We start from the raw sequence: 137259 nt of genomic DNA on the forward strand, positions 1-137259 counted from the left end.
GATTTGCATTTCTCTAATAATCAGTGATGTTGAGCATTTTTTCATGTGCTTGTTGGCCATCTGTATACAAGACAGATTTTAGTGTGAAGGTTTCTGGGAGGTTGGCAGGACATACAGGCTGGTAGCCCCTCTCTCCTTAGGCCCCTTCCCTAGATTGAGAACCTTCTCTGTGTATATGTCAGACTGGAAAGTCCCTCTCAACCCAAGTAGGGTGAGAGGAAATTGTGGTCACCTTATCTAACCAGGGCCTAAATGCTCCTGCAGGTGTCTTGAAATGTCATCAGGAGACTGGCCACAGTTGCTCAGCCTGGGGCCCACGCTCTCCCACCTCAAGCCCAGATGGTGGTGCACACAATGGGTTATGACACATCGAAGAGCCCAGGACCAAGGGCTCAGAACCTTTCATATCAAGCAGCAAATAAGCCAGCACCAACACTGCACTCTAGGGGAGGGAACAATTAAACTGAGATCACACTGTGCTGGCCTTGGCTTAGTGCTCAGTGTCAGAAGACAGTGATGCCTCTCAGTTAGAAATTTTCAGCAAGAACAACATGCAGGATGCCAAGGCCCAAGGCAGACTGCCTTTCCCAACATCCAGCGCCCTTGCTAAATCAGCTATTTCTAATAGCCTTTTGTGATTCTTTTGGAATTTTTTTTTTTTTTTTTTTTTTTTTTTGCTTTTCGGGGCCACAGCCCCGACATATGAAAATTCCCAGGCTAAGGGTGAATCAGAGCTGCAGCTGCTGGCCTATGCCACAGCCACAGCAATGCAGGATCCTGGCCACAACTGCAACTTACACCACAGCTCACAGCAACACCGGATCTCCAACCCACTGAGCGAGCCTGGGGATCAAACCCACAACCTCACGGTTACTAGTCGGGATTCATTTCCGCTGTGCCACATAAAAATCACATCATCAGAAAATATAGTTTTACTTCTTCCTTTTCAATCCCAGTATCTTCAGTTTCTTTTTATCACCTTATTGTATGGTCCAGAACCTCCAGTATACAGTTGAATGGCAGTGATGATAATGGATATTCTTGACTTGTTCCTCATGTCAGGGGAAATTATACAATCAATGTGCAAATGATAGATTTTTTGTAGATGCTTTTTTTTTTCTTTTTGTCTTTCTAGGGCTGCACCCGCAGCATATGGAAGTTCCCAGGCTAGGGGTCGAGTTGGAGCTGTTGCCACTGGCCTATGCCACAGCTCACGGCAATGCCGGATCCGTAACCAGCTGAGCAAGGCCAGGGATCAAACCCCCATCCTCATGGATACTAGTCAGATTCTGTTCTGCTGAGCCATGACGGGAACTCCCTGTAGATAGATACTCTTTATCACTTTAAGAAAGTTCCTTTTTTCCTAGTTTGCTGAAAGGTTTATGATACATTTTATTGAATGCTTTCTCTGTATCTGCTGAGATGATCATATGCTTTCCTCCCTTTATCCTGCTAATGTTATGAATTACATTGATTTTCAAAGGTAGAGCCAATCTTGCCTTCCTGGAAAGAAACCAGTTTGGTTTGGTCGATATTGTGCAGAAAACATTTGACATAGTAGGCCTGAGACTGATACTCTTAGGAAGCCCTACTCGCAAGGCCAGCCTTTGGCCGGTGTCTGGGAACTTGGATTCCTGAAGGGTTTCTGCCAATCCAAATCTGTGTGTTCCCTGTGCCTAAATTGTTTGTACAAACTATGTGGTTTATGCTGAACGTCTGCTTCCTTCTGGGAGTTTGGAATTTTGGTACATCCTAAGCAGAGGGTGCCTATGTAGCCAGTTCCCAGTGAAAGAAAACCTTGGACATTGGTCTTGTCCTGGAGTTATCTTGTGGTGCAGTGGGTTAAGAATCTGGCATTGTCACTGCAGCAGCTTGGGTCGCTGCTGTAGCATGTGTTTGATCCCTGGCCCAGGAACTTCCACATGCCATGGGTGTGCAGCAAAAAAAAAATTTTTAAATGCTCCTGTACAAGTTCCCATTGTGGCTCAGCAGGTTAAGAACCCAACTAGTTTCCACGAGGATTGACTCCTTGCCTGGGAACTTCCATATGCTGCAGGCCCAGCCCTAAAAAGAAAAAACAATGCTCCTTTAATGAGCTTGCCTGGCAGACATTTCACAAACGTTGTCATGGGAATTGAGCAGATCTGTAAGATTCCCCTGGGAGAGAGTACCTGGATTCCTGCTCCCACTTTCTTCTAAACTTCACCCCCAAGCACTTTCCCCTTGGCTGACTTGCTTCGTATGCTTTCATTGGAACAAACCTTAGCCAGGAGTGGGACTGTTTGCTGAACCCTGCACGTTGTGCAAATCATCAAACTTGGAGGGGTCACAGGGCCCCCTGAGAGACATATTGCCCTTTTTATAGATCACTAGATTTCATTTGCTAATATTTTGTTCCGATTTTTAACATATGTTATATGAGATATTAGTCTGTGATTTTACTTCCTTGTGAGAAACTTGTCAAGTCAGGTATCAAGATTAAGTTGGTTTTGTGTGTTTCATCTTTTTCTGTTACCTAGGAGAGATTGTGTAAAATAGTTTTATTTCTTCCTCAGAAGAGTTCACTGACAAAGTCTTCCACTATTGCTCACGGTGTTAATTGTAGGTATTTCGTGGATGTCCTTTACCAGGTAGAAGCAGCTCTGTTCTTAGTTTGCAAAGAATTTTTATTATGAATGAGTGTTGAATTTTATCATAGCTATAGATATTTAATGATCAAGTGATTTTTCCCCATTCTCCTGCTTTGGTGAATTTCACTTATATCCATAGGATTAAACTTCAGTTGGTTGCGATGCATACTACTTTTTATATTGCTGGACTCAATTTGCTAAAATTTTATGAATTTTTATATCTATGTTCATGAGGGCTATTGGTCTACAGTTTTCTTTCACATGATGTATTTGCCCATTTTGGTATTAGGATATTTTAGTTAAGAAGTATTTCTTCTCTTCTATTTTCTGAAAGAGTTAATAGAAAGAATTGATATTATTTCTTCTTTAAATGTTGATAGAATTCATCAATGAAGTCATCTGCACTTGAAATTTTCTTGCAGAAGACTTTAAATTATGAATTCAATTTCTCTCTTTGCCTTGGGATAGTTTTAATGATATGTATCTTTTTTTTTTTTTTTTTTGCTTTTTAGGGCTGCAGATCCTTAACCCACTGTTCGAGGCCAGGGATCAAACCCGCAACCTCATGGTTCCTAGTCGGATTCGTTTCCGCTGAGCCACAACGGGAACTCTTTTGATGAATTTGTTCACTTCATAAAGCTTTTCAAGTGTATTGGCATAAAGGTGTCTATAAATACAGTTATGATCCTTTTAATACATAGAGGACCTATAGGAACATTCCCTCTGTCATTCTTTTTTTTTTTCCTTTTTTTGTCTTTTTGCCTTTTCTAGGGCCGCACCCACGGCATATGGAGGTTCCCAGGCTAGAGGTCTAATCGGAGCTGTTGCCGCCGGCCTACACCACAGCCACAGCAACGTGGGATCCGAGCCAAGTCTGCGACCTACACCACAGCTACAGCAATGCCGGATCCTTAACCCACTGAGCAAGGCCAAGGATAGAACCTGCAACCTCATGGTTCCTAGTCAAATTTGTAACCACTGCGCCATGACGGAAACTCCATCTCTCTTTCATTTTTAATATTGGTAATTCATGTCTCTCTTTTTCTTGGTTGGTCTAGTTGAAGATTAATCAACTAACTTTTCAAAGAATTAACTTTTGGTTCTATATATTTTTCTCTTTCACTTTTCCATGTTCTGTTTATTTATTTATTTATTTTTGTCTTTTTAGGCTGCACCCGCAGCATACGGAGGTTCCCAGTCTAGGGGCTGAATTGGAGCTGTAGCCGCTGGCCTACATGACAGCCACAATGCAGGATCCAAGCGAGCCACGTCTGTGACCTATGCCACCGGTCATGGCATTGCTGAATCCTTAATCCACTTAGCAGGGCCAAGGATTGAACCTGAGTCCTCACAGATTATTAGTCAGGTTTGTTAACCCCTGAGCCACAACAGGAACTCCTGTTCTGTTTATTTCTGAGCTTATCCTTCTTTCTTTCTACCTCCTTTGGGTTTAATTTGCTCTCTTTCTGGTTTAAGCTGCAAACTCAGGCCATTGGTTCTAGAACTTTCTTCCTTTCTAGTACAATTTGCCTCATATGCATTTTTTACTGTTGTATTTTTATTATGATGTCATGCGTGCCATTGGTCTATAGTTTTCTTTCACATGATATATTTGACCATTTTGGTATTAGGATATTTTGGTTAAGAAAGTTCAAAGTACTTTCTTTTCTTTTTTTTTTTTTTTTGTCTTTTTGCTATTTCTTTCGGCCGCTCCCACGGCATATGGAGTTTCCCAGGCTAGGGGTCGAATTGGAGCTGTAGCCCTCGGCCTATGCCAGAGCCACAGCAACGCAGGATCTGAGCCGCGTCTGTGACCTACACCACAGCTCATGGCAATGCCGGATCCTTAACCCATGGTTCCTAGTCGGATTCATTAACCACTGCACCACGACGGGAACTCCCTCAAAGTACTTTCTAATTTCTCTTTATGATTTCTTCCTTGACCTATGATTACTTATAAATGTATTGTTATTTTTTTTTTGTCTTTTGTCTTTTTAGGGCCACACCCACAGCACATGGAGGTTCCCAGATTAGGGGTCAAATCGGAGCTGTAGCTGCTGGCCTACACCAGAGCCACAACAACACAGTATCTGAGCCTTGTCTGTGATCTACACCACGGCTCACAGCAACGCTAGATCCCTAACCCACTGAGCGAGGCCTGGGATCGAACCTGTGTCCTCATGGATACTAGTCGGGCTCGTTAATGACTGAGCAATGATGGGAACGCCCACAGGCGTGTTATTTAACTTCTAAACAGTCGGTCGTTCCCCAGTGTGGCAGCCATCAACACATTGCTCCTCAGCCCCAGATCCCCACTTGAGTACCTGTTCTGTGCCCGTGGACTAGACTGTAAGCATTTCTCCCTTACAGTGAGCATGATGTTAGGCTCAGTCGGTAGCGGGCACTGGATGGACACAGCGGGAAGAAAAGGGCTTTGCCTCCTGGTTCCAGCATGCTGTGTTTTGATTCTTCTTGCTCCAGCTGCACAGTGTGTCAGAGGTGGATGTGTGTGTGGGGACCTCCAGTGGTGTCGGCCCCAGCTGCATGCTAAGGAAGCTGCAGGGCTCCCTGGTCTTTTAGCCCCGACTCAGGCCTGACAATCACCTTGCCCACTGCCTCACACCTGCAACAGCCTCCTGACCCCCCGTGTACCCCCTGCCCATCAGGCTTAGCTGGCTGCACCCCAGAGGGTTGGTTCTCAGGGCTTTCCTGGTGTGGACACCACACTCTCTAGGCTTTACGGCTGCAGTAGTACCCCAAGTCCTCCATATACCCACCCATCAGCCTTGGCTCACTTCATAAAAGGGAAGTTTCCAGGGTCTCAACAGAGACACAATGAGCGCCTCATGGCATTCTGTCCAACACTGCATCTGATCAAGATCCTTGCTTCACAACCAAGGAAATGTGGCAATGGGCTTATACCTGTGGAAATAACTGGTCTTACCACACATACTTCATCACTTGGAAGAAGGTGGTTTAATGGAAAAGTAAACTGGCTTACTGAAGACTCAGTTATGGCACAATTGGGAGACAACACCCTGAAAGGATGAGGGTTCTTTTTCTTTTTAGGGCCACACCTGCAGTGTATGGAAGTTCCCGGACTAGGGGTCTAATGGGAGCAGCAGCTGCCAGCCTACACCACAGCCCCAGCAATGTGGGATCTGAGCTGCATCTGTGACCTGCAGCACAGCTTGCAGCAATGCCAGATCCTTAACCCGCTGAGCAAGACCAGGGATCAAACTCACATCTTCATGGACACTAGTTGGTCCCACCGCTGAGCCACAATGGGAGCTCCCTTTTTTGGGGGGGGGGGTTCTAATTTACAGAATTAGGTTGGTTTTTGAATTGGCAACCACTATATGGTACTGCTGTCTCCCTGGCCAGCATACGTGGGTCCAGGAATCAAGGGGTGGGAGTGGAAATGACTCCTCTCAGTATTACATCTAATAACCCACCCACAAGGTTTCTGCCTCTTATCCTGAAAAATCTGATCCTGCTGATTTGGAGATCTTAGCTCCCTAGTGAGTAATGTTTCACAAGGGAACACAACAACGGTACTGTTGAATTGGAAAATGAGAAAATGAGATTGCCACCTGGCCATTTGGGGCTCCTTATGCCACTAAACCAAAGGGGGGGAAAAAAGGCAAAGGGGTCCAATCCTGGCTGGAATGACTGACCCTAAGCCTCAAGGGGAAATTGGGTTGCTCAATGAAGTCAGGGAGGACTATATCTGGAAGCTAGAGGATTACCTGGGGCACTTATTAAAATATCCATGCCACACACACACACTCCAAAGCAAGACTCATCCCTTCAGGAATGAGGATTTGGGTCACTCTACCAGGTAATGAACTCAGAGAAGCAGCAGCAGATCTAGCTGAGGGCAAGAGAAATACAGAACGGGTAATGGAAGAAGGAAGATATGGACGTCAATGATGACCTTGTTGCCAATTACAAAAGTGACCAACTATAAAAAAGAGGGCTGTGGAAGCTTTGCTGTGTGTTTCTTTGCTCCTTGTATGCATGTACTTGTGTACACTGACCATTTCCCCTCTTTCCCCTCTCAGTTTACTGTTTGTTGGAGATCAACTTTATAATTTAATCTTTGGGTAATAGAACATATATAGTGGGACCACGACAAAATTTGTGGCATAATTAATATAGTCAGCTATGGGCACTGACTGTTGGGACTGAATGTCTTCTCATCCAGGGGAAGGGTGAGAATATCAGGGTTTTGTTTTGTTTTTGTTTTTTGTTTTTTTTTTGGTCTTTTTGCCTTTTCTAGGGCGGCTTCCGTGGCACATGGAGGTTCCCAGGCGAGGGGTCTAATCAGAGCTGTAGCCACTGGCCTACGCCATAGCCACAGCAACAGCAACACGGGATCCGAGCCGCATCTGCGACCTACACCACAGCTCATGGCAACGCCGGATCCTTAACCCACTGAGCGAGGCCAGGGATCGAACCTATAACCTCCTGGTTCCTAGTTGGATTCGTTAACCACTGAGCCACGATGGGAACTCCGAGAATATCAGTTTTGAGGACAGATGTGTGTTGTTGGTAGGAATATGACATGGAAGTTCAGATATGTGTAGAATGGTGCATGGAAGCCGAGTAACCAAAACGATGGGCATTAGCTTCATGTTCACCTTCAGAACCCTGCGGTGGATAACAGATTGGACTCAGCATTTCTCCCTTATGGTGAGCACAATGGTCAACTTCGTCAGTAGATGGCGCTAGAGGGATACTGAAGGAAGGAGAGGGCGTGGCTTCCCGGGTCCAGTGAGTTCTGGTTTGCTTTCCCTCCACCAGTGCTGCCCAGGTCTGCCTGCGGTGCAAGGGCACTGTGCTGGTGGGCACAGGTAGGCTGCCTGGTGGTGCTCTCCTCTAGCCACTTGCCAGACGCAGGCACTCCCTTGGGAACCTCGCAGACCTCGTCCAGGCTGGTGACCATGGCCCTCCTGTTAAGGTTACAGCATACTCCACGGAGTTCCCATTGTAGTGCAGCAGAAATGAATTCCCATGAGGTTGTGAGTTCGATTCCTGGCCTCGCTCAGGGGGTTAAGGATCTGGCATTGCCGTGAGCTGTGGTGTAGTTCACAGGCATGGCTCAGATCCCGAGTTGCTGTGGCTTATGTTGTAGGCCGGCAGCTACAGCTCCAATTCAACCCCTAGCCTGGGAATCTCCACATGCTGCAGGTGCAGCCCTAAGAAGCAAAAAAAAAAAAAAAAAAAAAAAGGTTACAGCGTACTCCAGACCTTGCACCTGGGGCAACTCCTGAACCGTTCACTGGTCCCCTCAGCCTTGGTTATCTATGCTCTGGATGGCTTTTCCCAGGCGTGGAAAGTGTGTAGTCACAGCAGTGCCCCAACTCCCTCCATTTGTCTGCCACCATCCTGTCCTCTTCTCCCCGGAGTTGATTCCTACGCCCTGCACACCCACCAGGCCTTCCACACACAGGGCACGCCACCTCTTTTGCTGCACCTGTCCATCAACCTCAGCTTGCCTGCATCCCGGAAGGTTGTTTCTTGCCTGGCAACTGTGAACCAGCTCTGGCCTGGGCAAACCAGTGAACTGTTCACTACCCAGTGGGTTGCAGTGAGGTCTGAGCCTTGGTGGTGGGGGACACTGTGAAGTTTGTCCTTCTGTGGTACTCTCCCTCAGCCCTCAGATATCTTGTAGAGTTCTTTTCACATCTTTATCATTCCTCTCTTATAATTTAATGATTCTATGTATTAAACCTGCCATGTTTAAATTATTGGGTGGTTCCTGTCTCCTGATTAGATTTAGACTGAATCACCTAGCTATCTATTGTTACTGATTTCTAACTCAATTCCACTACTGTCAAAGAACATACTCTTGGAGTTCCTGTCGTGGCGCAGTGGTTAACGAATCCGACTAGGAACCATGAGGTTGCGGGTTCGGTCCCTGCCCTTGCTCAGTGGGTTAACGATCCGGCGTTGCCATGAGCTGTGGTGTACGTTGCAGACGCGGCTTGGATCCCGAGTTGCTATGGCTCTGGCATAGGCCGGTGGCTACAGCTCCGATTGGACCCCTAGCCTGGGAATCTCCATATGCCGCAGGAGTGGCCCAAGAAATAGCAAAAATACAAAAAAAAATAATAATAACATACTCTTTATCCCTTTTAATGTATTTATTCTTTTAAAATATAGAGAACTGTTTTATGGCCCAGCTTGTGGTACATACTGGTCAATACTCTGTGTACTTGAAAAAAAAATTTGCATTCTACATTCATAGGTATTATGAGGAAATTAATAGGAAAAATATTTTAAGTCTTTATATGTATTTACTCAGATTCCATTACTGCTGTGCTTCATTCCTTTCTGAGGATCTGAGCTTCCATCAGTTTCCATTCCCGTCAAGCCAAATAATTCCTTTAATATTTCTTACAGTGCAGGACATTGGCAACGAATTGTCTTAGTCTTCTTTCTTTCCTTCTTTTTAGGGCCACACCCGAGGCACATGGAGGTTCCCAGGCTAGGGGTCGAATCAGGAGCTGTAGCCACCAGCCTACACCACAGCCAGATCCTTTAACCCACCGAGCGAGTCCTCATGGATGCTCGTCAGATTCCGGTTCCGCTGAGCCACAGCGGGAACTCCTCTTAGTTTTCTTTTATCTGAAAATGTCTTTATTTAAACTTCTTTCTTGAAGTATATTTTTGGTAAATTTAGATTGAGTTGACCTTTTTCTTTCAGTATTTTTGAGACGTTACAGTCTCCTCTGGCCTCCGATTTCTCACAAAAAGGGAGCTATTAATGTTGTTAACATACACGTACCTCTGTATGTGGTGTGTTGTTTTCCTCTTGCTTTCTAGATTTGCTCATCTTCAGGTTTCAATAATTTGACTATGATGTTCCTAGGTGTGGCCTTTCTGTGGTAATCAAGGTGGATTTGTAGAGTATCTAAAATCTGTAAATTTCTTTCATCAAATTTGGGATTTTTTTTTTTTTTTTAATGGCTGCACCCACAGCATACGGAAGTTCCAGGACCAGGCATTGAATCTGAGCCACAGCTGTGACCTATGCAGTGGCGACACCTTTAACCCACTGTACCCCACTGAGGATTGAACCCTACCCTCCTCAGCAACCCAAACCACTGCAGTCAGATCCTGAAAATTTTGTTCTTCTTTTTAGGGCAGCACCTAGGGCATATGGAAGTTCCTGGGCTGGGGGCTGAATCAGAGCTGCAGCTGCCACCCTATGGCACAGGCACAGCAACTTGGGATCCGAGTCGCATCTGTGACCTACACCACAGCTCACAGCAACGTCGGATCTTTAACCCACTGAGGGAGGCTGGGGATCGAACCCACATCCTCACTGATGATAGTTGGGTTCGTTACCACTGAGCCATAATGGGAACTCCTGGCTATTTTTTCTTTACTTTTCCTGTTCTATTCTTTCTCTTTGCTTTCTAGAACACCAATCACGTATTTGTTAGACTATGTGACATTATCTAACTATTCTGTGAGACTTGCTAAAAGATCCTTTCCCCCTTGTTCTACAGCATGGGTAAATCTTACTGGTCTATCTTCTAGTTTGTTGACCCGTTCTGTAATCTCCTTTCACTGTTTAATCCATCCATTAACATTTTTTTCATTGTAATCTTTATTTCCAGGGTTTCTCTTTTTCAAAAATTACTTTTTTTGGAGTTCCTGTCATGGCTCAGTGGTTAGCGAACCTGACTAGCATTCATGATGATGAGGGTTTAATTCCTGGCTTCTCTCAGTGGGTTAAGGATCTGGCGTTGGTTGCCATGAGCTGTGGTGTAGGTTGCAGGTGCAGCTTGGATCCCTCCTTGCTGTGGCTGTGGCGCAGGCCAGCGGCTAGTTCCGATTGGACCCTTAGCCTGGGAACCTCCACATGCTTCAGGTGCAGCCCTAAAAGACAAAAAGACCAAAAAAAAAAAAAAATTACTTTTTGTGTGCTGAGCTTGCCTATTTTTTATTCACCGAGAATATTTTTTCATTGCTGCTTATAAATACCCTTGTCTGTTAATTGGAACGTGGACCATCTCAGTGTTGGTGTCAGTTTTGAATGTTAAATTGTGGAGACTCTGGTTTCTCTTATTTGTCTCCAAGACTGATTTTATCAGGCAATCAGCTTGGGTGGATGTACGGTGTAGATCGTACTTCCCGGGTGGCAGCTCTCATCTCAGATCTTGTCTGTCTTTGGCTGAGCAGCCTTGAGTCTGGTGGGCACAGTTGTGGTCCAGAGCTTGGCAGACAATTTGGGGATTCCTCCCTCCCTGGCGCTTCTGTTCTTAGGCTCCCATCTTTCCCTCTAGTGGCTTCGGCTGCCCTGGCTCCGTACCCTGGCCCTGTGATTTTCCGCCAGCATATTAATAGGTACCTACAACTCTGTCAGTTGCCCAGATGGAAGCAGTGAAGATAAACCCCCTCCATAGTTCTGAGTGTGAACTCCCCATCAGACTTTCTGCCTCCCTTCATTCGCCAGTGTCTTCAAGTAGGTGCTTTTCATATTATGTCCAGATTTGACAGCTGTTGTTTGTGGAGGGATCATTCCCAAACATCTTACTCAGCCTTTTTTTTTCCCTTTCAGGGCCGCAGCTGAGGCATTCGGAGGTTCCCAGGCCAGGGGCTGAACTGGAGCTACAGCTGCTGGCTGGCCTATACCACAACCACAGCAACACAGGATCCAAGCCACATCTGCGACCTACACCACAGCTCGCGACAATGCCGGATCCTTAACCCACTGAGCGAGGCCAGGGATGGAACCCGAAACCTCAAGGTTCCTAGTTGGATTTGCTTCCACTCCGCCACAGCTGGAACCCCCTTACTCCGCCTTTATTAAGGGAAGTCCCTAGGTTAGGTTCAAGTATATTTCTTCCATATTTCTATTTCTTGAGCATATCAATCATAGTTTAAACCCTTTGTTGTCTTTCTCTGGTATTTGGCTCACCTGTTTCTATTTTCTTTCACTCTGGTTTTAATTAATATGGTGGTCCTGTCTCTTGACTAGCTAGTAATTCTTACTAAATCCAGAAATTGTGTATAAAAAAGTACAGCTTTTCTAGATTTTTTCCCCCACTTTCTCCTCTTCTATGCAGACTGAATGGGGGCTAATCACCTTAATACACTCTGTTGGTTTGAGGCTGCACTGTGGTTTTGAGAAGCCTCATTCTGTTTCACGTTGTTCTTCCTCAGCCGGTGAAAGCCCTGTGTGCTCAGTCTCCTTCCCCTGGTAGGTCCAAAATTCTAATCAACACCGTAGGTCAGCCAAAAATTAGATTCTGCTTTTCAGAGGTTTGAGGCTTTGCTTTTTATGGCCTCTGACCCTAAACAGCTTCAGAATTTGGTAAAAATCTTGGAGAAAATGTGTTGTTTTTAAGGCTCTTGCAGTCCCTAGCTTTGTTCCTCTAGTATCATGAGACCACTAAGCTCGGCTGGCTTCTCTGGTCCCTGGCTGCAACCTTCTGTCTGGGTAACGCTTGGGTTCTTACTTAACCTCTTGCTCAAACTCAGAATCAGCAAATGATCCGAGGGGAAAGATGTGCTACAAACTGTCAGTTCTCGTCTCTATGATTCTACTCTAGAATTGGAGGTCCTCCAATCCTCTTTCCTTCAGCAATTTTCTAAGGCCATTATTTATTACTTATTTGATTGCACCTGCAGCAGGTGGACGTTCCTGAGCCCCGAACTGAAATCGAGCCACAGCTGCAGCAACACCAGATCCTTCATCTGCTGAGCCACAAGGGGACTTCCTCTTTCTCTCATCTTTGAAAACTATTCCCAAGCAGTCAATTTATATTACACCTTAAAAATATATTCCCACTGCTAAATGAAAAAAATTTAAAAAAAGTAAATCATTTGGTGGCATTATGCCCTTAATCACAACTGTGTATAAATTAAAGATACATAGTCTCAAAGATGTGAAATACATGACTAGGTAGGATATGGCAATTTTTTTTTTTTCGTAAAAATGTTTCTGAAATGTTATGCTGTGTATAAGAAGTATGTAAGTCAACCTAGATGGTCAAGGAGAAGGAACTCAGTGACTAAGATGGAGCAGTGGGAAGAATAACTGCAGAAACCTTTTTACAACCTGCATTTTGTACCGCATGAATCACATGAATGTATTAACTATTAAGGAAAAGAAAGGAAGGGAGGGAGAAAGCAAGGAAGGCACGTGCACACACACACACCCCCAGGCCCCTAGGGCCACAAAGCGCCATTCTACTGTGAGTGAGGAAACAGGCATTCGGTTATCTCACTAGCTGCAGAGACTACAGAGAACAATCTAGTCCTGATTCATTTTGGGACAAAGAGAATTGCTTCTCTTTCAGGGACTTTAATGAGCAGAGGGGATTATAACAGTCCTGTGTGAACCTTTATGAAATGATCAAAATCAGGCTATTAACTGTCCTTTTTTAATTAAAAAAAGACAAATTAAGTATAGACAGTAGCTCTGTTAGGAATTTTTTAGATCACTTCTGATTATAGGATATGGGAACTCTGATATTTTCTTTGACCACTGTACCTTTTCTTTTTAATTTATTTTTATTTTTTTGCCTTTTCTAGGGCCTCTCCTAAGGCATATGGAGGTTCCCAGGCTGGGGGTCTAATCGGAGACGTAGCCGCCGGCCTACGCCAGAGCCACAGCAATGTGGAATCCGAGCCGCATCTGCAACCTACGCCACAGCTCACGGCAACGCCAGATCCTTAACCCACTGAGCGAGGCCAGGGATCGAACCCGCAACCTCATGGTTCCTAGTTGGATTTGTTAAACACTGAGCCACGACGGGAACTCCTGTACCTTTTCTTTTTAAATACCTGATAAGATCTTGACAGCACAGCTGATTAGTGTCTCTGCCCAGAACTTTCTTCTAGGCTTCTAAACCAGAGGTCAGCATACCATGGCTTGGAAGCAAATGTAGCCTGTTTTGAAGCTCCCTGGTGGCTCAAAAAGCTGGCATTGTCACTGCTGTGGCACAGGTGCAATCCCTGGACCAAGACTTCTGCATGCCACAGGTATGGCCAAACCCTCCCCGGCAAAAACAAAATAAAACAAAACAAAACAAAACAAAAAAAACTAGCCTGTTTTGTATGGTTCTCAGGTTAAGATTAAATTTACGTTTTTACATGGTTAAAAGAAATCAAAACTATTTTATGACACACACGTCATTCGTTTACGTATCATCTCTGACTGCTTTCGAACTACAATGCTGGAGCTGAGAAATCGAAACAGAGACCACACAACTCTCAAAAGCTAAAACACTTCCTATTTGGCCTTTTACGGAAAAGTCTGCCAATCCCTGGGCTAAAGTATCTCTGAATAAAGAGTTTCATAGAGCTACTTCCTGGTGGAGTAGACTGATTGAATTCACAGCCCTTCCAGTACCCCTGTCTTTTGCCAAGAAACTTTGTAGTGCTTTTGGGCTCAGTCACATAACTCACTTTGACCAATGGGCGTCTAAGAGACACACTACCAGCAGAGGCTTGAACTGGGATGGCACCCTAGGGCTTGTTCTTCTACTTCTCTGCCACTGTCCTGTAAGCAGACCAGGCAAGTCAGCTGGAGGATGAGTCATGTGAGGCAGAGCGAGCCGCCCAGTCATTCCAGCTGAGGCCCGCCTCGGTTAGCTGAGAGTCAAGGATCTCATCACAGCTGCCTGGCTGACCCACAGCTGACCAGACTCGTGAGCAAGCCCAGCAAAAATTACCCAGACCCTGCCAGATCAGCTGAACCCCAAGACCGAAGAGCCACGGAACTCTTTGTTGTTATCGGCCAGTGAAGTTTAGTGCTGGGTTTGTTACACAACACTGCTCTGGCCATAGAAAACACACTATGGGCACATGAATTTTAACCATTTCTTCCGCCAAAGAGCCTAGGGAACAGTTTTACTCTTCTGAGGGCAATGAGGGCTCTGGCAGGAGGAGAGACTGAAGAAAACACAGAAGTCTGGAACTCTATGGACGGGGGTGGGGCATCAGATAACATCTTGAATTTCTGCAAAAACATTCTGTACTCACAACGGGACTCAGTAACATCCATATCTGCTCTGTGGCTCAATGTGCCCACTGAACCACGTGGATGCGAAGGCTAGGTCTAGGCATGCCTCTTAACCACCATGAGATCTAGTGAGGCAGACATGCCATCATTCATGGAAAGGAACTGATCTCCTATTTATAAAATGTTACATATAAAATCTAAATGTCTGGGGGGTGACCAGTCAGGAGCACAGACGTCACCTTGTACAGCCTCTGTCAGTGTGTGGGGCCAAGAGCACAGGGGCTCAGAAAAGCCTGCCCAGGCTAAAGGCCCAGAGCGCTGTGTGCTGCAGAGGGGAAGGGCCCGCCTGCGGCAGGAGGCCAGGAAAGGCCGACGTGCTGGCGTCTGTGCCAGGGATGCTTTAATATGCTAGAGGGAAGCGCTTCCTTCTCAACTGCTGAACACAACTGGCCTGGGCCTGACCTGTGGGATGTCAAGCTGCCTCCTAGCGTGCAGGGCCGACCACCCCCTCTGCAGAGCTGCAAACATGGCTTCTGTCAGGAAGGAAAGGCATCCCCCGTCGCTGTGACAGAGCGGTCACCTTCGGACTTGCATGAACTCCTTGCGCAGCCATAAAGAGTCCTGGTAGAAGCGAGGGTCGCCCAGTCTCACAGCTGTCCGTTTGTAGAAGTAACAGTACAGCACTGCGGCTGTGGGGAAGCAGCAGAAAAGAAGCCTCAGGGATGCTCCAGGGTACCTGCTGCAGGGTCAGGACATAACCGGAGGAGGCTGAGGGGCCCTGCCTCAAGACTTCCCAGTGACTCCCAGAAAGCACAGAGGACAACGGTCTCTCCTGTTCTTGTAGGGCTGTTCCACTCAGCCCCGCTGGTTGTGATGGGCTGGGAAGGATCAAGGCCCCCCGGCTGCCAGAGCCAAAGGTGGGATCAGAGTGAGGCCTGGGGTTGCTCTGGTCCTTACCTAGTCTCTGGAATACGAATAACGTCTGAAGTCCGTCTGTCCAGACAAAGCGGTTGGAGTTTTTCCAGCGTAAGTTCTGAAGGAGACATGAGTAGAGAGAGAGAGAGGTTAGTGGCCGGATGAAGCCTGGACATGGCCAACTTGGTCAGCTACAGAGGTGCTGCTTGGTTTCCTATCAAGCTGATCTCACCCCCTTCTTTCCTTCCACAAGCTCAAGGAGTGTTTCTCAAAGGAGCCTCAAGTTCCCTTTTTTTTTTTTTGGTCTTTTTTTGCCTTTTCTAGGGCCGCTCCTGCGGCATATGGATGTTCCCAGGCTAGGGGTCCAACAGGAGCTGTAGCCACTGGCCTACACCAGAGCCACAGCAACGCGGAATCCGAGCCGCATCTGTAACCTACACCACAGCTCACGGCAACGCCGGATCCTTAACCCACTGAGCAAGGCCAGGGATGGAACCCATAATCTCATGGTTCCTATTCGGATTCGTTAACCACTGAGCCATGACGGGAACCCAAGTTCCCTTTTTTGCTGCAAAGGAAATATTCTTGTAACCCTGAGGGAAGAAGTTTGAAGTAAGCCATTTATTCCCTTTCATCCCATAGCCTCTGCCAAAGAGAAATGATACACATTCTCTCGGGAGGTCAGCGTGGTCACCGTCTTGCCTTGGAAATCTCAGGCTCAGTTCCTGTCACATAAAGGCTACATGCACTCGGGGTTTAATCAGATTAACAGCTTCACAGTACAAAGCCGGGACCTATTTTGGCCCCAGGAACCAGAGCAAGACAATCCTCTCTGGAAGCACCTTGAGGCTTCAGCACGCCTCGGCCTCTTTCCTGGCAGCTCCAGTTCTCTGCATGGAATCCCAGGGGCAACTTAACAGGAGGTTTAGTTTAAGAAGGTGGCTTTAGTAAAGAAACGTCTAGAAAACCCTGAGGGTTTAATGGGTTTCAACAAAACGAGTACATGAGAAACGCATGAGATAGATACCCAAGGAGAGGGAAGAATTTGGGAAGCAGAAGAAATCTAAAACCTTGAAAACGGCATCTGCTCTGAGGCCCATGTTAGAAGCAAAGGGCAGCACCTTAGGGTTCAGTTCTCGTAGTGTCAGCGGTGGGGACGCAGCTGCGGGCATGAAGCTAGAGGGCGAGCAGCACTCCTGCCTGGCTATTTCCCACAGGACACCGATGCCTGAGAATACCTTGTATCCAAGCTCACCCGCCCAAACGTCTAACGGTGAAATAGATTCAGCTTCCTGTTCTGGCCCTGGCAGGCCTGCTTGGGGAAAAAGGGAAATGCATGTTCTAGAAGTGTCCCTGTTGGATACTGGATGGAACTGTTCTGGTCTGGGCATGAGTATCTTATGAAATCCTCACGTGGCTAGCTCCAGGCTGGACCACACTGATTTCACCCGGTTCTCATCAAGGCTTCGAAGGGCTGTAAACATCCAGAGATGCTGGGTTTCCAGAGGAACGACAGGCCTAGCCTTTAGGGATGCAGGAATTCAGAGTTCCCCTCTTACCATGACCCAGACATGAAAGGAGATACTGAGGGCGAAGTACACAGCTGTCAGGATGATGGTCCCTTTGAACTTGTGGAAGAGGAGACTGACTAGGCCAGCCTGGAAGACGAAGGTGTTGAAGAACATGAGGAAAATGATGATGATGTTGAAGAGGATCGCAATATCCTGGATGCTGCAGGTACAAGAAAACAAAGGACAGCCACATGGAGGCCTGAGGAGGACCCAGGAGCCGGCCCTGAGTCCTACGGGACACCACGAGGTCTGCCCTTCCCTGGGACATACAGTCCTCTGAAGCCCCAACCCAAGGAGTGTAGGCTTCGGACCCCAAATGACATGAAAACTACCTGCTGGCCCCATCAGGTGAGGTGCAGTCCAGGGACGAGGCTTTCCTGCTGCAACTCCCAAGTGAACAAAGCTCTGAGGCACAGTGAGAAGCAGCTAATTTCCTCCCTGTGTCCAGAAGATGCCTGTCACACAACCTGGGCCTGTCAGATGGTTTCCTCTAGCAAGACAGCAATGCACTCTGCCTGATCCACGCAGGGCTGGTGCTTTAGTGTCACTCACATCTCGCTTCAGATGTGCCCTTTTCAGAAAGGCTGTCCTTTCGCCCGCTACCTAAAGCAGCCCTCCCCTCCCCACCCCATGTACTTTGTATCCATTGTGTGACATTATTACATTTATCGAAATTATTATTATTATTTTTTTTAATGGATTCACTGGCTCTGTCCACCAGGACGGAAACCCCGTCGAAGCAGGAGCATGTCAGGTTCACCACTGCAGGTAGCATCCCGCCTGGCAGGCCGAGGAACACGTGCTGAGTGGAGGACGATGGTGCCTAAGACTGTTTCCAACTTGCCTCAAGGAGACTGTAAGTCACCGTGGAGGAGAAACACCAACAGCTTCCAGGCGATGGGAATCATATAGTCGTTAAGATGATTACCCTTCTCACCGGCCACTTTGTAACCCTTTTTCATGGCAATGTAAGGTAATAATTTTATGGCGTTCCTCTCGTGGCTCAGTGGTTAACAAACCCGACTAGGTACCATGAGGTTGCGGGTTCGATCCCTGGCCTTGCTCAGTGGGTTAAGGATCTGGCGTTGCTGTGAGCTGTGGTGTAGGCCGGCGGCTACAGCTCCAATTAGACTCCTAGCCTGGGAACCTCCATATGCCGCGGGAACGGCCCTAGAAAAGGCAAAAAGACAAAAAAAAAAGATAATATTTCTACTTGTAGATGGAGAAAATTACAGTATCACCAGTCTGACCCTCATTTTCTTTCTCTATTTTTTGGCTGCCCCATGGCACACAGAGTTCCTGCGCCAGGGATCAGAGCTGAGCCGCAGTTGCAACCTAAGCCCGCAGCGATGGCAATGCCGGGTCCTTAACTCACCGTGCTGGGCTGGAGATGGATGGAACCTGTGTCCCAGAGCGCCCAAGACACCCCTGATCCCATTGTGCAACAGCAGAAACTCCTGACCCTCATTTTCTATGGGTACTGCTCCTTGTGTCCCAAACCCTTTTAGAAGTAAGTATATCAAAACAGGCCCTGTGATGTGTCTGTGGACCTCGGTGTTTCCAGGGCCAAGTGCAATTTTATTCTCCCTGATATTTCTTTACTGATAACCTTAAATTGCTAAATCACAACTGTCGGGGCTTTCAGGCAGCTTGGGTTGAGCTGTCCAGTCCCACCCAGTGAACTCACATGAAAAGCACCAGCTGTATGACGGGAGCCATTCGGAGCAGTTCCGAGAAGGAATTGACAAACAGGTCATAGGAGAGCAGCAGGAACTGCAGGGAGAGCACCAGGCTATAGTTACTGGTCTGGAGCATCTTCCTTCTGCTCTCCTGGGCCCCCAAGGGCACATTCCACAGTTGCCCAGAAAACAGCTGCTGGCCTCTTCCAGGCACTGAGAGAGAAGCTGTAGTTCCTCAGAATCAGAGCTGTTTCCCTTACTCTAAGACAAGGCCCTGTTGAGGCAAAAAAAAAAAAAAAAGGAGGAGGAGGTTATAAATTCATTAATACAATAAATATTTACTGAGGACCTACTATGTGCCAGACAGCATTCTAGGTGCTTGGGATACATCAGTGAACAAAACCTACAAAAAAAACAAACTAGTCACTCCTTCCAGGGACCCTCACCCTCAAATCTTTCTCTGTGCCTGGGACCCTCTAAATGCAGAGCTCTTTCTAACCACTTTGTAGACCAATGGAATCTAGGAGTACGACACAGTGACTGTCTAGTCATGTAACAACGCTAATTCTTAATTTTTAATTTTTTAATTTTTAATTTTTTTTTTTGCCTTTTCAAGGGCCGCTCTCTTGCCCCATATGAAGATTCGCAGGCTAGGGGTCTAATCGGAGCTGTAGCCACTGGCCTACGCCATAGCCACAGTAACAGAGGATCCGAGCCTCGTCTGCGACCTACACCACAGCTCCCGGCCACGCTGGATCCTTAACCCACTGAGCAAGGCCAGGGATCGAACCCACAACCTCATAGTTCCTAGTTGGATTCGTTAGCCACTGCGCCACGACAGGAACTCCTACAACGCTAATTCTAATGCTAATTGCAGCAGCAAGCCTTCCGTATATCACAATACACCAGGGACTGTTCTAAGCACTAACATTATTTAAATCTTGCAATAACCCCATGAGGTGGAAGAGACATTACTACTCTCCCCATTTTAAAGATGAGACAGTTGAGGCCCAGGGAGGTTAAAAATCATCTGTCCAAGGTCGCACTGCTAAGGGGCAGAGCTAGAATTCAGATCTAGGCTGTCTGAATCCAGAGTCTATGCTCTGAACTACTGCACAAAGCTGCATCTGACATAACTTACAGGTTTAAGTGTAACTAGGCAAGAAAAATGTTGGCACAGGAAAAGTGGGAAGTGGTGTAGGCAGAAAAAGCTGAGAGGAAATAGTGCTCTGCTGCAAAACAACATTTCGGGTTATGGTAGCAACACAGTGGCTCAAGGTAAGGGGAGCTGGGCCTTTATTTTCACTTATTCCAAGACCCAGAAGCTGCTTTGGGGGTGTCCTGTGACCACCCCGCCTCCACCTAGATCAAATTTATAAACAAATTTCAAAATGCCCTGAAGTGTTACAGAATGATTAAATTAACATCTGTAAAATTTCTTACCATTTACAAACTTTTCATATTCATTTCCTTTTTTAATCCTACACCCATCTTGAGAAGTAGCCAACCCCACTTTACACAGAGGCTCTGAGAGATTAGGGAACCTTGCCCACCTCACCTGTCCCATATGTGGTTTTCTCTGAGCTAAGCAAGCCTCCTTATTCATCAAATAATATTGATAGTTATCACCTACCTACCAGCACCACGGTAAACTTGTTAATCAAGATACCTTCCTTTCATCCTCGCAACTACTCCGCAAGGTGGGGAAAACTTATCCTCTTGTTACAGGCAAGGACACAGGGTCCGAGTTCAAGTTCTTCCTCCAGGTCGCAGGGGAGCAGAGCCAGGATTCACCAGCAGGTGTGATACTGTTAAGAGCCCGTGCTCTTAACCACTACTTCACAGGCCACCACAGAGAGCCGCTGTGAGGATCCGTCATATAGAATCACCTACCTCCACCTCTACAGGAAGAATGACCACCTCCAAGGCTTGGGGGAGCGGTGCCTGGCGAGATAACGAAGCGGTCTTCGCTGTTTGTCCACCGCTATCTGCCACGTTCCCTTTGTCCCCTGAGCAGTTTCCTCTCCCTTCCTAATCCACTTTAAAATAGAGCGGTCTTAGCAAAAAACTAAAACCAATAAATTAACAACAGAAATTCCGACTTCTGCCCACTCCACCCACCCTTCATCAAGCACTCTCACCTCAGAGGCCCAACGTTGGTTGTCATGGGGACACCGTCCTGACTTCCGGAAACCGGTTTTAACTTCCGGAAGTAGATGGTAGACATGGACTCCGTCCGCGCCGGGCTACTCGCTCGTTCTCGGCTTTCTTTTCCCTGCTCGATGGCTCGCCCGGCCGCCATGTCTGGGCCCCCGCGTTCCTGGGCCTGCCCATCCCCTGGCCTTTCCAGCTTGGCCGCGCCTTGATTCACAGCTCCAGGCTGCCGGCCATGGCCGCCCATCCCGCGCGCGGCCTTGCCAAGGGTCAGCCCCTAACCGGAGGCTTCGTGTCGGCCCAAACATTTCCGCTTCCACGGAATCGAGGGGCTGGGGATGAGGCCGGTGACAGCATTCCCGGCCCCTGGAATCCCCGGCTTAGGGAAGAAAAGCCCGTGGAGGAACAGGAGTTGGGGGTCGGCACCTTGGCGCCGGAAACTAGCCACCCCGCACTTCTGGACTTCACTTCCCAGAGGGCCTCGCGCGCGACCGGAAGTGCCGGGAGCCTATAAGACGACGGAGCGGACACAGCTGCAGGATAGAAGGCGGTGGCTGCTGGTGGCAGTCGGTTTAAGCAGTTGCGCGCGCTCTCTCTTCTGGGACCCTCGGGAGCGGCGGCTCCGGCGCCAGGGGGCAAGACGCGGGTCTCGGAGACGCCAGCCTCCGTGCATCCCACTGTGGTTCGGGGGTGAGAAAGAGCCCGGGCTGGGAGTTCAGGGTCTTACCTGGGTTCGAGGGCTGGCTCTGTTACTACCTCGCTTCGCGCTGTCGCAACCCCTCGCTCAGCCTCAAGTTTTCTGTTTTAGGAAATCGACACCATTCTCCGTGCTCTTCCTTCCACAGGGGGTGGTTGTTAAGTACGGAAGGGCCCTTGGTTCCACCGGAGGAATCTGCCGTGGTTCCCCGGGTTCCTGGAGCTGTCTTCCGTATACCTGAGTCAGACCAGAGCACAGTCCGAAGGGCGGGTCTGTATCACTGTGGTGCTAAGGCAGGCTTTGCTTATCTACCTCCTGACTGGAGTTTAGTGGTCCTCACTTCTGAGCTTCAGACTTTTTGGAAGCTACATTTGGAAATAAGGAGCCCTTGCTGAGGGGGAGTGAACTCACTGTGGCCAAGAGACTTTCCATCTTTGGGTCCTAATGTTTTTGATCTGTAAGGTAAGAGTTTAGGACTTGAACCCTGAGTCTGGTTCTCAGGATTCCTAGAGCCCCCACTATTCATCTGGGAAGGGGGAACAACAGACTTCTGTTCCCTCATCTGTTTGCACTTCCAAATAATTGTGAAAGAGGTTGAAGTAGAGCCATTTCCTAAGGCTAGGGCTGAAAAGGACATGCTCGTTTCTTACCCCAGAGCGTGATCTGCTTTAGTGCAGACTGGGAGAATCCTTTCTGCTAAGGGACTGTGGAGTGTTTTAGGTTGAACAGTAGACTCCTTAGATTAGGGTCAACAAACATGACTCACAAGCCAAACCTGGCCCACCTAAATTGATTTTTTTTATTTTTATTTTTTAATTTTGTTTTGCTTTCTTTAGGGCCGCACTTGTGGCATTGGGAGATTCCCAGGCTAGGGTTTGAATCGGAGCTGTAGCTGCCAGCTTACACCACAGCCACAGCAACAAGCGATCGGAGCCTCGTCTTCGACCTACACCACAGTTCATGGCAATGCCAGATCCTTAACCTACTAAGCAAGGCCAGAGATCGAACCTGCATCCTCATGGATACTGGTTGGATTTGTTTCTGCTGCGCCACAATGGGAACTCTGGTTTTTACACTTTAAATGATTGAAAAAAAAATGAAAAGGATAGTTTTTTGTGACATGGGGAGATGATGTGAAGCTGAAATTTCAGTGTCCGTCAGTAAAATTTTTCTTGAGCGTGGCCGTGTTCATTTGTGAAGGTAGTGCTTGTGATTGCTCTTGCAGTACATCAACAGAGTTGATGACAGAGTCGTGACAAGCCGTGTGGCCGGCAGGTCCTAGAATATTTACCATAATGGTCCTTTACAGAAGTTAGCGGACTTTCTGTCTTGGAACGTGCTCTCCAAGTGAGGGCAGGATAGGAGTGGTGAGCACATCCTGAAATCCTCACACATCCTGCTCTCTGGATAAATGAGAGGATATTCTTAGCATTTGCATTGCAGTTTTCACTGCATTCTTCCTTTTTCATTTTTTCTTCTCTGTTTTAGGCAGGAGGGCTCATCTGTGTACTGTGTGCAGTAAAACATTCCAGCCATCTGTCAGGAAAGTGTTCCCACTATGGATTTCAAGTCTGTCCCAGAGCAGCAGTCCAGGACCAGGACCTCTTCTAGGGAGGTGGATATAGTCTTTTTTTTTTTTTGTCTTTTTTGCCTTTTGTAGGGCCGCTCCTGGGGCATATGGAGGTTCCCAGGCTAGAGGTCTAATCGGAGCTGTAGCCACCAGCCTACACTAGAGCCACAGCAACATGGGATCGGAGCCGTGTCTGCTTCCTACACCACAGTTCATGGCAACGCCGGATCCTTAACCCACTGAGCGAGGCCAGGGATTGAACCCACAAACTCAAGGTTCCTAGTCAGATTCATCAACCACTGTGCCACAACGGGAACTCCCCTTTTTTGTTGTTTTGTTTTGCAGCATATGGAAGTTCCCAGGCTAGGGGTTGAGTCCGAGCTGCAGCTGCCGGCTTGCACCACAGCCGCAGCAACACAGGATCTGAACCTCGTCTGTGACCAACGCTGTAGCTCACAGCAATGCAGTGGATCCTTAACCCACTGAGCAAGGCCAGGGATCGAACTCGAGTCCTCATGGATTCCAGTTGTGTTCATTACCACTGAGCCACAACGGGAACTCCCAACAGTCCCTTTTGGATTATGTTTACTTTTTTTTTGTCTTTTTTTTTCCGAGGGCCACACCCGTGGCATATGGAGGTTCCCAGGCTAGGGGTCTAATTGGAGCTGTTGCTGCCGGCCTACGCCACAGCTCAGGGCAACGCCGGATCCTTAACCCACTGAGCAAGGCCAGGGATTGAACCTGCAACCTCATGGTTCCTAGTCAGATTCGTTTCCACTGTGCCACGATGGGAACTCCACATTTGCTTTTCTTTTTCCCTTTTATAAAGGGAAGCAACGTAAAAGTAGGTATTGTCCAACGAATGGAGCCTGCTGACTGAGGGCTTCTTTCTGCTAACCCTTCACTGGAGGGTGACTGGAACATTTGGTGACCTGAAACTTGCATGGCTCTTACAGGACCTAAGGGAACAGCTCTGAGGCTAGGTAGCACATCTCTCAGCTCAGTAGCTGAGTCAAAAAGCTTCTAGGAAGTAGATGCCATGATTTTCTCCCTCCTACCTCCTGAAAACTTATTTCCCACCCCAGACCTCAGATCTTGTTTTCTCAGAGGTTGCTGCTATCTTGGATCTCCTTGTGAAAACCCAGCATCTGGGTGGACACCTGCGGGGGGAGAGAGGGACGCGATATGGAATTGGGGCCACTGAGAGGCCTGAGCAGCCGGGGGGGCAATGAGCTTCGGGTTTTTGTGAGTAGTTAGGATGAAATGCCATGGCAATACTAAGAAAATTATGATAGTATACTCGCGTGGTATCCTTACGTACACTGTCTCACTTGACCTTCTGACAGCCTGTGGTTAAGGAAAAAATGCTGGCTTTGAAGTCAAAGGAGACAGATGTTTGAAACTCGACCCACTACTTGGGTCCTATTAGTCTTTCTGGGGGTTTGTTTCCTCATCTATAAAGTGAGGATAACTCCTCATGGGGTTGTCAGGAGGGGTCATTGGGATCCTGTATGGAAGGTTCTGGCGTGTCTGATCCTAGCTGCCTTTCAGTAAGTTACATCCTATTGCCATGCCTTTTTTTCAGATGAGAAGACTGAGTCCTACAAACATTAAATGATTTCCTCAAGCAGCCTCAGTGCATAAGAATTGGGGTCCAGGCCGCCACTCCGTCAGCCTGCCTCTAGGTGTGAAGGTGAAGACTTGGGCGTTCTTGGTGATTGTAGGGGCCTCCTCTCTCTCTGAGCTGGTTCACATGGGGGAAACCAGCCACTGTGTAACCTTTTTGGTGTGAGTCCCTGGGGAAGTGTGTTGGCCTTGAGAACTGGGCCTGTGCTGGAAGCAGGTGCATCCTGTGGCTTTGTGGACCACCTGCCAACCCTCACACCCACTTGTCTGGCCTTTTTTTTTTTTTTTTTGCTTCTTAGGGCCACACTCACGGCATATGGAGGTTCCCAGGCTAGGGGTCGAATTGGAGCTACAGCTGCCGGCCTCCACCACAGCCACAGCAACTCGGGATCCAAGCTGTGTCTGTGACCTACACCACAGCTCATGGCAGCACTTGACCCGTAACCCACTGAGTGAGGCCAGGGATTGAACCTGCATCCTCATGGATACTAGTTGGATTTGTTTCCACTGCACCACAAAGGGAATGCCTTGCCTGGCTTTTAAGAGCAGCTGCTTAGGGGCCTGGGCATTTGCCATGCCTGAAACCAGAGTTGGTTTCTGAGTTTATCAGGTAACGTGGAAACCTCAAAATAAACTCTTGCTTTCTAGATCATGAGTTCTCGCTTCCTCTCTTTTCCTGTGGACTTTCCCCAGAGAAGAGAAAGCAGATGTTTCAGACAGCTGAAGGCTTTCGCTCAGTTGAGGGAGTGGAGGATGGGGGGGACTCTGGAGGAAAGACCTAGTCTTGCCCCCCAGTGGGAGGATTAGCGCCGCAGAGCTCACAGGCTGGGGAAGAACTTTGCTGTAGAAATGGGAGCCGTAATAGTAGTGTGGAGAGCATGATTTTTGCCTCCTTGTGTTAGAACCTGAGGGCCTGGGAGTTCCTGTTGTGGCACCTTGGAACGAATCCAACTAGTATCCATGAGGATGCGGGTTTGATCCCTGGCCTTACTCAGTGGGTTAAAGATCTGGTGCTGCCGTGAGCTGTAGTGTAGGTTGCAGATATGGCTCGGATCCCACGTTGCTGTGGCTGTGATGTAGGCCAGCAGCTGTAGCTCTGATTCGACCCCTAGACTGGAAACTTACATGTGCTGCAGGCAAGGCCCTAAAAAAGCAAAAAAAAAAAAAAGAAAAAAAAAACTGAGGGTCTGGGCAATTGTGTGATCTAGCCTGGATTTTGATTTCTGTCCTTTCTTTTTGTGGAAAGGGAGGTGTAATTCTCTACCTTTGGGTCCTGGGAGGGGAGACTAACCCCTGGGCTCTGCCCCCAGGGCCTTGGCATCTGGCCACAGCAGAGGAGGCCTCCCTCCAGGAGTGGCCCTAGGCCCGAGCTGGCAGCACTTTATGCTGCCAGGTGCTGGGGTGGGGCCTCGCTTGTTTTTCATAACCATAGGCCCACCCAGCCATGAGGGCTTTCCGGGGCAGTGCCTGGGCTGATGGCAGGGGCACCACCCTTCCGGCCAAGAGCAAGGTCAACGTTACCTCCCTTAGCCTGTGTGTGGGGCACACCGGAGCCAGCAGGGATGTGTGATTTTCATTTCTTCTAGGAGCGATTGCCTGATCAGAATGGCTGTGGAATGGTTTTACCTGTCGGCCCTGGCGCTGTTCTCCCTGGGCTCCATGTGCATCCTCTCCACCATCTATTGGATGCGGTACTGGCACGGCGGCTTTGCCTGGGATGGCACCATACTCACGTTCAACTGGCACCCGGTGCTCATGGTGACTGGCATGGTGGTGCTCTACAGTGCTGGTGAGTGCCCTACAGGGCAGTGCTCGCCCTCTCCAGCCTGGTTTATGTCACTGTCGGGTTTGGGGCTGTGGGGTGGGGTGGGGTGGGGAGGGTTGTCTCTGGGCCCAGGTGTCATTTGGAGGAAGACGTAAGAACAGTGAGAAGAGGAGCAGCTGAGAAGGGCAGCTGCAGGGATGTGCTTGGCCAGGGGTTGGTAAACTCTTCTATTAAAGGCCAGAGAGTAAGGATTTTAGGCTTTGCAAGCCCTGTGATCTGGGTTGCAGCTCCTCAGCTCTGCTGCTGTGTTGCGGCAGTAGCCGGAGACCACACGGAAACATGCGTGTGGCTGGGTTCGGATCAGACTTCATTTACAGTGATGAGAGGAGGAAAGAAATAGGTGAAGGGGGTCAAGAGGTACAAACTCCCCAGAGTTCCTTGGTGGCTCCTCGGGTCAAAGATCCGGCATTGTCACTGCCGTAGTTCTGATTACCGCTGTGGCTTGGGTTTGATCCCTGGCCCAGGAATGTCCACATGCCTTGGCTAATAAATAAACAAACAAATAAAGAAGTACAAACTTTTAGTTGCAAAGTAAATGAGTGGCAGGTATGAAATGTGGAGTTTGGGGAATAGGATCAGTAATTATGTGATCGCTTTGTATCCTGACAGATCACAGTCCTATCATGGTCATCATTGTGAAATGTACAGAAATATTAAATCACTGTGTCATATGACAAGAAATAACATAGTCGGAGTTCCCGTCGTGGCGCAGCGGTTAACGAATCTGACTAGGAACCATGAGGTTGTGGGTTCGATCCCTGGCCTTGCTCCGTGGGTTAAGGATCCGGCGTTGCCGTGAGCTGTGGTGTAGGTTGCAGACGTGGCTCAGATCCCGTGTTGCTGTGGCTCTGGTGTAGGCTGGCGGCTACAGCTCCGATTCGACCCCTCGCCTGGGAACCTCCATATGCCACAGGAGCGGCCCTAGAAAGGCAAAAAGAAAAGAAAAAAAAAAAAAGAAGTAGCAGTGTCGCAGCTCAACTGTTCTTCAAAAACAAACGAACATTCATAGTAAAAAGAGGTAGGGAGTAGGGGAGGGGAACTGGATGATGGAAGTCAAAAGACAAGATACATCAGTACAGGGAAAGTAATGTACATTTTGATAAATAATGATGAACAGTACTCAACGTTGTATATGAAAGTTAAGAGTAAATCCTGGAGTTCCTGTCCCGGCGCAGCGGAAACGAATCTGACTGGGAACCCTGAGGTTTCGGGTTCGATCCCTGGCCTCGCTTAGTGGGTTGAGGATCCAGCGTTGCTGTGAGCTGTGGTGTAGGTCACAGACACAGCTCGGATCCCGCATTGCTGTGGCTCTGGCGTAGGCTGGCGGCTACAGCTCCGATTAGAAACCTAGCCTGGGAACCTCCATATGCCACGGGTGTGGCCCTAAAGAAGACAAAAGACAAAAAAAAAAAAAGTAAATCCTAGGAGTTCTCATCATAAGGAAAAAAATTCTCTGTTTCTTTAATATTATTGCGGGAGCCGATGGATGCTCACTAAACTGCATTGTGGTGATCATTTCATGATGTATGTAAATCAGATCCTTATGCTCTACACTTTAAACTTATGCAGTGCTGTGTGTCAGTTATATTTCAATAAAACTGGGGAAAAATTTGTTACAATTAAAAAAAATTAATATAATTTAAAGTATTTAAGGAGTTCCCATTGTGGCTTAGCAGGTTAAAAACCTGACTAGTATCTGTGAGGATGCGGGTTTGATTCCCAGTCCCACTCAGTGGGTTAAGGATCCGGCATTACCGTGAGCTGTGGTGTAGGTCACCCACTCGGCTTGAACCTGGCGTTGCCCAAGTGGCTGTGGTGTAGGCCAGTTGCTGCAGCTCTGATTTAACCCCTAGCCTGGGAACTTCCAATATGATGTAGGTGTGGCTCTAAAAGGCAAAAAAAAAAAAGTATTTAATATCAAATATGATTTAATTCATATGAGCATCCATAAACATTAATTACTTAGGAATAAATCTAATAGAAGCTGTGTAAGATTTATACATACGTATACATATCAATTTTTTTTTTCCTTTTTGGCTGCACCCGAGGCAGGTGAAAGTTCTGGGGCCAGGAATTGAACCCGAGCCACAGCCATAGCAGTGATAGCATGATGAGGCCTGCTCTTCAACTCAGGTCCCGAAGTCAGCGGTGCTGCAGAAATAAGAACAAAGAGACAAAGAAATACAGAGGGGATCAGGGGGCTACCGCCTTCAAAAGGCAGTAGCAACCCTCTGAGCCAACTCCAGGTTTTTATTTACTATTTTCTACTTCCTTGTACGTGCAGGGGATACACCTGTATTTCACTTCAAACAGATTGGAAGCGAGATATGCTAGCACAGTCCTTCCTAAGCACAGAAGTCACAAGTGTTTTAGCCCTCCCAGGCCGTCATTTGTTGTTTGCTTCAAGCCGTCTATGGCCTCTCCCATAAATCCCCCAAGGCTCCAGTCCTGAGAATGTGAGAGCTGAGGGTTTCCCCTCAGCAACAGCAATGCTTCAGCAGCCTTGTTTTCCAGATGCCATTCTTTGATGTTCTGTTTCTGTTCTCATTCGTTTTGCCTCAAGGGTCATGAGGGAGTCACAGGACTTTGTAGAGATGGGGCTCTACAGCCACTCTGTGGCGTCAGTCTTTTCTTTCCATTCTTTGTCACACATATTCATGCCTCCAGCAATAACACCAGATCCTTAACTGCTAGGCCACCAGGGAAATCCAAGATTTATGCATTTATAAATCTAACAGAAGCTGTACCGAGAAAAATACAAACCTGTATTGAGAGAAATTAAAGAAGCCCTAAATCAATGGCGGGATATACCGCTGTGTAATTGGACTGGAAGACTAAACATTGTAACGGTGTAGGTTCTCCTGAAATTTTGTAGGTTAATCCCAAAGTCTCAGTGCTTATTTTTGTGAAAAGTGACAATCAGGTTGGAATTATCTTGAAATGCAAAGGGCCAAGATTAGTCAAGAAGGTTTTGAAAATAAGAGCAAAGTTGGAGGGCTTATTCTCCCATCTGTTCAGGTTTATTATAAAGCTACTGTAATTGGAGTTCCTGCTGTGGTGCAGTGGGTTAAGAATCTTACTGCAGCAGCCGGGGTCGCTGCAGAGGCATGGGTTCAATCTCCTGATCAGTGCTGCTGCAGCTGTGGCCCAGATTCAATTCCTGGCCTGGGAACTTCCATGTGTCATGAGTGAGGCCATTTAAAAAATAGAAGAGGCTACTGTAAGACAGTGTGGTAGGAGTTCCCTGGTGGCCTAGTGATTAAGGATCTGTTGTTGGCACTGCTGTGTCTCGGATTTGATCCTTGGCCCAGGAACTTCCACATGCCTTGGGCATGACCAAATAAAAAACAAAAACAAAAACAAAAAAGTGTGGTATTGAGAAGCGGATAGACAGGAGGAAGGGTGGGACAGGATATTTGTTTCAATAAATGGTATTTAGTCATATGGAAAAAACCCTTTATTTAACTTATTTATGAAAATAGGCTCCCATCATGGCTCAGTGGTTAACGAACCTGACTAGGAACCATGAGGTTGCAGGTTCGATCCCTGGCCTTGATCAGTGGATTAAGGATCTGGCGTTGCTGTGGCTGCGGTATAGGCCAGTGGCCACAGCTCCGATTAGACCCCTAGTCTGGGAACCTCCATATGCCTCGGGTGGGGCCCTAAAAAGACAAAAAGACCAAAAAAAAAAAAAAAAGAAAAGAAAATAGGCAGTGGGCTTATCTGGCCTGTGAGCTGTGGTCTGCCAACCTTTGCTCCAGGGAGCACGGGGTTGAAGCCTCTCTTGGTGTAGACAGGTCAGGTCCTTACATGAGGGGTCTGCTTACTCCTGCCAGCTCCATCTCTGGCCTTTGAATCCAGAGCTGGGCCTTGGGGCCCAGGTGAGGCTCATTTTCCCCACTTGTAAATAGGAATAATGATGCCATTGATAATAGCAATTTAGCCTGAGTCCCTCAAAGACGGAGTCCTGCTTTGTTCGTACAGGAAGCTTATGGGGTGGGTTCTGGTGTTTCCATTTTACAAATGAGGAAACAGATTTAGAATGAAGATGCCAAATAGCTGAGAGGCAGAGCCAGGATTTTGCCGTAGGTTATCTAGCTTTAAAGCCTGCGTCTCTGACAACTAACCTCAGTTGTGAGAATTCACTTAGAAAAAATAACGAATGTGACATTGCTTTTTAACCTGTTAAACTGCATGCAAATTATATTTATTATTATAGTGACAGAATGGCAAGTCCACAAGACCTGCTTCTCCCCCCCTTTTTTTCCCCCTTTTTTAAGGCCTCACCTGTAGCCTATGGGAATTCTCAGGCTATGGATTGAATCAGAGCTGCAGCTGGTGGCCTACGCCATAGCGACAGCAACACCGGATCCAAGCCGCATATATGACCTATGCTGCAGCTGGTGGTAGTGCCAGATCCTTAACCCACTGAGCCACAATAGGAACTCCTCATCCTCTTTTATTTTATTTGTCTTAATTAATTAATTAACTTCTTTTAAGGGCTGCACCCTTGGCATATGGAAGTTCCCAGGCTAGGGATCAAACTGGAGCCATAGCTGCCAGCCTAGCCACAGCCACAGCCACGCAGGATCTGAGCCTCGTCTGCGACCTACACCACAGCTCACGGCCACACCGGATCCCTGACCCACTGAGCAAGGCCAGGGATTGAACCTCACGGGTACCAGTCGGATTTGTTTCCCCTGCACTGCAATAGGAACTCCTCCTCCCCCTTTAAAAACAAATTATTTTTGGTCCTGCCCATGGCTTGTGAACGTTTTTTGGCCAGGTAGCAAACCCATGCCATAGCAGGAACAATGCTGGATCCTCAACCCACTAGCCACCAGGGAACTCTTCCCCTTTCTATCTGGTCCCTTCTCTCCCCGCTTCATGGTTGACAGCAACCCCAGAAACGACGATGGAAGGTGCAGAGGAAGGGATGCTAATGTCCTAGCGTTTCCTCCTTCCATTGTTAGGAGGCTGGGATCAGGGGAGCTCCCCTAAGGTGGAGGGGACTGAGCCCTGGGATGTCTCTCCTCCAGCGTCGCTGGCGTACCGCCTGCCCCAGTCATGGGTAGGGCCCAAGCTGCCCTGGAAGTTGGGCCACGCAGCCATGCACCTGATGGCCTTCATCCTGACTGTGCTGGGGCTGGCGGCCGTCTTTAACTTTCACAACCACGAGAAGATCCCCAACCTCTACTCCCTGCACAGCTGGCTGGGCATCACCACCGTCTTCCTCTTCGCCTGCCAGGTAGGTTCTCTCCATCCTCCTTGGCGCTCCCCCTGCTGCTGGCAGCTGGGGCTCTGTCTGGGGCTTCGCGTGCACCAGCACCAAATAGTCCCTCTGCTCATTGCCTGGCGATGGCCTTGCAGGCACATCCTGTAGAATCAACACATTTGGAGGGCTGGGGGAGATGGGTGGTTCCCACATATCCTGGTCCAGCTCTTACCCTTCATGCTGCCCGTCTCTGGTCCCAGGGCGCTCTGGGCTGACTTCGTTATAGCCCGCACTGCACTGACTCTAAACCATCTTTCCCACCTTCTCTGCTCCCACCTTTCTGGGACTCAGAAGCAATTCCAGAAGTAGTTTCCATAATCTGGCCTTTTTTTTTTTTTTTTTTCCTTTTTTGGTCACCCCATGGCATATGGAGTTATTGGGCCAGGGATCCGATCAGAGCCACAGCTGTAACCTGTGTCACAGCTGTGGCAGCTCCGGATCTTTGAGCCCACGGCGCCCGGCCAGGGAGCAAACCTGTGTCCTGGTGCTGCAGAGACGCTGCCAGTTGAGTTGTGCCACTGTGGAAACTCCAGTATTTCTATTCTGATGTCAGCTCTGTACAGACTGATGTAGAATCTACTGCGGGACAGAAACTATCCTGACCACCTTCCATTTCACCCTCTAACTGCCCCATACGTTGATAATGTTCTGTGAGCCAGGACAGGAAGGAAGCAGAGACAGACAAGGGTGGCTGGGTTTGCGGGAGAGTGGAGGTAGCCGAGCATCTCGTTAGGCAACAGTCTCATTTGTGTTAGGGGAGCGGAGCACAGCTAGGCTGTGGTGCTGGGCAGTGCCTGCTGGGAGGCCTGAGTTGGGAAAGGAGGGTGTCTGTTCACTGATGGGGAGGGGGCGCTCGTGGGGCGCGCCGACCGTGCCCGCCTTTGGTCACACACAGTACAAGCAGGTGCTTCCTGTGTCCGCAGTGGTTCTTGGGCTTTGTGGTCTTTCTGCTGCCCTGGGCGTCTGTGCGGCTGCGCAGCCTCCTTAAACCCATCCACGTCTTCTTTGGAGCCTCCATTCTCTCTCTGGCCATTGCGTCTGTCATTTCCGGCATCAATGAGAAGCTCTTCTTCAGTTTGTGAGTGTGATGGGGCGGGAGTGGAGGGGAAGGACTGGGGCCTTCTGCTGTGATCATAGGGCCCATCCAGGGGAGAGAAACCTTTAGGGTTGGGCTTGTCCCTGACCTGGAAGGTGATGGAACTGGTATTTCTTTAGATTGAGATTGGTAAATTGGTCAGCAAGTATTTATCCAGCATCAAATTAATTTAGAACCTACTCTGTGACAGAAACTATTCTAAACACCTTAAATTTAGTCCTCTAACCACCCTATACGTTGGCCATGTTGTAATTGCAACTTAGAAATTAGGGAACAGAGGCACAGAGAGCTGAAGTCAAGTACCTGAGGGCACACAGCCAGTAGGTGGCAGAGCTTTGAGTTAGGACTAGAGCCTGCATGCCTCATCACTACCAGTGTCCTTTTTTTTAAGCCAAGGGGCAGGGGAGTGAAAAGCAAACAAGATTTGAGGTCAGACCTGGGTCTAGATCTTGGCTGTGCCATCTCCTAGTTGTTTAACTCTGGACACATTCATGCCACATCTGAGAGCTTCAGCGACCTCATAGGTGAAAAGCATTCTGCAGACACTTGAGGCAGAGACTTAAAAAGTGTGTTAACCTGCCAGGTCACAGTGGGTCCTGGGAAGCTTTTCTTGAGTCTCCCACTGGGCAAAAACATGTGGAAAAGTTTCTTGAGGGCCCACGTTGTTCTGTCATCTTCAGGAAAAATAGCACCACTTCATACTCCAACCTGCCCGGTGAGGCCGTCTTTGCGAACAGTGCGGGGATGCTGGTGGTGGTCTTTGGGCTGCTGGTGCTCTATATCTTACAGGCCTCGTCTTGGAAACGCCCAGAGCCGGGGCTCCAGGCCGAAAGACAGGTATGGGGTCTTGGTTTCCCATCCTGGGTTGGGGTAGGGCCAGGCCTAGAGAAGGGTCACCCAGTAAAGGCTCGGGCCTTGCCCCCCAGTAACACAGTGGGAAACCAAGTAGCTCGAAGTGGGGGTTAGGCTGGCTGGTGGAGAGCACTCGTATCAAACCAGCAGGTCCAGCTGTCATGGCAGGTGCTCGGGGGCTCCTGGGGGCCTGTCCACTGGGAGAGGCCGGGGGTTACTCCCCTCCCCAAACTGCTGTGGTTTCATGAGGAGAAGTGTAGCTTTATCTTCCCTGAGCAGGGGCTTGAGCATGACGAGGGGGTGTCCTGATTTCTCCTTTTCCTGCTGGGGGGCTAATCTAGTGTGTCCTGGGTGAGAGTTGGAGTGCCTCGAGCAGGTTTTGCCTGTTCTTGGCCACTCAGGCATCTGAGGGACATGGTGAGATGGGATGTGTGTCAGCTGAGGGACTTTGGGGCCTCCCCGAAAGCTGTGGTGGCATGGGCTGGGACTCACCCTGCAGGTTGGGGGTTCTGTCTGGACAGCTCAGGCCTGGGGTGATGCCTGTGGGTCAGGGGCCACTTTGAGGTTACATCCTTAACCCACGTGCACCTGCCTGTCTTGCAGACCCTGTTGCACGGGGAGGAGTGAAGCAGGAGGGGGTTCCAGGAGCAGTCGCCAGGCGGTCTTCAGAGGCTCTGCTTTCCCGGGGGCTCCCGTCTGGTTCGGGGCCCCAGTCCCCCTTGCCTCTGTGCTGGGCCTGCTCTCCCCACAGCCTGCAGCCCACCCCCTCTCCTTGGTGGCTTTGGCTGCTCCAGCCCTTCTTGGCATTGACTTCCCAGGTCCTCTGTTTACCCCGGGCCCCCTTGCTCTGGCTGCCCGCGCCGCTCCTGCTTACAAGGAGTCAAGGTCATTTCCCCTTCAGACCCCCGGGGATGTGGGAGAAAAGCCTGACGGCTCAGATGAGCTGGGAGTGGAGCGCAGCCTGTGCTGTGAACGTGAGGGAGGCGACGCTTCCATCAGCTTTCCCCGTGCAGGTCAGGCCACCCGCCCTGGGTAGCGCTTCTTCTGCTCTGGTCTCCATCCAGCCCCTCCAGACGTGAGGCGGGGCGGACACGCGTGCGCGCGGTGGAGGGAGAGGGGCCAAGGGCAGAGCCGCTCCGCAGAGAAGCTGAGGGCCCCCTGCTCCCAATGGTCATTTCCTGCTGCCGCTGCCTCGTGTCTACACACGTGCCCTTCTTGCTGCTGCTACAGCCAGGGCCTGGATCCCGGCCTTTCCCTGTGACTGACACGCCCATCACCGTCGGACAGCTCTCTGAACCCTGGTGGCCCTGTGTCCAAACCCTGGAAGCGGCCTTTCCCTTCCCTCCCCTCCCCAGGCCCGGGCACCTTCAACCTTGCTGTCTCGGCAGGGCCCTTGGCCAGCTGTTGTCAACGTGCCAGCTTACCATGAAACGTGCCGAAGATGTGATGTGTCGTGCCCAGCAGAGCCCTGGGAGTACGGCCGCTTCTGGAGCCTTCCTTGCTGAGTGTCAAAGTGCCTCACATGCCCGTACAGCAGCCACCCGCCTGGCAGACCCAGTCTCAGGTGTAATGCTGCAGCGTGTGCCCTTGCTCTTTTCCTGACGAGACCGGGGTGGTGGGTCTTGCTTCTGTGTTGGCATCGCAGCTTTTCCTGCTCTCTGCAAACCACTGCTGCCAGGCCCTGGGCTCAGTACTGTTGTGCTTAGGTGACAAGCAGCACAACACCAGGGGCCCCAAGTGGGCTTACTGCTTGGCAGGTGGCCACAAAGCTGGCCGTCCACCCTGCCCCATGTGGCCAGATGCTGGCGGGAGGCTACGGCGGAACTTCCTGATCCACTGGAATGACTGCCAGGCACCTTGGTCCCAGGACCACCTACACCCCTTTCCATGTGGGTAGGCGTTTCACTTACGAAGCTGGATTTTCATTAAATGTGTTTTTTAAGAATCAAAGCCTGCTTTGCTAAAATGACACTGTGGTTAAATGAACTCTGTACAACTTGCAGAAGCCTCAGGATAATTCCGACCTTTAGGCCTGGGAAGGGGCAAACCAGAAGGCACCAAAGATCACATGGCTGTCCTCCTGGAACTGCACGTGACCCCTGGTAGAGGGGATGTCTTTAGTAGTGAATGGCTTTTGAGCACTTGGTTATCTGACGAGGAAGGAGAGGTTTCCCGTTTTATAATCTGAAGCCCGAGACTCAAACAGGATAGTGACTTGCCCTAGGTCACCCAGCCAGGTGCCTGATGCCAGGGTGTCCTTCCAGCTGCTGGGCGTGTGTGTCTGTGCCTTGTGGTCAGGGACCTGGGGTGTGGCTGACGAACAGGGCACCCTGGGCAGAGAGTGAGGAAGCTTACAGCCAAGTTTGGGTAAAATAAATAATGGCCCCTTTCCCAGTGTGACCGGCTGTAGATGCCACCTCCCGACGGAGCAGACGGCCCGCAAGGTGGTGGATGCAGACACCAGCGATCCCAGTACCTCCCAGTGAGTGAGCGCCTGGGCTGGGCTGGGGCCTTCCTCTTCATTAGTTCACTGGAATCCTTTCCACGTCCCCAAGACAGGCACCATTCAGATTTTACAGGTTCTAAGAAGCTAAATAATAGGCCTGAGCTTTGTAGCTCGTCTGAAGCAGAACAAGGATTCAGTCATGCCTGTCTAAAGTGAATCCATGCCTGGGCCTTTAACTAACCCCCTGGCTCCAATGCGCCGGGTATGCGCTGCATAGCCTCTGCCACGCACCACACAGACTCAGCTGCCCCGCCCCCGCCTGCCCCCACGGGCCCTCGGTGACTCTCTAGAGGCCTGGGGGCTGGCCTAGACGCAGTTTCTGTTCCACTACTGAGCCTTAGAATATGGTGGCTTCTTTTCCTTCTGGTGAGCCACTTGCCCACGTGATTCCTGCAGAATCAGTGAATGCTGTTAGTCTGGTGCTGAGAACAGCACAGCCGCTGGGTGTGGTGTGTGTGCCAGAAGGACGCAAGTGGGGATCCCAGTGGAGGTGGCCCTGCCTTTGGGTCTCGGCTGGAGGAGGTGGAGATGAGGTGAGCACTGCAGCCAGGGCTGAGGTCTTAGTCCCGGGGCTTCAGTGGGCCCATCTGTTCACGTACCCTCAGAAGCAGCAGCAGCTCTTTGGCTTCCGTGTGGTTTATTGACTTGCTTCTCCACACTGGCTCAGCTCAGGTACAGAAGCCCTTTCACAGGGAGTCTTAAAACCAAATTCGCATTGCCTGTTAAGGGCTGCGCTGTCACCCACAGAAAGGCCTTATCATGGAAGCCCAGGGTTGGCTGGGGACAGCCGGTGACCCTAGGACTCCACCCTCCCTGAAGAGGGAAAGGGTAGTGCCTGCAGTGTCTACAGTGGAGTAATTCTGGATGCTGCCTGAGGGATTCCTGCTGAACTCAGAGGACTGACCCTGAGGGTAGGCAGGGGAGGGCAACAGCTGGAAGGCAGAAATAAGTGACAGTGACCACTGTGCACAGCAATAGGAGGCACTGAGCCCCAGGGAGGCTTTCATGCCCCCTGGCTCTGCAGAACCTCCAGGATGGCACGGAGAATGGCAGCGGCCGCCACTGCCCCGGGGTCTGGCTGATCCAGCCGTGCAGAGCTGATATAACTGGCTCTTCCAGCTCCAGCTTCCATGTTCTTGGTGGCTTCCGCTGCAGCCTCTGCGTTCTGAGGGGTGGGGGTGTGAGAGCAGGTTCAAGGAGGCACCACCAGGCGTCCTTCCTGCCCCGGACCCTCTTCTCTGTCACCAGGTTGGAGAGGTCACCTCCCACTCACCTCTAGCAGGGCAGGGGCCACCACTTACTGAGGCCTGCTATGTCCCAGACCCTGAGCATGGGCTCCACCTCTCTCTTTAGCTCCATAGCAACCCTCTGAGCCAGGTACCCGCCTCCATTTTTAGAGGAGGAAACTGAGGCACAGAAAGGATATTAACTTGTTTAAGGTCACCTGGAGATGGGAGCCTGGGCCCCGCCTCACTCACCTTGACTGCCTTGGTCAGGACTGGGAGCAGGTTAGCCCCCGGGCTCTTCCAGGCTTGGAGCTCCTGTCCTGCTGCCCACAGGGAATCCAGCTGGACAAGGTAAGAGAGGGGGCTGAAGACAGGTCCTGCCACTGAGGGTGGCCTTCCCTAGGTGTTTGGCATTCAAAAGGGGGAAGGGCTGGGCCAGATACAAACCATAGTCCTGTCCCCTGGGGCAGCCTTTCCGTACCTGGCAGGGAAGAGAACAAATGAGGCTCACTGTAGGGCATCGCTCTGGGGGTGGGGACACGGCCTGGCTGGGAGCAGGTGACATCAGTCTCCTCCCCCAGGCCACGCCTGATCGAGGGCACAGGGCTCTGGCTTACTTCTGCATGGCCTCCAGGCCGGCATCCATGGCAGCAGACCAGGCTGCAAGGTCAGTCTTGGCCTTGAGCGGCTGGGCCGCCGCAGTCAAGAACAGGCCGTAGAGCTGCGGGGGACCAGGATGCTGAGCACACAGGGCCGGCCTGGGCCTCCAGCAACCAGGGCCCCTCTGAGGCAGCCCTCCGCCCCCGGGGGTAGCCGGCACTCACTGCCCCAGATGAGCCTCCCATCTTCTCCAGTAGCAGGAGGGACAATTTGGAGAGTAGCTGGGCAGGACTGGCGGGTGGTGGGCTCTCCTTCAGCCAGCCCTGAATCGCTGCAGGCAGAGAGAGATGGCGAGGGATTCAGAGGCCCTCCTTCCCACCTGCCTGGACCCCAACCAGGTACTCAGGCCTTGCTGCCAGGCAGAAGGAATGGGTGCTGGGAGAGGCTGGGGGAGGCACCACAAGGAGATTCCCAAGGCTCCTTTCTGGATCCTGCCTGCCGCCTGGAGAGGGGTGGAGGCAGGGACCTCAGCTGTCACCTAGCAGGTGACGTCTCCTTGCTTCCCCCCTCCTTCTTTTCTACATTACTGATTTACCTCGTTCATATTTTCTCTCTCCCCCCAGAACAGAAGCCAAAGGGCACTGATTTTAATCTGTTTTGCTCATTATTATATCTATAGAGTTGAGGGCAGCACCTGGCCCATGGCTGGCATGAAATACATTTTTCTTGACTGAATGAAGCTCAATGATTGAGAGCTTTTCACTAGTTGGGATAAACTGAGAAAAATCAGGACAACAGAGTAAGTTTCCCTGTAGAATAAAGGTTTTTTCGCTTTTCTATGGCACATGGAGGTTCCCAGGCTAGGAGTAGAACTGGAGCTGCAGCTGCCAGCCTACACCACAGCCACAGCAACACGGGATCCGAGCCCCATCTATGACCTACACCACAGCTCGCGGCAACGCCAGATCCTTATCCCACTGAGCAAGGCCAGGGATCGAACCCGATTCCTCATGGATACTAGTTGGGTTCTTAACCTGCTGAGCCACAACTGGAACTCCTTTTTTTGGGGGAGGGGGTCCTTTCTTGGGGGCCAGGGAGTAAACCCGCACCCTCACAGAGACAACACTGGGTCCTTAACTCGCTGATCCACAATGGGAACTCCTGAAGTTCACTGTAAAAGACTGTGTTTCATTCTGTGATAACAGCCTTCCTACATTTGCAGTGTTAAAAGCGTCTCTTCGTGAGAACAAGCGAAAGGAACGCGAGGTTTTGTGAATGACAGCCTCTCTTAGCAAGAGGAAAGCTGCCAATCCCATGTGAGTGCTCCGAATGTTCCTGAAATAATTCTGGTTCACGAGATGCCAAAATCTCAGCATGATGTGCCACACCAGCCTCTGTCCCGCCCCAGACGGGGCCACGGCACTGACCTCTGGCGGCACGGCTGTGGGTGGTGCCGCAGTCCCCGTCGCCGGCAGCGCGGTCCAGGGCGTTCAGCTGTTCCTCCAGGCCCAGGAGGGTGGCGCACACCCGCTCCAGCACACGCACCATCTGCTTCGAGGTCGCGCCTGGGGAGGGAGGACAGTGGGGGAGAGGCCCGGCCGGCCCTTCTCACAACCCAACTTGACCAGTGAGGGAGGTGGGAGCCCCGGGGCCCTGCGCCCTTCAGGCCTCAGGCCACGTCCCCCCAGAGCATGGCTCCGTACCTCCCGCAGCAGTGGCATCAGGAGCCTCCGGGGGCTCGGCAGGGGCGGCCCGGCTCCGCTTCCGCCCAGTCACAGAGACCTTGGCCACGTTAGGCCAGGCTGCTGCGGTGGTTTCGGCATCTGGGGACATGGATGACTCTCTCAGAGACGGACTGGCTGGCCAGGGGTCAAGTGTGGCGTGGACTCCCCCATGGTGGCCTGGCTCTTCCCACCTCAACAGGCAAGTACTGAGTGTCTGCTGTATACAAGGGAAGCGGGGGTCCCTGGGGGAGGACCCTACTACCAACTCTCCACAGTCAAGTGGGAGCTGGGCAGGGCTGGGGAGGCCAGGAAGGGCCTGTCCCGAGGTTCTGATTGTCACGGTCAGCCCTGATGGGGCCCCTCCAAGTCCTCCTGGCTCCTTCCAGCCCGAGGGAGGCCTGGTGTGGCAGACACCGGCTTCCAGGTCTCACCTATCAGTTTCAGGAGGGGCTCGTCCACCAGCAGAAGGGTGAGAGAGACGCCAGGCATCTCCAGGGCTGACATGAAGGTGCCCACCAGGGCACGGGCAATCTTCACCCCGCGGCCCTCTGTAGGATGACGGCATGGAAGCGTGTGAGGAACAGGTGGAAGGATGGGCACGGCCCCCCTGAGCATCAGAAAGAAGGAGAATGGGAGAAAACAAGGACTTGGGAGCAGAGGCCCTGAGGGTCAGAGTGCCTCGGGGCAGCCCTCAGTCATGCCTGGAACGAGCACATTCCCTGGAGGTGTCCCTTCCATAGGGACATTAGACAGATGAGTCATTACAGGTCTCACTGACTGGGTCTCAGCAGGTCTCCGGTCTGTGCTAAGTCTCATTTACTCCTCACGACAACCCCCAAAGCCACGTGCTATTATTACCCTCTTTACAGATAAGGAAATAGGCTCACAGCACCCTGCTTGCTGAGGCAGAGGAAACTTGGGCTTGACTGACTGCACAGCTCATGCTCTGGACCATCCAAAACCTTAGCTGCTTTTCTTTTTTTCAGCTGTGCCTGCAGAAGTTCCCAGGCCAGGGATCAAACCAAGCCAAGCCACAGCTAATGGTGATAATGGTGAAGCCTTAACCACTAGGCCACCTGGGAATTCCTCAGCTGCTTTTCTTAGGTCCAGCTTCAAAGGGTGGGAAGGAAGAAGCTCTGGGGGTCAGGAGGTCCCCTCCCAGGGCGGGGCTCACCCAGAAAGCGGACAGCGGCGTCGGCTATGATGCCCAGTTCCAGGTATGAGAGGCCACCCAGGTTGTTGACCATCAGCACCACTGAGGAGCCTGTGGGCAGAGAGGACACCCAGGTGAGACTCCCTGGGCCCCGTTCCCAGAGGGGGTGGAAAGGCCGGGAGACAGACAGCATGACAGCCCCTCACCAGACTGCACGGGCACGTGGGACACATTGGAGGAGTCTGTCATGTGGTTCAGCATGTGTGCCACAATCTCGTCGGCGGTTGCCATCTGTCAGAGGGAGCCGGGGCTGAGCTGCGCTGGGGGCCTCGGTCTTAGACCAGCCCGCGCCGGGGAGGGCACCTACCTTTATCCGGAGCACGCCAGCCTCCCCGTGGATCCCTGCGGACAGACAGAGTCACTGCTGACCTGCTCGGCGCCTGGGATTCACTCCGTGGTTTCTGTTCAAGGATGCACGGAGTGCCCTGCACTAAGCGAGGCACGCGTCCGCAGGGTGGGGCGGGGGACAGACAAAATAATGAAAAATGCAGCCTTTGCTCTATGGGAGCTATGGCTTGGTGGTGGAGAGAGCTAGAACGTAACTTTGAACTAGCCAAGCAGCTTTAACGAGAGGCTGTCACAGAGAGGCCACATGTAGCCTCTGCCCATCACTCTGGAAGCACAGGGGACGAAGCGGGAAAGTTTTGCAGCTGGGATGACCTCTGAATGGCTCTGCATCTTGGTGGGGGCGGGGGACCCGGGACGGTGTGAGCAAAGGCAAGGAGCTGGGCAGGCACGGAGCCCCACGCGGCCAGAGCCCTGGGTATGGAGGGCAAAGTTGGTAGAAACCAGGGGGCTGGGCCACAAAGACCTCATGCGCCCACTTAAAAATACTAGGACCCCCTAGGTGATGGCTCCATGGGAGCAGAGAGGGCCAGGTAGGTACAGGGGCAAAACGCAGGTGGCAGGCATGGCTGGAGAGGGGTGGCGCAGGCTTACCCAGGCCCAGCTCCACCTCATCGGCTGAGAGCTCAAAGGTGGGTCTGGAACCAGGGACGCTGCAGGAGGACAGGCTCACTCCCAGGGTTCCTACGAGAAATGAGGTGTGAGAGGGACGACCATTCTGTTCTTGGTTGGCGTCAGGCATCAGGCCGGGCAGCGGCAGTGCCTCAGAAGCCTCTTCACGGAGACAGGCTGCCAGGCTCCCCATCCCAGTGATGGGACAGAAACCCGGCTCGGGGAGCTGGCTGTCCCCAGGAGACCCTCCCTCAGCCCCGGGGGAGTAACCTGGGAGGCCTGTGCTGCTCCTAGTCCAAGGTTGGCCTTGACCTCCCCCGCCCCCTCCCCGACCCCTGGGCCAGCACTCACCCATGGCCTTGGCGACCACGCTCACCCGATTCGTGATCTCCTCCAGCCCCACACCTGCCTCAGCCAGAGCACCTGCCACCTGCACCCACACAGAGACAGGCCCCCAGAAGGGAAGGAGTCACTGTACCACTCGTGGTAGGAGACAGGCTGGGGCTGAGTGTCTAGCCCGGAACAGGGGATCTCTTAGTCCTGCCACGTCAACCTGCCCGCCATGTTTACGGCACCTGCCAGGAATCTTCAAGAATCCCTGAGCCAGAGGAACTTCACAAACGGAGAAATGGGCCCAGAGGGCTAAGGTGACGTGTCCAGTGTCACACAGCCAGGTGGTGGCTAGTTTCCCCATCCTTAGTCTAGAGTTCTTTCCCCACGGCAGGCACCCTGTGGCTCACTTTACCCACCAGTCACCCACCTTTTGCCAACTACCTAGTATGTGCTGAAGAAGGAAAAGGGTGACTAAGTCACAGTCCCTACCCTGGAGGAACTTGATCGGGGGAGGGGCTGGGGAAGCCAACACATGCAAATTGTACATTTCATGTGAGGTGACAAATCTGACGATGGTGCTAGGGACAGGGTGTTCTGGGAGCACTGGGGTGGGGTGGGGGCTCCCAGCCTGCCTGACACGGGGAGGAAAAACCTCCCCAAAGGAGAGACGTCAGAGGCGGGCCACGACGGAATAGGAGTTAGCCAGGCCAAAAGGGGGTCAGACAGGGAAAGGATTTTCAAGGCTAAAGACTCAGCATCAGCAAAGCCCAAAGGTGAGCCAGTGCCTAGCTGCTTGGCGTGGCGCGGGAGAAGACCGTGGGGGTGATGGGAGGTCAAGGAGGAGGGGCAAGGGTGTGGCGGGTGCCTGGCGGAGGAGGAGCCTGGGTTGACTGTCAGGACCCAGGCCCTTTCCACAGCTGAACGACCTGGTCAGCTACCCATTTTCGAAAAACACCCCTGGAGAGCTGTGGGGGGGAGACGGGGCGGGCGGGGGCAGGAAGCAGGCCGGGGAGCGGGTGAGGCGGTGGCTGCAGCCGCATGGGTGCACTGGGGTGAGGCTAACATGGGAGCGCGGGGCTCGGGGGAGGATGTGTGGGCCCTGGGGAGCAGGGGCAGTGGGCGGTGTGGGAGGGAAGGGTCTGGGCCTAGGGAGCTGCCACGGCAGGGGGGCCTACATGAGCCAGGGAGCCCTGGGGAAGGGGGGCTGCCTGGAGAGAGAGGGCTGGGACGGGCTGGCCGGTGGCATCCGGGGCGGGGGAGCTCACCTTGTGTATGAGCACCGTGCCACAGAGCCCCCGCCGGCCCGCCTTCTTCAGGACGGTGAAGGCGCTGTCGTCCCCAATGACCACCATCTCCACGGGGATGCCCTCTGCCCGGGCCTGCTCCCGGGCCAGGCCGAAGTTGAGCCGATCCCCAGTGTAGTTCTTCACGATGAGGAGGGTCCCCACTGCAGGAGCAGCCAGCAGGGGCCCCATCAGCGCTGGCCCTCCCAGGCAGCCCCACCTGCCCGCCAGGCTTACCTGTGCCCGCCTGGGCCACTGCCCTGATGGCGGCCAGGATGCTGCCCACTGCCGGGGAGGTGAACACGGCTCCTGCGATGACCCCTGTGAGCATGCCCTTCCCTATGAACCCTGAGAGGAGAGAGAGGTGGGGAAGGATGCTCGGCGGGGACCTGCACCTGCAGGCTCTGGGGCGTCCCATGCTCCTGGGCGGCACAGTTTGGTGAGCCCTGCTGTGCGCCTGAAGCTAGAATGGCACCTGGTGGCTCTCCTCGGGTCGTCCATGTCTATGGAGAGGCCTTCCCTGACCTCCCAAATGAAATAATCCCTCACCCCACCCCCAGCGACTCGCTGTTCCTGGACCCAGTGCTCCTGTCTTCACTCTCTCGCTTACATACTCTGGCAGGATCTTTCACTGCTGTGTATCTGGTTACTGTTTGTCTCCCCAAAGGAGAACAGAAGCTCCAAAGAGGGCAGGCACCCTGTCCGTTCACTGTTGCGCCCCCTGGTGGCCAGAACAGTTCCAGACACACACCAGGTGCTCGTTAGCACTGGCTGAAAGGATGGATGGATTTGCCCCAGGGAGAAAGATCTAGAGAAGATACAGAGGATACGAAGCCTGGTCCCTACCCACCTCCCCTCAATACCACCCCTGCTCCTGCCACCTGAGCTCTCAAGGGAGCTCACATGCCTGGCACCGAACAGGAAACATACCAGGACCTTCTACATTGTATGTAAAAATGCAGGGGGGGGGCGTGTTGCCATGGTGGTGCAGAGGAAACAAATCTGACTAGGAAAAATGAGGTTGCGGGCTTGGTCCCAGGCCTTGCTCACTTGCTCACTGGGTTACGGATCCGGCGTTGCTGTGAGCTGTGGTGTAGGTCGCAGATGTGGCTTGGATCCTGCGTGTCATAGGCCAGCAGTTGTAGCTCTGATCAGACCCCTAGCCTGGGAACCTCCATACACTGCAAGTGCAGCCCTAAAAAGCAAAAAAAAATTCAGACAGGAATTCAGAAGTGGGATACCACGTTTCCTAGGCTGCAAAAGTCAGGAAGGCTTCACAGAGGAGGGGACAGCAGGTCAGCTGGGCCTTGAAGACCAGGAGGATTCATGGAATCAGAGATGGAAGGGCCTGAGAGGATCATGTGGCCCAGCCTTGGTGGTTTTTTTTTTTTGCTTTTTAGAGCTGCACCCCTGGCACATGGAGGTTCCCAGGCTAGGGGTCACGTTAGAGGTGCAGCTTCCAGCCTACACCACAGCCACAGCAACCTGGGATCTGAGCCTCATCTGCGACCTATATCACAGCTCAAGGCAATGCTGGATCCCCAACCCACTGAGCGATGCCAGGGATCGAACCTGCAACCTCATGGATACTAGTTAGATTTGTTTCCATTGTGCCACAACAGGAACTCCCTATTTGGCCCAACCTTGTGCTTTTATAGATGTAGAGACTGAGGCACAGAGAGAGGGCATAACTGGCCCCAGATCACAGCTCAAGGGAGTGGGAGAGCTGTTTCCAGGGCCCGGCTCTGTCCTAAACCTCCTAACAGCACCGAAGATCTCCTAGGAGAGATCATTCTGCCCAGAGCCCAACCCCACCTCCAGCCCAGGGTGCTCACCGGCATGGGCAGGCTCATGGCCAGAGCCCCCACCCGACAGTAGTGCCACCCGGCCCTTGAGACTGTCCAGGTCAGAACGGAGGGCCACTCGGTGGCCTTGCAGGAGCTGCAGGCTGGGGTTGCAGGCCACCAGGCCAGCAAGGGCATCGTCGGCACAGCCTGCCACTGAGTTCACCAGCTTCTTGGAGGTCTGCGGGGAGAGGAGCAGGAGGAGGTTTTGGGTGTGGGTGGAGGGACACCCCTATCCTGCCCAGTCACACTGCTGTGGCTAAGACCCTTAGCCCAGGCCCAGCCAGCAACTCCAGGGAACAGCGGTTCCTTGAATTAGGCATCATTTTTATCAGGTGGATGCTTCCATGACTTTTCTTAATTTATGACTTTTTTTTTTTTTTTTTGCTTTTGCTTTTTAGGGCTGCACCCACAATATATGGAGATTTCCAGGCTAGGGATCTAATCAGAGCTACAGCTGCTGGCCTACACCACAGCCACAGCCATGCGGGATCCGAGCCACATTCTGTGACCTACACTACAGCTCATGGCAAAGCTGGATCTTTAACCCACTGAGTGAGGCCAGGGTTATCCTCATCTTCATAGATACTAGCCAGGCTCATTACTGCTGAGCCACAGTGGGAACTCCTTAATTTGTGACTTTTTATTCAGTGCCTAACTTGTTTAAAAAATTTTTTTACTTAATGATTTTTATTTTTTTCCATTACAGCTGGTTTACAGTGTTCTGTTCAGTGCCTAAATTGTGATTTAAACTTATTCTTCGAATTGAAGCCAATGAAGAATGGCTTCGGTACAAGGAAAATGGAGGAATTGGAATCCTGAGTATAAAACAAATTAATAAAATTGAGGCCCAAGAGCCTTCTGTCAAAAGAAGAGAAGCTCCAGGTTGAGGGTCCTGTGCTGGAGGAGGGGGCCAGACAGACCCCCACACCCATCTGCTGTTCCAACTGGGCTCTGATGCAGGGCAAACACTTCGCGAGCCTCGAGGTGTGCCAGGCTCAATGCTAGGCGCTGAGAACAAACAGAGCGCGGGTCCTGCCCTCGGTGGAAACAAAAGAGGTCCTTACCACGTGCTGTGGGAAGTGCCACACAAGAGGGATGTGCACCTGCCCCAGGGGCACAAAGAGGGGGACCTTGGCCTCCTTAGCATTTCCCGGAAGTGTTAGGAAAGGGTAAATTGGAGTCCGCTAGGTAAAGGGAGTGAGAGGCACCGGGAGGGGAAAGGGACCAGGGACCGTATTCCAGGCCAAGGGAGCGGGTGTGAAACTGTACCAGGGCCAGGGGCCAGGCAGGAAGTGCGTTAGGATGACTTGAGCAACCAGTCAGGTAACCAACAGGGAGAAGTGGGCAGGGCCTCAGGAGCCAAAGGAGGAACTTGGCCCTGGGGAGCCTCAGGCGGGAGGGTGGAGGGCAGGCAGGCCTGAGAGTTACAGCTGAGCCGACTGGGGGTGCAGAAGTGGGGGGTCCAGGCATGGGGCGCTTTGCATCAGCTGTGAGAGCTCACTCTTCAGGTGTTCCTCTGAAAAATGAGGACCTAATATACCAGTGTACGTGACTGTTGTACACAAAAAACTGAATTAAAAGGAGCTACTCCCTTCTTCAAACGAACTCTTAAAAGCTGGAGCTCACTGAATGGGGTCTGCTGCAGCTCCTGCCTTTGTCCCGATTAGAGTGAAATTAGTGCCCCACTGGGACCGAGCAGGCTGGGCTCCCAGCGCCGCCTAGTGGCCCAGCAGCAGCCTGCAGCTGATCCCGGTCCTGGCAAGGGACACTTCTCCCAGGCTCCTTCCCCAAGCCTGCAGGGAGGAACTAGGTTCTTCATGCAAGCTGTGGCCTTTCCTAGGTCTGGCAGGGGCCAGAGCACGGATGGAGAGCCAGACCGCGTGCTAAGTGCTTTTAAGAAAATCTCATTTAATCTTCCAACAACGCGACTGGACAAATTAGCCTGATGAAGAAACCGAGGCTCACAGTTAAGTGACTTTGCCCAAGGTCACACAGCCAGCAAGCGTCCAGGTCTGCCTGGCTCCAAAGCTGGTTCCGTTTTGGTTTTATCATGCTGCTTTCCCCAGGGGCTGAAGGGAGGCTGAGAATGGCAGAGGGTATGCTCTAGGAAGGGCTCGGCCTGTGGCTCTCAGAGCCTGCCTACCAGGGACTGGAATACTCGATGACGTTGTCAGTTGGTCTCAATTCTATGCCCAGCCACCACCCTCCAAGAATGTGCCCCCTCAACCACCCCGGAGAGTCTGTCCTGCCTGGGATTTGCAACTATTCCCAAACCAGAGGCAGAGGAAGGCTTGGGGACCAGTGCCATCCTTGGTTCCCAGTGGCCTGAAGGGATGGAAAAAGAAAGGAAAGTCGGCTAGGACCCTGCTCTGATCAACATCTCATTGATTAATCTGCCTCATATTGCAGATGAGGAAAGAGGCTCAGAGAAATTAGGTTTTCAGTAAAATGTCACACAGCTGGTTGGTGGTAGGCAGAAATTTGAACCCAGGTCTTTCCAGGCCTATGCTAAACCTCCCACAGTGTAGATCCCACAAGCCCACACATGCCCAAGGCTCAAAAAGAGGCACCAGGTCTGTCTTCACAACTCCAATGACTGGTAGTGCCTATTACAGAGTAGGTAGCTGTTTATGCTCTTTTTTTTTTTTTTTTTTTTTGCTTTTTAGGGCCATACCTGCAGCACATAGAAGTTCCCAGGTTAGGAGTCACATCAGAGCTGCAGCTGCCAGCCTACACCACAGACATAGCAATGCCAGACCCAAGCTGCGTCTTTGACTTACACCACAGCTTGTGGTAATGCCAGATCCTTTAACCCACTGAGCGAGGCCCAGAGATCAAACCTCCATCCTCATGGATACTAGTCAGGTTCTTAACCTGCTGAGCCACAACGGGAACTCCATAGGTTCTGATTGAAATGCACAACCCAGACAGGGGGCAGGTGGATCCAGGCCTGGCTGGGCCCAGCTGGGAAATGAAGAGAAGTCAGGCCCTGTGAGGGCAGACCACCCTCTCTCTTAACCTCAGAAGGCACAGCATCTGTTGGTCAGGGAGCAAGGGACTCTAGCCTGCGCTGGCACCCTAGCTGCCCCAAGACCATGGTGCCCTTCCCTGGCCCTTGTGGGACTCACCATGGCGGGGAGGCTCTGAAGGAAGCTGAGTTCACACCTTCGCGCTGAGCTGCCGGAGGAGAGGCAATCCGACGGGGCCTGAGCGGCAAGCAGTGCCTGCAGGAGGGGGTAACAACATGAGCTGCCGAAGGCACTTGCAGCCTACTGGTGCAATCGTGCCTCCAGGGCCCTTAGTAATTAGGGAGCTGCCCCAGACTTTGATCCAGGTCCAAACTCTAGAACGTGGGCTGGGGATGGAGAAGAGCGTGGGGCTGATCAAGGTTCACCCCCGCACCTTGGCTGCCAGAACACTGATCGACCCATGTTGGGCACAGGGCTGCCTTGTGCTCAGGAGTAGCGCCCACCTTATCACCAAGGGGCAAAGTTACCCAGAAAGTAACTTCATCTGTTACACGGGCGTCAAACACAGTGAATATATTCATAACCATCTCCACACACTTGCTCTTGTTGGTGCTGGCACCGCCCCAGGGAGGCAGCCGCGTCCGTGACTCCATTTGGCTTCTGGGAAACTGACCCAGAGAGCTCTACCAACATGTCCAATGCCATGCTGGTAAGAGCCAAGACTCAAACCCATGTTTAGTATTTCCACAAAGCCTGTGTTTGACCGATAATTCAGTGCGTACAGAGTCAAGGCACAAGGTCCTCGGTGTGGGAAACCACGTGTGTAAACCACGGTGATGTTTTAGCTCCCTTCAGTTCGGCCAAGTTCAGAGGTGTCTTGGGGTCATGCTGGGTCTTGGCCTCACTGCATGTGTCTGCAGTGGAAAGAATCCACACCTGCCTTGGCAACTCTTGACTTGTGGGGGCACCTTAGGTAAACCCATTTTGCCGAGCCTCAGCTTCCTCATCTGTAAAATGGGGGTTGCCTCCTCCCTAGTCTTCAGGAGGTGCTCTAAGCCACGTGGTTCTCCTCCTCCTCCTCGCAGAGTCTGTCTGATGTGGAATGGCCTGGAAGTTTCAGGGCCAACAGACTGCTTTCCTGGGTCACTAAGGTTCTCACCAAGTAAATTCTCATTTTGTGTTTGAGGTAAGACTTTGCACAGCCATAGGGGCACTAATAATGCTGGGCAAGTGGCCTGCGGGGCCAGTTCAAACACAGTTCAGAGGTGAGAGGGTAGCGTCCAGGTGCCAGCCTCCCCCGCCCCCCGCCCCGCCCCCGGCCGCCCCGCTCCCGCCAGGTGATGGGTCATTCTAGGGTCAGGGCAGGATACCGGCTGAGTTTAGAAGTACAGGGAGGGCTAGGCGAAGGGAGGTACGAACCTCGGTGCTAGTCTGGGAGATGCACAAACTGATGTCACCTTCCTCCCCTCTCTAAGCCTCTGCGGTACCTTTCCGTTCCCAAAGGGAAAACAGCCCCGAGGGCTCCCGGAGCAATGAAAGGGGAGTGGACCGGGTTTGGGGAAGGCGAGGGGTGAGGCCCGGGGATGAGATCCGCAGATCAGCTTCGGGGGAGGAGGGGACGTCGGTGCACTTCAGCTATCCGCTCACGCCCGCATCCACCACCTCAGCACCCGCCGCCGCTTCTCAAAGACGCCCCAACAGGGCGCCCTCATCCGGGTTCTCGGGGCTCCGGCGGTAGAAGGGGGCGGAGCCTCAGGGGGCGGGGCCTCCCTTGGTTGGCCGCCTCCCGCGCCTTGAGTCCTCCAAGAGGCCAGGTGAGGCCGTCCCGTGATGCCCCGCGTCTCGGCCGCTCTGGCCTGCAACGTGTCTCCGGGGCGGAGGCAGCGGCAGTGGAGTTCGCCGCGCGCGGGTGGGGGCCCCCCTGTCTCTTCGCTTGTGTCCGTCTCTCTATCGTTGCGCTTGAGTCCCGCTGGGCCGTCCCGGGCCTCGACATGTCGTACAACTACGTGGTAACGGCACAGAAGCCCACCGCCGTGAACGGCTGCGTGACCGGTGAGGCTGCCACGGCAAGAGACCCCGGCGGGGGAGGGAGTTGGAGCGGGGGGGAACCTAGGCCTAGGGAGGCCGGAGGCCCCCGGGCGGCCTCCAGGACCAGGCCCGGGGAATGGAAGGCACTGGCGGCCGAGAAACCTCCCCCAGCCCCCGACTCTAAAGGTGTCTCATCACGCGCCGTTCGGGTGGGGGGTGGGGGGGTAAAAGCTGCTCTTGAGGGTCCCCTTTCGTTCTTTGAGGTCACTTGGCCTCGAGGACAGGGTTGAGCCTACTGGGACAGAGTGGAGTGTGAGTTGATTGTGCGGGGCTGCTTGGACCGCGGGATTGACCTCGTGTGGTCAGGGGGGAAGGGGGTCGGTGGTGATGGCGACTCTGGAGCGAGAATTTTCCTGTGGGAGAGCCTGGGAGGTGCAGGAGGTGGGGGGAATGTGAGAAAGGTCCGCATTCCCCCCAAAGAGAGAGTCTGCTTTGCTTGGGGCTGTTGTTTACAAGAGGGAGCTGCTGGAGAGGAGGGTTTGGAATGGCCCGGCCCAGGCTGGGTTTGCCTTGTTTATGCAAGGATTCTTAAAGACGCAAATGCCCAGAATCCGGGAATAATCCTTTTGAACCAACTTCTCAGCAAAACATGAAGCCCTCAAACTTGTATGTTTATGTAAATCCTAATCCTGATTCCCAAAGAAAACTGTTGTTGGAAGCAGTCTAACTGTGCAGATGGGGTTTTAGTAGACTGCTGGGAGGGCAAGAGATGCAGCTAAAGCCATGTTTTAAGATAAGGCTCTGGCAGTTTTCTTCATTCGACCTGGTCTGTTTGGTAAGAGATTTTGTGAAAATTGAGAGAAAGACTGAAAATAAAGAGGAGCACTTACTCCAGCATCCCTTAATTAGAGGATGAGTGGGCCACTGCAGAAGGAAAAGTGAAATTTGAGGGCACCGAGCCCGCGGAAGGGTTTTCACAGTCATTGTCAAGTTGAAGGACATGCTACTCTTAGGTCCAGTCCAGTTTTCGGAGTCTGATTAGGGAAGTAGCTTTCTTGAATGTATGCAGCAAGGCTCTTTGAGGAATCAGTGAGAAAGGAACGAGTGGAGGGAGCCAGAGAAATACGTGCAGTAAATGAGAATGTTAGGAGGTTTTAGGTAGAAAATGCTAGGATAATTTAGATAGTGCTTTGGCTTCAAAAACTAGAGAATCTGTTCTTTCAGGACACTTTACTTCAGCTGAAGACTTGAACCTGTTGATTGCCAAAAACACAAGGTTAGAGATCTATGTGGTGACAGCCGAGGGGCTTCGGCCCGTCAAAGAGGTGGGCATGTATGGGAAGATTGCCGTCATGGAGCTCTTCAGGCCCAAGGTAAGTGTTCTGGGTTGGGCCTTGCAGCAGCAAAGGAGAACTTAGGTCGTCGTTGGATTTACGTCGTTTTTATGCCCATCGCTTGCTTGGAGTGGGTGCCATAAGGCTTAGGAGAGAAACCTTTCTCTTTTCAAATGGCAGATTTTAATTTATATTCTATTTAACAAGTTGCCAAAAGTAGGAAAGACTCACTAGGGGAAAATGGATCAAGTCGACTTCTTTAGAAGGGACTGTAAACGCGGTTTGAGATGTGGGCCCCGTCCTGTGGGTCATCACAGTGAGTGATTCCAAGAGTCGGCTCTAGGGTTAGGGCCGTGCAGGCTTTGGTCCTTGTTCAGTCTAACTTTGGGTGTCAGCTAATCTTTCAGAGGCTTATTTTTCCCATCTGCAAAACAGGGATAACCAATCCTCTGGGTTATTGTGAGGATTAAGTGATTTAATAACACAGGGCCTAGCACAGAAGAAGTGTTCACTGTTAATACTTATCATCACATTATTGTTACCGTTATTGTTATAATTCAACTGTTTTCATCTAAATAGCTACTGCAGTGCTTCATTATGTCCTAACTGCATCTGATGAGAAAGCAAGGGGTTCAAAATTTAAATTATAATCCTTTGGACCAAATACTTTGTTGGGGTCTGGGTTAATAAGTAAGAAAGACTTTGTAGATCTATTTGAGCTTCCCTTGTTCCCCCTTTTTTTTCTTTTTCCAAGTACTTGGAGGAAGATTAGAGGAGGCGTTACATTCATCTTTCAGAATATGAATGGAATAATTGAGATTAGCTGAGTGGAACTAGATGAATACATTGTATGTAGGGCAGAGAAAAGGAGAATTATGAAAACGCACTGGATGTTTACCAGCTTCAGTTCTGGCTTTTTGTACACACCCTTAGGGTGTGTGTGCAACTAAAGTGAGTTGCATACCCACCATAGATTTTTTTCTCCTCAGGGGGAAAAGAAAATTCTTGAAGAATTTAGCATGCTTAAAAAATGACTAAAGACTAGACAGGTATTCCTGTTTTTAAAAGAAACCTCTTTTGATAATGTAATGTTGGTTTCCAGGGGGAGAGCAAGGACCTACTGTTCATCCTGACAGCCAAGTACAATGCCTGCATCTTGGAGTATAAGCAGAGCGGCGAGAGCATTGACATCATAACTCGAGCCCATGGCAACGTCCAGGTGAGGTGGCTGCTTCGGGCTGATGAGAGTTTTCCAGGTAGCGTGGTCATAATTCAACAGAGAAAATGGAAGTGCCGAGGCGCTCTCGCTCGCTCTCGCTCGCTCTCGCTCGCTCTCGCTCGCTCTCGCTCGCTCTCGCACTCTCTCTCTCTCTCTCTCTCTGTCTCTCTCTGCCTCTCAGTGGTGAGAGAAACAAGGAGAAAACACCAGGGACTTCTGTAATTTACTAGTCACAGAGACGAGGTAACAACTCATTGAGATTCAGTGTTTTGCAAAAAGGCGTGCACTGCCATTTGGGCATCCTAGCAGGTCAACAAGATGCCGCAGGTTTTATTGCCACTCCTGAAATCATGCTGGGAAGGTGTTCCCCCTTGTCCTCTGTTGCTCTAGGTGTTGAGGTTCTTCCCTCACCTGTGTTTCATTTCTCAGGACCGTATTGGCCGCCCCTCAGAGACGGGCATTATTGGCATCATCGACCCTGAGTGCCGGATGATTGGCCTGCGACTCTATGATGGCCTTTTCAAGGTTATTCCACTAGACCGAGACAATAAAGAGCTCAAGGCCTTTAACATCCGCCTGGAGGAGCTGCATGTTATCGACGTCAAGTTCCTGTATGGTTGCCAAGCGCCTACCATCTGCTTTGTCTACCAGGTACTGGAGCAGGAGGAGAGCGGGAGAAGCTGTATGGCTTGGCATGGTGGGGGTTCATTTTTGCTAATCAGAATGTCTGGATTTCGTGGTGGGGTAGGCAGAAGTGTTTAATGTATTTGTCTTGAAATGTTCTGGAATGTTATAATTAATATGTGTTAGGTTTTGGGTGTCATCTTGAGAGCAGTAGTACTTAACCGTGGAGGCAGGAAGCAGTCTGGGGCTTGTAGCAGGCTTTAATCCTGAGATTACGCTCTGGCTGTGGGCTTTGGAGAGTTTAAAGGGTGACCCAGTTTATACTTTGTCTCTTACTGGCATGCTGGGGGATTATTAAAACTTAGCTGTAGAGAAGTGATCTGGAAATTGCCTTTACACACAGTGAGAAAATATCTTGGGGATGCTTTGTATGTCTTCCAAAAAGAAGTGCATTTTGATCAGTGCTCACTTTCTGGTGACTGCTGGCTCTCGACTTCTATTTTAGTCTGTGCCTTAAACTTTAGTAGAGCTGATCCTGGGCAGCTGTTCTCTGGGCCAGATCTCTTAGGGGTGGGGTTGGGGGTGGGGGCAGGGTGGCAGACTAACATGCTCGTATCTTGGGGAAATCTCAGCCTTTAACAAAGGGCCATACAGCATGAGGTTATTTCACTAGCCTGTGGTTGAATAAATGATGGAAGGAAACTTCGTCCAAGTCCAGGGACTGTGTGGGGCATGTACACACTTTGATAGCTGTGTTAAGTGTTGGAAATACTGATGTGTTTTTGTGTGTTTCTTAGGGGCACCATAAGTGCTACAGTTCTGAGGCTGGTTGATAGATAACGTTCATTCGAATAGTTAAAACCAGCTTAGGAGATTTTGTTTAGTCTTGTTCATGATGCATTAAGTATCAGATCTGAAGCAAAGACTTGGTATTTCTTTTCCTTCTTCCGTTTTGTAAATATCAGATCATTACAACACTGATGCTGGTTATTTAAGGCTGACACTGGGCAGCCTCAGGGCTGCTGGTTGTGAACTATCTTCATTTCCATCTGTGTATCTCAGAGGTCCAGATCGAAACCCCAGCTTGAATTTATGGGAAAGTCGAGTCTTACCCATCTCAAAACGGGGTGGGAAAATCTTTCCATCAACTAAAAAATTATTTTTTTCTCCTATTTGTGCCCCCAAATCAACTTGAGAAAATAACCACGTGAAAGGTAGTCACATAAAGTGCTTCAGGAGCTGTAACCCTGATTCAGATGCGGGCCCCGTCCTGAAACACACCGTCGTCGAATTCCTTCCATAACTTCTTAGACCCTGGTCTGGCCTTTGATGAGGCCATCCTCCCCTGGCTCCTTGCCGGCTCTTTGAGTCTCTTAAAGGTGACTTTGACTGCTCCAGGCCTGATGTGAGTCATGATTCCGAAAAAGGGGAAGGTGGTGTTGACAGTGGCAGGACTAGAGGTTTCGACTGACTTGAGAGGAGCGGCACACTCTGTTCTCCCCACCGTCTCCCCGCCGTCTCCCCCTCAGCGTGTCTGAGAATTGTATCAGGCAAATGCAGAAGAACTGTTAGATGGATTTGATTTCTCAGTGTGTTTGTTTTCCCTCTTTAGGTATTTTGTAAGTTTCTTGACAAGAAATGTAGAATATGTCCACATACCTGATATCTATCTGTATTCATACACAAATGTACGTATCGTACATACATTATATTTCTGTAGTGGTTAGTGTGGTGTGGCAAGTTCATTCCTCTTAATTTTTAAGCCTTTCTTGGATGGTTCAGTTGTTAGAAACAGTTGGCCTCAGTCACGGTCTGCCCAGAGCTTCACAGGTTCAGCTGGCGGCTGTCAGCATGCTCATGGATAGGGATGGGAAGGCTGGCGTGACAGGAGTGTCAGATGCTGGGTAATGGTGGCCTGCCCCTTTCAAGGCCCCTCTCCAGCTTAGGGTTCACCCTTCCTAGGGGCTAACGATTCCACCTTTCCCCACCCAGGACCCTCAGGGGCGGCACGTAAAAACCTATGAGGTCTCTCTCCGGGAGAAGGAGTTCAATAAGGGCCCCTGGAAACAGGAGAACGTAGAAGCTGAAGCTTCCATGGTGATTGCAGGTTTGTTGCCTCCGCCCCAAGTCTGGGCCAGTTCCTGTCCTTCCTTCCTCACCTCTGCCCTTCATCACGTGCTCCAGTTGTCCGGAGCACCTGCATTGTTCACCCCCCGCCCCACCTCCTGTCTCCTGTCTGTAAATGTGCTTCCCTTTGCTTTTTGTATTTTTGTCTTTGGGGTTGTCTTGTTTTTAACTTTCCCCCAAAAGTATAGCTTTCCTTTATTTGAGATGAAGGGGTTAACTATGAAACAACGAGATTGATTTGTGGAGTGACATAGGGAAATTAGTCTCATTATTTTATTGTCGGACGTAAAATTCTAAAAAACTGAAAGGGACCAATAGAGCTATCTTATCTGGTGTCTTTATTTCACAGATGAGGAAACAGGGCCGAAGGACTTGTCCATGCCTGTACCTCAGTGATAAAGCCTGGGCTGAAATCCAGGGCTCTTGGCTCTTTATTCTTCCCTCAACACGTATTGTGTCTCATCAAGTAGGGAAGTTTTAAAACTCTTAAGTGCAAATTGCCTCTTCTGTATGGTAGCCCTGATAATGGGGGGAATTAAGCTAAGGAACAAGGAAAAAAGTAAAAACTTTCAGTTAGAAAGGATCAGAAGTTTAGGAGAGAAATGGGAAGCATGCATGTGGACAAACACCAGGAAGACCCTACCCTCTGAGTCTCAAACACCGAAAGTGGGGCAGTAAAGATCTTACCAGGAGTAGAGAGTGGGCAGCATATAATCTCTCCGACAGGAATCTCAGGAAAAGGTTATCATGTTCCCTGGACTTTGATGTCTAAGACACTAATTATCATCGAGTTCGCCTCGGAGATAACTGGATCAGTGCCCTTGCTGCCTCAGGGTTTGGCAGGTGCTGAGGGCTGAGCACGCTAATGCCGTTCTCTGTCCTGCAGTGCCAGAGCCCTTCGGCGGTGCCATCATCATCGGACAGGAATCAATCACCTATCACAACGGCGACAAATACCTGGCGATTGCCCCTCCCATCATTAAGGTGAGCATCATTCTTTGCCTTTTGTCTTCTCTCTCTTTTTTCTTCCCTTTCCCCTCGTGTATCAGGAGGGGATTTGTCTGTCACAGTCTTCACCATGTGTGTGAGATGTGTTGTTGGTCCTTGGGGTTACACGAAAAGGGAGACTGGCTTGGTTTTGCTTACAAAGAGCTAGCTTGCTAACTAAGGCAGAGAGAGAGATCTTGCAAATTCTATTGAGGTTTTTTTTTGTTTTTTGCTTTTTAGGGCCTCACCTGCAGCATATGGAAGTTCACAGGTTAAGGAAGGGGTTGAATCAGAGTTGTAGCTGCCAGCCTACACCACAGCCACAGCAACTCAGGATCCAGGTCTCATCTGTGACCTGCACCACAGCTCATGGCAATGCCGGATCCCCGACCCACTGAGCGAGGCCAGGGCTCGAACCCACATCCTCATGGATACTAGTCAGATTTGTTTCTGCTGTGCCACAGTGGGAACTCCCTCTATTGAGTTTTAATATTTTCAGAGCTCAAGTTGTGTAAAATAATACAGTGAAAAAATATATAGACTTCAAAAAATTAGTCATACAAATTTCACCTTAAAATTTCAAGTCATAAAAATTAAGCCTTAAAAGCTTACTTTTTTTTTTAAGGGCTGAACCTGGGGCATATGAAAGTTCCCAGGCCAGGGGTCGAATCGGAGCTGAGCTGCTGTCCTACGCCACAGCCACAGCAACTCAGGATCTGAGCCATGTCTGTAACCATAGCTCACAGCAGTGCTGGATCCTCAACCCACTGAATGAAGTCGGGGATCGAATCTGTGGCCTCATGGATCCTAATGGGGTTCATTAACTGCGGAGCCACGAAGGGAACTCCATAAAAGCTTACTTTTAATTTCTTTTTGAAGATAAATAACAAAATCTAAGGCAGCATTCACAGTCCAGTGAATGTTTACAGCTGCTTCCTCTTCTCTATATTTGTTTTCCAGTAGAAAAATATGTGAGGAAACATTTAAAGTATGTTGAGCTCCTCAGAACATTGTCTTCAAAATAAAAACATCTCCATTTTCGATCACACGTGTAATGTGAGCCAAGTGGACTCCTTGCTCATGAGGTGGTTGAGTTTGGTAAAGAGAGTGGAGTGCTAGGCTTTGTTCTCTGGTGGCAGAAGACACTTGATCTCTAATGACTGTGTCTTTGCTCTTGGCAGCAAAGCACAATTGTGTGTCACAATCGCGTGGACCCCAATGGTTCCCGCTACCTGCTGGGAGACATGGAAGGACGGCTCTTCATGCTGCTTTTGGAGAAGGAGGAACAGATGGACGGCACCGTCACCCTCAAGGACCTGCGTGTGGAACTCCTTGGGGAGGTAGGCCTCGTCCCTGCCCTGCTCCTTTCTCCTTGGAGCCCAGCGACCCCAGATGTGTGATCCCACACTGCAGCTGGGAATTGTATTACATAACACCCAGCAACACATAGAGGCTCGGTCCTGCGGTAGAAATTGGGTTTTGAATGAGTAGATTGCAGAGAGAGGCTCACAAGCGCTGGGCGCTACCTCAAGTATTGAAAGAGAAGCAAAAAAGGGTACAATATAGAATTAAAGCTTCATCTAAGGCTGATATTCAGTTATGGGAGGAAATTCCCAAAAAGTATTGTTGAGTATGATGCCGGGAACATTAGAGGTCTCCAGCTATTTTGGGCAGACTGGAGTCGTTGGAATTAAAATGATCATTGGAAGCAGGCGCCCACAAGACAAAATACAGATTTTTCTGACTATAGGGTTGTGATAAATGAAGAGTCACAAACTTCAGAGATTTAGGAAAGTTGGTGGAGTGTGACCCGGGGCTTGGAAGTGGAGAATTGTGTTGGGAATCATGGCTGCAGTTGGGACTTTGCTCAGCACGTGTCTGAGAGGTGGGAGGAATGATGTCTGGACCTCGTGTGAAGGCTGTTCTTTGGTCTTGAACGCCGTCATGTTCTTCCAGACCTCTATCGCCGAGTGCTTGACCTACCTCGATAACGGCGTTGTGTTTGTCGGGTCTCGCCTTGGTGACTCCCAGCTTGTGAAGGTGAGGAGGCGTTTTCCTCCTTCTGGTTTCTTTCTTTGCGGTCTTCACTACGTCTTCAAGTTTTCCCTGTGGTTAGTGCCTCTCAGGATGTCTTCAGTTCATCCATAGCCCTACTATCTGCCTTTCTACTTGGTTGATTTAGCATCCTACCCTGACTAGCTCTTTGTCCTAAGTGCTCATTCAACAAGTGTGCCAGGCAAGGTCCTAGGTGCTGTGGATACAATGACGAACAAGACCCAGCTCTTACCTTCAAAGAGGTCCTCGTCTAATGTACTTGATCCCTCTAGAAGAGGAGAATTTGAACCTTCTCTACAGAAAATGCATGCAAATATGTTACATGAATTTCCACCTGCTTCTCTGAAATCCGTCTGTGGGATGCCAGATTAGCGATCCCTGGGTGGTTAGTGGGTCGCCTGTAGAAAACCCGTGTTCCTTAGAAGTCCCCTTCTAGGAGGATCCAGTAGGGCACAGGAAGGGCAGATCTAGTAAGGGTGAGTTTCTTTTTGATGATGACTATCTCTTTCGCATGGGTCTGGAGCATTCCAGGACTAACATTGTTCTCTCATTTTTAGCTCAATGTTGACAGCAATGAGCAGGGCTCCTATGTCGTGGCCATGGAAACCTTTACCAATTTGGGACCCATTGTGGACATGTGCGTGGTGGACCTGGAAAGGCAGGGGCAGGGACAGGTAAGGGGGTCGTCCTGGAAAGGGGTGGTTGGTCTGCCAGCTCAGACTGTGTCCTCCTGGGTTTGCTTATCTAGAATGGGGAGTGTGCACTGCAGATAACTTTTAAGAGCCTCACTCCCTAATTCCAATGATGCGAGGACAACCCATTTATTGAGTGCCTATCTTGGTCTGCCAGGCACTTTATAAACAGTATTGATAATCACACAAGCACCATGTTCGACAAGGTTCTTGGCCATTTTAGAACTGAGGAAACTGAAGGCCAGGAAGGATTAAGTAACTTGTCTACTGTCCCGTAACTCCTAAAAGGCAGGTGTGTCTGCCTCCACGTCCTGTGCTCTTTCTAGTACACGAAGTTCTCAGGGTGATAGCAGACTTGCTAGGAGGAGTGGTAGGAGCTTTTTGCTTTTTGGACTAAGATACCCTGTCTGCTCGGTAAATTTGGGAAACCTTGGAGATGAACCCCTGCTATGTTTGCATCCTCAAACCTAGTTCCACAACGAGGGGTCCTTGGACTTAGGTATAGCTTGTTTACTTTCGGGGCATTAGTCTCCTTGCCCCAGTCTCTGGAGGGGTTATTTAGAAACCTTTTGTCTACTTGCAGCTGGTCACTTGCTCTGGGGCTTTCAAGGAAGGTTCCTTGCGGATCATCCGGAATGGAATTGGAATCCACGAGCATGCTAGCATTGACTTACCAGGCATCAAAGGTAGCCTTTCGGTGGTATAGGATTCCGATCTGATTTGAGTGACTTTGGCCGTTGGCCTCATGTGTCATAAAGACCCCTGGGTGGGATCTAGAGGAAGGCACATCAAATGAAGAGTAAAAAAAAGTCATAATGACAAGTGGTAGAAGCAAAAACATATTTCAAAGTTCCAAAGTAAAGAATATTATTGACCAAAATGGATAATGGAGTAGAAGAAATGGGTGAGGAAAAGATTACAAATTAAGTTCAATGCTGTTTACATGAGGGAGCTGATAGAATCCCTAAAGAAAGGAGACTGAGACTATCATAGAAGGTGAATGTGTAAGATAACTAGCAGAACAAAAAATACAGATCTTCCCAAATTCCAGGGGAACTGTAATAATCAAAAAGGTCAAAGGAATTCGACAGCGTGGAAGACTTTGACAGCGTCTAAACAGTAAACATAACCTAGAGTAATGTGACAGAACCTGACCTCAAACATCCGTGTGAGTATCTGTAGCTGATCTGTCAGATAGCGGCTATCAGCACATGTACATGGGCTAAACTCACCCGTGACAAGGGAAAGATTGGACCATAAGGCAAAATCAGTTTGAGGTAGTGTATGGGAGGCATATCTAAAGGAAAGTACTTCAGAGTATTTTAAGAAGTAAGGTAAAAACAGATTATAAAGAAGTAAAGGTTTAGGAAGTAGCAAGAGATCATAAACTGCAAAACCCAAGAGAATCAACTGAAAAAGTACTATAGACAGTAAAAATTCACTAAGCTAGGATATAAAATTAATGTACTAAAATCAGTAGTTTTCTTTTTTTTTTTGTCTTTTTGCTATTTCTTGGGCCGCTCCCGCAGCATATGGAGGTTCCCAGGCTAGGGGTCGAATCAGAGCTGTAGCCACCGGCCTACGCCAGAGCCACAGCAATGCGGGATCCGAGCCGCATCTGCACCCTACACCACAGCTCACGGCAATGCCGGATCATTAACCCACTGAGCAAGGGCAAGGACCGAACCCGCAACCTCATGGTTCCTAGTCGGATTCGTTAACCACTGCGCCACTACGGGAACTCCAAAATCAGTAGTTTTCATGTAAAAACACAGTCAATTAGAAGATGTAGTAGAAGTAAAAAGGCAGTTTACAATAGCAATAAAAAGATAAAATACCAAGAAATAAATTTAACAAGGACCATGCAAAATTTATACAAGGAAAACTTTGAAATACTCTTGAAGGATCAAAGGGATATAGATTGTCAGATGAAAAAGACATGCCAAGGTCTTATAATACATCAGTGTTACAAAGCTTTCTTCTCTTTGATTTTTGTAGTTGATGTATCTCAATAAAAATATCCTTTTTTTTTTTGCCTTTTTTAAGGCTGTACCTAAGGCATGTGGAAGTTCCCAGGCTAGGGGTTGAACTGGAGCTGTAGCAGTGACAGATCCAAGCTGTGTCTGGGACCTACACCACAGCTCAGGGCAACGCCGGATCCTTAACCTACTGAGTGAGGCCAGGGATTGAACCTACATCTTCATGGATACTAGTCAGATTCCCTTCTGCTGAACCATGACAGGAACTCCATCAGTAGGTTTTTTTGGCCCCCCCCCCCCAATTTTAATGATTTTTTTTCCCCCTCATAGTACCTGGTGTACAGTGTTCAATTTTCTACTGTACAGCAAGCAAGGTGACCCAGTCACACATACAAATATACATTCTTTTTTCTCACACTATCATGCTCCATCATAAGTGAGTAGAGGTTTTTTCCCCTTGACCTGGATAAGTTCAAGTCAATGGGAAACAGAAGAAACAAGAAAAGCTGGGAAGCTTTAAAAAGAGCAGTGAGACAGGTCTACCAGATATTAAAACATACCATTGCTTTTTTTTTAGGGTCGCACTCATGGCATAGGGAAGTTCTCAGACGGGGTTGAATCAGAGCTACAGCTGCTGGCCTGCACCACAGCCACAGCAACGAAGGGTCCAAGCCTCATCTTCGACCTGCACCACAGCTCATGGCAACACCAGATCCCAGACCCACTGAGCGAGGCCAGGGATCGAACATGCATCCTCATGGATCCTAGTTGGGTTCACTACTGCTGAGCCACAGTGGGAACTCCTAAAACATACTATGAAACTTTAGTAGTTAAAGAGTGGTTTTGGTGCATGAATAGGCAAGAGTTGCATGAGCAGATTCAAATGTCCAGTAACAAACACAATTAAATGTGAGACTTTGGTGTGTGATAGTGGTAGTGTCTCAGCACAGCAAGGTAAAGATGATTTTTTACAATAATGGTGTTGGGATAACTGGAGACATTTGGGAGAAGATAAGTTTGGATCCACCCTGCACAATGTGTACCTTACTAGAATCTAAATGGACCAAAGACTAAATGTAAAAAATGAAGGCATTCAAAAGCTAAGAGAAAAAGTTGATGAATTCCTTTTTTTAAAATAAATTTAAAAATTATTTTTATTTTATTTTTTTGTCTTTTCTAGAGCCTCACCTGCGGCATATGGAAGTTTCCAGGCTAGGGGTCTAATTGGAGCTATAGCCGCCGGCCTATACCAGAGCCACAGCAACGCCGGATCCTTAACCCACTGAGTGAGGCCAGGGATCGAAGCTGAAACCTCAGGTTCTTAGTCAGATTCGTTAACCACTGAGCCACAACAGGAACTCCAAAAATTATTTTATTTTATTGCTTTTTTAGGGCTGCACCTGTAGCAGGTGGAAGCTCCCAGGCTAGGGTTCAAATCAGAGCTGCAGCTGCAGGCCTACTCCATAGCCACAGCAACTTGGGATCTGAGCCACATCTGTGACCTACACCACGGCTCATGACAATTTCAGATCCTTAACCAAATTATCAAGGTGAGATCGAACCTGCATCCTCATGGATATTAGTTGGGTTCTTAAGCCTCTAAACCACAACGGGAACTCCTGGTGAATTCCTTTTTTTTTTTTTTTTTGTCTTTTCTAGGGCCACTCCCGCAGCATATGGAGGTTCCCAGGCTAGGGGTCTAATTGGAGCTGTAGCCAAGGCCTACGCCAGAGCCACAGCAACGCGGGATCTGAACTGTGTCTGCAACCTACACTACAGCTCATGGCAACGCTGGATCCTTAACCCACTGAGCAAGGCCAAGGATCGAATCAGCAACCTCATGGTTCCTAGTCAGATTCGTTAACCACTACGCCACAATGGGAACTCCGTGAATTCCTTTTTGATTTTGGAGTAGAGAAAGTCTTTCAAATTATGACTCAAAGTGCAGAAGCCTAAAAGAAAGATCATTTAGATCCAGTATCAGAATAAAACACTTCACATGACAAAAACAATTGTAAGTTAAGTTAGAAGAAATAACAAATTGGATAAAAACATTTGCAGTTCATCTTATAGACAAAGGCCTAATCTCACTAATTTGTTAAAAGAATATCTGGAAAGATCATCAGATTTCCTCCCCTCAATTTGTTCCCATGAATGGACAGCTAACAAAGCCTAACTTATAAACGCAAATCAAAACAAAATAGTGACACCAAATGACAACACATTGTGTTAGTGAGCCTGTGAGGAAATAAGCATGCTCATTTGGCAGTATCTATTAAAACTACAGCTGCTTTGAGTGATTTACCCAGCAACCCCAATTCACATGTGTAACATGACTTAAAGACAAGATTATTCGTTGTGCCACTGTATGTTATGGCAAAATACCGAAAAAGTGTCCATTGGTGGGCGCTTACTAATAAACTGGTACATCCACACAATTAAATACTGTGCAGATGTCAAAAACAAGGAACTGTTCTGTTCTGATAAGGGCTCAGGCATATGTTAGATGAAAAACAAGGTGCAGGAGTTCCTGCTGTGGCACAGCAGAATCTTTGGAGCGCTGGGGCACAGGTTTGATCCTGGGCCCGTAATAGTGGGTTCAGGACCTGGCATTGCCGCAGCTGTGGCATAAGTTGCAACTGCAGCTGGGAGCTGATCTCTAGCCGGCAAAGTCCATATGCTGCCAATCAGCCAAAAAAGAAAAATTAAATTAAAAAATCAAACAAGGTGCACACAGTGTGTGAAAGGCTGTTTTATATGTTTATATTGGCTTGTGGTACAGTGTTTGCCTATTTCCTTAAATTAAAAATAATTGGTAAAATGCAGCACAGATGATTGTATCTACAACACAGAAGCAGATCACAGACAAGGAGAGCAGACTCGTGGTTCCCAGTGGGGAGTGGGGAGGGAACGGGATGGATGGGCAGTTTGGGGTTTGGGTTTTAATGGGAAAAAAAAAACTGATTGGAATAGAAATTGCACTGGGATCAGCAGTGTCTTGGGAGCACTGGCACGCAGGTTCGATCCTCAAACTTGCATGGTGGGTTAAGGATCCATCCAGGATTGGCGCAGCTGCAGCTTAGGTTGCAGCTTCGGCTTGGCTCTGATCCCTGGCCTGGCAACTCCCCACATGTCACTGGGCAGTCAAAAAAGAAAAAGAAAAAAAAAGATAAACAAGAAAGGGTTATTACTTATTTTGAGGGTAGGTTGGAGGGAGGGATGTAGGGGTGAGGCTTCTGTGTTAAATATTTTAAAAATAATCTTTGACTTTGAGTCATGGAAATGTACTGTCCCCTCCAAAATCAGTGAAAAACTAAAATTACCAGGTTCAAACAGTTTTTAAAATATCTTAACTTCTTCCAAGTCTTAAAGCCGGGGAGGAAGAGAGTGGATATTTCGGTTCGGGATGACTTTGAATTTCTCACTCTTCCCACGGGGTTAGGCTGCTCTTTCCTTAGACTGTGAGCCGAGTGTGTTGGTCGGTGCCATGTATCTTAATCCTTGATCTTTGTTCCAGGCCTGTGGCCACTTCGGTCTGATCCTAACCGGGAGACGGATGACACTCTGGTGCTCTCTTTTGTGGGCCAGACAAGGTAAGATGAGTCTGGCGCCAGCTCCGGGTGCTCGTGTGAAGGGTTGCAGGGTGGGGCAGCTGGCCTGGCTGACCCCGGCCTTCGATTCTGCTGCAGAGTTCTCATGCTAAACGGAGAGGAAGTGGAAGAAACAGAGCTCATGGGTTTCGTGGACGATCAGCAGACTTTCTTCTGTGGCAACGTGGCTCATCAGCAGCTTATCCAGGTAGTAACTGAGAAAAGGGCAGGCCCCATTTACTTGAATTTGACCTAGAGCGCCGTACGGAATGTTGTCGGATTTAAAAGTCAGTTGTTACGGCTATAAAAGTAATGTTAAAAGGCGAGGGAAAAAACCAGAGATGACTTGACTGCCCATTACTGAGAGCCACTTAACTCTTTTAACTTTGGAGTTATTCCTTTTAGCTCGAATTTTCTTTATACAAATGTGTATGACTGGCCCTTTGTATCTGAGGATTTCACATACATGGATTCAACCAACTGAGGATCAAAAATAGTTTGGGGGGGTGGACTCTAGAAAGTTCAAAAAGCAAAAGTTTTATTTGGTGCAGAGCAGCAACCGTTTACATATCATTTCCATTGTGTTTACAGTTCCTTATGTCGCATTTGCATTGTATTAAGTATTATAAGTAATTTAGAGGGGATTTGAAATACCCTTAAGGTTATGAGGAGGTTATACACAAATAGTGCTCTTTTTTTTTTTCTGGCCACCCCGAGGCACATAAGAGTTCCTGGGCCAGGGATCAGATCTGAACCTGGGACTGAACCTGCTTCCTGATGCTGCAGAAACGCTGCTGATGCCATTGCACCACAGAGGGAACTCTAGTACTGCTCTGTTTTATATAAGGGACTTGAGCATTTGCAGATTTTGGTATCTGCTGAGGGTCCTAAGAATCAGTTCCCTACAGATACTGAGGAATGTCTGTATACTGTATTTATTCACATTTTCTTTTATAGATGGGGTTGTTTTATTTATATATATATATACATGTTTTTTATTTTGGTTGAGGGATACTATTACACCCTATTTCCTTTTTTGTGTGTGTTTCTTTTTAGAGCTGCACCTGTGGCATATGGAGGGTCCCACGCTAGGGGTTGAATCAGAGCTACAGCTGCCAGCCTACACCACAGCCACAGCAACATCAGATCCAAGCTGCACCTGTGACCTACACCACAGCTCACAGCAACGCCAGATCCTTAACCCACTGAGTGAGGCCAGGAATCGAACCCGCAAACTGAGGATTCCTAGTTGGATTCGTTTCTGCTGCTCCAGGGCAGGAACTCCCATATCCTGTTTTCTGAGATACATTTTCTCCCCATCGTTGTCATAGTAATACATACTTACTTGGAAAATATTGAAAAGCACAAAGAAGAAAAAATTAGTCATATGCCAACTATTGGTATATAACTTTTGGTGGCACCTTCAACTGATTATTATAGTCAGAGCTCTAACTCTTTTCAGATCCTTAGTTTAAATCTGATAGGGGAATTAGAGAACCTCCTGGCACTTGTCAGCCATAGAGCCTCATTTCTCTGCACCTGCCAACGCCCAGCAGTCTTTTTTTAGTGTGACCATGATGTTTTTGGGTTTTCCCACACCCTCCTCACCTTTTGAGCTGTTTTCCACTCTGATGAGTCCCGGTTTGCCGGTGGTGGGTAAAGCTCTTGAGGGCCCGAGGATTGCTGAGCTGTCTCCACTGTCCTCCCTGTCTTCCTTTTAGCCAGCAGGCAGTAGTGGATCTGGTAGAAATCAGAGGGAAGTTTCTGTCAGTTTGTGGAACAAATGTGGGAAGCGGCCAGATACTGCCTCATTCATTGCTTTGTCAGTGTTTTCTATTATTATAGGGCCTTTAAGGAGGAACTCAGTTTTGATAAGTAAGGTATATTGCTACATAGCAGCATTAACCTACTTTTTGTCTTATTTCAGTGGCAAAATGTATAAAACGTTTTAATACAATTTTGTAACCTTTACTGAAGAATTTTATATAATTTTAATGGCTCATCCATCATAAAGAACTTGGATGTTTTAGAGATCTGATTTTGGGGTTGAGTAAAAAAGAGCTAGCTTGGTAGTCACAGAGTCTCCGTCCCCTGTACCTTTCCACGGTGTGCAGTTTGTGTCACCCAAGCCTTACTCAGAATGAAACAGGTCTTCTAGTTTTCTGGCCGTAGGAATGTAAGCTGTAAGCTGCTTTAAGCCAGTCTTCAGGGCGTCAACTAGAAATGACATCTTCATGTCATTACTCATTGCAGAACTTTGGAAGAATGTATCTGTGTAGTAGAGGAAGGCGTCCATCGCTTATTCTTGGGGTTCTGCTAGGGTGGCAGTGTATGCCATACAGATCCCCCCCGTACAGATCCCCCCGCCCCGTACAGATCCCTGCAGACGCTTGGAGGCACTGCTTTTCTTTCTCTAGATCACTTCAGCATCTGTGAGGTTGGTCTCTCAAGAACCCAAAGCTCTGGTCAGTGAATGGAAGGAGCCTCAGGGCAAGAATATCAGTGTGGCCTCCTGCAACAGCAACCAGGTGGTGGTGGCCGTGGGGAGGGCCCTCTACTACCTGCAGATCCATCCTCAGGAGCTCCGACAGATCAGGTGTGTGTGTCTCTCTCTCTCTGCTCTTTTTTCCCCTCCCCTGTTCTCCGGGACTTCTTTGATCCTTGGATTCCTTCCTCTGCCATATTCTTCCTTGTTCAGCCACACAGAGATGGAGCATGAAGTGGCCTGCTTGGACATCACCCCACTGGGGGACAGCAATGGGCTGTCCCCGCTTTGTGCCATTGGCCTCTGGACAGACATCTCGGCCCGTATCTCGAAGCTGCCCTCATTTGAGCTGCTGCACAAAGAGATGCTGGGTGGAGGTATGTGTCTTTTAAGGACACCTGGGCTGGGATCAGAATCCGAATGTGGGACAAGAACCTAATGTGCCTCTTTCCCTGCAGAGATCATTCCTCGTTCCATCCTGATGACCACCTTTGAGAGTAGCCACTACCTCCTTTGTGCCTTGGGAGATGGAGCGCTCTTCTACTTTGGGCTCAACATTGAGACAGGTGGGACTGGCACTTGGAGAGGGGGCTTAGAAATAGCTGGAGTGTTGCAGAGCTCTTAGCCTCAGGGTGCTACTTCTGAACCTTCAAAATCCGACTGTTTGTCCTGTTTCCTTTCCTTCCTCTCTGCTCCTGATGCCACCCTTTCTGTAGGCCTGTTGAGCGACCGTAAGAAGGTGACGCTGGGCACCCAGCCCACGGTGTTGAGGACGTTCCGTTCTCTCTCTACCACCAACGTCTTCGCTTGCTCTGACCGCCCCACTGTCATCTACAGCAGCAACCACAAACTGGTCTTCTCCAACGTCAACCTCAAGGAAGTGAACTACATGTGTCCCCTCAACTCAGATGGCTATCCTGATAGGTGAGCCCCTTTTTCTTTCCTCGGCAAGAGCCGGTGGTTGAGGGCGGCGTGATGTTTTCCCTTCCCCTCCATCCTCCTGTTGGGGAAGTCAGTGCATGGCTGAGATGGGACGTGTAGAGCAGAGGCTTGCAGAGCTTGGCGACGCAGTGGAAACACCTAGGAGGTCTTTCAATGTACAGATTATTCTTGATTCCTTCTTAGAGTCTGATGTAGAGGATTAAAGATGGGGCCCGAGAATTCTGTATTTTCCGAAAACCTCCCAGATGACTGAAATGATTAGTCAGGTTTCAGAAGCTCTGACTTTGAGGTCATGACGTGGTATTTAAAGTGCGGTCCGTCACGGGCAGCCACAGTACTGGCTGGGACTCATTAGAAATGTAAGTCCTTAGGCCTTACCGCTGGACACGCTGAATCAGAAACTCCAGGGGTGGGCCCGCAGTCTAGTTTAATAAGCCCTCTAGCGAATTCTGATGCCAGGGTGGCTTGAAAGTTTGAGAATCACTGGTCTGTATTCCTTCTAATGCTGCGCTCTAGCATTAAATAGATGGCTGCTAAAAATCTCAGCTTAGGCCCAACTAGACCAAGTAAGTAAGAAAATCTGGGGGGTGGGACCAGGCATGTTCCCTAGGAATGCTTTAGTGTAGAGTCTAGTTGAGAAGCACTGCCCTGGAGTAAGCCAGTGTAATTCTGCCTTGTTTTTCTTCCCCTTATGGAGTTGCCTCGTAGAATCCTTTCCTTCCTTGGGTCTCCTCACTCTAAACCCAGAACCTTCTTTCCAGCCTGGCACTGGCCAACAACAGCACCCTCACCATCGGCACCATCGATGAGATCCAGAAGCTGCACATCCGCACGGTTCCCCTCTATGAATCTCCCAGGTGAGGGCAGGGGGGGGCGCTGCGGGGGCGGGGCGTGGTCTGTGAGTTGGTGCCGAGCTCTTCAGACTTTGGCTGAGAGGCCCTGTTGTTCCACACTTGTTCTCTAGGAAGATCTGCTATCAGGAGGTGTCCCAGTGCTTCGGGGTCCTTTCCAGCCGTATCGAAGTCCAGGACACGAGTGGGGGCACGACTGCCCTGAGACCCAGTGCCAGCACCCAGGTGAGGCCAGGGGGCAAAGAAGGATGGCGTGAGAGCAGGCAGGGGCAGACTGTTCTGCCCAAGGTCAGGGAGGAGGTCGTTTTAGCTTTGCAGACTGTGTGGTCTCAGTCACAACTCCTCAATTCTGCTCTTAGAGAAGCGGCCATGGACGGTGGGTTGGCATAGCTGGATTCCAGGAGAAGACAGGCAGTGAGCTGCATTTGGCCCCCTCCTTAGAGGGCTGAGAAGAACTTTAACAAGCATGGCAGTCAGTGGTTTTGCTACTCGGTAGCCTTGCAGGATGAAAATTCCTTTTCTCTTGCCATCCAGTTTGGGTACTTTGTGTAGGGTGTGCATGACAGCGTAGGGTAACAGGTAAGAGCGTGGGGAGTGGAGTCAGAACTGGCTTCAAAGTTGATTGCTAGCTGTGTGACCTTGGGTAAGTCTAAACTTTAATTTTCTCGTCTGCAAAAGGATAATACTAGGACAAACTAAAGCCACACATCATAGGCTCAGTGGAGACGTTAGATCATTTTATTCCATGTGTTCTCTGCCTTTCCTGCTCCCAAGCATCCGTGGTGTGGCTTCTTCCCTTAAACCAGCCAGAAGGTCTTTACGTTTTTCTTTTTATTTGAAGTGCTTTCTTATTGTTCCCATCAAGAGAGGTGGAAGTGAGTCACTTTATTAGATCTCCTGAGTTTTTTGTTAGCTTTCTTGATTGATGTAGCATCGCTGTTTTAGTGCTCTTTAATCACCCTTAGTTGGACTGCTGTGTCAATTCCGTATGGAGTTTGGATCCTTGTCCTTGGTCCCTGTATCCTCTCTGAAGCCCTCTGTTCTTTCGGCTCCATGCAAGAGGCCAGCCGTACGATCTCCTTCCGACTCAGCCTCTGTTCCCTGATCCTGTCTGACACTCACACAGCTGCTCCCAGCACCCATTCTGCTTTTGAGAGGGGTGATGTGTATTCTCTCTGTTCTCAGGCCCTGTCCAGCAGCGTCAGCTCCAGCAAGCTGTTCTCCAGCAGCACAGCCCCTCACGAGACCTCCTTTGGAGAAGAGGTGGAGGTGCATAACCTCCTTATCATTGACCAGCACACCTTTGAAGGTGCAAATGAGCTCTTTCTATCATTTTGTACCTACATTCTCCTGAAACTAGGCTCTTCTGGGCTCTGGTTTATTCCAGAATTTGATAGACACTGGCAGACCATCCTAGGAGGAGAAGGAAAGGGTGGGGCCCCTTGGAGTTGCCATGAGTCCAGAGCGCTGGGCCTCCTCGTGTCAGAATAGGCTGCAGAGGAGGCAGGGTAGCAGGCAGCACATGCCTCCTGTACTCTGCTTTGGGCTGAGCTGTGGGCCTCGCAGAAGTACAGAAGCCTGTGTGTGTGCGCGTGCACGTGCCTCTCGGCAGCCAGTCAGCTCTCTACTGCTTTCTTTCTAGTTCTTCATGCCCACCAGTTTCTACAGAACGAGTATGCCCTCAGCCTGGTCTCCTGCAAGCTGGGCAAAGACCCCAACACGTACTTCATCGTGGGCACGGCCATGGTGTATCCCGAAGAGGCGGAGCCCAAGCAGGGTCGGATTGTGGTCTTTCAGTATTCAGATGGTAAGTGGACGCGGCCTTCGGCTTTTGAGGGATTCGAAACTGGGAAAGTAAGCGGACTGCTTTGGGTTGCCGCCTCAGTTAAGCAGAAGAACTTGGCTTAATTGCTGTGAGATGAGATCTAAGATATTTCTCTTAAGCTCTTGACGGGGAGTCTGATTGAGTTTTGGCGTATGCGAGCAGAGGCACAAGTAAAATCTAGCACGTGTTTCTTCCTCTTTTTACTCTTTGAAAGGAGGAAAAGGGGATGAGGTGAGCTGTGAATGAGAACCTGGTGACCAGAGTGTGAGTTAGGGATCCCGTCAGGCATCCTGGGTGTGTTTCCCACTTGGCTGCTCGAGCCCTTAGGTCCTCTTCCGAGCCTCCGCGCCTGGTGCTCGTTTCTCGTCTTCGCTCATCCCCGCGCCCAAGATGCTCCTGAAGACCAGCTCTCGGCCGGTCCCGAGCTCCCAGACTGGACGGCTGAGGCGGAGGGTGGTCTCCATCCTGAGAGGGCAATCCGGAGGCTCGGGCTGGGGCAGGTCCCCGGCCTTGTCAGGAGGCACTGCACATGATGTTGGGGCTTGTACTTCTGGTGGTGGAGAACCCCGGTCCTACTGACTCTGTTTTCTGCTTTCAGATGAGTGGTTTGGGGGGCAGGAATTTAGAGCCAGAGGGGAATCAGGGGATTCTTTTGATTAATTTTAAATGTGGACTTGGGAGTTCCTGTGTGGCTCAGTGGGTTAAGGATCCAGCATTGTCACTGCAGTGGCTCCGGTTGCTGCTGTGGCGCGGGTTTGATCCCTGGCCTGGGAACTCCTGCGAGCTGCAGTAGAGGCCAAAAAAAAAAAAAAAAAAGTGGGCTCATAAAGGAGACTCAGTATCTTTTTTCCTCCAGGAAAACTACAGACAGTGGCTGAAAAGGAGGTGAAAGGGGCCGTGTACTCGATGGTGGAATTTAATGGGAAGCTCTTAGCCAGCATCAACAGCACGGTGAGGCCCCTCCCACTGGTGTCATGCCTAAGGCTTCACCCCATTGTCCATAGACACGTTTCCCAGTGCCGCACGTGTATCAGATTGTAAGGATAACAGTAGTGAGTATGGAGGATGGAGCTGGGAATGTGGGGAGCTGGGGCTGGACCAGACATTAGACTTGCTTGTGTGAAACCCCATGATGTCATGTCAAGTGCTGTGGGGATGGAGGGAGGGGTAAGAGCTATGGCCCTGCCCTCAGAATGTGTGGTGGCATGAGAATATCTCATCCGTGTGGGACAGAGTGAGCCCAACAGTGCTATCCTGAGTACATCCCTGAAATAATAGCCCTGTGAAATAGTCCACTTTCTTGTGGCAGGACCCCACCTCCTCCCTTGCAGAAAGTTAAAAAAAAAATTTCAGGTCAAATAAATTTGGGAACTGCTGTATCCTGTGTCTTCCTCCTGGAGTGTCACAGTTCATTATAGCACATTGAAGGTTTTAAGAAGATCAGGAATAAAGAAGCATCGGAGTTCCCCCTGTAGCTCAGGAACTGGGGCCAGAGACCACATGTATATTTCTTATGTTGCAGTGGGGAGGGCAGAGCTTTGGTTTTGCAAATGCTCAGCTTCAGTAGTCGTCTTCGTGGAGATGTCAAGCAGGTGGCTGGATGAGAGGGGCATGGCTTCCAGCAGGAGGAAGCAGGAGACCCCAGCATGGCGGTTAGTCAGTGGCTTGTGAAGCTGGAAGTCTGGATGAGCTCACCTGAGATCCCCTGTCTGCTGAGGGTGGGCAGAGGAGAGAGCTGGAGACTGAGCCCTGAAGTCTTCCAGCCTTTCACAGTTGGGGTCGGAAGGACGATCTAGCCAGAGAGGAGGTAACTAGTGAAGGAGAAGAGGAAGCCAGGGAGAAAAGTGTTCTGGAAGCTGTAGCGAGAACATGTTTCAAGGAAAGGCTGTTGGTGGGTCAGGTAACATAAGGATTGGGAGTTGGCCATTGGTTTAGCCCCTTAGGTTGAGTGCTGGGCATGGAAACCTGGTACAAGAGGGTTCAACAAGGACTAGGAGGCGAAGACAGCTCGTATTTGAACGCCTTTTCCAGGTTTTGCAGTAATGGAGGAGAGAGAAGATAGGAATGGGGTAACTCCAGGGGAGGGTGAGGACAAGAGAGGTTTTTAATGTTTTGAGTTAGGAAATACTGCTGCATGTCCCCAGCTGCTGCTGGTGGTCCGTTGCAGAACGGTTATTGGAGCTGCATTTTGAGTTAGCCGCAGGGGCTCCAGGGCACAGCGTTGGCCTCAGATTGTGGCAGTAGGTGGAAATCCTCCGTTGGTTGTATCCATCTTCTGCGAAGGAGCTGAGAGGAAAGATGGAAGAAGAGGTTTTGGAGTTTTGAGTAGTGAAGGAGGTACAACCATTTCAGGACCCAAAGAGTGTCGGACTAGGAAATGCACAGTTTCTGAGAAGTACAAGAGCCCACTTCCAGTGAGTGGTCTTGAATGTAAAATGAGACCAGTCATCCCAGTTAGTTGTTTTTCCTCAGCTTGGAGATGAAGATAAGAATTTCACCAGTTTCTGGAGTTCCCGTCATGGCGCAGTGGTTAACGAATCCGACTAGGAACCGTGAGGTTGCGGGTTCGGTCCCTGCCCTTGCTCAGTGGGTTGGGGATCCGGTGTTGCCGTGAGCTGTGGTGTAGATTGCGGACGCGGCTCAGATCCCACATTGCTGTGGCTCTGGCGTAGGCTGGCGGCTACAGCTCCGATTCAACCCCTAGCCTGGGAACCTCCATATGCCGCAGGAGCGGCTCAAGAAATGGCAAAAAGACAAGAAAAAAAAAAAAAGAATTTCACCAGTTTCTGGTTCGTTGGATGAGTATGATCAAGGGAGAGGGGGCAAGGGAGTTGGGACTCTGCAAGATGGGAATTATGGTGTTGCGCTCTGGGCACTGAGAAATGACAAAACTGGGGGTATAAGGGTCTGGAGTTACTTTTAATGACAGGCTCTAAGGGGTGACCATGGGAGTGGAGCAGATAGGTGGTAAAGCGGGGGTGAGAAAAGATAAGAGACGAGGGTATTGGAAGGATCTTCTCTGAATATTAAAGTCGCCAAGAATTGGAGTTGCCATTGTGGCTCAGCAATAATGAACCTGACTAGTATCCATGAGGATGTAGGTTCGATCCCTGGTGTCACTCAGTGGGTTAAGGATCTCGTGTTGCTGTGAGTTATGGTGTAGGTCAAAGACGTGGCTTGGATCATGTGGCTGTGGTGTAAGCCGGCAGCTAAACGCAAATTCGACCCCTAGACTGGAACTTCCATATGCCACAGGTACAGCCCTAGAAAGCAAAATTAAATAAATAAATAAATAAAGTCACAAGGAATTACAGGAATGTTGTGTTGGGAGAGGGTGATGGGGTGGGGTGGCGATGGGTAACAGTGGTAGTGGTCTGGTGGAGTGAACTTCAAAACTGGAACGCTTAGGAGACAGGCAGGGTAGAAGTTCGAAAGGGCAGGCAGGGTACACGAAAGGCTGTCCTCCCTCCAGTCCCGGGGTAAGAGGGACAGTGGGAGAGAAAAGAGCCAAGTCGAGAGGGCCATGAGGCCTGTATGAAAGATCCAAGTTTCAGTTAGTATGACAAGGGACCAGTCCAGATTGCCCTTGACTGGTGACCGTATATTCCAGAGGGCCCAGTGAGCAGATGCAGACATTGGGAGGCATTGGGTGTAAAGTTGGATTATGAGATTTCCCTGCTACGTAATAGAAATATAGGAGCCGCATGTGAATTTTTTTTCCTGTCTTTTGTCTTTTTAGGGCCGCACCCACGGCATATGGAGGTTCCCAGGCTAGGGGTCTAATCGGAGCTATAGCTGCCAGTCTACACCATAGCCGCAGCAATGCCAGATCCAAGCCATGTCTTCCACCAACACCACAGCTCATGCAACACCGGATCCCTAACCCACTGAGCAAGGCCAAGGATCAAACCTGCAACCTCATGGTTCCTAGTCAGATTCATTTCTGCTGTACCACAGCAGGAACTCCCCACATGTGAATTTTTAATTTTTAAACTTTTTAGTAGTCACATGTTTACAAGTAAAAAGCAGGTGAAATCAGTTTTAGCAATGTGTTCTATTTATCTCATTAGAACCAAAATATTACTTCGTGTCATCAGTATAAAAAAAATTCAGTGAGATATTTTACCTTTTTTTCCATACCAAGACTTCCAAACGTGGTGGATATTTTACCCTTACAGCACATCTCGGGTTGAGCTAGCCACAATTCAGGTGTTGGTAGCCATGTGTGGCTGGTGGCTGCCACATTGGACAGCGCGGGGACTCTTGGGTTGAGAGTGATGGTCTCGGATTTTGGTGGTGTCTCACCTTGGTCTTGCCTATCTCCACGGCGGGGAGAGGCTGGGAGGGTGGGGAGGGAGGTGTGGGGTGTGTTTCTGGCTCTCAGCCCCTTCTCACTCCACTCTTGGAGGTGTGGGGGCCCAGCCAGGCTGTCTCACCCCAAATTGAGGTGTCCTAGGCCCCCTTGACCCCACCGACGGAAGTGCGGTAGCCGTTGTAATTATTACGAGTGACTCTCGGAGGCACACCTATGGAGCCAGGGTTCTTTGGACACACCTGGAGAAATCACGGCTTAATGTTTTCTGCCCAGGAGTTTCCGTATGTGCAGGGGCCATGGGTGGGGCTGCCTGGATCTGGGCTGTGCGGTGCCAAATATCTGCTCATCTGTCCGCTCATTGTCAAGCACCTGTATTCTTTTGGAGATGTGGTTGTAACTGAAGAAACACTGCAGTGGAGAAGGAAAAAAAGGGTATTTTTTTTTCCCCCTCTCAGTGGAGGGGAGGCCACAGATGCCAGTCCTTTAGAGCCCTTTAGTTTCTGTTAGACTTTCCCATTCTATATTCTTTGTTTATCGGGTTCCCATCAAAAGGCGCCGGGGATGTGTGAGTTTCGAGATGGGTTCAGAAAGGCAGTTCGTTGGGAGGTGATCATGTGTGTCCTGATCAGGAAATTGGAGACGGACCGTCTCTTTATCCAAAGGAAACCTTTGTATCATTAGTTTCATGTGTTCACTCTGTTTTCATCTTTCATAAATGTCTAATATGGAAGTACAAACGGGTCATCCAAGTGCCACCCCAAAGCATTTCGCGTGCGTTGCCCTTTGGTAAATGGGGCTGCAGATGGAGGATTGAGGGGGGTTTGGAGAAACAGTCATTCCGAGAGGACCCGGGCTCCCGGGATTGAGCGAAGCGCAATGCCTGTCCCAGGTGCGGCTCTATGAGTGGACGACGGAGAAGGAGCTCCGCACCGAGTGCAATCACTACAACAACATCATGGCCCTCTACCTGAAGACCAAGGGCGACTTCATCCTGGTGGGCGACCTCATGCGCTCCGTGCTGCTGCTGGCCTACAAGCCCATGGAGGGCAACTTTGAAGAGGTATCGGGGCGGGGCGGGGCGCCCACTGAAGCTGCGGCCCCTGCAGGTATCTCTCTGCTGGTGAGGGATGTTCAGGCCTGGTGGGGGCGGAAATGTTGTCCCTGGGGCATAGGTTCTGCACCTATGAAGTAGTTTTGGAGGACCCCCCTCCCCCGCCCCCGCTTGAGCTCTGAGTAGGCTCCATTTCCGGGCATTTCAACCAGATGGGCCGGGTTGGCCAGAGAAGGGGGCAGGATCTCTCCAGAGAGGCAGTGGTGGAACACAGGGTGGGGCCGGCTCTCGGCCAGGCGCCAGCACCGGCTTCCATGCAGACTTTCTGGGGGTCTTTCCTCTTGTGCCTTGTCTGTTGTAAGATTGCTCGAGACTTTAACCCCAACTGGATGAGTGCTGTGGAGATCTTGGATGATGACAATTTCCTGGGGGCCGAAAATGCCTTTAACTTGTTCGTGTGTCAGAAGGACAGGTGAGGGACTGGCGGAGGGAGCGGTGGGGGGCTGGGGCCCCGGGTCTGCCGAGCTCGAGGACAGTGGTTCTGCCTCGGGCTCAGGTGCTCCTCTTCACAGAGGCCGAGGGTTTCCATGAGGGAATCGGGCTGCGGAGATGAGCCTCTGCCGGCCGGCTTCTCCGCTCTGGAGTGGGTGGTGGGCTCACCAGGGAATCTGGCCTCTGTGCTCTGTCCTTGTCGGGGGGGGTGGGGAGGGGGCAGGAAGTCGGGGTGGTGAGTTTCTCTTGCGCCGCCTTTCAGCGCCGCCACCACCGACGAGGAGCGGCAGCACCTCCAGGAGGTGGGGCTCTTCCACCTGGGTGAATTCGTCAACGTCTTTTGCCATGGCTCGCTGGTCATGCAGAATCTGGGCGAGACCTCCACCCCCACACAGGGCTCGGTGCTCTTCGGCACGGTCAACGGCATGATTGGTAAGGGGGAGCCCTGGGGCTGAGCTCCCACACAGGCCTCCTTCCTGGGATCACCGTCCCCACGGTGAGAGGCGGGCGAGAGCAGGGCGTCGGGCTGCCGCCCCGGCCGCCCTTGGTGGGCAGTGCTCGCTGTGGGCTCTGGGGCACTCTGCAGCTCCTGCTCCCTTTGCTTCTTCAGGCCTGGTGACCTCACTCTCAGAGAGCTGGTACAACCTCTTGTTGGACATGCAGAATCGACTCAATAAAGTCATCAAAAGCGTGGGCAAGATCGAGCACTCCTTATATCCTTCCCAGGGGCGCCCCGCCCCAGGAAGCCTGCGCTGGCGGGACGGAGAACTGCACCCCCCGAAGCAGCCTCTGAAAAAACTGCCGTCTCTTGAGGAAATGTCTAGATGAGCTTTCTGTGGGCAACAGCCTTTTTAAAAAGTTTTTCTTAGGGAAGATTTCAAATGCACAATAGTGGAGAGAACAGTATAATGAATCCCCATGTACTTAGCACCCAGCTTGACTGGTTTTTCTTGAAAACGTACATTCATGCTCCTGAAACGTGGGCTTCCTCTGGCCTTCCTGAAGTTGCATGTCGAACATAAGTTTAGATCACAACTCAGGGACATCCTTTCAGAGATCCTGTTGTGGGCAGCAGTGTCTGAGGCCCCTTACTAGAGAGGCTGGCAGAAGAATGAGGGGAAAAGTGAAGAAGCTGCCAGCTCTGGAAGCCCAAGGATCAGCCCCCCAGGACACCCAAGATCCAAGTACCGCTGGAAGTGTGTTTACTATGGGAGAGCTAAGGGGACCGCGGGAGCGGAGGCAGGAGGGGTTCCTGTCTGCGAGGCTGGTCGGGCGCTGATGCACGGCGGTACGGCCCAACTCAGCCACAGAGGAGGTGGGCCGATGGGTTGATTTCATTTTTTTTTTTTTTTTGATAACCAGCAGGACTTCTGGCACATTTCTTGTCTCACTGAGCCTCAGTTTGTCCATGAAAGTCAAGGCTATACCTAGAAGAGTGGTTCTTCCCAGGCAAGCGTCCAGTTCACCTGGAGGACTTGTGAGAAAAACATCTATATGTGTCCAGGCTCTGAACTAAAAGCTGTATCTGTAGTTTTTTTCTTCAATCTGTATTTTTAAAAATGTTATTTTGAAGATTACTCCAGTGGAGAACTATTGGATAAAGTAGTAATTTTACAGGTCTTTGAAATTCCAAAAGTGTCCCAAAAAGCAGTGTGATTTTTAGTTGGAACTATTGTTTTCTATTCTCATCCTGAAGATTTTTTACTTTTTAAATTGTGCTTTATTTTTTCCACCACACCCATGGCATGCACAAGGCCAGGGATCGAACCCCTGGCCATAGCAGTGACCTGAGCCACTGCAGCAGTGATGATGCCGGATCCTTAACCCGCTGGGCCACCAGGGAGCTTCCCTGATGATGACTTTCGATTGTGGTCTTGTGCAGAGGAGGGGATGACTCAGAGTAAGGATGTTTATTCTTTCCAAACGATTGGCACGTTCCTTAACTCGCCTGTCCACCTGGAGATCCTTTCATACGGAACGAAAGACTGAACCGGCCACAGGCTTCATTGATGGAGACTTGATTGAGAGTTTCCTGGATATCAGCCGACCCAAGATGCAGGAGGTTGTGGCCAACCTACAGGTGAGCTGTGCTGTGTTCAGCCCTGGGCCAGATACACAAGTTGGTAGCAGGGCAGGCACGCCGGGAGACCTCCCGGGCCTCTCCTCTCTGGTTCCCACGTGCCAGCAGCCCTTCTAAGTTCTCTCCTGCCCGTGTGGGAAAGTGGAGTCCAAGGGCAAGGAGACGTAGCTGAGGCTTGCGGGTCCCCCCACCAGGCATCGAGTGCTGTAACTTTAGCAGCGAGGGCACGTTCAGCCACATCTGGGATCTCAGAAAGGGGGCGGGGAAGAGGAGTTTCCAGTGCTGGAGTTTGGGGTATTGCTCACTGGCGATGGTGCCTTTGGGGGCCACCCTGGGGGAGCGGGAGGTACACACCAGGTGGCAGCCTCCGGGCAGCTTTGCTGTCAGCAGACCTTGCTGACCTGTACCCGCGAGGAGTTCCGATGATGGGTCCTTCCTCCCGGCCATGGCAGTGGTGGAGTGGGGGCGCCCCCCTTGTGGTGGGTGTCCCCTTCCCCAGGGGAGGGAGAGCACCCTCTCGGCTCCCCTCACGCCCCCACCCCTCCTTTCCTCGTTGCAGTACGACGATGGCAGCGGAATGAAGCGAGAGGCCACCGCAGATGACCTGATCAAGGTCGTGGAGGAGTTAACTCGGATCCATTAGCCCAGGGCAGGGCTCCCCTTTCCCAGACCCTCTCTGACGGCTTTGCCCTCCTGCTCTCCTCCTCCCCCGCCATTGTCTTCTTGGCCGCGGGAAACCTTTCCCTGCCTGAGCCAGCTGCCCGCAAGCCACAGCCTACCTGTGTGGAAACGGGGATTTTGTAGAACTAAAGCCAGTTCACTGGAGACCTGGGAAAGGGCTGAAGGTGAAATATTTTCTCCCTGGATTTTTACCAGTCTCACATGATTCCAGCCATCACCTGGGGCCACCAAGCCTTGATTGGTGTAGCCCCGGCTGTCCTCCTTCTGGGGGCACTCTTGCAGCTCTTTGGCTGAAAGGAAGCTCTGTGTGTGTGTCTCCCACACTCGTGCATTGTCCTCTACTATCTTTTTATTTAGGATGGGGCTGTGGGGAGGTTGTGGGAGGGGGGGAAAGGGGAGGGGCCCGTTGTCTTTGAAGTGAGAGCTTCCTGTGCTTTCTTTTGCTGCCTCTGAGAGCTCTGGGGCTGGAGGCCTGACCACCAGGCCGTGGGCTTCCCAAGTGTAAAACCTGCGATGGTGGATGATCACCAAGCCACAGCCTTTCTGTCTCTGGGGAGCTGCCTTCTTCAGAGGGAAGGAGGTGGGGGGACGTGAATTGGTGGTTAGTTTCTGAGTTTTACCAAATAAAGTAGAGTCTAAGACAAAAGATGCATTCGTTCCTGCTTTTCTTCCCTCTCCACCGTCCCCAAGACTGTGCCCAGTTTACTGCAAGCTCGATATTCCCTCCTTCACGGCTGCTGTAGCAGCCCCTTGTCCTTGGTGCTGGAACATTGCTCTCAAGGAGTACCATCTGTACCTCCTTTGCCATGCGATGGCTCTTGGCGGCATCCCAAGGATGATGGGTGTCAGGTTTGTGAAATTCAGAGGCGTGGTCTTTGGTTGCCCTTGACTCCGTAGTCACTGTTTGATTCCCAGTTGCCTCTGTTAGTAATGTGCCTTGCCTGGGGGTGGCTTGGGCTGCCTTTCCTGACGTCATTTTATAGCCAGATGTGTGTGCAGCATTCAGCCAACAACCCCCCCCCAGCTAACCCCCCAGGCACTGCTCCTCGTGCACCTCCCAGTTTGCTGTTGCCACATGCCCTTTGGATTCTGATCATATTTCCTTTGGTTTAATTGAGTAAACCTTTGATGCCTTAGGTTTGAAAATACAGGAGCAGGGCACATTTGGGGTTCACCCCCCTGTCTAGCGAACAGAGCCTGTCTTCTTCCAGCTCAGTGGGTCAGAGTATCTGGGCCCACATTTCCAATGATCCAGGGGGAATAAAGGCTGCTCTGTCCCAACACTGGAGCAGGGTTGATCCCAGGCATATTGCTGGCTCCTTTAAGACCAGCCTTTGATACAGTGTCAGGAAAATTGTGGTTTCAAGTTCAAACTGTGGCTTTGAGAGATTCCAGCTTAAAAGGAAAAGAGCAAGGAAGCATCTCTGCTTTGGGGGTCTTCTGGAGTAAGTTTCCTTCCCTGGAGGCATTCCTTGTTTCATCACGGTTCTTTTCTCCTTCCTCTCCTGGGGTTTCTGAGGGTGGGGATAAGGGTCTTAAGGGAAGAAGTAATCATCTCTGAAAAACCACAGTTTGAACTTGAAATTCAACACTGTGATTTGAATTCTTCAAGTCATGGTTTGAGTTGAAAAGGCCTGCCCCCATGCCAGAGACCAGCTTCGATGAGGCAGACGTGAGCAACGGTCTCCAGATTGTGATTATTTAAAAAATTTAATCCTAGATTTGAGGATTGACGAGAAGGTGCCCAGGTCAGAAAGACAGAATGTGTTGGGATCATTCTGGTGCGTTTCAGTGGTCTGACCTGCAGCCATGGAGACCTGCTACCTTAAGGCGAAGGTTATTACCAGTGGCTTCAGTCTTGACTCTGGAAACTGGAGTCCTTGCTGTTTTTTGTTTCCTATGATCTTGGGTATATTCACTCCGGATTGAATCCCGGAGCAATCCTTTGGAAACTGCCATTCTGCTGCCACACTCCCACCTCCTCTCTTAAAACCATTAATCACCTCTCCCGGGGTGAAAGGTTGCCTTTGGAGCTTTGCTACAGCCAGCTGGAATGGCTCCTTTCCATGAAGGCGCTGATGAGCTAGCCTCACTCCAGGCCTCCGCACGAATGGACCTTTGGGAGAAGAATAGAAACACTGACTCATCACATGACCATTTGGAAGGGTCACAAGCCAGAGGCCTTCTTTCTATAGCCAACAACAACTTGAATCCTCCGCCCTTGGTGGAGGGTCCCTTTTGTTACTGAGAAGCCACAAGCCACGGAGGAGGACACTGAGAAGTTGTAAGGGCTCAAACTAGTCTTTTTTTTTTTTTTTTTGCTTTTTAGGGCCACACCCGTAGCACATGGAAGTTCCCAGGCTAGGGGTCGAATTGGAGCTACGACTGCGGCCCACACCACAGCTCACGGCAATGCCAGATCCTTAACCCACTGAGCAAGGCCAGGGGTCAAACCCGCAACCCCGTGGTTCCTCGTTGGATTCGTTTCTGCTGCTCCACGACAGGAACTCCCTCAAACTAGTCCTTGAAGATGAAGGATATGAAGTGAGTGACTCTCAGGGTCCAAACTTTGAGGAGCCAAACCAAAAGACAGGAAAAAGAGAAAACAGCAAGCATCAAACTAAAGAAGCAAACTGATATGAGGAGCAAGGTGAATGCCATAAGGTCAAAGGAAACAAATGTTAGGGGCTAGATTTAGAAAGTTGTGTCTTTCAAAGTTCCCGGGTGGGAATTTACTGTCTTCTATGTCTTGAGCTCCTCCTGAGGGTGGGTGAGGATTCTCCTGAAGCACAAAGTTGCATCTCAAGCTGCCCACTGAGCAATGTGGGGAAAAGCCTGTTAGATTCCAGGGGTGAGACAGAGGGGGCAGAGCAACATAAAGTCGAATTCGGGAGGGAGGTCGCTGAGGTGTGCTGGAGTGTAGGAGAAGATGGCACGAGGCTGACAGGTGTGCGAAAGGAAACTCGTTCTGTGTAAATGTATTGAGAATTTCGGGGTCGCTTCTCAGGGCCAGGAAGGAGGAGCGCCTATGTGAGTGGTGGGTCCAGGCAGTGATGATAAAGGCAAGCGGTGTGACAGATTTAATGGGCTCGAGTCAAAAAGAAGGGCTTTTTGTTTATCCCTAGTGAATAATTCAGGGCTAAATTTCTGACTGTGAACACTGCAGGTGGCCATGGAAGCACTCTGTAAATAACAGGAAGGCAGCCTGAGTGGAAGAGTGGGAAAAAGTGCACCTTTCAATGCTTTGAGATAAAAGGAAAAGATGCCTTAAGGTTCTGAGGGTCCTGGAGTTCCCGTCGTGGCACAGTGGTTAACGAATCCGACTAGGAACCATGGGATTGCGGGTTCGGTCCCTGCCCTTGCTCAGTGGGTTAAGGATCCGGGGCTGCTGTGAGCTGTAGTGTAGGTCGCAGACGCGGCTCGGATCCCACGTTGCTGTGGCTCTGGCATAGGCTGGTGGCTACAGCTCCAATTGGACCCCTAGCCCGGGAACCTCCATATGGCCGCGGGAGCAGCCCTAGAAAAGGCAAAAAGACAAAAAAAAAAAAGATTCTGAGGGTCCTTCGGACTCAGCATGGACATTCATATGGAAGCAGCATTCATCTTATGATATAGGATATTTTGACAACTTACTTCCTAAGAGTTTGTTGCCTAGATGGGTCTAACGAGGTGAGATAACAGGTCTAAATTCGAACATCTGCAAAAACTCAACCATATGGGTTCAGGTGAGGAAATCGACCTAGCAGCTCGTAGTTAGTAACAACATAAAAACATGAAAACAAAAAACACCAGAGGCTCACCTTTCCTGTAAATGTAAGCTTAGGAACTGACAGCATCATGGGGTTGCCAAAAAAGCCAAGTAATGTTAGGCTGTGTTAATAGAAGCATGGTGTCTGGGAGGAAGCGAGAGAGAGTCCAGACCACTGCTGGCACGCCATGTTTATTTGTGGCCACCAGTGTTAAGGACCTTGGTGACAGGCTGAGGTGGTCAGTGGGAAGGCTGCTGTAGGGGTAGAACCAAGGGAACTGGGTTATTTAGCTGGGAAGGAAAAGCACTTCCTCACACTTCCTAATGGAGTTATTAAAAATTGGATTGGGCTGCCTTTTGACAGGTAGTGAGATCTTCATCCCAGGAAGTGTTTAAGCAGAAGCTCGACTGACTGGGTCTGGGTGGCTAAGGAGGGTGCCTGCACAGAGCGGAGGGTAGAATTTGGTTCTCTTTTCAGCTTTCTCCCAGGTGGGTGATCCCGATTTTCATCCACCACCTGCTCACCACTTCCCTGCCTGTGGTCTCTGACTGTGGCCTGGGGCAGCTGCAGAAGGGGATAAAGAGGAGTCTGTAGGTTCGAGACCGGCTAGTGCCCTCTGACCAGGGAGCAAGTGGACCCACTGACCTGGGCACCCAGGGTGAGGGTGCAGACCTGCTGGCATTGCTGGGAGCACGCCTAGAAGTGCCCAGCAGCGAGACGATTCAGCGTCCCACCTCCTTGCACCACACGGGCATCTCGGGCTCCGCCGAAACCAGCAATACCCGGGACGCGCAGCCTCCAGCGCCAGCCTTGTTCCCCGAATCCCTTTCCTCCCCGGGCCTCAGTCTGACGCCCACAGCCCTTCGCAGGAAGCCGACTTCCCAAACCCGGGCAGGGGGTGTGGGCCGAGGAGGAAACCCCGCCCCCAGGGGTCCCTGATCTTTGCCCCCGCCCGGTGCTCCGCGCCTCCCCAGGAGGCCACTGGCGGGCGGGCGGCGCCGCCTTTTGTGCGTTTCTTTCTGAGGTGCCAGAGACCCCCAGCCGTCGGCCGCGGCCCCGCGCGGCCCCCGGCCCCTCCTCTCAGCGTCCCCAGCCCCCCTGCTCGGCTCCGCGTGCCAGCTCGGGGCTCGCTGGTTCGCTCCCGGGCGCCAGGAGGAGGGGCGAGGGCCGGGAGCCCCCTCCCCCGCGCGCGGCGCCGGAGCCCAGCCGAGCCGGGGGGGACCCGCCGCCGCCCGTCATGTGGGCCGGACTGCTCCTCCGGGCCGCCTGCGTCGCGCTCCTGCTACCAGGGACCCCGGCCCGCGGCTACACCGGGAGGAAGACGCCCGGGCACTTCGGGGCCGAGAGGTAAGCGCCCCGCGCCCCTGCCCTGCCCCTCCGCAGGAGTGCTAACGGCGCGGAGCGGGGAGGCGCGGAGGGGCGTCCAGGAGCCGCGGGTTGGGGCTCCCCCGGGGGTACCGTCCGCGCGCGGGCGCAGCCCAGGGGGTCCGGACAAAGGGGCCCCAGCCAGTGCTCTGGGAGGGTGCTCGTTCTGCGCCCCTGGCGGGGGCTGTCCTGACTTAAGATCTGGCGAGGGGAACGGAGATCCAGGCACTGGGTGAGCCGCTCTGAGTCCGGTGGAGCGCGGACTCCTGGCTCGGGGACCCCAGGACATGCCATCTGGTTCCCGGACTGGCTGCCTTTCGCTGCCTAGGCAGTGCCTGGCCTGCCCGGTGGCGCCGGCGCTCTGGGGCTGGGGGCTTTGCCTGAGTCCAGGCTCTGCGCACGCCGTGGACCTTGGAACCGCCGGGGTCTCCCAGGGTTATGTTTCGGTTTCCGCCAGTGTGTGCGCGCGGGCGGGGGTGGGGTGTTTGCCCCTTTGCTCTTTCCCAATTGATGCCGTCCTCCCCTCGTGTCTCCTCCCGGCGGAGGCCGGGCCGCTGCGGGCCGAGCGCGTGTGTGCGTGATGCTCCGAGCGAGGGAACACGGTGTCAGCGGGCGGCCTGGCCCGCGGCCACGGCCTCGGGGGGCGCGAGGGGGACGGCCCCGCCGGGCTCGCAGCTCGCACGTGTGTTCCGCAGCCACCGCCAGTTCCTGCTGAGATCGGCCCGGCTCCGCGGCGTGTCAGAGCCTTCCTGCCTGCCACCTGTCTCCGCGTCGCCGCACGCCCTAGGCTCTTTGGGGCGCTCTGGCGGGCGCTAGGCCCCTGCCCACCCGAGCGGTGAGGCTCCACCGGCCTCCCGGGCATCTCTCCATCTGCCAACTTGGTGGCACCCCTGTCGCTTTGAGAGTCCCCTCTGAGGAGCAGGAGCTGCCGGCCCCTCCTTCCCAGGCTGCTGCCATAATGGCTGCAGCAAGGGCAGCGGGTCAGACATCACTGCCACACCCCCACTCCCTTCCAGGGCCCCTTCTTCTTCTGCGATGACTTCAGAGAGGGAAAAGGCTCTCGGAGGCTCCAGGGACAGTGTTCTGCAGACGTTTCTGTTTTGCCATGTGCCCCGGTGTCTCTTGCTAGAATCCTTGTCCCTTTTGATACAGATTATCCTCTCCCAGAACAGAGTCTGTCCCTCCATCCATGTCACCAGTGCCTGCTGTGGTGCCCGACACATGGTGGGTGCTCTCAGACTGGCAGAATATTCCCGTCAGCCTCCAAACACATAGAATACAGTTGGGAAGGGTTTTCTTGTCCCTGTTCTGTTGCACCAGGATCTCCAGTTCAAATCAGGCTGGACTTCATCCTCCTCCGCCCAGCCCATCACAGAACCAGTTCTAGCCATTGTCTCCTTCTGCCTGGAACATTCCTTCACTCTCACCGGCTGCCCCTACCCTCTCTCCGACTTCGGCCTAGGAAACCTCCCCTGTGGTACTTGTCATGCTATGTTCTTTTTCTTTTGTCTTTTTAGAGCCGCACCTGCGGCATATGAAAGTTCCCAGGCTAGGGGTCAAATCAGAGCTGCAGCTGCTGACCTATGCCACAGTCACAGCAACCAGGGATCCGAGCCGCGTCTGCAACCTACACCACAGCTCACGGCAACACCGGATCCTTAACCCACTGAGCAAGGTCAGGGATTGAACCCACATCCTCATGGATCCTAGTCGGGTTGGTTACATTACTGCTGAGCCACGATAGAAACGCCCCATGCTATGTTCTTATCAACTGGTTCCTTGTCTCTCCTCGAAGGAGGGGAAAGTGGCTTATTCACGGCTGTACTGCCTCCCCCGGCCTCCGGCACTCTCGGTTCCCCTTCACTCCTTTGGGTGGCTTGCTCCTGCCTTCCCCCCAAAAAATGTCGCCTGGGGAATGACATCTTTCCAGCCCCCCTGGGGGCTGCCACCCCCTTCCTCTCTTCTGCTGGCTTCCCTCCTCAGCCTTTCCCTCAACAGCCATTTATTGAGCACCTGCGGTGTGCCAGGCGCTGCCCGTGGCGTGGAGGTGAGCCAAAGATGAAGCCCTTGTCCTCAGGGAATGGTAAGGGAGCCAGGCAATGAACAAATCAACAAGTTAATAAGTAATTTCATGTCCCAGGAAGTAAGGGTTAGGAAGCAGAATAACCCAAGGTAAGGGTGGACAACTAGGGCCTCTCTGAGAAGGTGACATGAGCAGAGAGACCTGGGTAAAAGTGGGGGCCGGGGGGGGGGGGAGGTGGGAACCTCCCTGATAGAGGACACTGCAGGTGCAAAGGCCCGGAGGCAGAACCTCCCTGATAGAGGGAACTGCAAGTGCAAAGGCCCTGAGGCAGCCATCCCTGGGGCTCTTCATCCAGTGCAGTCTTCCCTCCTCAGCCCCGAGGCTCCTCTTTGCTGTGTCCATGTGGCGGGCATCTGGCATCTGTAGGAGACAAGTGTCTGTTCTCTGACACCTTTGTCTTTGTCCTGCCTCCAAGGGGGACTGACTCTCTGGGTCATTTTTCTTTGGAAACTTCCCATTGCCCCTCTCCGTGGAGCGTGAGCGTGAGCGGAAGAAGTCTTCAGAACTGTTTGTCGACTGACGTGCTGACTGGCTGGAGGCTTTCACTGCCCTGTAGGTGAATCCTCCCCTGGTTCAGAACATGGAAGGTGCTCTCTCCTCTCTTGCAGACGCCGGCTGGGCCCCCACGTCTGCCTCTCGGGGTTTGGGAGTGGCTGCTGCCCTGGTTGGGCACCCTCCATGGGCAGCGGGCACTGTACCCTTCGTAAGTGCTTGTCCCTGTGCCCTGAACGTCCTCCACATTCCCTGGGCTGGCCTGAGGGCCGTGTGGGGGGCCCTAGCCCCCACTCCCTCACCTGCCTTTCTCCTCTCAGCCCTCTGCTCCTTTGGCTGCGGGAGTGGCATCTGCATCGCTCCCAATGTCTGCTCCTGCCAGGATGGAGAGCAAGGGGCCACCTGCCCAGGTAACTGGGGGTGGGCAATGGCTGACGGGAAGAACTCTGTTTACACTGAGGTTATGTGCCGGGCACTGGGCACTTGTGCCCTAGCATATCATTTTCAAACAGCCCTATTGGGTGGGCGTTCTCATTCCCGTTTTGTAGATCAGGACACTGAGGCACAGAACCTAGTGACTCACGCAGGGTTATATGCTAGTAAGTGGCAGAGATGGATTTAAACTCAGGTCTGTTTGCCTCCAGAGCCACCTCCCCAACAGAATTTAGGAGGAGCCCGGGGAGGGGAGGGCGGCTGGGACCTCGGTGGGTTGCATTCTGATGGGTGTGGTACCTGTTGCAGAAGCCCACGGACCCTGCGGGGAGTATGGCTGTGACCTTACCTGTAACCACGGTGGCTGTCAGGAGGTGGCCCGAGTGTGCCCCGTGGGCTTCTCGATGACAGAGACAGCTGTTGGCATCAGGTGTACTGGTGAGAGGCCTGGGAACAGCGGGGAGCGGGCCGGGTGGCTGGAAATGCTGTTTCCTCCCTGTCCTTGAAGCGGAGTCTCCGAAGAGATGCTGAAGCAAAGCTGAGCATCTCAGCTTTGTGAGAGGCAGGCAGGCAAGCTCTTTCCTAAATACTTACTGAGCACCTCTTAAGGACCAGGATCGGAGCTGGGGCTGGGGTTTGGAGGGCTTCAGAATGTGTTGCTTCAGAATGTGGGACAGGGAAAAAAATCAGGACAATGACAATCCCACGTAATAAGCCTGTCACTGGTGGAGTGCATGGTGCCAGGGGGCCAACCCTGTGGGGCCAGGAGTTGGGCTTGATCACAAAAGGCTCCCTCAGGAAAGTGACGTTTGAAGGATGAGGCCAGCGAAATCCAAGCGTTATTTCATACAAGTATTGTTTGTTCATGATTTTTAAAAGTTTGGACAGGCAAAGTCTGTTCCTGTCCCCAGAGGCAGCCGTTGTGACCAGTTTCTAGCCTGTTCTTCCAGAGAGCTTGAAACTTTTTTTTTTTCCTTGAATTTGGGTTTTATAAAAATAATATTTCTTCCCTTGAATGTAGAAGAAAAAGAATAACTTATTTTGGAACATTTGGAAAGTAAGAGAAGGGTAGAATTGTGAAAATAAACGTGTCCCAGAAGTCCCTACCCAGAGATATTTGTTACTAAAGTGAACGTATTTTTTTTTTCTGCTCTTTCCCCTGGTGTGTGTGTGTCCATGTGTGTGTGTGACTGTGGGTATATGTGTGTCAAGTGGGATTGTACCTTACCTGTAGTTTTCATTTGTTATTTTTCTCACTTTGCGTTGTGAGCAGGGAATAGTCCTTACAATAGCATTTTTTGGTTTGTTTTTTACTTTTTCAGGCTGCACTCGTGGCATATGGAGGTTCCCAGGCTAGGGCTTGAGTTGGAGCTGGAGCTGCCGGCCTACACCACAGCCACAGCCACACCAGATCCGAGCTGAGTCTGCGACCTACACCACAGCTCAGGGCAACGCCAGATCCTCAACCCACTGAGTGAGGCCAGGGATCGAACCTACATCCTCATGGATACTAGTCGGGTTCGTTAACCACTGAACCACAACGGGAACTTCTACAATATCATTTTTTAATGCCTGTGGATGTGGCTGCTTCAAGTACTTAATTCTGTGCTATCCACCCTTAGCTTGTCTGCAATGTTTTGCTGCTATAAATAATGCTGCAATAAAGAAGCTTCTTGTTGGCCTCTCTGACTGTCCCCAGAAGGAGAACTATTGGGTCAAGGAGTTTTGGTGCTCCGGGCACCACCCCCTTCTGGGAAGTTGAACTAGTTTCCAGACATTTCTCACTGTGGAGGCAAACTGGACCAAGGAAAAGCCAGAGACCAATGTCAAAGCAAGCGCAGAGCAGGGGGGCACTGGCCACCATCCAAAGGGGCCCAGTGGGATGGGGTGAGTCAGGGTGGGCTTCTTAGAGGCAATGGGTGTGATCCCGGAGGTCCTTGTGGTGGGAAGAGCAAGAAAGGAGAATGGAGGTGACCAGTGGCTATGGGGGCCGGGGGTGGGAGGGAGACTCAGGCGGGCAGGGTGGACTGGAGGGGGCAGAGCTGAACTCATAGGCTCTCCAGAGCCGCCATGGTTCTGAGCTAGGAAAGGGTGCCTTGGAGTTCTCCCAATCTCCTTCCGCCTCGGGCCTGAACCTCCCTAAAGCACTACTTGGATCCAGTCACCCCGACCCTGGGCAAGCCTCGACAACTCTTTTGGGCTCCTCCACAGCTGCACCTTAACAGCTGTGCCTCTCCAGCCCGGCCTCCCACTGCCCCCTGATGACATGGGAACCTGGGCTCCAGCCAGACTGGGCTCCTGGCATCCCCTGCGCTTCCCGGAAGCGCCTCAGACTCTCTCCACTTGGTGGGCACGCCTCCTGATGCCTCTTGGTCCTCGCAATCCCTCTCTCCACCCCTGTGCACCTGCTGTGGTCCAGCAGTTCCTTGTGGAGCACATATCACCAGCCACACGCTGGCCTCTCCCGGGTGTGTGTCGTGGCTCCTGCATTCTCAGACCGCAGCCATCGGAAGAGTCAGTGCTGTGTCTTAGTCATATTTGTGTCCTCGACTGTCCCCCTCCAGGTCTGCTGCACATGGGCAGTGCTCAATAAGCATTTAGGGGATTTTAATCAGCCTTCCTGCCCACTCCCTCTGCCCTTGGGGGGCTGCCCTGCAGGAGGGATTGTGGGAAATGGTTCTGTCTCAGCCAGCTTCTCCGTCATCTGTTCTGCGTGGGTTAAAAAGAGGCCTGTCCCTTGGCCCCTTCGTTCCAGGGGCCCCCCCCAAAGCCCAATGACTTTACCTGGGGTGGGGACGGGGGTTCCACCCCACTGAGGGCAGCCCACCCGCCCCGTGTCAGCACAGAGTCCTTTGGGGTAGATTTTCTCCCTGCACCCGAAGCACGTTCAGAGTGGGCTCTGCAGGAGTGTGTTCTCTCTCCCCAGATATCGATGAGTGTTTAAGCGCCTCTTGTGAGGGCCACTGTGTGAACACGGAAGGCGGGTTCGTGTGCGAGTGTGGGCCGGGCATGCAGCTGTCCGCTGACCGCCATAGCTGTCAAGGTGAGCGGCTCTGGGAGGGGGGATGATGGTGCCGGCCCCACTGCTGTTGGACTCTGACATTGAACAGGTGGCCCTGCCAGCCCGCCCTCGGCTCTGCAGGCATCATTGCATTTCACCTTCGCCATCATCGGTAGGAGGAGTCCGCTTGCATCCAGGCTCTGGACCATGACTCATGAGAACCTGCTGCTGCCATATTGAAGCGTGGGGGTTGTGGGGGGGGGAAAGAGGCTGAGAGAGACCTAGGGCAGGCAGAGCAGGCAAATCAGGGGGAGGAGGCCACTGTGGGGACCAAGGCGACAGGGCCGTGACAGGTCCAGCGGGGCTATGGGAGAAAGAGACATGCTGTGACTGAGTCACTTGGTTCACAGGCTCTGAAGACACACACACAGCGCCCCCGTCTGGTGGGGAGGGGAAGAACAGGTGAGGCTGAGACAAGGGATATGTCCTGTGGGAACCCAGGGAAGGGAAAGACTCTCTTCTCCTCAGTGAATGGGATGAGAGAGATCTTTTAAACTAATTATACATGTCTTTAAAAATGATTTTTTTCTTTACAGAAATTATGTAAGAAAACATTCTGTCTTTAACAAGGCAGCTAAGACAGAAGCTCCCCTTGATACTGTGGTATCATTTTCCATGTGATTGAAATGTACATAAATTATTATTTCTTTTTTTCTTTTTAGGGCTGCACCTTTGACATCTGGAAGTTCCCAGGCTAGGCGTCGAATCGAAGCTGCAGCTGCTGACCTACACCACAGCCACAGCCATGGCAACCCCAGATCTGAGCTTCGTCTGTGCCCTACACTGCGGCTCACGGCAACACCGGATCCTTTAGCCTACTGAGTGGGTTAAAGGTTTTTAACCTACTAAGCCACAACAGGAACCCCAGGTTTACATAAATTATTTAAGAAGTTTAAAAAGTCATGGCACTACCCTCAGGCCCTCTCTCCCACTCCCAACCTCTGCACTCTCTAGAGAATAACCCTGGGTCTTAGTATCTGCTTGGGCTGCTGTAACAAAATGCCATAAACTGAGTGGCTTAAACAATAGAAATGTATTCTCACAGTTCCCGAGGCTGGGAGTCCAAGATCAAGGTGCTGGCTCATTCAGTTATCGGTGAGGCTCTCTTCCTGCCTTGCAGACGGCTGCCTTCTCTTTGTGTCCTCACAAGGCAGAGAGAGAGCAAACTGTCTGGTGGCTTTTCTTCTAAGGGCACTGATCCCATTGTGAGGGCCCCAGCCTCAAACCTCATCTAAACCTAATTACCTCCCAAAGCCCCACCTCCTAACACCATCACATTACTGGGGGTTAGAGCTTCCAAATACGAATTTGGAGGCAATGCAATTCATCCACAGCACTTGGTTAATAATCTGATGGGGGCCCTGCCTGACTCTGCCCAGTACATGTGCATACATTCTTATGCATTCACAGAGACAGGATGATAAGAGGTGGGTGGCTAACAGTTGTCGAACTGCTGTGCTCCAGGTACCATGCTGAGCATGTAATTTGCATTTTCTTTTCTTTTCTTTTTTGTCTTTTTGGGGTTTCGGGTATGGCATATGGAAGTTCCCAGGCTAGGGGCTGAATCAGAGCCACAGCTGCCGGCCTACACTACAGCCACAGCAATACCAGATCTGAGCTGCATCTGCAACCTACACCACAGGTCACAGCAAGGCCGGATCCTCGACCCACTGAGCAAGGCCAGGGATCGAACCCACGTCCTCATGGACACTAGTTAGGTTCATTATTGCCGAGCTGCAATGGGAACTCCAATATGCGTTTTCTCAGTTCATCCTCAAAATTGTCCTATGAAATCGATACTGCTTATTTCCACTTTCCTGATAGGAATACTGAGGCTTAAAGAAATTAACTTGCTCAAGATCACATTAGAGCTGCGATGTGAACCAGTCATTCCTCTGCTTGCTTTTTTCCCCTCAATAATCTGTCTTAAAGATCTTGCCACAGCAGGGTCAAAAGACTTGCTTTATTCTTTTATTCTTTATTCTTTTCACCTGATGCCTGGTACTCTGCAGTGCAAAGATCCCATAGTTTACTAACTCTTTCTTCTTAATGAACATGTAGATTATTTCCAGTTTCAAACAATGGCTTGGAGAAGCTTTGACAGAGGGAGTGGTATAAAAGCAGTTTTGATGTATGAATAGGAGTTTTCCAGCCAGACAAGACAGGAAGGCCTTCCAGGCAGAAGGAGAACCCCAGCAAAGGGAGAGGGCCACAAGAGTGTGGTGCATTTGTCAGATGGCAAGAATTTCGGCCAGAGCAAAGGAGAGGGGCAGGGAGGGGGTGAGAAAGGCAGCTCAGGGCTCCTGCGCTACGGTGCAGCATTGGTGCTTGTGGGAGCCTTGGAGGGGTTTTAAGCAGAGAGTGGCCTGATCAGAGGTGTCTTTTGGTCAGAACCTCCTGGAGGCTGGGGAGAGTGTGGCTTGGGAGGAGTGCAGGGAGAGGCAGAGAGACACACAAGGCTGTTGTTATCCTTCAGACAAAGGTACCCTGGGCTGGGGTATAGCAGTGAGGATGGAGAGAAGCGGGCTGATCCAGGGAGGACTTTGGAGTTGATAGACTGAATGCAGGTGGTGAGACGGAGAAGGGTTAGGAGTTGGGTAGGAGATGGTAATTAAGAGAGGTTGAGAGGACCACATATTTCCAAAACTCCATGAGGAAATGAGCTCCAGCCGTGTCCTGTTCCCTTCCAGACACTGATGAATGCCTTGGGACCCCCTGCCAGCAGAGATGTAAAAACAGCATTGGCAGCTACAGGTGTTCCTGTAGGACTGGCTTCCATCTCCATGGCAACCGGCACTCCTGTGTAGGTAAGGCCGGGGACCCTGTTGTCTTCACACTTAGGCTGCCAATCAGGAAGATGGATAGGGTGAGCCCAGGGGCAAGGACAGGTCAACAGTCCAGACCTCCTGGTTCCCTGGAGCCTGCCAGCGCCTTGAGCCTTTGCTCAGAGCCTGCCTTTCCCCGGGGTTGGCGTGGCTCCTAATGGAAGACCTTGTCTTGGACTTTTCCTGGCCACATGCCACTTTCATCCTGTTATGTTTCTCTTCCACCCTCTCCCAGATACACCCCAAGGATTCCTCTCTGCTCACCCATTTTCTTGGCTGCCTTTGCTCCCCTTGGTAAATAAAGCACGTTATGTCTTGGTTCCTCTGGTTTAGAAGGAGACCCCTGTTTTCTCAGCCCATTAGCAGAAATTTCCAGAAAGGGATTGGCATGTTTGGCTGGAGCTTGGCTCATGGGTTGAAGGTGGGGTCCCATGGGCCTGAAAAAAGACCTTGTTCTAGCAGAGTTGGGTGTTTGTCCTGAAGCCTGCCCTAAGCAGTGCAGGGATTTTTGAGACTCTTTTTTCAGAAGGGCCCACACCACCCAACGCCGATGGCAGGATGGTGGAAGGCTTGGAGATGAGATTCCCAGGGGGGGCCCATCCCCACCAGCCAGCACTTAATCATTGCTGCAGTGCTGGGGCATGGGACATGGGTCATGCGTGCATCCATGAAATGCCTATGGGATGGATGAACCTTCCAATGGGACTAGCCCTAGATTTAGCCCCACCGCCAGACTTCTGAGTCCCGTCGGCACCCCGGGGCAGGGATGGACCCCATAGGAACGTGGCAGGGAGACTCCCCCAGCCTTCTGGGCTACGGAATGGAGGAAGAAGAACTCCGACAGGGCAGCCGTTGGTAGTGAGGCTCTCCTGCAGATGTAAACGAGTGTCGGAGGCCGCTGGAGAGGCGAGTCTGTCACCATTCTTGCCATAACACCGTGGGCAGCTTCCTGTGCACCTGCCGACCTGGCTTCAGGCTCCGAGCTGATCGAGTGTCCTGTGAAGGTGAGCGTCCAGCATCCCCCGCCACCACCCGCCACCCGGCGCTGGGCCCCACCCACTCCAGGCCCCGCCCCCAGCCCTAGGCCCCACCCGCCCGGAGCAGGGCTGTCTTTCTTGCCCCCTCAACGCTTTTTTCAGTTCATCTTGTTTGTTATCCCAACACCCGCCCCTTTCGTCCTCTCAGTCTCCTTTATCCATTCGTCTTTTTCCTCTCACTATTCCCCAGTCCTTCTGTTTCCCTCCAGATCGTAAACGGGAAGTTAAAAAAAACAGCAAAAAACAGTGATAGAGGGGGAGTTACCCATGTGGCTCAGCGGTAAGGAACCCAACTCGTATCCATGAGGATGCGGGTCGGATCCCTGGCCTCACTCAGTGGATGAAGGATCTGGCGTTGCCGTGAGCTGCGGGGTGTAGGTTGCAGACATTGCTGGGATCTGGCAGCGGCAGCTCCACTTTGACCTTTAGCCTGGGAACTTCCATATGCCTGGATGTGGCCTTAAAAAACAAACGAAAAGCAATGATAAACGGGCGTGTGACATAGGAGTCTCAGTAACCTGGGCTTCCAGGGACAGATGTTTTGGGCAGGGTGCTGTCAGCTTTCTGCCCTGCTTTAACAGCGCGCCTGTACACGTCCGTCGGTATACTGTCATGTCAACGCCGATGGCCTTCTTTCTACTCCAAGGCCAGTTTTCCATCTCGTGATCCCCTGTGATGGTCTGAGCTGGACCACCCCGTTTCCCCCACCCAGCCTGGCCTGTTTTCTCCCATCTCACTCCATTTGTGATTCTCTCCCTTCCTCCTCTGTTTCACCCTTGCCCCACAATCCGCCTTGTTCTCTCCCCTCTTGGTTTTTTTTTTTTGGACTCTCCCTGTCTTTCAGACTGTTGGGCCGTCGGTGTCCAGCTGTGGGGAAATATTCACTGTCCCTGTGTTGGTGTCGGATGGGGGAGGTCTGTCTGCCATGGGACCCAAGAGGCCCCTGGACCCTTCCTCCCCCTGAGCCTCAGCATCTTCTGGGAAGCCACGTCTGGATGGGGGAGCAGGGGACGCACTCTGGACTTGTTGGGACACAGGAGGAGGGAAGGGTCATTCCCAGGACAGATCCCCAAGGGCTTAGAGAAAGTTTGCTTGGCTCAGGAAAACCCGAGGCTCTTTTGCGGCAGGCCAGGAAGGGAAGGGAGAAGAATCTGATTTTGCAGCCTCTGAAGCCGCTGGACTTCCAGCATCACCAACCTGTAACTTTGGCCTGCTCATTTGGTACTTTTAAGTTGTTCACTTATTTATTTAATTTGTTTATTTTTTATTTTTTTGTCTCTTGTCCTTTTAGGGCCGCATCCGAGGCATATGGAGGTTCCCAGACTAGGGGACCAATCGGAGCTGTAGCTGCCGGCCTACCCCCGAGCCACAGCAATGCCAGATCCAAGCCGCGTCTGCGATGTACACCACAGCTCACGGCAACGCCGGATCCTCGACCCACTGAGTGAGGCCAGGGATCGAACCTGCAACCTCATGGTTCCTAGTTGGATTCATTTCCTCTGTGCCACGATGGGAACTCCTCATTTATTTATTTATTTTTTATGGCCGCACCTGTGGCATATGGAGGTTCCCAGGCTAGAGGTTAAATCAGAGCCACAGTTGCCGGCTTACACCACAGCCACAGCAGCGCTGGATCCAAGCCACCTCCAGCTTGCAGCGACACTGGATCCTTAACCCACTGAGCGAGGCCAGGGATCCAGCCCACATCCTCCGGGAGACAAGGTCGAGTCCTTAACCCGCTGAGCCACGATAGGAACTCCTCCTTTGGTACTTTTTCATCAATCTTCTCCCTTGATCGTCACCGTAGCCCCATCGGTTTGAGGTTGAACTGGTGGTGGTAGACCCATCGTGCTGGAGTTCCCGTCGTGGCTCAGCGGAAACGAATCCGACTAGGAACCATGAGGTTGCGAGTTCGATCCCTGGCCTTACTCAGTGGGTTAAGGATCTGGCGTTGCCGTGAGCCGTGGTGTAGGCCTGTGGCTACAGCTCCGATTTCACCTCTAACCTGGGAACCTCCATATGCCACCGGATTGGCCCTAAAAGGACAAAACAAATAAACAAACAAACAAAACACAAAAAACGCATCATGTTGATGAAGAAACTGGCCCAGAGACGTTCAGTAATTTGTGGGGATGGAGCTGAGGCTAATGCCCCTTGAATCTCACCTCCTGCCCCTGCTGCCTCCCTCAAGACCCGTCTGTGTTTCCGTTTCAGCCTTCCCCAAAGCCGTGCTGGCCCCATCTGCCATCCTGCAACCCCTGCAGCATCCCCCTAAGATGCTACTGCTGCTTCCAGAGGCAGGCCGGCCCGCCCTCTCGCCAGGACACAGCCCTCCTTCCGGGGCTCCAGGGCCCCCTCCTGGAGTCAGGACCACGCGGCTGCCGTTTCCCACCCCCGTGCTGCCCACGGCCTCCCCTTCTGCCCTGTCGCAGCTGCTCTCCACCGCAGTGGCCACCCCTGTGCCTAGTGCCTCTCTGTTGGGGACCCTCGGACCTCCCTCACGACTCCAAGAGAAGGCGATGGTGACCCCTTCCTTGCCCAGGGGCCCCGAGGCCACGCAGCTGGCACCAGGGCCCTCTGCCTGTTGGCACCTTGGAGCCATGTATGAGTCAGGGAGCCGCTGGACAGAGCCTGACTGTTCCCAGTGCTCATGCGAGGTGGGTGTGAGGGGTCCTTGGGGTTTCCCTGGTCCAGTGCCTGGGGCCTTGTGGTGGCTGGATTTCCTGCTTCTGCTTCTAGGACGGGGAGGTGACCTGTGCAAAGGTGACGTGTGAAGCTGTTTGTTCCCACCCGCTTCCCTCCGGAGATGGGGGATGCTGCCCATCGTGCGCAGGTGGGAGCTGGTCCGGGGAGGGCTGCGGGTTTCCGGTGTGGTCCTGCCTCTTCCTTTCCTTAGCCTTCCTGCAGCTGAGAGACTATTCTCCAAGCTTCTTGTATCACCTGAAGGGTGATCCTTGGGCCTTGCCCACAGAGCTTCTGATTTAGTAGGAATGGGCTAGAGCCAGGGAACATGCATTTCTAACAAGTTTCCGGGTGATACTGATGCTGCTGGTCTGGGGACCACACTTTTGAGAACCACTGGTCTATTGTCTCAGGGGGATCTTTTCATCTCCCGGGGATCCTTTCGGAGCTTCGTGCATTCAGGAAGTTTCTCCACACCCACTCTGCCGTCCCCTCCCCTGCCACAATGCCCCTCCACCCCCCGCTACTGCCCAAGGAGTAATCATGGATAAGTTCTACCCCCTTTCTGATTCCCTCCCCCAAATCTGCTGGCACTTTTTCATTTGCTTCCCATATCTGTTAGGATAAAGACCCCAAATCTTAACAAGTTTTCCACAGAGCTCCTCAAAACTCACTGTGCACTTGACTCGCAGAAAATCTTGTTAAAACGCAGGTTCTCATTCAGTAGATGTGGGGACGGGGGGTGTTCTGAGCTTTTCTGCATTTCTATGAAGCGTCCTGTGATAAGATGCTGAGGTTGCTGCCCTTTGAGCAGTAGTGAAAAAGTCTTCCTAAGGGTTAGATTGAAAATGCACTTACTAATTTTCTTTTCTTTTCTTTTTTTCCTTTTTTGGCCTTACCTGTGGTATGTGGAAGTTCCCAGGCTAGGAACTGAACCCGTGCCACAACAATGATCCGAGCCACAGCGGTGATAACACCAGATCCTTAACCTGCTAGGCCGCCAGGGAACTCCCTCATTTTCTTGATCATCATGGTGATTTTTTGCTGTTTCCCTACTGTGTACTGAGCTCTGAATGTACAGTGTTGGGTACATTACATCTGAGGTTGTACATCCGTCCGAGTCCCCTGCAGGGCACGTGGTGGTACTTCCGTTCTATAGTAAGGACAGCTGAGTCCCCGAAAGGTTAGGTGACAAATCCACAGCCACTCAGATGACCGAATGGGCAGGTTTTGAACTCAGGGCTGTCTGGATGCCTTTCTTGCTTTTTTTTTTTTTTTTTGGTTTTTAGGGCCTCACCTGTGGCATGTGGAAATTCCCAGGCTACGGGTCAAATGGAAGCTGTAGCCACTGCACTGGCGTATGCCACAGCCACAGCATCGTGAGATCTGAGCCGTGTCTTCGACCTACACCACAGCTCATGGCAGTGCCGGATCCCTGACCCACTGAGTGAGGCCAGGGATTAAATCTGCAAACTCATGGATTCTAGGCAGATTTGGTTCTGTCGCTGTGCTGCGAAGGGAACTCCTGCCTTTTTTTCTTTTTTTTTTTTCTTTTTAGGGCCACACCCACAGCTTATGGAGCTTCCCAGGCTAGCGGTCTAATCGGAGCTACCGCCACAGCCACAGCCACACCGGATCCAAGCCGTGTCTTCGACCTATAGCACAGCTCATGGCAATGCCAAATCCTTAACCCACTGAGCGAGGCCAGGGATCGAACCCTCAACCTCATGGTGCCTAGCTGGATTTGTTTCCGCTGTGCCATGATGGGAACATGCTTTTCTTGCTTTATGGAAATAAAATGCCATGCTCTTAACACCGTTCTAGGTTTATCAGACATGAAAGGGCTCCTCCCAGGGCATCGTAGATGGGTGTCTCCTATGATTCTCCAGGGGTGCCAGGACCACAAAGTTCTGAGTACTTTGATCTGCTGTTCCTGGGGCATCCGAGCCAGCGAGAGACGATTCCAGGTCCATCATGCCTGGAAAAGTAATGAGACCTCAATCTTCCTTCCCTTTGAAGAGGTCTGATGTCTCCACTCGTGTTTGTCTTTCAAAGGCTGTTTTCACAGTGGCGTCGTCCGGGCCGAAGGGGACGTGTTTTCACCTCCCAACCAGAACTGTACCATCTGTGTCTGCCTGGTGAGCATCATGAGATCCCCGAAGCCTTGCGACTGTTTTCTTAACCTTTGGGGGTTTTAGAGGAAGTGGGGGAGACCGGATGTTAAAGATGAGCTTGTGGAAGGGAGGAAGAGTTCTCAGGTTTGTGGATTTTTGGTCCGACGGAACCTGCTGAATTTAAAACTGTGGCGGATGGAAAGCCTGCCTGTAGTCTGCAGAGTCAGGGAGGCTTCTGCTGAGCAGAAAAGAGCCAACAGGCAAACAGGGTTCATCTGTCTACGAAGGGGAGGAGATGAAACTCCCTTGGAAACTTCCTACCAGGGAGGCTGTTTTTCTCTCCAGGCAAAATATTTGCCAGCACAATAAAGGCATCCACGTTGCGAGGGAGAAGGTTCATTACCAGACTCAGCTTGTTACGGGTATTTTGCTTTAGGCAAATACACTCCTCCAAGAATAGTTATTAAGCTCCTATTAGGTGCCAGATGCAGCCAGATACCGTCCCCGGGACTGGATTATGAGCACCCGGTGCATTCCAGGCAGGTGGCTTGGTGAGGATCTTGGGGCATCCTCACCTGAGGCTCCAGGCAGCTCTGTAGGGTGGGTGTTCCTGCCCCTAGTCTATAGATGGAAAGGCTGAGGCTGGGAGGTGGCAGAGCTGGGATTTGAGCGGAGGTCTGTCTGCTTCCGAAGCCTGGGCTCTGTCCACGAGCCCTCCCTGCCTCTGATCATTTTTAAAGGCAGCCCTGGTCTGGCCTTGATGTGGAAGCTGCATGTAAGATGGAGTGGGGGGGGGCACCCCCTGCAGCACCCCTCCCCCGCCATTAAGCCCTTCCTGTGCGCTGCACACATATAGTGGCCAAGTGCTTTCATGCTTGATCCCATTTCACCCAGTCCTCAGCAATCGCCACACAGAGGTGCCCTTTCCCGCTCATCTCACAGGTAGGGAGGCCGAGCCTCGGAGAGGGCATGCACTTTGCCCAGAGTCACACCGCTTGGAGGGGCAGACCTTGGACCTCAGGTCTGGGTGGCTCCAAAGCTGAGGGCTTTTTTTGGATCTTAACCTCAAAGGTGTAACATCGAGTTTTAAATTTAATTCCTAGTCATTTGGTTCAAAACTCAGATGCACAGGAAGTGTCTGTGGTGGAGTAATTTCTGTTCTCTACTTCTCAGCATCCTTCCAGAGCTTTCTTTGCTATGAGGATGCTGTGGTGGGGGGATGCCACGGGGGCAGTGCCATGTGCTCCCCTCCCCGCCCCCACCCACGCCCCCTCTCACCTCCTCAGGCCGGAAATGTATCCTGCATCTCCCCAGAGTGTCCTCCCGGCCCCTGTCAGACCTCCCTGAAGTCCGATTGCTGTACGTGTGTGCCAGGTGAGGGACTCTGGGCGGGGAGGGGAATTTAGCTTTTGTGTGTTTGCAGGGGTGGGTGATGTCTTCTGAGTATGTTTGGGGGGGCTGATGAGTGGTGGAGACAGGAAGGAGATTGATTTCTGCTTTAGAAACTCTGATGGAGGGAGTTCAGTGGAAGTGATATCTGACTAGCATCCGTGACAATGCAGGTTCCATCCCTGGCCTCACTCACTGGTCAGGGATCCGGTGTTGCCATGAACTGCGGTGTAGGTTGCAGATGCAGCTCGGATCCTTCATTGCTGTGGCTGTGGTGTAGGCTGGCAGCTCTGCAGTTCTGATTTGACCCCCTAGCCTGGGAACTTCCATATCCTGCAGGCGAGGCCCTAAAATGAGAAAAAAAAAAAAAGAAAGAAAGAAAGAAAGAAAGAAAGGAAGAAAGAAACTGATTGAGTGAAGCATCTTGAAGCGCCCATTTTAACTGAGCCCCTACCATGTGCTCGGTGTCCTGGATGCAAGATTTGGCTTATAGCCTGCCTGGCCCCTGCCCGGAGTGGTGCTTTCAACACTGACAGGCATGGGTTTGAGTCCACCCTTGGTGTGGACTGGGAGGGAGAATCTCCCCGCTGATGATCTGGTCTTTTGTTAAAATGGGATCCTCCTTCCTGAGATGACCTCATTGCCATCACTGTGGTGGGAGTGAACCTGAACCTCTCACGTGACCTGAGCTGTTGCAGTTGGATTCTTAACCCACTGCACCACAGCGGGAACTCTGTAAAATTATTAAAAATAATAACTGATTTAACTGATTTTTTGGGCCATGTCTGTGGCATGTGGAAGTTCCCCAGGCAGGGATAGAACCTGCGCCGCAGCAGTAACCAGAGTGACAGCAGTGACAATGCTGGCTCCCTAACCTGCCGAGCCAGGGAACTCCCCTGTCAGTTTTTAAGTACTGGTGTGCTTTTAGCTGAGGGGCTGAGGGTTTGTAGGGGAGCAGCCATTGGCCTCTTGGGTGTGGGCATGCTGTGGAGTATTGCGGGGTGCATTTTCTTTCCAAAGACCCCCCTCCCCGTTTGCTCCCCCCTCTTCTTTAGCTGCCCGAAGACCTTGAGCTGCTTCTTCCTTTCTCCCCCGCAGTGAGATGCTATTTCCACGGCCGCTGGTACGCGGATGGGGCTGTGTTCAGTGGGGGTGGTGACGAGTGTACCACGTGTGTCTGCCAGGTAGGGGGCTGAATGGGGGGGGTGTGACGGGGAGGGGCAGGGCACAGGGCTTTCCCAGGATGCCTTGACCTGCAGAAGAGGAGCTGACATGCAGCAAAAGGGAAACTGAGGCAGCAACGAGACCAAAGGGTCCTTAGCTTTCACCCCGGCCTTCCCGCAGTCTCCTTGAAGTTCGTCTTTCAGCATTGCTGTTTCTGGAGCACCTCCTGTGTTTCCAGAACAATGCTGATGCTGGGGTCCCAGCTGAGCACAAGACAGCCCCAGTCCCTCCATCAGCGGGGTCCCCAGCTAGGTGGGCAATGGACTGGTGCCCAGGGCTCTTAACCAGACTGTGGGCTTCAGGGAAGCCTTCTTGGAGGCAGAGATGCTAAGCTGAGACCTGAAGGATGACCAAGACTGATCAGGTGAGGAGCTGAGACAGGTGTGTCTGGCAGAAGGCAGTCGGGAGCAGGTGGCAGGAGGTGGGAGAGAGAACCGCGTGTTCCAGGGCCTAAAAATGTCTGTTTGGGCTGCAGCACGAAACTCTAGAGGGACCTGAGGGGAAGCTGAGGCAGGGATCCTGTTTGGGCTAGAGCAGAGCCTGGAGCAGGGCTCTTGTATAAGTGATTTCCTAAGGGGGACTTCTCGGAGGAACTGGCCGGCGATGCAGGACAGGCAGGGGAGGGGGCCACGTGAAGATGGGGTCTCAGGCTGATCCCACGGGGAGGGCCAGAGGGTGAGATGCAGAGGTGGGTGTATCCCGAGGCCAGGGAGCTGGGCTCTCGCCCACCCAGCACCAGGCGGTTATATGCATGCCCTTGCTCCACAGGTGGGGAGGGCGAAGGGACCCTCCAGGTACCTGGAGGATGCTGCCTCCATCAGCCAAGGGCAGTGCTTAGGGAAGGGGTCTGTGTGTGGGGGTGACAGTCTCTGCCTCAGATTCGGTCATGAAGGATTTTGCCAGCCAGGCAGCGGACTTGGACTTGGCAGAGCTACCGAAAGTTTTTAAGGGATGGTGTGATGACATCCGATTGGCACACGGGAAGGTTCTCTGGCTGCAGGTGAGAGTGGATTGGAGCGAGAGCAGAAAGCTCTTGTAGGAGCCAAGGGAAGAGATGCTGGAGGCTGTGGCTGTGGCTAGGGGGCAGCCCGGGGATCCTGTCCCAGCCTCGCTTCAGCCCCCAGTGAGGGATTTGCCCTTCCCTCCGCTCCTGCTCCCTGGAAGATCTGTCCCTGTTAGGAGGGCGATGGCAGCCTGCAGGCTTCCTCTTGGGCTCTCACTGGTTCGTGTCCCTTGACTCTTCCAGAATGGGGAGGTGGAATGTTCCTTCACGCCGTGTCCAGAGCTGGGTTGCCCTCGCGAGGAGTGGTGGCTGGGCCCTGGGCAGTGCTGCTTCACCTGCAGGGAACCCACACCCATGACAGGTGAGGGCTGCCCAGCCCTGCCTCCCAGGCTGCACCCAGCACTGGGGAGGCTGAGCGTCACCTGCTGAGATGGTTAATGTGTGTGTGTTCGTGCTCTCTGTGTGTTGTGTGTGTCTACAAGTATGTGCGTGTGTCTTTTTGTGAGGGTATGTATGTGTATGCATATGAGTGGCATCTGTGTGTCTTTGTGCCCATGTGACTATGTATGTGTGTGAGCCGTATCTGTGTGTATGTGTGTGTGTTTTTACAGCCACACCCGTGGCATGTAGAAGTTCCCAGGCTAGGGGTTAAATTGGAGCTACGGCTGCCAGCCTACACCACAGCCACAGCAACGTGGGATCCAAGCTGCATCTGTGATCTGTGCTGCAGTTTGTGGCAATGCCAGAGCCTTAACCCACCGAATAAGGCCGCAGACTGAACCCGCATCTTCATGGACTCTATGTTGGCTTCTTAACTCCGTCAGCCACAATGGGAACTCCATGTGTGTGTTTTTGAGTGTGTGCCTGTTTGATTTCTGTTGTATCTGTGTGTGTTGTTGTGGGTGTGGTGTCTGAGTGTGTGAATGGGTGTGTTTGTGGGTGTGCACGGACGTGTACATTTGTATGAGTGTGCCCATGTATACTGGGTGTGTACTGGGGGCGGGGGAGAAATTCACTAACTGAGGGAGCCAGGTGGCCGTGGCCGGCAGCCGCAGCCCAGCAGGTGGGTGAATGAGCAGCGGTGTCTGTCTGTCTTTGGTGGGTGGGTGCTAGGGGTCTGCAGGCTTTCAGGACCCTCCCCGGCACCTCTGCCCACTGGTCCTTTCTCCCCTGCTGCCCCCCTGGCCAGGCTGCTCTCTCGACGACAATGGGGTTGAGTTTCCGATTGGACAGATCTGGTCGCCCGGTGACCCCTGTGAGTTATGCATCTGCCAGGTGAATGACAACCTGCGCGCCTTCAGCCGCTTCCCGCCCGCCGCCCGCCCGCCCTCAGCAGGTGGAAAGAGGAGGCCCAGGAGCAGGTTCCCCCGGGCTCGGATAACTGAGGCCCAGGAGTTCAGCTCTTTTCTGTGAGATTGTAGTGCTTCCTTCATGAACGTGAATCATGTGACTTCATCCGCTCAGAAATGGATAAGGGGAGGGTGCTTGAGTTCTAGAGTCAGATGGACAGAAATGCAAACACAGCTTTTCACCGAGAAACACGATCATTTTAGCTCATGTTTGAGTACGGGTCGGCTTTCCCTTCTATTTTATTTTACTGTTTTATTTTATTTTATTTTATTTATTTTTTCTTTTTAGGGCTGCAGGTGTGGCATATGGAAGTTCCCAGGCTAGGGGTCAAATTGGATCTGTAGCTGCTGGCCTACGCCACAGCCACAGCAATGTGGGACCTGAGCTGCGTCTTCGACCTACACCACAGCTCATGGCAACCCCACCGACCCACCACCTAACCTGCTGAGCGAGGGCAGGGATCGAACCCTCATCCTCATGGATACTGGTCGGTTTCTTAACCTGCTGCGCCACAATCACAACTCCTCGTTTCTACTTTAAAAGAGTTTTTAGGGGCTCCTGCTGTGGCACAGTGGGATCCGCAGCCTCTTGGGAGCCCTGGGACGTGGGTTTAATCTCCAGCCTGCTACAGTGCGTTGCTGTGGCTGTGGCTTAGGTCTTGACAGTGGCTTGGATCTGATCCTTGGCCTGGGAGTTCCATATGCCAAGGGGAGGCCAAAAATTAAAAAAAAAAAAAAAGGGTTCTTAGTCCCTTAGAGCTTCATTTCTCCAGATCGGGTCCCTGCACCCGCAGTGTGGTCAGCATCACCAGGGAGCCTGGTAGACATGCAGAACCTCCCAGCTGCCCAGGCCTCCCGGCCCCACACTCTGCATTTTAATCCCCGAGAGACTTGCGTGCTCGTGAGTGCGTGAGAAGCACAGCCCTCACGTCCCTTTGATGCTGCATGTGTTAAAAAGCCTTCGACTCCTATGAAACTTGGAAACGTTTCATTGAAATGAGAGTTGGGAGGAAAGTACATTTGATGCGTTTCTTCTCCTTTAGGACTGATCTAGGGTACTCGTGTTACAAGAAAATAACCCCAAACTTCAAATTCTTACCAAAAAAAAAAAAAGGAACAAGAACTGTGTATGGCGCTTTCATCTTCTGAAAGACATTTCCGGTGGAATAGCTCTCTATAAAAATAGGATTTTATTGTCCTCTGTAGATTTGGGGTGAGCCAGAGTTTCAGGGAAACTCTGAGGGAAGAATTGGATGGGGTCAGGGCGAAGCCTTGGCTGCTGCGGGGAGAGGGATAGGAAGCCAAGGAGACCGAAACCCCAGCTCTGACCCTCCCCCTTCCGGGAAATGGGAAGGCTTTCTGGAAGGTTCCCACCCCCATCCCCCAGGAGCCAGTCCTCTTTGGGGGGAACCCTGCCACCTCCCAGGTGCATCGTGGTGCCCATTAGGGCAGGCCCCGGCCAGTTTGCAGCACCGCCTTTTCTATGCAGGGGAGCTGGTGGGGGGAGTGGGGTGGGGAGGTGGGTATGGCAGGTGGGATCTTGGTGAAGTTCCTCCTTCCTTCAGGCAGATGGCTCAGTGAGCTGCAAGAGGACAGACTGTGTGGACTCCTGCCCTCACCCGATTCGGATCCCTGGACAGTGCTGCCCGGACTGCTCGGCAGGTAATTCCCTGCCTGGGGGGCGGTAGGGGGGCAGCAGAGCGCCCCTGGTCCCCCTCTCTGGGCTCACCCTGTATCAGGCTTCCCTGTGCAAAGCGCCATAGCTCACATATCATAGATATATATTTTTTTCTTATAAAATGTTTCCCTACCATCCCATTATGGAGTTCCTGGGCCAGGGATCAGATCCAAGCCGCAGGTGCACCCTATGCCGCAGGTGCGGCAAAGCCAGATCCTCTAACCCACAGCACTGGGAACCAGAGTCCTGGCACTGCAGAGATGCTGCTCATACCACTGCGCCACAACGGGAACTCCCCATCAGTGGCTTTATGCACACCAGTATGTGATAAATATCATCAAAGTGGCAGTTCTCATGTGGGGCCTCTGTGGGCGTCAGGAAGCAGAGAGGGGAGCAGCGGGGAACCATCCTGGAAGGTGGGGTTTGGGGTTTGGCTGAGCGGAGAGGGTCAGAGAGGGTGGCCATGGCACGGGGCACCCAGGTTGAGTCTCCTGGTCCCTTGTCCTCATCCTGAGGCAGGTAGGAGGAACCACTCCCTTCCCTGGGGGATAATCCTGGAGGGAAGACCCTATAGTCCTTTTGCAGAATCCACCTCAAAAAAAAGTCAGCACCCGATCCAGGTGTGCGTTCTGTCCCTTCCCCAGCTCCCCAGGGAAGAGCCTGGGGAGGCCGTTGGCCTGAACTTTGCTGTCCACATAGCCTTGAACTTTCATCTTAGTGGAGGCCGGCCATCCCCAGGCTGGTACTCACCGCGTGCTCTCTCTGGCAGGCTGCACCTACACAGGCAGAATCTTCTACAACAACCAGACCTTCCCATCCGTGCTGGACCCGTGCCTGAGCTGCATCTGCCTGGTACTACCACCCAGACCTGACCCCTGGCTATGGAATCTCCCTGGGAACTGCCCTTGGCTCCTGAACCCTGGAGGCAAAAATCCAGAGACTTCCAAGGGATTGGTCACTTCTGGATCAGATCCAAGCTGAAAGCTGGCTCCTTCCAGCACTGCCTAGGGTGAATCTCTAGCCAGGGCCAGAGAAATAGTTTTAACCCTGCCTGGCTTCTCGGTGACTGGAAGGGGGCTGGCTCCTTATAGTAGAAAATGTAGCTCAGGGATTCTTGTCTTTTTTGTTTTTCTTTTTTTTCTTTTTAGGGCTGCACCTGCGGTGTATAGAAGTTCCCAGGCTAGGTGTTGAATTGGCGCTACAGCTGCCAGCCGATGCTACAGCCACAGCAACGCGGGATCTGAGACTCATCTGCAGCTTGCACCACAGCTCCGGGAAATGCCAGATCCTTAACCCACTGAGTGAGGCCAGGGATTGAGCCCACATCCTCATGGATACTAGTAGGTTCGTTACTGCTGAGCCACAACTAGAACTGTGGCTCAGGGATTCTTGCTGCGGGTTGGAGGTGAGGTGTGCAAACCCAGGACTCTGCGTGGAGTCTTTAATATTCTCAACATTCCGGGCCCTGCTGTGTGCCAGTCCCTGCTCTCAGCTCGACCTCAGTCAGTCCACGGGGACTCCTATGAGGTGCCACCTCCGTCCCCAGCTGCCAGGTGAGAAAACTGGGCACAGAAACAAGCCATTTGCTTAAGATGCCACAGCCAGTCAAGTGAAGTGCCAAAAATGGAATCCTGGCATCCTGACTCTGCCTCAGGGAGCATGCTGATGCCCCTAAGCCATGCCCCTCTCAGTCCAAAGGACAGGAATATCATTGAGTGTTTGAAAATTAGAAAAAGTAAGTCTAAGAGTTCCCATTGTGGCTCAGTGGGTTAAGAACTCAACTAGTATCCATGAGGATGCGGGTTTGATCCCTGGCCTAGATTGATGGGTTAAGGATCTGGCATTGCCACAAGCTTCGGTGTAGTTCTCAGACGTGGCTTGGATCTGGCATTGCCGTGGCTGTGATGTAGGCTGGCAGCTGCAGCGCTGATTCGACCCCTAGCCTGGGAACTTCCATATGCTGCAGGTGCGGCCTTAAAACAAAACAAAGAAAAAGAAGTTCATATTGTTTGTCATGCTGAAAATGCTTCATGCTGGTGAGGCTTCTTCGCTGGCAGTGGGTGTAAAGGGACGCGTCTGCGGAGAGATTGAGGAAAATGCGGTGACCATCCGAGGGACCCTGTCTGTTCACAACCACATGCTTTGGGGAGCTTCAGCTTCTGTTTTTTTTTTTTTTTTTTCTCCCCTGTGTTTGGTGCCCAGCTTCCTTGTGTGGTTCATGGATTTGTTTGGCAGGTACCTGTTGACAGATGTTCCCGTGGACAAGGCCAGGTCCTTGGCCCTGTGGGGCTTTTGTTCTAGTGGGGGGACAGACTCTAACGCACCCCACCCCCTCACCGTGGACCTGTCCTCTGACCTTGGTGGCTCCGATGGGTACTCCATGGCTCTGTGATCTGTCCTTCTGGAGTGTCCCATCAGCCCCCCAAAATGAAGGACCTTGTGCGTGTTCTGTGTCCGTAGCTAGGCTCGGTGGCCTGCTCGCCCGTGGACTGTCCCATCACCTGCACCTACCCTTTCCACCCTGACGGGGAGTGCTGCCCAGTGTGCCGAGGTGAGTGGGACCAGCCGCCCACGGCCGGGGCTCCCGGGTGGGCCTTGGCTCTCATGGCCTCTGTCTCCTCTGCCCCTGCAGACTGCAACTACGAGGGCAGGAAGGTGGCGAACGGCCAGGTGTTCACCTTGGACGATGAGCCCTGTACCCAGTGCATATGCCAGGTGAGCTGGGCCTGGGGGCCTGGGCCAGGGGCTGCTTCTAATCTTTGTCCCTTTGCAAACTTGGGGCCCCTTAGCCGGTGTCTGCCCATTCTTTAACTTTAATTACTCACCCGGAATACCTTCGGATTTGATGGTATTCTCTGCCTTTGCAGTTTCCTTTAAGGCAGCCCCGCCTGTGTTGGGTGTCACCTGATGTTCAGGTGAGGGCCAGGCACTGCAGCTCCTGCCTGGCATCTTTCTGTGGGTCCAGCTGCTGATGCACGAGGTCCTGGGCAGGCGAGCTGCTCTGGGCTTCCTCACGTGTGTCTTTCTGCTTCCCCAGCTGGGAGAGGTGAGCTGTGAGAAGATGCCCTGCCAGCAGGCCTGTGCAGACTCCTCCCTGCCTCCCAGAGACTGCTGCTCCTCCTGCCCAGGTAATCGGGCCTCTGCATCCTGGAGTTTCCCTTGGAACACTGGCTTTTCCCCACTTTGCTCTTCTTCCCAGAAACACAGAACTTGGGCAGGGCTGGGTGTGAGAAGCCCAGGATCAGAGAGGGAACGTGGCCTGCTTAAGGTCACACGGTGAGCATGTGGTATAATCAGGCCCATGCCTGGGCTTGCTGACCCTCGTTGGTGCTGTCCCTGCCACACTGGGCTGTGCCATCTGACAAGTCTGTTTACTGTCCCTTTTCCTCTTCATTGCCTCCTTTCTTAATGTCTTCCTCTGCTTTCTTCCTCTTTTAGAATTTAGTGCATTGGATTAAAGATGTGGCATTGTTGCAGCTGTGGTGTAGTTTATAGCTATGGAGGGGGTTTGATCCCTGGCCTGGGAACTTCCATATGCTGCTGGTGCGGCAAAACAAAACAAAAAAAAAAGAGTTTAGGGACTGAATCAACTTTGCAGAGAAATAATTGCTAATGTGTAATGAGCACCCATTATGTGTCAGGGAACATCATATATTATTATTTTTTACTTTTTTTAAGGGCCACACCTGTGGCATATGAAGTTCCCAGGCCAGGGGTTGAATTAGAGCTGCAGCTGCCAGCCTATGCCACGGCCACAGGATCACCGGATCCAAGCCACATTTGTGACCTACGCCACAGCTTGTGGCAACACCAGATCCTTGACCCACTGAGCGAGGCCAGGGATTGAACACGCATCCTCAGTTCCCATTGTGGCTCAGCGGGTTAAGAACCCGACATAGTGTCTGTGAGGATAAGAGTTGAATCCCTGGTCTTGCTCAGTGGGTTAAGCATCCCGTGTTGCCACCAGCTGCAGTGTAGTTCACAGATGGGGCTTGGATCCAGCATGGCTGTGGCTGTGGTGTAGGCCGGCAGCTGCAGCTCTGATTTGACCCCTGGCCTGGGAACTTCCATATGCTGCAGATGAGGCTGTAAGAATAAAGAAAACGGAGGTATAATTGACTTATAGTATTGTATTAGTTGCAGGTGTACAACAGTGATTTGATACTTGTATATATTGTGAAATGATCACCACAGTAGTTAACATCTGTAGGAGATCCCGTCGTGGCACAGTGGTTAATGAATCCGACTAGGAACCATGAGGTTGCAGGTTCGATCCCTGGCCTTGAGCAGTGGGTCAAGGATCCAGCGTTGCCGTGAGCTGTGGTGTGGGTTGCAGACGCGGCTTGGATCCCGAGTTGCTGTGGCTCTGGTTTAGGCTGGTGACTACAGCTCCAATTCGACCCTTAGTCTGGGAACCTCCATATGCCGAGGGAGTGGCCCTAGCAAAGGCAAAAAAGACAAAAAAAAAAATCTGTCACCACACATAGTGACAAAATATTTTTTTCTTGTGATGAGAACTTCTAAGATTTAATCTCTTAGCATCTTTCGACTATGCTATTTTAACACAGTATTAACAACTATAATCACCACGCTGTGTCTCACATCCCCGTGACTTATCGGAAAAATCTGTGCCTTTTGGCCCCTTCACCCATTTCGTTGACCCCTCACCTCTCACCTCTAGCAACCACCAATCTGTTCTCTGTATCTGTGAGATTAGTTTTTGTTTGTTTCATTTTGTTTGGGTTGGGTTTGGTTTTGGCTGTGCAGAAGTTCCTGGACCAGGGATTGAACCTGCACCACAGCAGTGTTTTTTGTTTGTTTGTTTGTTTTTAAAAGATTCCTCCTGTAAATGAGATCGAATGGTATTTATCTTTCTCTGTATGATTTATTCATTTAGCATAATACCCTCTAGGTGCAGCCACATTGTCACAAATGGTAAGTTTTTTTTTTTTTTTTTGTCTTTTGTCTTTTTAGGGCCACACCTGCAGCATATGGAGGTTCCCAGGCTAGGGGTCCAATCAGAGCTATAGCCGCTGGCCTGCGCCACAGCCACAGCAACGCGGGATCCGAGCTGTGTCTGCAACTTACACCACAGCTCACGGCAACACCCGATCCTTTACCCAATGAGCGAGGCCAGGGATCAAGCCCATGTGCTCATGGATGCTAGTCGGGTTCATTAACCACTGAGCCATGATGGGAACTCCACACATGGTAAGATTTCATTCTTTTTTATGGTTGTCTAATATCCCATTATGTATATATATATATCACATTTTTATCCATCTTTATCTATGGATGGACACTTAGGTTGTTCCCTTGCTGTTGTAAATAATGCATTGAATTTTGGGGTATGTATATCTTTTTGGATTAATACTTTCATTTCCTTTGGCTATATATCCAGGAATGGAATTGCTGGATCATATGGTAGTTCTATTTTTGCTTTTTTTTTGTCTTTTTTTGCCTTTTCTAGGGCCGCTCTCAGGGCATATGGACGTTCCCAGGCTAGGGGTCTAATCGGAGCCGTAGCTGCCAAGCCTACACCAGAGCCACAGCAACTCGGGATCCGAGCCGTGTCTGCGACCTACACCACAGCTCATGGCAACGCCAGATCCTTAACCCACTGAGCAAGGCCAGGGATCGAACTTGCAACCTCATGGTTCCTAGTCGGATTTGTTAACCACGGAGCCGGGATGGGAACTCTTGTTTTTAGTTTTTTTGAGGAACCTCCCTACCGGTTTCCATAGTGGCTGCACCAATTTACCTTCTCACCCACCTTGTACGAGGATTCCCCTTATTCGCCACATCCTCTCCACCACTTGTTGGTTCTTGTTTTTGTGTCGATGGCCATTCTCAAAGGTGTGAGGGGCCTCTCCTTGTGGTTTTGATTTGCATTTCCCTGATGATTAGTGACGCTGAGCATCTTTTCATGTACCTGATAACCATCTCTCTCTCTTCACATGTCTGATTTCCTTCCATCCTCGGAGCAACTCTTTGTGCTAACAGAGCTAACTCTGGTAGCATCCCTGGTTCCCAGGTGAGGAAACTGAGGCACAGAGACGTGGAGTGGGATGCGCAAGGTCACACAGCTGGTGGGTAGTAGAGCCAGGATTTGAGCCCAGAGTCAATGATTTTAGCTGCTCTGCTGCATTGACTCCTGAAAATTATTCTCATCGGTTTGCCTTTTTTTTTCTCCTTGTTTTCTTTTGGGCACACCCATGGCGTATGGAAGTTCCCAGGCCACGGGGTCGAATCCGAGGTGCGGCTGTGGCAACACCAGGTCCTTAACCCACTGGGCCACAGTGGGAACTCCTCGTCTGTTTGTCTTTCTCCATCATGAGTGCTCGCCCATGTGGATCTTTTCCAGAGACATCAACAGGACACAGACAACCTGCTGTAACACATAGTTTCGGAGCATTGACGTAGCCCACACTTGGCCATTTAAGAAAAGCTCCCAAATATTGTGGTTTGCTTACCCCTGGCCTTTCTGGTTGACATTTAGGTGGTTTTTTTCTTCTTCTTCCTCTTTTTTTCTATCCATAATGGACCTACTGTGAAGATCTTCGGTCAGGCCACTGTTTTTCAAATTCTGTGAGTTGTGTTCGGACCTGTGGTTAGTAGGTGGAGTAACTAGGATGTCAGGAGTGGTTTGGTAACTCCCAGGGTGTGACCGCCCCCACCTAGACCAGAAGGGGGTCCTGGAGAAAGAGGAAACTCACCGAGAGGTACCTGGTTCCCCATGTGCCTGCCAACTCTACCCTGCGTGTTTTGAATTTAATTTTTCCAATTTAACATGTCCATCAAGTCCCTTCAATGTGGCTATTTTACCTTTTTTTTTTTTTTTTAAAACTTCTAGGAAGACAGTGAATTTTTCCACGGATGTGTGGCCTGGGTTTCTCCTCGTATAAAATATCCGCTTAACTCCTTTGACCTTTTGAGGAGGACGCTCTGTGTTTAGGGCAGCTCTCAGATGTGTGGATGGAGAGCTGCTGTCCAGACTGGAGGGGCTAGAGACATCCCGATCCCAAATAGTCATTATCTTGGGAGCTGTTCGGTGATGCTAGATATGCGTTTAACCACTAAGCTGGTGGGTATTATTGCCCTGCTTTCTGGAGACTAACGGTTCGTTAGCGAAGGAGCCTGTCAGTGTCAGTATTATTAACCAGTATTATTTCATTTAAACGGCCCAGGGATGTTCAGGCTTGGGTGCTCTTATTACCTCCACTTTGCAGATGGAGAAACGGAGGCTCAGAGACGTTGAGTTTCTGTCTTCAGGCCGGGCTCTAGGTGGTGGTCAGCCTCAAGACCAGCTCTCTCTGATTTCTTACCCCGAGCTCGTTCCCATTCTGCTCTCCAGCCTCCAGATGGGAAATGGAAGCCCAAAGAGGCGAGATGCAGAGCCCGGCTCCTCCTGCTGGGGCTCCTGCCTCAGTTACATTTGTCCTGTGGTTCTTCCTAGTAAGAGCACCTTTAAAAGAGAAACTGCTTTTTATCGAAATGCAGTGAATTGGAGTTCCCGCTGTGGCGCAACGGGATTGGCAGCGTCTCTGCAGTGCTGGGACCTGGGTTTGATCTGTGGCCCCACATAGCAGGTTAAAGGATCTGGTATTGCCACAGCTGTGGCATAGCTGTGGCTCAGATGTGATCCCTGGCCTAGGAACTCCATACGCCTTGGGGTGGTCAAAAAAGAAAGAAATACAGTGAATTTTTTTTTTTTTTTTTGGCTGTCCCACATTATGCAAAAGTTACTGGACCAGGAAATAAACCTGAGCCACAGCAGTGGCAATACCAGAATCTTAACCCACTGGGCTCCTTAACCCATCAGGGAACTCCTATATATGTGTATTTTATTTTATTTGTATTATTATTATTATTTTTTGTCTTTTGTCTTTTTGAGGGCGGCACCTGTGGCATATTGAGGTTCCCAAGCTAGGGGTCAAATCAGAGCTGTAGCCGCCGGCCTACGCCACAGCCACAGCAGTGGGGGATCCGAGCTGCGTCTGCAACCTACACCATAGCTCATGGCAATACCAGATCTTTACCCCACTGAGGAAGGCCAGGGATCGAACCCACAACCTCATGGATCCTAGTCGGGTTCGTTAACCACTGAGCCATGATGGAAACTCCACATATATGTGTATTTCACATCTAGGTATAGCTTATGTACAATAGCATATAAATGTCAGGTATATAACACAGTGATTCACAATTTTTTTAAATTTTATTTTTTAAAAAATTTGGAGTTCCCATTGTGGCGCAGAGGAAACGAATCCGACTAGGAACCACGAGGTTTCGGGTTTGATCCCTGGCCTCGCTCAGTGGGTTAAGGATCCGGAGTTGCCGTGAGCTGCGGTGTGGGTTACAGACACAGCTCGGATCCCCCAGGATCCAGGCCTATTTAAAAACAAGTTTTTCAGTAGACTTTATTTTATTTAGCGCATTTTTAAGTTCACAGCCCAATCGAGGGAAAGGTACAGAAAGCTCCCAGGTACCCTCTGCCCTCCCCTCCCCATTCAGGCCTCCCCCACCATCTATATCCTCACCAGACAGGACCCTTGGTACCATCCATGAACCGGCTCTGACACATGACGGTCACCCAAAGTCCATGGTTAACACTGGGGTTCGGGCTGAGACCAGGCAGGCACTGTCTCCTTCAGCCCGCATTGAGTGGCCCTGGGCGGTCACTGTTATTATGATGCCCATTTTATAGATGAGGACATGGAGGCCCAGGGGAGTTATGTGCCTTCCCAAGGTCATGCAGCCAATGCCTCTCCCTGCCTCTCCCTTTCTCTCCCTTTTTGGTCTTCCCTCCCTGGAGGCAGGAGCTGTTGGGTCCCCCCCAGGTGTGCGAGGACCCTCAGAGGATAGAGCTGGGGCCTCCGTGCAGCCCATCCCAGAGCTGCCTCTGCCATCAGGGAGGACCACTGGGCATCTTCTTCCCCCCCCCCCCCCCCTCTCTCTAGATTCCCTGGAAGAGAGCCGGGGACTCTCCCCTGGTGGAGTCGCAGAGCTCAGCAAAGCGTCCCGGAGCCCCCGTGGAGACCCCAAAGCCCCGGTCAACTGCAGCTCCTGCCCGGGGCCCCCAGCCACGTCGTCTCAGAGGCCAGCGCCCCAGCTCCTCCAGCTCCTCCTAAGAACGAACCTGTCTAATATGCAGACTTTACCCTCGGGAGCCCAGGCCTCACCCTTACCCCGTCTGCGACTGGAGGGCACCTTCCCAGGGGAGCCCGGGGCCTCCCAGCCCCCTCGGCTCTCACCAGGGCCTTCGATCCTCCCAGGAGCCTCTTCTCTACCTCCAGCCTCTCCCGGGGCTCCCGGGCCACCTCCTCTTACACCAGAGCCCTCGTCCTCAGCCTCCAGGGCCCACACAGCCTCCAGACGGCCCACCACAGTCCTACCTGGGGCTTCGGCCCTTTCCACGACAGACCCCAGCCCCTCCGAGACCCCCGTCACCCTCCTCAGGCCTCGCAGACTGTCTGCAGCCCTTGCAGCCATGGGCAGTCCCGGCCCCCAGCCACCTACCACGGGGACCTCGCGGGAAGAGGAGCCCACAGGGTGACCAGGTCTTCACCTCAGGGTCATGCCCAGGAGACGCCGGACAGAAGACTCTGCCAGTGGCCCTGGGAGCCTGGCAGGGCGGCTCTGGGGGCCAACGAGGCTGCCGACTCCTGCGGGACCCCTCGACCCCGAGAAGCATTTGGGATGTGTTACAAGAATCCAGCAAGGCCTTCTCTGCGGTCAGCATCTTTCCTGGCCCACCTGGCTCTCCTGTCCTGTGAGAAAGGTTGGGGTGGCTGAGTCTCCCCTGGAGGAGGAGGGATAGAGGGGCCTGGGGTTCCACTGGGATTGTGTCACCAGCCATTATGTGTCCTCACCTGAGGTTTCCTGATTAAAGGCTGTCTCGGTCTCCCCAGGCTGCCCCTCTTGTTCACTTCTCACCTTTGGAAAGGTGGGAAAACTTCACTCCAAGCCCACAGGTGGGCAACTGCCTTGGCCCAGGCCACTTTCCTAGGGTGGCCCAGATAGAATTACTGGCCAACACGGAGGGCACAAAGCCCTGTCCCCTTGCTGCAACACAGAATGATTCTGAAGCACCCTCCCAGCCTCGGAGCTCCACAGGGGCTTGGCTGAGCCTTTGGGGTCTTCTAGGGCCACACCTGTGGCCTATGGAAATTCCCAGGCTAGGGGTCAAATTGGAGTGGCTGCTGCTGGTCTGCATCACATCTCACTGCAATACGGGATCCTTAACCCACAGCACGAAGCCAGGGATGGAACCTGCATCCTCGTGGATATTAGTCAGGTTCTTAACCCACTGAACCACAACAGGAACTCTTTGGCTGAGCCCTAGGGAGGGCCCGGCCCCACCCCTCCTGCTTGCTTCCCTCCCTCATCCCCGCAGATGTTAAAGCTGAGCGCCACCTGCCTGCAATTTCATCTCAGAGGTTCCCTCCTAGGGACCGCCCCCCCCCTCCCCCCCCAAGCCCTCTTCATCTGTCTTTTCCTTCCTCATTTTAAAAGTCTCCCAGCATCAAGGAGGGAGGGACTTAACCTAAGACCCAGCCCAATCTGGTCCCAGGCCTGTGCAGACGTTGCTCCCAAGCTGGGGTTGAAGTGCACGGTCGGCAGAGCACCCCCGCTGGACCGCTGTGGCCAACACAGTCCCTTCTCAGGGCCTCTGAGTGCCTCTGACCTGTCCTCCTTCCCCCTGTGACATATTGGGAGGCCCCAGTGGTGGGACCTGTCTTGGTCAGAACAGGTTCTGCCCACAATAAGCCCCAGGGCTGGCTGGCACCAGGAGGCTGGAGGTCCACTTTCAAGACTCCAGTGGGGCATGGATGAGCTGGTCTGAATTCTCAGCACCCTGGGCTCCCACACTGGGTGTGTGGGGTGTTTATTGTGCGGGAGTACAGCCTGCACTTCCCTAACCTAGGATTCCACCCGGAGGCTTCTGAGAAGCAGTAGAGGAGGGGGAGAGGGTGCTGGAAACCTCTTCCACAGGGTCAGTTTCACTGGACCCAGGGAGTTCCCCAAGGGCCAAGTGATCAGACATGGGTCAAGAGACCTGCTTTTGGAGTTTAGGTGACAATTGGCTCGAGGACAAATCGCAGTAGGTTTTGCATTGGGATAAATTCAGAGATTTAAAAATACCTTTCATGAACTTTTTTTTTTTTTTTGACTTTTCTCTAGCTGCTCCCACGGCATGTGGAGGTTCCCAGGCTAGGGGTCTAATCGGAGCTATAGCCACCGGCCTATGCCAGAGCCACAGCAACGAGGGCTCCGAGCCGCGTCTGTGACCCACACCACAGCTCACCACAGATCCTTAACCCACTAAGCAAGGCCAGGGATTGAACCTGCAACCTCGTGGTTCCTAGTCGGATTCGTTAACCACTGCGCCACGACGGGAACTCCCCATTTTTATTTCTAATAATGGGGATGTAAAACACATTCAAAATAAGTTCATGAGGAGTTCCCATGTGGCGCAGTGGTTAACGAATCCGAGTAGGAACCATGAGGTTGTGGGTTCAATCCCTGGCCTTGCTCAGTGGGTTAACAATCCGGCGTTGCCGTGAGCTGTGGTGTAGGTCGCGGACGCGGCTCGGATCTCGTGTTGGTATAGGCCGGCGACTACAGCTCCAATTAGACCCCTAGCCCGGGAACCTCCATATGCCGCAGGAGCGGCCCTAGAAAAGGCAAAAAGACAAAAAAAAAAAAAGAAAAAAAAGAAAGAAAAAAGAAATAAAAATGTGTAGGAGTTCCCTTGCAGCACAGTGGGTTGAGGACCCTGTGTCGCTGCAGCAGCCCAGGTCACAACCCTAATGCAGGTTCCATCCCTGGCCCCGGGAACTTCTGCATGCCGAGGGTTTGGCCGAAAAGCGTAAAACTGTAATAGATGAGGCGTCTTTCCATCCCCACATTCACCCGGTACCCCCTACCCTTTCTGTGATGTCTGTTTCTTGGGCGCCCCTTCTTGATTTCTTTATGTATATGCAAGCAAATCTTTATCATCCAAAGACAGAATAATACAGGCTCTGTTATCACCTGGGTTTGGTTGTTGTTGTTTTTCATGTGCTTCTTTGTGTTTTTCATCTAACCATCTCTCCGCAAGCTCTTTCTGTCCCGGTTCCTAGCAAGCATCCTCGTTTCTTTGCTTTTTACAGCGGCGTAGCGGCTTCTGCGCACACACACATCAGAAGTCATTGAACCATCCCCTGGGGGTGGACATTTGGGTCGTTTCTTACTCTTACAAACGATGCCACAAAGAATAACCTCGGCCTTACGTCATCTTGCACGTGTGCAAGTCTATCTTTAAGACGAATTCCCAGAAGTGAAGTTACTGGGCCAAAAGGTATACGCATTTCTAATTTTGACGGATGGCGCCAAATGGTGCTCCCTAGGGTTCATACCCATTGACGCTCCCACTGGCGATGTGTGAGAATCCGTGTTTGGGAGGGCCTGGGCTCCACAGATGAGGAGAGCAGAGGCCTAGAGATGCAAATAACACTCCTGGACAAGCGTGGGTGGAAAGGATGGATTGAGCTGAGCTGAGACCCCCGAGGCTCTCAGGAAATGGGGAAAGATGGATGGGGAAGGGGCCTCAGACCGTAGAAGAGGAATGCAAATCCATCTTATCTTGTGGAGCAAAGTGTCAGATTAGGTATGTTAGCGTGGGGTTTTCTAGTACAGATGATCTGTCTAATGGGGAGCCTTTTTAAAATTTTTTTCTTTTTACGGTCACATCCTCAGCATATGGACATTCCCTGGGCCAGGGATTGAATCCCAGCCGCAGCTGCAGCATCGCCAGATCCTTTAATCCACTGTGCCAGGCCAGAGACCAAATCCATGCCTCTGCAGGGACCCGAGCTCCTGCAGTCAGATTCTTAAACCCACTGTGCAACAGCGGGAACTCCAAATTGGGAGCATTTTAATTAATTTATTTATTTATTATTTTTGGCCATGCAGCATGTGGCAGTTCCTGGGCCACGCCACAGCAGACATCTAAGCTGCTGTGGTGACAATCCTGGGTCTTTAACATGCTGAGCCACAGAGGAACTCCTGGGGAGCATTTTTAGACTCTGTCCGGCTCCAGGAATCCCAGGATGAGGGAGCAGAAGAGGGCTGGGAGGGAGGGGCTGAGCTGCAGCTGCGGAGGGCTGAGAAGGGGGGACACCAGCAGGGGAAGGGGGCCAGGAGCAGAAGGGGAGGGTCTGGGGAGAACTAGCTGCAAACCTGGAACTGAACATACTGTCTGGGGCAGGGAAGGTGCTTAGAAAATAGTGGAAACAAAGAGCAAAAAGCCAGAACACCATGAAGTTCATCCCCAGAAACCTGAGAATCCACGCGTGCCCCTGGACCAACTATGACTGGGACAGAAGGTCTGTGCCGGTGAGACTGGACCCGTCTATGGGCCTAACCATGGTCTCCATCAATTCAGATCCAATTCTTGTCTTACTCTAGTTGTTTCCATTTATTTATTTATGTACTTATTCATTCATTCATTCATTCATCCTTTTTTAGGGCTGCACCTGCTGCCTATGGAAGTTCCCAGGCTAGGGGTCTAATTGGAGTTACAGCTGCCGGCCGGCACTACAGCCACAGCAAATGCAAGATCCGAGCTGCATCTGCAACCTATGCCACAGCTCAGGGCAACGCTGGGTGGTTAACCCACTGATCCAGGCCAGAGATTGAACCCGCAGCCTCATGGATACTAGTTGGGTTCTTAACCCGCTGAGCCACAGTCGGAACTCCCTAGCTGTTTCCTTTGAAAAAGTCATCCCGGGAGTTCCCGTCGCAGTGCAGTGGTTAACAAATCCAACCATGAAGTTGGTTGGAACCATGAAGTTGCGGGTTCGATCCCTGGCATTGCTCAGTGGGTTAAGGATCCGGCGTTGCCATGAGCTGTGGTGTAGGTCGCAGATGCGGCTTGGATCTCGCGTTGCTGTGGCTCTGGCGTAGGCCAGCGTCTACAGCTCCTATTAGACCCCTAGCTTGGGAACCTCCATATGCCGTGAGTGCGGCCATAGAAAAGACAATAAATAAATAAATAAATAAATAAATAAATAAATAAAAAGTCATCCCGAATTTTTCCCTCAGTCAACAAATATTTAAGGAGCAACTTCCTCCAATGTGTCAGGCCTGCTCTTGCTGCTTCAGCACTTAAACGATCACAGTTGTTGCTCTGGTGGATCTGTTGTCAGCCCTCCCACGTAGGCAAGAACACCAGCTGTGCCCAGTGCCGTGGAGGAAGGGAGGGCCGGGCTCTGTGAGGGGTGGTCAAGTAGGGCTTGACCACAGGGAAGTGATGTGTAAGCTGACATCTGCACAATGCTAGGAGGTAGTGGGTCAAGAAAAAGGGAACAGTGTGTGCGAAGGTCTGGAGGTGTGGAAGAACTTGGGAGTAGAATGAAGGCCAGGGTGGTGGGAGTTCAGGATAAGAGGGATCAAGGCGAGACAGGAAAGAGATGGGGACCAGAGCATGCAGGGCCTGGAAGCCCCACCAGAGATTTACTGTTTTATTCCAAGCACAATCGCAGGGCATTAACGAAAGGCTTTAAGCAAGGAGGGGTGTGATCAACTTTAGGTTTCAAAAAGATTGTGGGGCTGTGGAAAGGGGGCTAGGAAGGGTATAAGTGATGCTGGAGAGACCTGGGGCATTTGGTGGGAGAGCTCACCCCACTCCGTCATGGATCCTAACATCTTTTATTTGCAGTAAACTACAAATGGGGAGAATGATGTGACAAGAGTTTCCAAAGCCATCTGGTTCTGGGTGCCCCAAAGTCCATCCCCCCCTCAGCGGGGGTGGGGTGGGGCAGCTCTGGCCCTGAGGCCAGTGTCTCCAGCAGGCAGCCTGGAACCCGGCAGAGGCAGGTGCGGTGGGAATTTTTCCAACCTCCGAGTGGGGAGCACGGGACAAGAATAGGTTTTCAGCAACCGAGGGACCGGGATCAATCTGAGCTGAGTCAAAGTGCAAGTTCACTTTGTGCCCAGAGTTCTCAGTGCCTTTGGGAACCGCGTCTTGGGAACCTTGAAGAAGGACCCAGGATGTAGCCTGTTCCACGCTTACTTTGAGATGTTTCCATTGATGCTTTGCTATCAAAACCCATTCTGAGGAAGGCGACTCTCGTTACTTCCTGGCTGTCTTTCTAGGGCAGATTTGCTCACAGGCATGTCAGTTCCCTCTCGCACAACCTCTGCTTGGGGAATGGAAGACTGTCTTCTTCCAACCACCAATGGGGAAAGGGATGAGCTCGGGGTGGAGGGGCTGCCAAGGGTTCGTCTGCATCAACCAGCTCATGGCAGAGCAGCCTGGTAGGTTCTGGGGTGTTAGCCTCTCTCACTGCTCTGGCCCATCCTATGGGGCACACCGCTCTGCCTGGCCTCCTAGGGAAGGTCACCATCCGTGATCGCCGTCCCTTGACCTCTTTCCTTTTCTCATGATCTCTTCTTGGCTTTGAGAAAAATAAGGAGTTACTCCCTCAACCAAGAAGTCAGGTGCTCTGCTCTATGAGGAGATAAGGAGCCTGGCATTTCTGGTCTCCAAGTGTGTCTTTATATGATACTCCCACCTGGACCAGCTGAAGCCTGTTTGTCTTCCAGCTCTGTTACCAAGTGGAGGCTGCCGCTGTCACTGTGTTTGGTGCTGTCCAAGTGGATGTGGTCATTTCTGTCCCCTCCAGCCCCTCCCTGGTGGTCTGACCCCCATGATGTAGAAGAGAACACTGATGAAGAAAAACAACCCCACAGAGCACTTTCCAGGAGGTGATGATTTATTCTACGTTATTGGTGTGACAGGGAACAGGACCAAGATTCCACCTCCACGATCCCAGAGGAAAAGCGATCAGAATTATCTACATGGAAGCGCGGGGATAGAACCAAGGCGGGATCTTCCTGGGAGGTGGCTGGAGAGATGCAGGCTCAGGCCACGGGAGCCAGGCCGACCACGTTGTTGGCCCTGTCAAAGACGGTGTAGTACTGGCGGATGAAGACGTCACCCAGGATCCAGAGCTCTCCGGAGGAGGTGGGGACATCCATGCCCTCGAAGCCGCTGGTGCAGCTGTCATCGTCCTGGAGGAAAGGAGAATCAGACTGGGGCTGGGACACAGACCCGGCAGTGCCAGGTGGCCAGGGGGTGAGCATCCGGGGCCATGGTCCACTGCAAGGCATGTGCAAGGACGCGCTTCCTGGCTTGTGCCGGGGGACTCGGTTCTTGCCGGCCTGGGGTCTGCCCCGCATAAGCGGCCAACTGCACTCATGGATTCCAGGGATTACTAGACATTATCTAGTGTTCCTGGCAGATGCACCAACCCTGACATCAGCATCAGAGCTAAGGGGTTTAGGGAGAACTCAGCTGCCTGGAAGGATTTGGGAAGCGGCTGGTGACACAGCCTTTTCTCATTATTCTGAGCCCGTTGTCGCAGGGGCAAACCGGATCAGCTGTTAGTCCTTTTCATGCTCTAAGTCACTGGGCCAGTCACCTTGGCTGCATAGTAGAATCACCTGGGGAGTTTGACCCTCCCCTGCACCCCCAACCCCCACCATGGCTCAGGCCCCACCCTTCCTAATTAATCCACGTCACTGGGGGAGGGGCCTTAGGCGTCCATCCTTCTTGCTGAAAACGAGTCTCCCATCCGGCATTATAATCGGAGGTAGAGTTTTCCTGGGGCTCATCTGACTGAAGATTTATTATTTGGCAGAGACCTAGGAGCATCGTAAGCCCTGGTCCTGCGGAAAATGTGGTCTCCCTTTGCCCAACCCTTTGTCGCCTGGATGTGGTCAATGTCCCATGATCACCCCAACCCCACCCAGAGCATGGGGAAAGCTCCAGCTTTTAGACCAGGACACTGAGGCTACGGAAGCTCGTAATTTGCTCAGAATCCCCAGGCCAGTAATAGAGCCCCAGAGCTTGGACTCAGGGGTTGAACTAGGAATCCTCTTTTCACGCCCACCATCAGCCTTTGCCTCCCCCTGCCTCCCGCCCCGGGTTCTGCATCCAAATTCTCACTTGTGCATTTATTTTGGATGTGGCCACATTCGGTGTGGGCACATCTAGGTGGAAGGCCCAGGGCCCCCTTACCTGCAGGATGTAGGCACTGGGGCTCAGAGGGTACTGGATACCGTTGATGGTGAAGACGATGTCAGGCAGGCTGTCGATGGAGGAGCAGCTGATCACCATCTGGAAAGGGCGACAGTTAGAAGAGCTCTCCTTCCTCCTGCGGGGCGGACCCACCACTTGGGTCTAGCACAGGGCAGTCAGGGCTGGACTCACCTCGCCATCTGAGTTCTCGCTGGCTCCGATGTAGCTCTGGATGTTGGCAATGGCACTGGTGGGGCCGGTCAGCAGAGAGGTGCCCGTATCCACAATGGCCTGGCAGCCACCGCTGCAAGCGATGCTCTCTCCGTACATGGTGATGCTGAGGATGAGATGCGAGTCAGGGTCGCCTGAGCCCCCAGGGGGGACCTCTGCCAGGTGGGAACCGGGTGACCCTGGAGGTCCCTGTTCCCCATTCATTGGCCAGTGCCTAACATTGCAGCTTTTCTCCATCACATGCTCATTCCTTCTATTCACTCATGTACTCAAGTGCCTTCTCTGGTCGGCATGGGAGAGGCAAAGCCAGACAAGATGGGTGCATGGTTTCTGGCTGCAGGGAGCTCACACCCTAGCTGGAAAGTTATGCTCGAGGAAGAATAGGATGAGCAAGGCATGTGGCAGGGGAACGGAACACCCCCTCCCTCCCCCAGGGTGGCTTGGAGCAACCAGGGAAGGTTTCTCGGGGAAGCAGACACTCAGAGGTAGGGAGGTGATGAGCTGGACGAGGACCTCACAGACAGAGGGGATGGAGGGTGGGGAGTGATGGAGACGAGGGGAGCAGGGGCAGGAGTTCGAGGACCTGTGGGGTTTTAGCATGCCTGGGGCAGATGCAAGGTGATCAGTGGGTTTCTGTTTGCCCAGGATGCTCTTGGGTTTAGTACTGAAAGCCAGGCATCCCGGGAAACCTGAGTAATGGGTCACCCTAGCAGGCCAGCTGTGGAAAGAACAGCTGGAGGATGAGGCTGCATGGGGGACGGACAAGTCCTGAAGGCGTCTCAGCCATTTTCCCTCCACCCTAGATTGAAAGTGACAGGTCCTCTAAATGCTGAGCTAGGTAGACAGAGTGGGGTCCTCAATCCTTGAATCTTCCCAAGGATTCTGGTAGATTGTTCTGCCTCCTTGCCCAGAAGGAAAGTGGCTGTCCCACCCTTGTAGAGCCCTTGGGTGGCGGGGGGGGGGGTCCTAGACAGCCCTCTTCCTCCAGGGAGGTGCCTTTCTTGGGGTCTCTCGGGGTCTCTCTGGCTCGGCCAACTTCTGCCTTCCCTTCTGGAGCACCTTTCGCGGTGCTGGCTGTTCCAGGGGGACCCTGGCGTGCTTAGCTAATGGTGAATCTGTAAAGAAATGGGATTGGGGGCCCCTGCCAGAATGTTGCCATCCACAGTGCCCTCACCTGTCCAAGGTAATCTGCCAGTAACCCTCGACGGAAACAGGCACCCAGTTCAGGCTTCCTGTGAAGTAAGAAGAATCGATGCCGCCCAACAACACCACGCTGCCGCTATCGTCATTGCTGTGGAACGTGGAGGTAAGACAGGAGGTCATTCATTCATTCATTCACTCATTCAACTGAACATAAATTATGCACATTCTGAGAGCTATTCTCCTTTATTTATTTACTTTTTTTGGCAGCACCCTCGGTGTGCAGAAGTTCCTGGGCCTGGAATCGAACTGGAGCCACAGCAGTGACAATGCTCAATCCTTAATCCCTAGCCAGAGAACAGCACCCCCTACCCCCCCAACAAGGAATCATCTGGTCCAAAAATGTCCATAGTGCTCTGATGGGGAAACTGATCTATTTGGCCCCACCTGAAATATCTAAGTGCCCATAAAGGGAGATTATGTTTAGGAGCTGACTTGAATATTCAGTGGCCAAGAGGAAAAAAGGAGAAAAGGGCCTTTCAGTTGTAAACTACAGGGGAGGGTCCTTGTTACTGGAATATTCATTGTCTAAATATCTCTGTAGTTTCAGGGTAGATAGGGAAGCAAGTGGAAATGACGATAAGAAATGAATCACCAAAGAGTTGGTCACGCACGGACGGTGACCTCACTCACCTAACCCCACCCCCCTTCCCTGTCAACCTCTGACAGTCCCTGGGTCACAGCGGGGTTATAGGGAACAGGTAATAACCTAAAGATAAACATGAGCAGTGACAAATGGCTTCAAAAGACAAGGATGTGAGTGTCAGAGGAACGTTGATGACACGCCCTTGGTTATTCTGGCATAAACCTCTATTTAACCAAAACCAACACTTGATTTATTCTTTTTTTTTGTCTTTTTGTCTTTTCTAGGGCCGCACTCATGGCATATGGAGGTTCCCAGGCTAGGGGTCGAATTGGAGCTGTAGCCACCGGCCTACGCCACAGCCACAGCAACTCGGGCTCCAAGCCGCATCTGCGACCTACACCACAGGTCACGGCAACACTGAATCCTTAACCCACTGAGCAAGGCCAGGGATCGAACCCACAACCTCATGGTTCCTAGTCGGATTTGCTAACCACTGCGCCACCACGGGAACTCCAGACATTGACCTTTCTAAGCCTCTGCCAGCCAAGATTCTCTCTGCCCACGCCCAGCCCTTGACAGTGGCCTGCTAGACCAGGAGACCCCCCTTGCGCAACTTACGAGCTCAGGTAGACGGAGAAGAGGTCTTGGGAAACCAGGCCCTGGTCCCACAGGTTGTCAAAGACAGGGGTGGCCCCGGAGGCGGAGATGCTGGGGTAGGCCAGACCCAGGATGCCGTCGAAGGGGGCGTAGTACAGGAAGGAGCCAGGCTCTGTCTCGCTCAGGCCAAAGATCTGGTTGGTGTCGCTGATGCCTCCGACCTGGGTGGGGGGGGGCGGGGGTCCAAGATGTTCAGGATCAGTGTGTTGGCTGAACTCTCTGGGGTGTCAGCCCTGGGCCCAGGGCATCCCTGGTTCATTTTGTGTAGGGCTTGGCTTCCAGGCATCAGGCCGGAAGGAGGGGAGAGGGATTATCTCTGAGAATGCTCGTGATTCCACTGGAAGGAACAATCGAGGCTGAGCTCCAGATGGCCACCATCTGCGACTTGGTGTGAGAATTTGCTGCAGAACAGATGGTCACCGTGTGTTTGTGTTTCTGAGGATCAGATGCATAGTGGGAACCCCAGGCGAATCAGAGCCCTTGAGCCCCACTGTGTCCTGGGTGGGGAGGTGCGGGTGGAACTTTTGTGCTGCTGGTTGGGGGGAGGGGGAAGAAGAAGAGGTGCTCGCCCCTCCCATAGTATTCAGCTTGGGTGGCTTGTGGCTCCAGGCACCCGGCCCCTTGTCTCTGCTGTCCCCACTAGAAATGCCTGTGACATCCCTGCCACTTTCCTCATGTCCCAGTCAGGTTACTTTATTGGTCACTGAGACCCGTATTGCTTAGATGAGCTTGTTTTGGGCGATGCCCACTGGCTTCCAAGGTCCCCAGAAGCTGTTCCCAGGGCTTGGCAGGATGAGGTGGTTCACCAGCAGGTGCTCACCTGGACGGTGTCGTATCCAAGGATGCCTGTCATGCTCCCGGTGCCATAGGTGATGGACAGCTCCTGGCTGGTGGCCTCGAAGGTGGAGGAGTCATCAGGGTTGAACTGGTTGTGGTCGGCTGCAGGGGCAAGAAGTGACATGATTAAACTCCCAAAGCTGAGCGAGCATCCTGTGCTGGGGGCATCTCCCAGGGGTGGGTGCCCTGGTTCTGGGTGGGGCTTTGGAGGAGAAAGTGAATCTTTTCCCCAGACTTTGGAGCTCAGACCTTCCTAGCTTCCATTTCTGATTGGTTGGACCAATTGAGACCTTTCCACTGATGGAAGGTCCTCCAGAGGACCACCCCCCCACGAGGCTAAGGCTGGCTGGGACGGGTCCGGGGCTGCCCAGGTCACGTGCATCTTCACACTCTCTGCCGCCGGACTGAACTGCCCGAGGACCCTGTGGGACTCACTCCTTGACCCTCCGAGGGCACCTGAGCCCAGTCCTTGACCCCCTCCCCCAAGGCATCTGAGCCCAGTGCCGGGCACATAGTAGGTGCTCAGTAAATGCCTGTTGAGTGAATCCCTGAGTGACTCTGGCAGGCTTGGAATCGGACCTATTTGAGACTGCTGAATGTTCAGGGCTCCTGGTGAGGCGGGGAGGGCACTTACAGCAGGCGAGACTAGAGCAGTAGACAGAGGGCACCCACAGGTTGGAGGAGCCGGTGTCAAAGATGACGGTGAAGTCCTGAGCGGGGGTTCCGATGCCGATGGTGCCGAAGTACTCAGTCTGCGGGGGTGGGGATGGCACGGCTCACGGACTGGGGACTCCCCTGCCTGGCCTCCCCGGGGACTGTCTCTGGGTCATCTCTTTAATCCCCTCCCATCTTCCCCTTTACTAGCCTCCTCGCCTTTTCCTCTCTATCCAATGCATCCATCCTTCAAGGCTGAGCCTGGTCTCCCCTCCTCCTTGAAGTCTTCCCTGATTGCTCCTTTGTCCCCCCCTGACCGTTCTCGTCTAAGCCTCATCAACACCTAATAACAACCTGCCGTTCCCTCCCCTCTTCAGCTCATGCCTTGCATGTCTCAGGCTTGCTGTCCTAGAGAACGTGCACTCTTGCCCAGGGCTGGAACCTTATGGCGTCCAGCAGAGGAAAGGCTTAGGCACTTTCTCATTAAATTGTTTTTTTTTTTTCTTTTTCTTTTCTTTTTAGGGCCACATCTGCGGCATGTGGAAGTTCCCAGGCTAGGGGTCCAATCAGAGCTTCAGCTGCCAGCCTACATCACAGCCACAGCAATGCCAGAGATCTGAGCTGCGTCTGTGACCAACACTGCAGCTCATGGCAGTGTCGGATCCTTAACCCACTGAGCGAGGCCAGGGATCGAACCCACGTCCTCATGGATAGTAGGGTTTGTAACCTGCTGAGCCACCATGGGAACTCCCCAGATTTTTACCCTTAGTGGCAGCACTTTCTCCCTTGCCAGCTCTGTTCCAGCCACGCCGATATGGCTATTCTTTGATGACAAGCTCCTTTCCATCCCAGGGCCTGTGCACTTGCTATTCCTTGTGCTAGGAAAGGGTTTATTCTAGATATTTCCTCAGCTGGCTCCTTCTCATCCATCCTTCAGAGCTCTAGTCAAATGTCACCTCCCCCTAAGAGGTCTTCCCAGACCACTTTATCTACACCTGCTCCCGCCCCATTCTTCTTCTTCCGTTTACCCGAATTAATTAATTTTTCTTTGTGGCACTTGTCATTGCCTGGAATGATCGTCCATACTTATTTATCTGTCTCTTATTTGTCTGCCCTTCTAGAATACAAGTTCCAGGATCTTTGCTTAGTCACCACTGTCACCCCAGCTCCTGGCAGAAAGCCTCTGGTGCATGGGTGGTACTTCGTAAATATTTGTTAAGTGAGCAAATGGGCTAATTTTGCCAAGCTCTTACCAAGGGCTGGGCCCTGTACTAAGCACTCAAAAAAAAAAAAAAAAAAAAAAAAAACCCAAACCAAAGGAAAAAAACAAAAACCCCACAAAAAACAAAAACTACATTATTGCATGAATTACTCGATTCCTTCTGATTATTCATGGTTCTGTTTCATGAAGGATGAAGCCGAGGCTCACTCAGATAATTTAAATGACTGGCCCCAAAGGATTAGCGCTTAGATTTGCTCCAGGCCTGGCAGGTTTCATAGGCTAAGCTTCTAAGGCCAGGCAACCTGGCTTTCTATCCTTGGCTTTCACACAGGGGACACACAAGAGCTACTGAGGCTGAGGCTGGTTGACAGTGAAGGTGACACACCGAGTGTGTGGCAGGTGGTAGGGCAGGGCTGTGGGGTCCCACATAGAAGAGTCAGAGTGATCTTTCTGAAACCGCAGTCTGGCCTTGTCAACCCCTCTAGTTAGGATAACTGAGAAGCAATTAGGATGCAGACTCTTATCCCAGACTCTGGCCAGGCTCTACCTGCCAACCGCCGGGGCCTTGCTTTGAAAATGAACACCAATTTCCTTTGCTCAAAGGCCCTCTGCTCCCTGCAGTTACAGGGCCTGGAACAAGCTGTCCTGCTCTCTGGGACCCTCACCTGTCCTCTTGGAACCCCTACTCTTCCTTCACTGCCCGAGGGAGGCGTCTCTGCCTACCACCTGCTACACACTCAGTGTGTCACCTTCACGATCAACCAGTCTCAGCCTGGTTGTACTTGTCAGGCTTTGCGAGGCTGACTGTCGCCTGTCTCTACTACCAGGCTATGAACTCCCTCAGGTGCATCACTGCTGCTTCCCTGGGCCCAGCATAGTGCCTGATACACATGGAGGAGCTCCAGATACTGGATGAGTGAACGAGGGAATGAATGAATGAATGAGAGCAACAGGTTTGATGGAGTTTTCCTGCCCTCCCTGTGCCTCTGAGATCTAGGGAGCAGCTCCCTGGGTTACTGTGGCATGGGGGCTCAGAGCTCTGGGATTGCCCCTACCCCGACCCTGGGCCGGGTCCCTGGGGCTACTCACATCCAGGTAGTTCTCAAGGGGCTCATCGCCTATCAGGGAAGCGGCCTCGGGGAAGTACTTGCTGGCTGGGTTGTGTTTGTGGGTCTTCAGGAAGTCCTTCAGCTTGCCATTCTTGATCAGGTTCTGCCGCAAGGACTTCTTCCTGACCAGCGGGACCCTGTGGAGCATTTGCCAACAGAAGGTTTGGAGGAAGAAGAGTGATCAGGCAGGGGTCCCCCTCCTGGGGTGCGGGGGGAGACCCTGGAAGGAGAAGGAAGCAGGTCCAGGAGCGGAAGAAGGAAGTTGAGAAGGGAGATGCTTCCGTTTGGGGCCCAGGAGCACAGAGATGGGTTAGGGCGTTGTCCAAAGTCGCCGGGGCCTGGAGTTGGAGCCGGGAACCCAGCCCAGGCTAGGCTGTTAACCACCTCTGCAGTGCTGTGTCCCCAAAAGGGCAGAGCAGGGGAGACCTGAGACAGTTGAAGAGAGAGGACTTGTGGGAGGGAAGAAGGGAAAAGGAAGATATGGCAGAAAGAGATGTGATGCCACAGGCAGCAAAGGGAAAAGAAATACCCCCCCTGGAAGCTGTTTGTGCGGCATGTCCCCCAGACTCACTTGACGAGGCACTCGGAGAGCACCACCAAGCTGAGCAGCAGTAGCCACTTCATGGTTCTTCCTGGCTCCCAAGTCTCCAGAGAAGGGAAGATGGATGGAAGGTATGCAGCAGGAGGCAGGAGCTGCTCCTTTTATACAGTTCGAGTCCTTGGGAATGGCCTTATCAGCCACCAAACGTCACCCTTTACCCTTACCCCAAACAGAAAATTTCCTGATAAGATGGTCCCTGCCCTGAGCCATGTTCTGGGAAGTTTCCAGTTGGGTAGCTTTCCACTGTAGTCACCTCCCACGGTTGGGAATGGTCCCTGCAGAGAGCGCGTGCTGGGAAAGTGGGCTTATTCCTTAAATGATGCAATGCATTAAAACTGACAAGCTGACTCTTTAGACTAAAGTGGTCCAAAGTGCCCCTCACATTGAACAGATGTCAGAGGGGCTCTGGGTACCCTTGATGTGTCCTGGTTGGGATTTTCGGAGAGCAGCTTTCCTTTCAGTGATGGGCCATGTTCCTGTAGCTGCTGCCCCCAAGCATATTGGTAGGTCGGTGGTTTGGGACTCAAGACTCATTTCCCATAGAAAGGTCATCATATGGGGTTGTTGGGTGCCTAATTAGCCTATGGGACTTATTTTGCTCTTGCTTCTCATGGCAGTTGGGTTGAGTCTTCGGAAAGTGGTGTGTGTAGCACAGAGGAAGGGGACAGAGTGGGGAGCACATGGAGGAAGGTTTCCTTTCCTGGAGGAAGCAAACTTGAAACAGGCCCAGTTTGCCTTTCTGATCTGTGCCCCTTGCTTTCTATACCCTCTTTCTTCTTTCTGCTCCTCTCCCACACTCTCAGCCTCCACCGTTGAGACCCCTTCTGGATCAGACCTCTAGGTGTTCCATGCTTAAAACTGGGCTGGATCAGCTGCAGTGGAGCAAAGCAATCTGGGCAAATTCATACTAGAGTGTGAAGGACTTAAAAAAGTTCTCTTCTGAAAAGAGGAGACTTTCCAACCCAATGGATCCTTCCCTTTGTGGGGTTATTCAACAGACAAAGTGGAGTGGGAACTTTGATTCAGGAGTTGTGGAAGAGAAGGTATGTGAGCGGGAAGTCACCAGTAGGTAGCCGGCCATGTCTCTGGGTCTTGTTCTGAAATTGGAGTCCCTGGGCCACCCCTGGTTTTTCCAAACAAAGGAGACACAGATTCTACACAAGCTGCAAATTTCCCCCAGGGCCTCTGGAGGAGCGGTGGGGCAGGGCATATCAAGTTTAGGACCCATGATTGTTAGTAAAAAATTATATTTGCATTTCAAATTCACCCCTTAGGACATCTTTGTGTCCCATTTTCACATCTTCTGGTGCCTGCTTCCTTGGCCATCAACTTTGGGCAGATAGCAGCATTTCTGTGGAGGAGCGGATGGTCCTCAGGATGCTGGCCGAGGTCCTGGGAGCAGCAGATGGAAACCCTGGCTCCAGGCTTCCTCCTGGAGGGCGGGTTACCAGGGTCTTCAAAAGTACTTGGTGTCTTACGCTGGGCTTATGGGTGCTCATGATTATTCCTTACACGTTATGTATATGTGATGCATAAATAAAACTGTTCATAATACTGAAAAAAAAAAAAAAGAAGGCAAGGAGGGTATGGGCATACTTTTCAACTTGGAAATGGAGGAGTGGAGTTTGGTGCAACAGGGTGAGTCTGGGAACCCTCCGGATTGGGAGGTGGGGAATGAGCCGTGAGGAACATTGCGTGTATCTTATTCATCTTTCATCTCCCTCTGTGAGTTATATGGTGCGCAGAAGTGTTCAAGACAGTGTTTTAATTAATCCCATGTCAGCGCCGCTAGTTAAGAGCAGCTTGGGAATGTGGCTCAGGGTAGGGTCATGATTTCCTAATGAGCGGTTTCTGCCATTTGCCAACCGTTGCGGTGAGTGACACAGAACCGCTTTGAGCACGTGCTTTTCTTCCTTGGTCATGAGGGGAGACCCGGCGCTTAGATTCACTGGCCGCTGCTCTTTGCTCACTGTGATAGGTGATGTTATTATTCCCACTTTACAGATGAGGAAATGGAGGCAGGAGAAGTTGTGTCACTTGCCTGGCGTGACTGAGCAAGGGCTTGAACCCGCGTCTCTGTCACTCCTCATGCCTGCTCCCTCACAGACCCACTGACTGGGATTTGCTGGAGGCTGTGGAAGAATCTTAGGAAGAGCCCTGACTCCGGGGTCTGGGATCCCAGCCCTGCCTCTGAAATAGCTGCAAGACCTGGGGCTAGTGATCCAGTCTCTCTGAGGCTCAGTTTTCTCATCTGTAAAATGGGGGCAATAGTACCACCAATCTCAGAGGATTGTTGAGAAGATGAAATACAGAGCGCTTACCAGCCATATTCATATCAGAGGCTAAATGGAAAAGTGCTGATGAGGATGCTGAGCCAGTGGAATTTTCCCGTTGCAGGTGGGAACATGGGATGGTGAGGCCACTTGGGAGAAAAGAGATAAAGGCTGAATGACAGGAAAGGCAGGCAGGACGGAAGGAAGGAAGGCAGGAAGGAGGGCAGGAAGAAGAAGAGGGGAAGGAAAGAAAGAGAGAGGAGGGAGAGAGAGAGGCGAGGGGAGAGAAGAGAGAGGGAGGAGAGAGAGAGAGGGAGGGAGGGAGAGAGAGAGGGAGGGAGGAGGGAGAGAGAGGAGGGAGGGAGGGAGAGAGGTGTTTTTAGTTTTTTTTTGAGGAACCTCCCTACCGGTTTCCATAGTGGCTGCACCAATTACCTTCTCACCCACCTTGACGAGGGATTCCCCTCTTATTCGCCACATCCTCTCCCCACTTGTTGGTTTCTTGTTTTTGTGTCGATGGCCATTTAAAAGGGGTGAGGGGCCTCTCCTTGTGGTTTTGATTTGCATTTCCCTGATGATTAGTGACGCTGAGCATCTTTTCATGTACCTTGATAACCAACTCTCTCTATTCACAGGTCTGATTTCCTTCCATCATCGGAGAACTCTTTGTGCTTAACAGAGCTAACTCTGGTAGCATCCCTGGTTCCCAGGGTGAGGAAAAACTTTTTGGGGAGGAACAGCGACGTGGAGTGGGATGCGCAAAAGGTCACACAGCTGGTGGGGTAGTTAGAGCCAGGATTTTGAGCCAGAGTCAATTGATGTTAGTGATCTGCTGCATTGACCCTGACAAATTATTCTCATCGGTTTGCTTTTTTTTTTTCTCCGTGTTTCTTTGGCAAACCATGGCGTATGGAAGTTCCCAGGCCACGGGGTCGAAATCCGAGGTGCGGTGTGGCAAAACCAGGTCACTTAACCCATGGGCCCAAGTGGGAACTCTCGTCTGTTGTCTTCTCCATCATGAGTGCTCGCCCATGTGGATCTTTCCAGAAAAAAGACATCAACAGGAGCACCGGACAACCGGCTGTTGTAAACACATAGTTTCGGAGGCATGACGTAGCCCACACTTGGCCATTTAAGAAAAGAAAAGCTCCCCAAATATTGTGGGGTTGCTTACCCTGGCATTCTGGTTGACATAGGGGTTTTTTTCTTCTCTTCCTCTTTTTGTCATCCATAATGGACCTTACTGTGAAGATCTTCGGTTCAGGCCATGTTTTTCAAATTCTGTGGTTGGTTCGGACCTGTGGTTAGTAGGTGGAGTAACTAGGATGTCAGGAGTGGTTTGGTAACTCCCAGGGGTTTGGACCGCCCCACCTAGACCCCCAAGGGGGGGGGGGAAGGGGGTCCTGGAAGAAAGAGGGAAACTCACCGAGAGGTACCTGGTTTCCCCATGTGCCTGCAAACTCGACCCTGGTGTTTGGAATGTAATTTTCCAAGTTTAAATGTCCATCAAGTCATTCAATGTGGCTATTTTACCGTTTTTTTTTTTAAACTTCTAGGAAGACAGTGAATTTTTACCACGGATGTGTGGCCTGGGTTGCTCCTCGTAAAAATATTCCGCTAACTCCTTTGACCTTTGAGAGGACGCTTGGTTTAGGGCCAGCTATCAGAGTGTGGATGGAGAGATGCTGCCATGACTGGAGGGGATAGAGACATTCCCTGATCCCAAATTCATTATCTTGGGAAAGCTGTTCGTGATGCTAGATATGCGTTTAAACACTAAGCTCGGTGGGTATTATTGCCCTGCTTTCTGGAGACTAACGGGTCGTTAGCGAAGGAAGGAGCCTGTCAGGCAGATTATTAACCAGTTAATTATTTCATTTTAAACGGCCCAGGGATTGTTCAGGCTTGGGTGCTCTTATACCTAATTTGCAGAGGGAGAAACGGAGGCTCAGAGACGTTGAGTTTATGTATTCAGGCAGGGCTTAGGCTGGTGGTTCAAGACTCAAGACCAGCTCTCTCTGATTTTTACCCGAGAGTCGTTCCCATTCTGCTTCTCCAGCCCCAGATGGGGAAATGGAAAGCCCAAAAGAGGCGAGATGCAGAGCACTGGCTCCTACTGCTGGGATCATGCCTCAGTACATTGTCCCATGTGTTCTTCCTAGTTAAGAGCACTTTAAAAGAGAAACGGCTTTTATCGAATGCATGGAATTGAGTTTCACGCTGTTGGCGCAAGGGGATTGGCAGAGTCTCTGAGAGTGCTGGGACCTGGGTTGGACTGTGCCCCACATAGCAGGTTAAAGGATCTGGGATTGCCACAGCTGTGATAGTGTTGGCTCGATGTGATCCCTGGCCTAGGAACTCCATACGCCTTGGGGTGGCACAAAAGAAAGACAATACAGGAATTTTTTTTTTTTTTGGCTGTCCCACAGTATGCAACAGTTAATGGGAACCAGGAAATAAACCTGAGAAACAGCTCAGTGGCAATACCAGAATCTTAACCCCACTGGCTCCTAACCCATCAGGGAACTCCATATTGTGTGTATTTATTTTATTTGTATTATGATTATTAGTTTTGTCTTTTGTCTTGAGGGCGGCACCTGGGGGGCATATTGAGGTTCCCAAGCGAGGGGTCAAATCAGAGCGGTAGCCGCCGGCCTACGCCACAGCCACGCAGTGGGGGGTCCGAGCTGCGTCTGAAACCTACACCTAGCTCATGGCAATACCAGATCTTTTACCCCCTGAGGGAATGGCCCAGGGTCGGAACCCACCAACCTCATGGATCCTAGTCGGGTCGTTAACCATGAGCCATGATGGAAACTCCACTAATGTGTATTTCACATCTAGGTATAGCTTATGTACAATAGCAATAAATGTCAGGTATATAACACAGTGATTCACAATTTTTTTAAAAAATTTTATTTTTAAAAAATTGGAGTTGCCATTGTGGCGCAGGGGGAAACAATAGATAGGAACCACGAGGTTTCGGGTTTGATCACTGGCCTCGCCTCAGGTGTTACAGGATACGAGGTTGACCGTGAGATGCGGTGTGGGTACAAGACACAGCTCCGGATTCCCCCCGGATCCAGGCCTGATTTAAAAAAAGTTTTTCAGTAGACTTTATTTATTAGCGCATTTTTAAGGTTCACAGCCCAATCCAATCGAGGGAAAGGTACAGAAAAGCTCCAAGTACCCTCTGCCCCCTCCCCCCCATTCAGGCCTCCCCCACCAGCTATATCCTCACCAGACAGGACCCTTGGTACCATCCATGAACCGATCGGAACCAATGACGGTCACCCAAAGTCCCTGGTAACACACCCCCTGAGGGTTCGGGCTGAGAATCCAGGCAGGCCACTGTCTCCTTCAGCCCGATTGAGTGGCCGGCGGTCACTGTTATTATGAGACCATTTTATAGATGAGGACATGGAGGCACAGGGAGTTATGTGCCTTCCAAGGTCATGCAGCCATGCCTCTCCCCCCTGACTCTCACTTTCTCTCCCTTTTTGGTCTTTCCCTCCTGGAGGAGGATCTGTTGTGGTACCCCCCAGGTGTGCGAGGACCCTCAGAGGATAGAGCGGGCCTCAGGCAGGCCCATCCCAGAGCTGCCTCTGCCATCAGGGAGGACCAATGGGGCATCTTCTTCCCACCCCCCACCCCCTCTACTCTAGATTCCCTGGAAGAGAGACGGGGGATCTCCCTGGTTGAGTCGCAGAGCTCAGCAAAGAGTAACGGAGCCACCGTGGAGACCCAAAGCCCCGGGTCAACTGCAGCTCCTGCCAGGGGCCCCAGCCACGTCGTATCAGAGGCCAGCGCCCCAGCTCCTCCAGCCTTCCTCCTAAGAACGAACCTGTTCTAATATGCAGGACTTTTTACCCTCGGGGAAGCCCAGGCCCACCCTTTACCCCGTTGCGGACTGGAGGGCAACCTCCCAGGGGAAGCCAGGGGCCTCCCAGCCCCTCGGCTCTCACCAGGGCCTTCGCTCCTACCAGGAGCCTCTTCTCGACCTCAGCCTCTCCCGGGGCTACCGGGGCCCACCTCCTCTTACACCAGAGCCCGCGTCCTCAGCCTCCAGGGCCACACAGCATCCAGACGGCCCCCACCACAGTTCCTACCTGGGGCTTCGGCCCTTTCCACGACAGACCCCAGCCCCTCGAGACCCCAGTCACCCTCCTCCGGCCTCGCAAGACTGTCTGCAGCCCTTGCAGCCATGGGAAGCCCGCCCCCAGCAACCTACAACGGGGACAGCGAGGGAGGAGAGGAGCCCACAGGGTGACCAGGTCTTCACCTCAGGGTCATGCCCAGGAGACGCGGACAGCCAGACTCTGCCAGTGGCACTGGGAGCCTGGCAGGGCGGCTCTGGGGGCCCAAAGAGGCTGCCGACCCTTTACGGGGACCCTCGACCCCGAGAGAAGCATTTGGGATGTGTTATACACAGAATCCAGCAAGGCCT

The 137259-nt window shown here is 51.7% G+C and overlaps 6 protein-coding genes and 1 long non-coding RNA gene across 16 annotated transcripts; 4 read left to right on the forward strand and 3 right to left on the reverse strand.

Moving 5' to 3' along the window:
* Window positions 1-14377: 14377 nt before the first annotated feature.
* Window positions 14378-21363, reverse strand: TMEM138 (transmembrane protein 138). 6 transcript variants are annotated; one of them, XM_047775595.1, is made up of 6 exons: window positions 20923-20979; window positions 20675-20820; window positions 18790-19055; window positions 17091-17262; window positions 15574-15649; window positions 14378-15305 (listed from the first exon to the last, which is right to left on the reverse strand). In XM_047775595.1, the coding sequence occupies exons 3-6, from the start codon at window positions 18915-18917 to the stop codon at window positions 15193-15195; spliced, it is 489 nt and encodes a 162-aa protein (XP_047631551.1). In that variant the 5' UTR covers window positions 18918-19055; window positions 20675-20820; window positions 20923-20979; the 3' UTR covers window positions 14378-15192. The 6 variants fall into 6 exon arrangements, with proteins under 6 accessions (XP_047631551.1, XP_047631552.1, XP_047631550.1 ...); XM_047775596.1 differs by lacking the exon at window positions 20675-20820 and having other exon boundaries at window positions 20923-21052; XM_047775594.1 differs by lacking the exon at window positions 20923-20979 and having other exon boundaries at window positions 20675-20908.
* A 132-nt stretch (window positions 21364-21495) lies between these two features.
* Window positions 21496-35826, forward strand: LOC125125098 (lysosomal membrane ascorbate-dependent ferrireductase CYB561A3). 4 transcript variants are annotated; one of them, XM_047775590.1, is made up of 8 exons: window positions 21514-21625; window positions 23121-23247; window positions 24788-24895; window positions 26415-26617; window positions 31693-31901; window positions 32852-33006; window positions 33705-33861; window positions 34480-35826. In XM_047775590.1, exons 4-8 carry the CDS (start codon window positions 26434-26436, stop codon window positions 34501-34503), a joined length of 729 nt encoding a protein of 242 aa, XP_047631546.1. In that variant the 5' UTR covers window positions 21514-21625; window positions 23121-23247; window positions 24788-24895; window positions 26415-26433; the 3' UTR covers window positions 34504-35826. The 4 variants fall into 4 exon arrangements, with proteins under 4 accessions (XP_047631544.1, XP_047631546.1, XP_047631548.1 ...); XM_047775591.1 differs by lacking the exon at window positions 21514-21625 and adding an exon at window positions 21940-22094; XM_047775588.1 differs by lacking the exon at window positions 23121-23247 and having other exon boundaries at window positions 21496-21625.
* A 538-nt stretch (window positions 35827-36364) lies between these two features.
* On the forward strand, window positions 36365-39980 carry LOC125125100 (uncharacterized). Its single transcript, XR_007134364.1, has 4 exons — window positions 36365-36915; window positions 37822-37959; window positions 39431-39524; window positions 39921-39980. It is a non-coding gene; the product is annotated as an uncharacterized LOC125125100 (long non-coding RNA).
* Window positions 37001-50276, reverse strand: TKFC (triokinase and FMN cyclase). 2 transcript variants are annotated; one of them, XM_047775586.1, is made up of 18 exons: window positions 49954-50276; window positions 48694-48789; window positions 45554-45743; window positions 43956-44066; window positions 43701-43882; window positions 42454-42532; window positions 42085-42174; window positions 41453-41487; window positions 41292-41376; window positions 41107-41196; window positions 40364-40480; window positions 39912-40031; window positions 39636-39773; window positions 38433-38539; window positions 38226-38329; window positions 38056-38089; window positions 37861-37950; window positions 37001-37547 (listed from the first exon to the last, which is right to left on the reverse strand). In XM_047775586.1, exons 2-18 carry the CDS (start codon window positions 48694-48696, stop codon window positions 37386-37388), a joined length of 1737 nt encoding a protein of 578 aa, XP_047631542.1. In that variant the 5' UTR covers window positions 48697-48789; window positions 49954-50276; the 3' UTR covers window positions 37001-37385. The 2 variants fall into 2 exon arrangements, with proteins under 2 accessions (XP_047631542.1, XP_047631543.1); XM_047775587.1 differs by lacking the exons at window positions 45554-45743; window positions 48694-48789; window positions 49954-50276 and adding an exon at window positions 44333-44546.
* An 85-nt stretch (window positions 50277-50361) lies between these two features.
* Window positions 50362-80537, forward strand: DDB1 (damage specific DNA binding protein 1). Its single transcript, XM_047775585.1, has 27 exons — window positions 50362-50586; window positions 51787-51935; window positions 52999-53115; window positions 53545-53766; window positions 55732-55846; window positions 56753-56850; window positions 58035-58193; window positions 58810-58893; window positions 59466-59582; window positions 60184-60286; window positions 65097-65172; window positions 65269-65377; window positions 67587-67765; window positions 67868-68031; window positions 68113-68220; window positions 68371-68578; window positions 69358-69453; window positions 69561-69672; window positions 70633-70756; window positions 71090-71254; window positions 72129-72223; window positions 76477-76647; window positions 77001-77110; window positions 77393-77562; window positions 77741-77843; window positions 79087-79210; window positions 79770-80537. The coding sequence occupies exons 1-27, from the start codon at window positions 50526-50528 to the stop codon at window positions 79851-79853; spliced, it is 3423 nt and encodes a 1140-aa protein (XP_047631541.1). The 5' UTR covers window positions 50362-50525; the 3' UTR covers window positions 79854-80537.
* A 4332-nt stretch (window positions 80538-84869) lies between these two features.
* Window positions 84870-115998, forward strand: VWCE (von Willebrand factor C and EGF domains). Its single transcript, XM_047775599.1, has 20 exons — window positions 84870-84987; window positions 87697-87791; window positions 87901-87990; window positions 88322-88450; window positions 90939-91055; window positions 93764-93880; window positions 94774-94902; window positions 97150-97592; window positions 97675-97768; window positions 99673-99755; window positions 101018-101105; window positions 102219-102304; window positions 103591-103708; window positions 104537-104622; window positions 106262-106358; window positions 107144-107226; window positions 108835-108925; window positions 109007-109089; window positions 109412-109502; window positions 115335-115998. The coding sequence occupies exons 1-20, from the start codon at window positions 84878-84880 to the stop codon at window positions 115928-115930; spliced, it is 2826 nt and encodes a 941-aa protein (XP_047631555.1). The 5' UTR covers window positions 84870-84877; the 3' UTR covers window positions 115931-115998.
* Window positions 115999-122114: 6116 nt separating this feature from the next.
* PGA5 (pepsinogen A5) lies at window positions 122115-130608 on the reverse strand. Its single transcript, XM_047775601.1, has 9 exons — window positions 130510-130608; window positions 129919-130075; window positions 127588-127705; window positions 126937-127055; window positions 126078-126277; window positions 124848-124964; window positions 123635-123779; window positions 123443-123541; window positions 122115-122433 (listed from the first exon to the last, which is right to left on the reverse strand). Exons 1-9 carry the CDS (start codon window positions 130560-130562, stop codon window positions 122284-122286), a joined length of 1158 nt encoding a protein of 385 aa, XP_047631557.1. The 5' UTR covers window positions 130563-130608; the 3' UTR covers window positions 122115-122283.
* Window positions 130609-137259: the final 6651 nt, after the last annotated feature.

The sequence above is a fragment of the Phacochoerus africanus genome, chromosome 4 (genome assembly GCF_016906955.1).
Source record: "Phacochoerus africanus isolate WHEZ1 chromosome 4, ROS_Pafr_v1, whole genome shotgun sequence".
In the NCBI taxonomy this organism is placed as follows: domain Eukaryota; kingdom Metazoa; phylum Chordata; class Mammalia; order Artiodactyla; family Suidae; genus Phacochoerus; species Phacochoerus africanus.

Coding starts and splice junctions, on each gene's coding strand:
- TKFC (XM_047775586.1), bottom strand. Junction 43,883..43,955: donor AGTGGCCCAGGCGGGCACAG/GTAAGCCTGGCG, acceptor CTGCTCCTGCAG/TGGGGACCCTCCTCATCGTG. Junction 42,533..43,700: donor GCACGGTGCTCATACACAAG/GTGAGCTCCCCC, acceptor GTGTGGGTGCAG/GTGGCAGGTGCTCTGGCTGA.
- LOC125125098 (XM_047775588.1), top strand. CDS start 26,434: ATGGCTGTGGAATGGTTTTACCTGTCGGCCCTGGCGCTGTTCTCCCTG. Junction 26,618..31,692: donor GGTGGTGCTCTACAGTGCTG/GTGAGTGCCCTA, acceptor TCTCTCCTCCAG/CGTCGCTGGCGTACCGCCTG. Junction 33,007..33,704: donor GAGAAGCTCTTCTTCAGTTT/GTGAGTGTGATG, acceptor TGTCATCTTCAG/GAAAAATAGCACCACTTCAT.
- PGA5 (XM_047775601.1), bottom strand. CDS start 130,562: ATGAAGTGGCTACTGCTGCTCAGCTTGGTGGTGCTCTCCGAGTGCCTC. Junction 126,278..126,936: donor TTGGATACGACACCGTCCAG/GTGAGCACCTGC, acceptor CCCCCCACCCAG/GTCGGAGGCATCAGCGACAC. Junction 122,434..123,442: donor CCAGTGCCTACATCCTGCAG/GTAAGGGGGCCC, acceptor CCTTTCCTCCAG/GACGATGACAGCTGCACCAG.
- TMEM138 (XM_047775593.1), bottom strand. CDS start 21,182: ATGGGCGGCCATGGCCGGCAGCCTGGAGCTGTGAATCAAGGCGCGGCC. Junction 17,263..20,922: donor ACCAACGTTGGGCCTCTGAG/GTGAGAGTGCTT, acceptor TTGTACCTGCAG/CATCCAGGATATTGCGATCC. Junction 15,650..17,090: donor CCTTTCATGTCTGGGTCATG/GTAAGAGGGGAA, acceptor TGTCTCCTTCAG/AACTTACGCTGGAAAAACTC.
- DDB1 (XM_047775585.1), top strand. CDS start 50,526: ATGTCGTACAACTACGTGGTAACGGCACAGAAGCCCACCGCCGTGAAC. Junction 55,847..56,752: donor AGCTTCCATGGTGATTGCAG/GTTTGTTGCCTC, acceptor TCTGTCCTGCAG/TGCCAGAGCCCTTCGGCGGT. Junction 68,032..68,112: donor CAAAGAGATGCTGGGTGGAG/GTATGTGTCTTT, acceptor CTTTCCCTGCAG/AGATCATTCCTCGTTCCATC.
- VWCE (XM_047775599.1), top strand. CDS start 84,878: ATGTGGGCCGGACTGCTCCTCCGGGCCGCCTGCGTCGCGCTCCTGCTA. Junction 102,305..103,590: donor GTACCACGTGTGTCTGCCAG/GTAGGGGGCTGA, acceptor TGACTCTTCCAG/AATGGGGAGGTGGAATGTTC. Junction 107,227..108,834: donor GCCTGAGCTGCATCTGCCTG/GTACTACCACCC, acceptor CTGTGTCCGTAG/CTAGGCTCGGTGGCCTGCTC.